General features: G+C 40.3%; 9 protein-coding genes, 2 long non-coding RNA genes and 1 pseudogene across 22 annotated transcripts in view; 6 read left to right on the plus strand and 6 right to left on the minus strand.

Annotated features, from left to right (window-relative positions):
* The window catches only part of LOC115584544 (uncharacterized), a 3574-nt gene extending 3359 nt beyond the window's left edge, over positions 1-215 (minus strand). Inside the window, exon 1 of the long non-coding RNA XR_003984556.1 lies at positions 1-215. This exon is cut by the window's left edge and continues 67 nt beyond it. This is a non-coding gene — a long non-coding RNA (uncharacterized LOC115584544).
* The window catches only part of LOC115584539 (glutamate--tRNA ligase-like), a 121384-nt gene extending 87186 nt beyond the window's left edge, over positions 1-34198 (minus strand). The window contains exons 1-5 of one of the 2 annotated variants that reach the window (XM_030422024.1): positions 34109-34198; positions 33531-33590; positions 30332-30403; positions 30144-30227; positions 27507-27590 (exon numbers count right to left, since the gene is read on the minus strand). In XM_030422024.1, the coding sequence (XP_030277884.1) occupies positions 27507-27590; positions 30144-30227; positions 30332-30403; positions 33531-33590; positions 34109-34115 (307 nt within the window). In that variant the 5' untranslated portion in view covers positions 34116-34198. Of the gene's footprint in view, positions 1-27506; positions 27591-27779; positions 27843-29075; positions 29361-30143; positions 30228-30331; positions 30404-33530; positions 33591-34108 lie in introns of those variants that run through there. The other variant, XM_030422028.1, reaches the window with a different exon arrangement.
* On the minus strand, positions 21381-23504 carry LOC115584540 (complement C1q-like protein 2). The gene is made up of 4 exons (XM_030422030.1): positions 23212-23504; positions 22329-22391; positions 22078-22209; positions 21381-21989 (listed from the first exon to the last, which is right to left on the minus strand). Exons 1-4 carry the CDS (start codon positions 23459-23461, stop codon positions 21706-21708), a joined length of 729 nt encoding a protein of 242 aa, XP_030277890.1. The 5' UTR covers positions 23462-23504; the 3' UTR covers positions 21381-21705.
* A 917-nt stretch (positions 34199-35115) lies between the features above and the next one.
* On the plus strand, positions 35116-38862 carry LOC115584541 (ADP-ribosylation factor 4-like). Its single transcript, XM_030422031.1, has 6 exons — positions 35116-35348; positions 36912-36992; positions 37104-37213; positions 37339-37410; positions 37601-37723; positions 37946-38862. Exons 1-6 carry the CDS (start codon positions 35282-35284, stop codon positions 38033-38035), a joined length of 543 nt encoding a protein of 180 aa, XP_030277891.1. The 5' UTR covers positions 35116-35281; the 3' UTR covers positions 38036-38862.
* Positions 38863-38960: 98 nt separating this feature from the next.
* appl1 (adaptor protein, phosphotyrosine interaction, PH domain and leucine zipper containing 1) lies at positions 38961-52780 on the minus strand. Of its 2 annotated transcripts, XM_030422021.1 has the most exons (22): positions 52542-52771; positions 50868-50966; positions 50669-50728; positions 50002-50073; positions 49632-49719; positions 49339-49380; positions 48537-48595; positions 47566-47712; positions 47353-47435; positions 46995-47156; positions 46303-46491; positions 46139-46181; positions 45986-46042; positions 45798-45889; positions 45340-45519; positions 44626-44678; positions 44218-44392; positions 43955-43991; positions 43711-43851; positions 43573-43623; positions 43372-43461; positions 38961-42449 (listed from the first exon to the last, which is right to left on the minus strand). In XM_030422021.1, exons 1-22 carry the CDS (start codon positions 52593-52595, stop codon positions 42297-42299), a joined length of 2127 nt encoding a protein of 708 aa, XP_030277881.1. In that variant the 5' UTR covers positions 52596-52771; the 3' UTR covers positions 38961-42296. The 2 variants fall into 2 exon arrangements, with proteins under 2 accessions (XP_030277881.1, XP_030277880.1); XM_030422020.1 differs by having other exon boundaries at positions 45986-46181; positions 52542-52780.
* Positions 52781-55108: 2328 nt separating this feature from the next.
* On the plus strand, positions 55109-60402 carry tprg1l (tumor protein p63 regulated 1-like). Its single transcript, XM_030423922.1, has 6 exons — positions 55109-55538; positions 55759-55850; positions 56067-56117; positions 56942-57067; positions 57351-57504; positions 58253-60402. The coding sequence occupies exons 1-6, from the start codon at positions 55311-55313 to the stop codon at positions 58445-58447; spliced, it is 846 nt and encodes a 281-aa protein (XP_030279782.1). The 5' UTR covers positions 55109-55310; the 3' UTR covers positions 58448-60402.
* A 1151-nt stretch (positions 60403-61553) lies between these two features.
* On the minus strand, positions 61554-75600 carry wrap73 (WD repeat containing, antisense to TP73). Its single transcript, XM_030422155.1, has 13 exons — positions 75428-75600; positions 74754-74841; positions 74403-74555; positions 72821-72937; positions 65963-66035; positions 65159-65262; positions 64737-64823; positions 64185-64319; positions 63627-63704; positions 63445-63547; positions 63207-63332; positions 62818-63009; positions 61554-62069 (listed from the first exon to the last, which is right to left on the minus strand). The coding sequence occupies exons 2-13, from the start codon at positions 74820-74822 to the stop codon at positions 61957-61959; spliced, it is 1350 nt and encodes a 449-aa protein (XP_030278015.1). The 5' UTR covers positions 74823-74841; positions 75428-75600; the 3' UTR covers positions 61554-61956.
* Positions 72934-100375, plus strand: tp73 (tumor protein p73). Of its 6 annotated transcripts, none has more exons than XM_030422148.1 (14): positions 72934-73079; positions 79102-79197; positions 79555-79705; positions 84808-85056; positions 92698-92884; positions 93024-93139; positions 94073-94182; positions 94571-94713; positions 95592-95680; positions 95869-95996; positions 96138-96292; positions 96455-96587; positions 97930-98023; positions 98311-100375. In XM_030422148.1, exons 1-14 carry the CDS (start codon positions 73048-73050, stop codon positions 98710-98712), a joined length of 2085 nt encoding a protein of 694 aa, XP_030278008.1. In that variant the 5' UTR covers positions 72934-73047; the 3' UTR covers positions 98713-100375. The 6 variants fall into 6 exon arrangements, with proteins under 6 accessions (XP_030278008.1, XP_030278009.1, XP_030278010.1 ...); XM_030422149.1 differs by lacking the exon at positions 72934-73079 and adding an exon at positions 75978-76317 and having other exon boundaries at positions 98311-98712; XM_030422150.1 differs by lacking the exon at positions 72934-73079 and adding an exon at positions 78320-78514 and having other exon boundaries at positions 98311-98712.
* On the minus strand, positions 87226-89947 carry LOC115584616 (uncharacterized). The gene is made up of 2 exons (XR_003984570.1): positions 89836-89947; positions 87226-88433 (listed from the first exon to the last, which is right to left on the minus strand). It is a non-coding gene; the product is annotated as an uncharacterized LOC115584616 (long non-coding RNA).
* A 229-nt stretch (positions 100376-100604) lies between the features above and the next one.
* On the plus strand, positions 100605-115554 carry rer1 (retention in endoplasmic reticulum sorting receptor 1). 5 transcript variants are annotated; one of them, XM_030422162.1, is made up of 8 exons: positions 100605-100758; positions 102466-102547; positions 102943-103047; positions 103450-103546; positions 104234-104312; positions 105165-105300; positions 105643-105697; positions 115382-115554. In XM_030422162.1, the coding sequence occupies exons 2-8, from the start codon at positions 102467-102469 to the stop codon at positions 115390-115392; spliced, it is 564 nt and encodes a 187-aa protein (XP_030278022.1). In that variant the 5' UTR covers positions 100605-100758; position 102466; the 3' UTR covers positions 115393-115554. The 5 variants fall into 5 exon arrangements, with proteins under 5 accessions (XP_030278022.1, XP_030278021.1, XP_030278018.1 ...); XM_030422161.1 differs by lacking the exon at positions 115382-115554 and adding an exon at positions 107081-107601 and having other exon boundaries at positions 100606-100758; XM_030422158.1 differs by lacking the exon at positions 115382-115554 and having other exon boundaries at positions 100606-100758; positions 105643-107601.
* On the plus strand, positions 108436-111508 carry LOC115584609 (taste receptor type 1 member 1-like; annotated as a pseudogene).
* A 959-nt stretch (positions 115555-116513) lies between the features above and the next one.
* Positions 116514-121650, plus strand: LOC115584603 (taste receptor type 1 member 1-like). Its single transcript, XM_030422142.1, has 6 exons — positions 116514-116695; positions 116929-117235; positions 117368-118093; positions 118402-118608; positions 118925-119045; positions 119335-121650. The coding sequence occupies exons 1-6, from the start codon at positions 116514-116516 to the stop codon at positions 120261-120263; spliced, it is 2472 nt and encodes an 823-aa protein (XP_030278002.1). The 3' UTR covers positions 120264-121650.
* Positions 121651-121896: the final 246 nt, after the last annotated feature.

Consider the following 121896-nt stretch of genomic DNA (forward strand, 5'->3'; position numbering starts at 1 on the left):
CAGCACAGCATGGATGTCTTGTGTACATCTCTGTTGTTGGTCAGCAGCATTTGTTGGTTCTCTTCTCTCAGCTTCCGTTTGATCTCCAAGTGGAATAATTTGGTTGTCAGACTCTGTTTGAAGCTGAGCCGTGCAGAGAGAGCAGATCAGCAGCAACAGAGGAAAACACATTGTCATCTCCATTCTCAAAGTGACGGTCTGTTCAGTTCCACTGTATAGTTTCTGTGTTCATCTCAGTCTTAAATAGTGTCTGATGCTGATCAATCATTAACAGAAATTACCAGAAAACAGACACGTGCAGGACATCAGTTTGATAACACTGATCACATGGAGCATGTCATCAGAACACTGAAAACATTCATTAGAACCTGTACACCCATCAGTCAGGACATTAAAAAGACTAATAGGTGAAGTAAAAAACATTGATCACTTTGTTACAATGAAATGTGCTGGGAAACCTTGGGTCCTGATATTCATGTGGATGCTCCTTGACATGCACCACCCACCAGAACACTGTTGCAGACCAAGTATGATCGGACTTCATGCGGCTCAGACCATGGATGCTGAATTGGATTGTCATCTGGGAAACTTGGAGGCCAGGTCCACACCTTGAATACTTCTCTGGCCGTTCCTGAGCAGTTTGTAACAGGGACCATTGTCCTGCTTGGGAAGCCACTGCCAACGTGGAACATTGTTGTTGTTGTTGAGTGGCCAAATACTTTGTCTGCCAAAGTGTTCAGGTGTGTTGTGCACGTCAAGTAGAATCCACATCAATGACATGATGCAGAACACTGCACTATAAAGAGATGATCAAATTCATTCCTTTACCTCTTCCTCCTTTTAATATTGTGGCTGATCTGTGTATGTTGGAATGTAGCTTTCAATACTTGAACCATTATTTTTGCTAAAATGTGCATTATTGAAGGTCAAAATCATGTATAAAATGATATATATGTCACCTCATGGCTGATAACACTGACAGGTAAGAAAGACAGCATCAGATCAATATAATTATCATCCTCACTGAAGTTTGAGAGTGTAAACATTGAATGACCTGACATGAAAAACAAGCCATTAAAGGAGTAACAAACAAAACATTATCAGCCTGACCTGTTTAAACATTAACGACACAGTCAGATGTAGTGACCTCCCTCAGGTTGTTAATTGGCTGAGATAACAACAGAAACTCATGTTAGATGAGTCATAAAGAACATTTTTCTCTCTTTACTTCCTCAATGAATCCAGCACGATAATAAAGTCTGACTTTGGAAGAGCAACAACACATTTAACAACAACATCCACTGTCATAAAATCATAATATGACAAGTGTAGAACTTCTCTACTGAAAATGGATCAGATTGGCTGTTGATCAGCTTTAATCTCATAAACATCTGTGACAACAGCTTTTCTAAAGTTCAATATGAATGAACAGAGACACAGAGCAGATAAACGGGGCTGAGGAGGATGGGACTGGAGCCGAGCAGAAGGAATGAGCAGGTACTACGATCTAGCGAAGTGGATATGGCAGAGCTGAGTCTTTGTAGGTTTCTTATTTGCAGGATAGGATGCAGCTGATGTGGCTCCACCCAGGTCCACTCACCTGTCTCCACCCACACACATACAGAGAGAGAGAGAGACTGCAGAGGAGGTGGAAGTGGAGAGCGTGAAAACTTTTGGTCACTTTCATACTCCCAAACAGAAGTGAAACAATTATTTTGTTGTCTGCCAACAATAAGAACATATTTCATTCTGAAACTGTCATGCTTCATGTTTTTTATGTCTTTGGATTGTGTCTCTTGTCTTATGTTTTGATTTGCTTGTCCTTTTTATGTCTCTCGGTGTTCCCCTCATGCTCTTTCCATTATGTTCTCTCCTCTGTATTGTCCCATTCCTCCTTTCTCGTCTGTCTCCCCCTGTCTTTCAGTATTGTTTCCTTCATGCCTTCTCCTCTGTGCCTTCCCCTCATCATCTCACCTCACCTGTTCCTCGTCTCGTCATTAGTGTCTGTGTATTTAGATTCTTCCCTCTTCTCTTTATCAGTCCATTGTTCCTGTTTGTTTGCTTCTGTCTGGTGTTGCATGAGATGTTCTCCCTGAAGTCACTGTGTTTCCTCTGGAGTCTTCTGTTCCTCAGTGGTTTGTTTTTGGATTTTGATTTCTGGTTTTCCTAGGTTTGCTTTGTTACTTTGCCTTCTTGCCCTTTTTACTAGTTTGAGGAATTAGCTCCTTTTGTTCGTGTGCATTCAGCTTTTTATTTATTAAAGCTCGCTTTTTGTTCCCCCTGATCCTGCCTCCTGTCTAATCTGCATTTGAGTCCACCTTTTAGTTTTTTCCCCTTTAAACATCCCGTGATAGAGACAATGTGAAAGAAAGGTCCACAGACAGTACTGCACTGACATGTTTATGCTTGCATTCAAATGTGAAAGAAGCCAATGGCAATACATTTAATATGTACAAATAATTATTGGTGCAAATCTTTGTCATCCAGCTTTGATAATCAGGATACAAACATTAACTGAGTCTTTGATTTGAAGGATTTGATGCAGTAATTCTGTATGTCAACAGACATTTCCACAGTTTTCTCACAAATTAGTTCACTTCTTTAATCTAGTGTTAACAAAAATGGCACAACTATTTCTCATTGTCAATCACTGTGCATTTTGATTTCAATCAAGAAAACATATGGAGATGAAAAATGTATGAACCTTTTCTTATCAAAAGGTTGTTGTTGTGCTGTGTTGCCAATAAGCTTGAGTACAAAAGAGAAAAGTAACTGTCACCAGGTCATACTAATACACTGCTACTGTGTAGTCAGGGCTATCATAAGGCTGAAGAAGAAGAAGGACTGTTTCCTGCTCACATGGTGAAAATCAGATGACCACTGAAGGTGGTATGATTTCCATTGTCACACCCATGAGTTAATCCACAGACTGACAGGCACAACATTGCCATCTAGAAGCAGCGTGACACCATTAGAAGGGTTTACATCATAGGTTGGCTGATACTCATATGCAATACAAATGTGTTCTCCATTCTTGACCAACACAGCACCTGAAGCATGTCCCCATCTAAATATATGTAACTCAAAGTGGTAGGCTCCTCTCACTGGTGCAATGAACCTGTGGGACATTTTAAATGAAGAATCAACTGCTGCAACCATCTGTCAACCAGATACAGTACATCAATACATAAATAAACAAATAAATAAAACATACAGATTAGGTCATGCAGACAGAGTTAGAGAAGATGTATCACATGAGATGATTAGAGAAGACCAGAGTGTTGTCAGTGACTGAACACAGTGTGTTGTAAAGAGTCCAGAGGGGTGTACTGCGAAGCCAGTTTAGTGGGTTAGCGAGCGGTTAATGTTGAGTCTAAAGCCAGGCTTCTCTGTACTACGAAGGTGGCTCTCTTTTAACCTGGCTATATCACCATGGTAACTTATGCTTAGCTCACAACCTGGTCCCGACCAGGTTATGTTCAGAGTTTCAGCTTAAAATCGGCTATAAAAGCGCCGCTGTTTCACTGTGTAACTCATTCGGGATGGCGTCACCACGTCACCGGTGGACCCTAGGAGCAAGAATAATTCGGGCAGCACTAAAGTTGCACAATGCTGAGCGTTCAGAAATTAAAACACTAAGGGTTTAATATAATATTGATCATAATATTCATCATTGTTAACTTACGCATTTACACGGTCAGCACTTTTCTGCCAGAAGCCCTCCCTCGCTCTATTGGCGACAACAGTTTTACTTTTTGCTGTGATGGTTTCTTTGAATTCTTCATAGCCTTGCATAATAACATGATAAAATAAAATAATAAAATCTGCTCATCTTGAGTAAAATATGTGGCCCGGGATCGATCCATTTTCGCACGAAAGTAGATTAATATGACGTCAAACGCCCCCTTTTATGTGAACGCGCGCAGAGCACAAAGCGGAGAACCGGACTTGACAAATTAAGTTGATAACAACTGTCACAGTACCGTTTAACTCTGTTTGGGGACTTGGGGCTTTGTTGAGCTGCATCATGAGCACAAAGCCTGGCTATGTTGAGCCCCCTTTGCAGTACAGGCCTCTGGTCTTAGTGAACTGGTCCATGTCCTGCATCTGACTGTAATATTTAAAATCTATTTGGACCCTGGCCTTCACTATCCTGCTGAACAACAGTACTACATCTATATACACCATGTCCTCCTCTTTCCTCTCCTGCTCACATGTTCTGCCATCTTGGCCTGCCCCAGAATGAAGTTTAAAAGTCTGCACTTCCTTTCTGCTGGCCTTCTGTACTTAAAACCCAAGATAAAAACCTGTACAGAGAACTTTTCTCCAGCACTGCTGAAAAGCTGAAAAGACTCTTCAGGAGGGTGAACAGAGGAGTGAGACGTGTTCACTCACTATAGCAGTGGAAGACTGTCTCCCTCTTACCACAGAACACACACCGGTCAGTGTGCCCATGATGGACAGAAAGGAGTTCACTGCTACGATGCCATGCAGTACCCTCCATCGCACAGCTGCAGATGACCCCTCCATGGAGTGTCCACATGGTTCAAAGTCCTTTGATTGAGACACTTGACCATGGCCATGTACAGGGCCTTGCCAGTGGCCTCCTGCAGGCTAGAAGTGCATTGCTGTGCGTTTAAAAACAAACCAGAGCAGTCTTTAAAAACCGGACGGACAGTGACAGAGGGAAATGGATCGTCAGTGCAGGGGGCAATAAAACTTTGGGAGTGCCGGCTCAGTAGGAGGTGTTGGTGTCCAGTCAGGCAGCCTCTCCAGTGCTCCAGCTGTCTGCCCATGCTCCTCACGGACCGGATCCCCACACCAGCTGCCAGGGCAGCTGAATCTTGTAGTCCAGCTCCAGTCAGGTGAACCACAGAGCCCAGAGTCGTTACCCTGGCCTGACGGAAGGTGTCCCTTATTGATGTTCCTGCCCAGACAGGGGCACTGTGCTGTTCTTCATAAACCACAGGCTCCTGGAGCAGCCAGTGAAGGGAGACTGTGTTCAAAGCTGCTCCCCTACTGGCCAAGTGGATGAGTCCCTGACCACCCTCCTCTTTGGGGAGGCAGAGGGCAGCTTGAGGGATCCAGTGAAATTTGTGCCAGAAAAAAAACATAGTCTGTATTTTTGAAAGTAGGTTAGGAGGAGGGTCTACACAGGCCCTCTGTATGATATGCTTGGTAGCAGCCATCTCCCCCTCCTGAGCCTGCCTTCCATCTTTTCTAGCACGTCGTCCCAGTTCTTGTTTAAAACACTCTCCTCGCCCAAGAACACCCCAAGGTATTTTATGCCCCCTGTCTTCCATGTCAGTCCTTCTGGTACAACCAGGATGGTTGTGGGCTTGTTGCTGATTATTACTGCTTCGCTCTTGCTCCAGTTCACCTTTGCTGATGACATCTCGTTAAACAGTCCAATGTTCCTTTTTATTATGTCAATGTCTTTTTGTGTGTTTACCATTAAAATGACATCATCAGCATAGGCAGACGGTTTAAAAACAGCAGGACATCCATTAAAAACACCATTGATGCCTTTTCTTAGTTTGTGGAGCAGAGGCTTATGGCTAGGGAGTATAGCATACCTGATAGGGAGCATCCCTGATAGGGAGCATCCCTGCCAAACCCCCCTCTCCACATCAGAAGGAGCAGCCAGGCCACCATTAATCTTCAGTATGCCCGCAATGTCACAGTACAGTACCTGGATCTTAGCTATTAAACCTGTGTTGAACCCAAAAGCAGCCAGCGCCTGCCAGAGGTACTGGTGTTAAACCCGGTCAAAAGCTTTTTCCTGGTCTATGGAAATCAGACCAGTATCTGTGCCTAATGAGCTAGAGACGTCCAAAACATGCCTGATTAAAGTGATATTATCACTTATGGACCTGCCGGGCACACAGTAGGTCTGGTCCACATGGATGACCTCACCGACGACCTCCCTCAGCCTCAGGGCCAGGGCTTTGGACAAGATCTTGTAGTCCCCACACAGCAATGAAACCGGTCTCCAGTTCTTTAAAAGCTGCAGGTCTCCTTTTTTGGGGAGCAGAGTGATTACAGCTCTCCTGCAGCTCAGTGGTAGTTGTCCCCGGTTCAGACTGTCCTGGAAAACCTCCAACATGTCTTCGCCGAGAACCGGCCAGAAAGACTTGTAGAACTCCACAGGGAGCCCATCAATACCTGGAGCCTTCTCATTGGCCAGACTCATGAGGGCTGTGTGGAGCTCATCAACAGTCAGCTCAATGTCCAGTGCTGTGTTTGAGGCAGCCTCCACCTGAGGCAGGTTGTTAAAAAACCGTCCACCCAGCTCCGGGTTATCCACAAACTCATTTGAGTACAGTTTTTTGTAAAACTGTGTGGTGTACCTCCGGATCTCTGGGCCTGTCGTCAGTGAGGAACCATCTTCAGCACGTAAGGAGTGAATGATCTTCTTCTGGCCATTTTTCCTCTCCGGGCTCAAGTAAAACTGAGATGGAGCTTCCATGTGTGAGGCGTTCAGGAAGCGGGATCGGACCAGCGCCAGCTGCGTTGTAATACCCAGCAGGTTGGCTAAAGATGCCTTTTTCCTTTTAAGGTCTTTAAAATGCCCTTGTTCTCCTGTACAGTCTGCTAAACCTTGCAGCTGTACCACCTTGGTCTCTAGGTGCTGAAGAGATCTGGTAATGTCCCTAGTGAGATTGCGAGCATAATGTTTACACAACTGATGGATTTGGACTTCACCACTGCTGTGAAGAAATACAACCGGACTTATCCTTGTGTAAAACCCATAAATAATTAAAACCCTCTCTAAAGCCATAATATTATAAAAGAGCTGTGTTAAAATGCCAATATGCCCTGGTTATCTTAACATTTGAGATAAAAAAAGAACACTGAACCAGAGAATGGTCTGTAAAGCCAATAGGTATGATATGACTTGATTTAAAAATGCTAAATGATGTTTAAAGCGATAAAACCGATCAAGTCGAGCCATAGATAATACGTTATCACGACTGTGGCTCCATGTATACTGCCGGATATTTCTATGGAACCCTCTCCATACGTCCTGCAGCTCGTGAGCTTCAATGAGACGCTGAAGCCGAGCACATGAAGCAGGGTGGGGCTCCAGGTGATTCCTGTCTACATTAGGATGCTCTGTGCAATTAAAATCACCTCCCAGAAATAAATACTCTTCTGTGCTGCAGCCGCTAATGGCATCAGATAGAATGTCTAAAAAACTCATTCTATCTTTTCTAAAAACAGGGGCATAAACACAGATAAAAACCATTATGACATTCTCAAACTGTGCTCTGACCTTCAAAATGTGACCTGATAAAACATCCTGCACTTCGACAGAGTGAGGGTTAAAAGCCTTGTTAAAAAGCACACCGATTCCAGCACTATTAAAAGATTTGTGGCTGAGAAAAACCTGGCCTCCACTCCTTTTTTCCGGTCTCTTTCATTTTTGTCATCACTATGGGTTTCTTGAATAAATAATAAATGCAGTTACTTAAAATCAATAAGTTTATACAGAGAGGCTTGCTTCACATCACTTCTGGCACTGTTAATATTTAAAGAACCAATATTAATGTTAGTCTTAGTGATATAAAAAGAGTTAAAAAAAAAATGGCCATAATAGTGTGATAAGTTATAAATTTAAAAAAATAAAATCATCGAGGTCAGCGAGCTTCACCCTGGCTTTTGTGACAAACTTGTTGAGCCTGAAGACTTCCTTTGCTTCAAAGGAGTCCTCCATCTTCTTCAGGCGTGCCACCGACACACTGAAGCCTTTCAGGTCGGGGAAGAAATTCTCAACCTGTACAGCTGCTTTCCTTTTTGTGGCTTTTTTTTTTTTTTTTGAACATTTATTAGAACAAGTTCCTTGACAGAGTCTCACACATTATGACAAGTATCAATACTCATATTGGTATCAAACTGACAAAATACAAAATACAAGTACAATCAAATAGCAAAGAGGTGAAAGAATATTCTTTGTAGGTCTAATTAGTAATAGCAATTAAAAAATAAATAAAAACACCATCTAGCCCAGTTGAACAGAGACAGTATTCTCACCTTTCCAAATACATCATAACAGGTGACCATTTTTCAGGATACAAGTCCGTCTGGAGTTGAAGGTTTGTCGTTATATGTTCCATGCAATTTACATCCTTAAGCCTTTGAGACCACTGGTCCAGTGTGGGTGGATGGGGCTTAAGCCAGTTTACTATGATCATTTTATGTGCAATCAATAAATGAACCCTGAGCATAAATACTCTAGTTTTCCATTAACGATACAGTACCCAAAATTAGTTGCTGTGGTTCAATTGGTCTATTTAAATTCAAAATCTCACATATTTGTCGCTTCACATTCTCCCAGAATTTTTGCAATTTAGAGCAATCCCAGAAGATGTGGGAAAAGTCCCCTGTTATACTGCAACCCCTCCAACACAGGGGGGAACAGTTATTATCATAACTAGCTATTACCAAAGGAGTTTTGAAATATCTTGCTCTCAACTTCCAGCCAAATTCCCTCCAAATTGGGCTGCTTAAACATTTCTGCCAGGGCACCCAAGAACTCTCCCACTCCTCATCAGCAATTATGGTATTAGCTTCCAATTCCCATTTAGCTTTCACATCAAGTGTATCCACTGATATATCCTTACGGATCCTGCCATATATACATGATATTGTGTTTTTAGTATTCATCTTATTCTCAGCTATCTCAATCCAATATTGTTCAAAATTAGATGGAACTTCTTTAATTTTGTCCCACTCTTTGTGTGTCATCAGGTAATACCGAATTTGAAAATATCTAAATAAATCCTTAGAATCAATGCCATACTTTGCTTGAAGTTGTGAGAAAGCCCTGAGAGTCATTCCTTCGAATAATTGATTTATTGTGATGAGGCCCTTCCCCGCCCATCTAATGAAACCACTGTCCATTTTTGCTGGCAGGAAGTCACAGGCAGTAGTTATTTTTGCTGCCCTTGATAGAGATAGAGGTAAATTCAAGAATCGTCTCGTCTTCTCCCAAACCTTTAATGGATGATTAACACATTCGTTTTGTATCCTAATTTTACGCCTTACTTTTGAATTTAGAAAGGGAAGGGTTGAGAGCGGTATATTTTTTACTGAACCTTGCTCTATATGTACTCATGTTGTGTCCATGTCTAATCTCATCCATGAAACCAATTTTCGAAGTTGTCTTTTTGTGGCTTTTAGGAAATTTTTAATCTCTCTTAATGAGTAAGTGGTGGTCTGAGCCTCCTGAGATGGAGTCATATCACACTCCTCACCCACTTTATCCCCCCTATCTTCCTCAACCTCCACCTCCACCTCCTCCTCCTCCTCCCCCTGACACTCACTGATCTTCCTTTTTCCTGTTTTTTTAACCTCAGCCAGCCGGCTCGCCGGATGCCAAAGCCCCCGGTTCACCGGAGGCCGATGCCCCGGCGCCCCTGGATGAGGCACCTGAGCCTGGCCCTGCAGCACCCCCCGCATTCTCTCTGGCCTCAGGGCAGGCTCAGAACCCCACAAGCTCTCCATAGCACAGGCTGCATCTCCAACTAGGGTTGCCAACTCCCTGAGAAATAAATAAGGGACAACCCCCCCCCCCCACGACGGCTTGGTAACTTTCCAAATACTTTGACTCGAATGTGAATTTAGTTTGATGCATGTTTTTGAGTGATACGAATACATAGAAAAAAATATTATTCAACAATTTATTTTTTTGTGCAAAATAAAAGATATTTTTAACAGAAATCTGTCCTGCTTAACTTGACAATAAAATAAATATTTATTTATTTAACAGAACTGTCCTGCTTAACTGAAAACAGTATAAAATAACAGAAAACAATAGAAAGTTGTTACTTTCTTACTGATTTATAGTTCATGTGTAGTATATCAACTGCCTGTGCAGTACAAATTATGCACATCACATTTATCTATGGACTGTTTGAACTGACATGTGTAAGGTTGTATATATGTATGTATATAGTATAGTGTGTATTCTTTATCTATTATTCATCTACGTATTACTTTTATGTATTATTTATCTATTTTATGTATTCATCTATCAATTGTATGTGTTTATTACACTAAACATTTTTTTGGCCACAAAATTCTGACATTTATTGGACTTAAAAAACATTCGTATTTTTTCTACATACCATATCTGCCTCTGGTGTTGCCTGGTGGACAACAAACCAGTCAAGGGTCCACCTGGTTGTCCCTCACGTGTAGACCACTAGATGCATGCTGTTTCACGTCAAACAGTTCACCATGGGCTACAGAAAAAGTGCGCGAGCAGACATTATCTACACTTTTTCCAGCCACGTTTTCTTTTTCTCATTCGAGTCTGTATTTTTGCAGCCTTTTCTTTTTCTCTCGGGGGAGTACCGTTACTGCTCATGGTGGAAGGCGTACCGTCTACAGTGTCCTGTGAACCTGTGTCGTTGTGAGCCATGCTGGATTGTTTTGCCAGTTGCCTCAGTCTCTTGTCTTCCAGTATCTTCTTGCAAGCGACAGTACCTCGACCAATGAGAAGAGCCGGATTCTGCATTGTTATTCTCGTGTGTGAGTGTGCTGTCGGCTCATTGGTCACAGAGCAAGAGAGGGCTGGCAGTAAGATTACCGTATATTTTCATATAAAACGCCGTCATTCATTGATTCCATTGACATTTTAAACACCATTTTGATTCTCAAGGAAATACGGGACAAAGTGCGTCCCTTTTAAGCTCAATACGGGACGATTCCGTTTTTCAAGGGACGGTTGGCAACCCTATCTCCAACTGAACAGCTGACTGCCGGCAAAAGTTTGACAGCATGTTGCCTTGTCAGTTGCGGCAGCTCCTCCTCATCCACTCCGACACCGGGCATGATGCCCGCTGCCACACACACACAAACTGACACAAAACTCACAAACTACACTAAAACATACACAACAAACAAACACACAAAGAAAAGTTGGAAAACGCACTCAGAGAGAGAGAGAGAGACTTTACTTTTTTTAACTTTAAAAATAACTTTATTTAGTTATTCTCAAAGATAAATTAAAGTCAGGTATGCATCATCAGAACAAATAAAAACAGCAAACAAACAAACATGCAAACAAACAAAAAAAACGAAAACAACCAATCAAAAAGAGAGCAGCAGCTCTCCTGCCCCCCCGACACTCCTCCCTCTGCCAAGAGCGCTGAGAAAGATTCCAGATCACCAACAGTGTGATAATAACCATGTTCAACTTTGAGACGAGCAGCAACCAGCCCCTTCATCACCTCTCAGTGTTGTTTTTGGCAGCCATTTTAGATTTAGTCTGTCTTAGTCTTAGTCTTTTGGACTAAAATGCTTTTTAGTTTTAGTCAAATTTTAGGTACTTCTATATGTGATAGTTTTAGTCCAGTTCTAGTCGACGAAAACTCAAACAGGTTTTAGTCAAGTTTTAGTCAGTTTAAGTTAAAAAAAACAAAAACAAAAGAAGAAGTATAGTCTTTTATCAAATTAATTTAGGTCAATAAAAAGATCTACAAGCTCACAATGTGTTGCAATGTGTTGAACTTGTAGATCTGCTATTTTCACAACTTATGTGTGACACTCTTGCATGATGAAGTAGGGCATCAATTCATGAAAAAACAGTTGAAATGTGCTGATATGTGCTGATTGTTATTCTATTCCTTGTGGTTTTGTACACTTAAATTTTTCAAAAAAAATAATAAAAAGAAGTGATAACGAATTTGTCTTCAAAATAAGAGCTTTACATTGCACCCTATTTGAGTTTGGAACTGGGGTCTTAGTGGGGGGCTTTTAATTTGAAAGTAGCGACCGTCACTAGCTTGTTGCTACAACAGTAAGTGAATAACAAAGACAGAGACCAAGGAGACGCTAGCATCTCCCGGGTCTCAGCGGCTGTCCAGTTGCTACACGAACATTAAGCAGAAATGTCATGCATTTTGAACGTCTGACAGACCACCCACTAACGTTTACGTCCATTCTCGTCTCGTCAACGAAAACTCATTCACGTCTCGTCATGTTTTAGTCATCAAAGAGCCATGTTTATCTCGTCACCGTCTCGTTATCGTCATGAAAAAAAGGGGCGTCAACGAAATAATTTCGTCATCATCATCGTCGACGAAAACAACACTGTCACCTCTTCACCCTCAGTGCATCCTGAACCCTTCACCATGTTCTTCCTGGAGATCCAGATAGCAAGTTTAGCCAACGCAAACACAAATTTCACCAGAATACACACATGATTTTTTCTCACCAGATATTTGGGACCATAGATAAACAAATCTAAAGAAAATTGTTCCCCAAAACCTGAAACCCAAGTCTCCACCAGCCCCAGCAGACCAGCCAAGCAGGGACACTGGGTGAACAAATGAACCAGGGATTCTTCGTGAGCACAAAGACAGCCCACCCCATGACCAGGGTCCAGGTGTGCTATGCTCTGTTCGTAGCTATTGCTCCGTGTATAATCCTCCACTGCAGATCAGCTGAACGCTTTTCTACAGGCAGCTTATACAAGGACCTCCAGCTGCCTGTCGGGGACTTATCCTGGCCAACACTTTGACACACAGCCAGGGACGTGCACATGATTATAGAGGGGCAGGGGCTCAAAGTCAGAAAAAGGCAGTACGTGTAGTACCAAAAATTGTTTTCAGGCCTCAATAACACAATATGTAGATTAATTAATGTAAAATTAATAAACAAAATACTTATAGAATGCTAACTTCTTAGCTGTGTATCCTGTGTAGCTGTGAGTGATATGCAATTGCCATTTCTTTTGTGTCAACAAGTTATTGTCAACATGAGTTTATTCACATAATCATAATGCTGAGGTTTAGAAGACATGCAATTCAGCTGCAAGTCTTAAAAAGCAATATAACACTGGTTTATTATTAGGCTATTTATTGGAGGGCAAGTGCAAACTAGAAATACAGGCTACACATCTAAAAATGTGACAAAACCAAGAAATGACTACTGTGAATGTTAGTAGGTACAGCAATGTTTACAACAGCAAAGTCACAATAAGCTCAATATCTGGAAGAAGCTGAAGATTTGTGGTACGATAAACAGCCGACACAGACAGCTGTCATATTATTCTTAACTCTCATTAACAAGCAGTTAGCTTAACAAGCACAAATGGACGCTCTTCTGAAATATGACTCATATTTAAGCACGCTGAATAAGTAGAAGGCGACTTGTTAGCCCCCACAAGGAAGTTATGTTCATGGATTTATAACTCACAAAGGTTCAAGTCGCTCCACTGTCACGTCTCATCTACGAGCATGGTGGAGTTCTACTGCCCAGTTAGCCTGAGCAGAGGAGGCTCTTTGGTACAGTCCAAGACTTTCTCTCAATAAGCAAACATCAGCTTGTCCAGTTATGAAAATGTTTACAACATCTGCATAAGCAGCCACTGTTAGAGGCAGGCTGAGTGAGCTGTTGGGCAGATGGGGACCTTTGAGTTCGTTCCTTATGTTATTAAGCAAAGGATCAATAGCCAAGCTTTAACTGAGAAGAGAGAGGGCAGCCCTGCCTTATTCCCCTTTAAACCAGTATACGCTTAAGCAGCCCCTCCCCCCCCGCTTTCACCATGCAGCTTGCACCATTATATAACAAACCCACCCACAATGTGAAACCTTCTCCAATACCAAACGCACAAAACACTTAAAACAAATACCTATGATAAATCTTGTCAAAAGCCTTTTCTTGGTCAAGTGATAGGATACCGATGTTTAAGTCCAACACTTTACAGATATAAATCACATCCCTCAACAGGAAGAGATTGTCCATTATTGTTCTTCCAGGGATATAATAGCTCTGGTCCATGTGCACCATCAGTTCAATGTTTTGTTTGAGTCTGTTAGATAGAGCTCTGGACAGTATTTTGAAGTCCGTGCACAGAAGTGCCACAGGCCTCCAGTTTTGTAATGAGGCCAGGTCTCCTTTTTTTGGGAATAGGACAGTTTGTCCTTCAGCTGTTCAAAGAATGTCACTCTGTCTGATACTGTGTTTGGTACGGAAGCCCTAAACAGCCATGCATTCATATATTTTATTTTCTCCGTTTTCCCGAATGATCTCGTTATCTCGGTAATACAAATCAGGGTTCTCCCCAGAAATTTTTAGTGTAGCGGCGCACCGTCTGTCCGGGGGGGGGTGCGAACGCTCGTCAACATCAGTCCGGGGGGGGGGAGACACGGACGGACGGACGGACGGACGGACGGACAGACGGTCATCAACTCCGTCAGCCAGGGGACTGACGGACGCTCGTCACTGTCACGCGCGGAGTATAGCAGCGCTGACCTAGCGGTATAATCAGAACTCTCTTCTGTTTATCCCTCCCTCCATTCATGTTTAAAGATCCCACCCTAAGCCCATCCATGGAAAGGGAAAAAACAGAGAAACAGCAGCAGCATCAGCAGCAGAGAGTCAGGCATGAGAAACACCCTGTGATGTATGACTTTGTTTACTTAACCTTCTCTGTCTAAAAACGGCAGTAGTCTTTTTTAGTGTGGTGATGTTTCTTCAACCTGTAGCGTTTCTTTTTGTTCAGGGCATCAAAGCCAACCTGTTTTTGTAAAATTATAGCTGAATGCACAAATTTTCCTGTGTCCTGAAAATAATCTTTTACTTTAACAGACTTACCAAAAGTCTCATCTAGAAAGCCATTGATCTCCTCCAGAGAGTAAAGGTCATTATTCAGGTCCTGATCAGTCCCAGGGTATGGAAAGCCGTTTGAGCATTTATTCAATATCCTTGATATCAGGCTTAAGGTTCATGTACTAGTAAGCTTTTTGTCCTCACTAGTAAGACAATTTGGCGCACTAGTAGAACTACTAGGGCGCACTAGTAGAATGACTGTGTCTTACCAGTAACGTTTTTTCCACTACTAGTGCCACTTTTGGCCTACTAGTGCGCAATCAAACCCTACTAGTAAACTACTGTTCTGCACTAGTAACACTACTAGGCCCTACTAGTAGGCATGTGTCACGCACTAGTAGCCGTTTGGACGCTACTAGTAGCACCAAAATGCCCACTAGTAGCACTAGTAAGGCATTTTTGACCTCACTAGTACTACTAGTAAGTACAAAAATGTCCACTAGTAGTACTAGTAAGGTATATTTTACCTTACTAGTACTACTAGTAACAGCAAGAATGCCCACTAGTAGTACTAGTAAGAGCCAAAATGTCCACTAGTAGCACTAGTAAGATGTTTTTGATCTCACTAGTACTACTAGTGAAGGTCAAAATGTCTACTAGTAATACTAGTATGTCTCTTTTGACATCACTAGTACTACTAGTGAGGTCCAATGTGCCTACTAGTACTACTAGTAAGGCCCAAATTGTCTACTAGTACTACTAGTAAGAGCCACAGCAACCACTAGTAGCACTAGTTGGGATATTTCGGACCATACTAGTACTACTAGTAAGGGGAAAATGCTCACTAGTTGAACTAGTAGAAGCCAAAATGCTTACTAGTAACACTAGTTGCACAAAATGCTAATGGGAAGGTGGGAAATAAGCATGCATTGAGGCTTCCTATTGGCTCTCTAATTCAAAATAAGTAGTGCCGACAAATCAAGACTCAGGATTTTGTCATTATCCCACCTGCTTCATTTGCATTTTGCGCACTAGTACTACATGTTGGCCTGACGAAATGCAACTAGTTACACTAGTGGATTCATGGCGCAGCTTACATGTTAACTAGTATGTACCAAACTGTCCACTAGTAGTACTAGTACAGTATTTGTGACCTTACTAGTACAACTAGTGTGGGCCAGAATGTCTACTAGTACTACTAGTAACAGGCAAAATGTCTACTAGTAGCACTAGTAAGACATTTATTATCTTACTAGTACTACTAGTAGAGTGCAACATGTCTACTAGTACTGCTAGTAACAGCCAAAATGTCTACTAGTAGCACTAGTAAGGGCCAAAATGTGTACTAGTAGCACTAGTAAGTGGCAAAATATCCACTAGTAGCACTAGTGGGGGACTTTTGCACCTTACTAGTAGTACTAGTAACATAAAAATGCTCACTAGTGTTGCTAGTGACAGATAATTCTTTCTTACTAGTGTAACTAGTGGAAGAAAGTTTGTCTTACTAGTGAGCCTCTGAACCTCACATTTAAGGAGTTTGGCTGTACTAGTATGACACAATACACTACTAGTGCGCAACTAGCGCACTACTAGTATGCAATTGTACACTACTAGTGTGCGACTTCATGCAACTTGTTAGACATTTCTGTTACAAGTAAGACATTTCTGTGCACTAGTAGGACAACTTTGGCATCCTAGTAGGACAACTACATCTTACTAGTGAGGCAAAACTGTGCACTAGTTGACAACTGAGCGCTACTAGTTACACTAGTCAGAAAAAAATATCTGTCACTAGTAACACTAGTGAGCATTTTTTGTGTTACTAGTACTACTAGTAAGGTGCAAAAGTCCCCCACTAGTGCTACTAGTGGATATTTTGCCACTTACTAGTGCTACTAGTACACATCTTGGCCCTTACTAGTGTTACTAGTAGACATTTTGGCTGTCACTAGTAGTACTAGCAGACATGTTGCCCTCTACTAGTAGTACTAGTAAGATCATGAATGTCTCACTAGTGCTACTAGTAGACATTTTGGCTGTTACTAGTAGTACTAGTCGACATTCTGGCCCACACTAGTAGTACTAGTAAGGTCACAAATGCCGTACTAGTACTACTAGTGGGCAGTTTGGCTTTTACTAGTAGTACTAGTAAAATCATAATAGCCTCACTAGTGTTACTAGTGGACATTCTAGCCATTACTTGTGTACATGTAAGTTGCAAGATGCGGCCACTAGTAGTACTAGTGGACTGCATGCAAATGAGGAAGGTGGGACATGGATTTTGATTGGTGAATGTTCAAACTGTGTGCTTGAGGCCTTAAAGGGGCCACTCTGAATACCAGAGTGTTTAGCAACAGTCATTTGAAAATGAAAATTAACTGAATGCATTTCTAATATTAAAAGGCTTATTAATTAGGTCATTTATTTGTTTATGTTTCTTTAGTATTTTTTATTTATTCATGTTTTATGTTTATTATATATATTATATTACTTACAAATCAATATCAATTTTATCTCCATTTGTAGGAATTAAAATATTCAAAGCTAAGATAGATAGATAGATAGATAGATAGTGGCTAAGATATGCCCAGAATTATTATTGTAATAGTTTTTGTCATTACTTTACCCCCTAGCAGTACTCGTGATATCCTTGATATCACTGATATCACGGATATCACGGATATCCGTTGATATCAGGGATATCCGTTGATATCAAGGATATCTTTGATATCACGGATATCCGTTGATATCAAGGATATATTTGATATCACGGATATCCGTTGATATCAAGGATATCTTTGATATCCGTGATATCAAGGATATCTTTGATATCACGGATTTCACGGATATCACTGATATCACGGATATCACGGATATCCGTTGATATCAGGGATATCCGTTGATATCAAGGATATCTTTGATATCACGGATATCCGTTGATATCAAGGATATATTTGATATCACGGATATCCGTTGATATCAAGGATATCTTTGATATCCGTGATATCAAGGATATCTTTGATATCACGTATATCCCTGATATCAACAGATATCCGTGATATCCAGGATATCTTTGATATCACGGATATCAAGGATATCTTTGATATCAGTGATATCGCTGATATCAAGGATATCTTTGATATCAACGGATATCACGGATATCACTGATATCACGGATATCACTGATATCACATCACGGATATCTTTGATATCAAGGATAGCTTTGATATCACGGATATCAAGGATAGCTTTGATATCACGGATATCAAGGATAGCTTTGATATCACTGATATCAAGGATATCACGGATATCAGGGATATCTTTGATATCCCTGATATCACTGATATCAGGGATATCAAGGCTATATTTGATATCATGGACATCATTATTGTTCTTTTTATTAACAACAACAACAGTAAAAGCTCATCAGGCTTTATGGGGTTAAGTTTTTGCTGGGTGGAATTCTTTCAGAAGAGCCAATGACCAATAACTCAATGCTTGTGCTGTCCCCACCTCTCCATTAGCATGTTATTTCACTAGTTCTACAAGTGAACATTTGGACCCTTACTAGTACTACTAGTAAGCCAAAAACACCTTACTAGTACTACTAGTGGACACTTTTGCCCTTACTAGTAGTACTAGTATGGTCCAAAATATCCCAACTAGTGCTACTAGTGGTTGCTGTGGCTCTTACTAGTAGTACTAGTAGACAATTTGGGCCTTACTAGTAGTACTAGTGAGGTAAAAAACACCTTACTAGTAGTACTAGTAGGCACATTGGACCTCACTAGTAGTACTAGTGATGTCAAAAGAGATATACTAGTATTACTAGTAGACATTTTGACCCTCACTAGTAGTACTAGTGAGATAAAAAACATCTTACTAGTGCTACTAGTGGACATTTTGGCTCTTACTAGTACTACTAGTGGGCATTCTTGCTGTTACTAGTAGTACTAGTAAGGTAAAATATACCTTACTAGTACTACTAGTGGACATTTTTGTACTTACTAGTAGTACTAGTGAGGTCAAAAATGCCTTACTAGTGCTACTAGTGGGCATTTTGGTGCTACTAGTAGCGTCCAAAAGGCTACTAGTGCGTGACACATGCCTACTAGTAGGGCCTAGTAGTGTTACTAGTGCAGAACAGTAGTTTACTAGTAGGGCTTGATTGCGCACTAGTAGGCCAAAAGTGGCACTAGTAGTGGAAAAAACGTTACTGGTAAGACACAGTCGTTCTACTAGTGCGCCCTAGTAGTTCTACTAGTGCGCCAAATTGTCTTACTAGTGAGGACAAAAAGCTTGCTAGTGCATGAACCTTAAGTCTGATATCAAGGATATTGAATAAATGCTCAAACGGCTTTCCATACCAGGGAGCCTGCCAGTGTCTGAGTCTTCCTCCTCCTCCTCCTCCTCCTCCTACTACTGCATAACGCCTTTTCCTCTGTGTCCTTCCTGCCCTGCTCACTAGTGGACAGCTCTGCCACATCTACCCTGTCAGCGGACCCCCCGCCCTCTGCAGCCCGAGCAGATGCCCCCTGGTTTCCTATAGCGGCCAGCTGACTGCCTTGTCCTCCGTCATCTGAGTCCACTACAGGCACCAGCACCCCAAGCCGACACAGGAGCCAACACAGCGGCTAGCGACGCATCAGCGCTCCCAGCGCCGGTGCTCCCTGCAGCCGGAGCTACGGCGTTAGCTTTGGGCTGCCTGTGCACACTACTACACATGTCTGTATTCTGCTGCTGTGAGTGACTGGGCGTGTGTGTGTGTGTGTGTGTGTGAGAGAGCGAGTGAGTAAAGAGAGAGTGCGAATGCATATATCAGTATGATATAGTTTTTTCATTGCACATTGCAATATTCATTGCACATTGAGCGTGTGTGCTTTTAGTGTGTGTGTGTGAAACTATTGTTAAATGTCTATCACACTATGTGTGAAATTATAGCTTGTTTAGCTAGCTGCACATTGGAGTCTGGTGAAACGAAATTTCAATTTCCTGTGCTAACGCCTGTTACATAGATCTTTGACAATAAAGTACACCTTGAACCTTGAACCTAATGTCACACCGCGGTGAGGGATGTCCTGTCTTGGGTTTTTTGTCTTGTGAATTTCATGTTTTATTTTGAAAGGTAACTCTCCTCTCGTTTCAGGTCACTTGCCCTTCCTCTTGTGTCACCGGTCTGGTGTCTCCCCTGATCCCTGATTGTTTCCACCTGTGCTCCCTCCCCTCATGTGTATATAGTCTTTGTCTTCCCCTGTCCGTGTTACCAGAGTATTTTGTTCGTCCTGTCGAATACGTCTAGCCTGATTCACAGCCTTGTCTAGTCCCAGTTAAGTATTGCCAAGCTTTGTTTCCTGTTTTTGTATACCTCTGAAGAAGAGTGATTTTGTGTTAATAGTTTTCTGGTCAGTCTTTTGTGTGTTCTAGTTAAATAATTTTGTAGCGATTTTGTTTATCCTCCGATTGGAGCGTTTTCTGTTGTAATTTTGTCAGCTAAGAGAGGGCAGTTAATTTTCATAGCCTGTGTGCTTTTCCTCTGTGTGATTTTTGTTAATGTTTTCACAGAAAGCCAAATTAAAGAATAGTGTAGTCTTCCTTTGTCCTCCTACGGGAGTGTTTTTTGTTCTTGTGTTTCTTTGTTCTTGCTGTGTCCTCTGGATTTTCATAGCCATCTGATTTGTCATTCTGTCTGAAGAGATACAAAGCAGAAAATAAAACCTGTCATTACTGCTGCCTATCTGCATCTGAGTCCTCTCTTTTTGCCGAGCTTGACACATAAAACACGTTTGTGGCCGACATCTCCACACTCAAAGCACTTCATCTGTCCAGCACTGGCATACACCATATAAAACCCCTCCCCATACTTGACCCTGAAGGACACGTCCAGGCTCTGTGAGTCCAGGAACATAAACACCTGTCTTCTCAGAGACATCACGTGTTTCAGTTTAGGATCTTTACATCCCAAACTGACTGTTTTAAACCCGCTGGCGAATTTCCCAAACCTCCACAACTCCTTCTCAAGCAGTTCATTTGGGATGAACAGCAGGACACCGGACACAGTAACTCTGGTGGACGGCGCCACTAGAGGAGACACCTGGACAAACACGTCCTGAATCACCACCCCACTCTCCACCTATGGAACGCCAACGAGGTCACGAACACGTGAATTCCAACACGTAAACAACGCGTGAAAAATTGACACGTTGTCTACGTGTTGTTTATGCGTTGGAATTCACGTGTTAGTGACCTCGTTGGTGTTCCATAGGTGGAGAGTGTATATGAGTGTTGCCCAACTCATATACACATTGCTCCTCTTTCACAAACACCACCACAGCCTTGTTCATGCGGGAGGCATAAACCAGCTGATCATGCCTGACTACTTCTCCCACAGCCAGCAGCACCACCTCCATCGGCACACCGGGCCCAGGGACCAACCTCGCGCCGTGTTGGAGGGACAGAGACGGCATCTTGGCAGACGGCATCTCTCCCACCTGGGCGCTGACTTTCGGCTCTTTTTCAAACTTTTACCACAAATAACCAATGTAAACCTTACCTGTACATGCACAATAAAGAGGAAAGAAAAGAAAGTCAAGTTTAAGCCAACAGAACAAAAGAGGAGGAAACGTTTAGGAAAAACAGCAGCGTCCACACTGCGTGCAGCCTCACTCTCAAAGCGAGAGAGAGAGAAAAAGAGAGAAAGAGAGAGAGACTGCAGAGGAGGTGGAGGGCATGAACATTTTTGGTCAATCTTACATACTTCCAAACAGACGTGAAACATTTATTTTGTTACAATGTATTGAAAAAAGGTCCACAGACAGTACTGCACTGATGCACTTTGTGCTTTTATTCAAATGTAAAAAAAACGTAAGAATATATTTAATATGTTCAAATAATTATTGGTGGAAAGCTTTGTCATCCAGCTTTGACATTCAGGATAAAAACATTAGCTGAGTCTTTGATTTGCAGGTTTTGATGTCAACTTACTACTTACTACTTACAACTTACAAAAATCAGACATTTCCACAATTTTCTCACAAATTAGTTCACTTCTTTGCTCTAGTGTTTGAATGGCAAAAATATTCTCTCATTGTCCATGATACACTGCTACTCTGTGGTCAGGTTTGAAGAAAAAGGACTGTTTCTTGCTCACATGGTGAAAAGCAGATGACCACTGAAGGTGGTATGACGATTTCCATTGTCAAACACCCATCTGTTAGTCCACAGACTGACAGACAAAGCATCTCCGACCTCTAGAAGCAGCGTGACACCATTAGAAGATTTCACACTACCAGACGCCTGATGCTCATATGCAACACAAATAAGTTTTCCATTCTTGTGCAACTCAGCACCTGAAGGATGTGAAGCATGTCCATGTCCATATATGTGTAACTCAAAGTGGTAGGCTCCTCTCACTGGTGCAATGAAAAAACCTGTGGGACATTTTAAATAAAGAATCAACCGCTGCAACATGTGTCAACCAGATTGATGTCAACATAACAAACGTGTGAATTTGAGTACCTGTGTTTGGGTTGTAGGCGTTTCCAATGTTAGTGATGATGTGTCTGAAGACCAGAGGAGTCTGTGTGTTAAATGGTCCAATATTTCCAGAGCCTGAAGCCAACAGTGAAGCTGAGAAAGCCACCTGTTTGACTGGGGTGGGGTGGGGGGGGGGGAGATTGCATAACATGTATTTTAATGTATTTCCTCAAAACAGTGTTTCATTGATTGTTTGTTTTCTTCATCAGAGCCATTTGTTCTCCACAAAGTACCTTGAAGTTGTTGCTTCAGCTTCTCCACCTCGGTCTTCTGTTCTCTCAGTTGAGCTGCTTGTGCTTGAGAAATACAGTAAATGCCCGTATTTTAGTTTTTACTGCAACATCAATTTCCTTGGAAAGCTTTTCTAAATTGTTGAGTTACTATTGTAGCCACATTAGCTGCATGACTCTATGAGATGTCACTGTCAGTCATTCAGCCAGTCCACCACTATCTTCTATTTTATCTACTGCGATCTTTAGATCAGGATTTCAGTCAACACAATTAAGTTAACATTTGTGGTTTTAAGTGTCTTTCCAACTAAAATGTCTCAATAACTATTTGATGATAGTCATGACATTTGGTATAGACATTCACGTTTTTATCTTGGCCACCATCAGGTCATGGTCATGGTTCATGACCAGTCCTACAGATGCACACATCAGACTATACATACTTTGTATTTGTGCTGATTAATATCTGTGAGCTCACTAGTCTTGTTTTGATTCTGTCCTTCAATTGTGTATGAAGCTGTAATATTGTAGGACTCTGTAACAGTGACCTCAGTTTGTTGCTGTAATTTAAAAATAGAAGAAACAAGAGAGTATAAAAGGTAGAGGACAAGGATTTTTAGAATGAGGAAATTCTGTTGCTGTTGTCAAACTGACACACTGTGTACATCAAGAAGAACGTTATAAAGTCTCCCAGGAGCTTTTCTTTGACTCATCTTTACCTGCAGTTCATATTGCATAACATTATACAAATCTGGCCAAAACTGTTGTTGCTGTTCTTAAACTGACACACTGCGGATATTTACAAGAACTCTATAAAGTTTAACATAATCTTTTCTTTGGCTCATTTCTGTCTGCATGTCATGTTGTTAAAAATGTCATACTCTACCTTCATTCTCTCTCTGTAAGTGCCTTATCTCCAGCCTCTGTTCAGCCAACGAGGCGCTCATCTCTCTCAGCACAGCGTGGATGTCTTGTGTATATCTCTGTTGTTGATCAGCAGCATTTGTTGGTTCTCTTCTCTCAGCTTCAGTTTGATCTCCAAGTGGAATAATTTGGTTGTCAGACTCTGTTTGAAGCTGAGCCGTGCAGAGAGAGCAGATCAGCAGCAACAGAGGAAAACACATTGTCATCTCCATTCTCAAAGTGACGGTCTGTTCAGTTCTACTGTGTAGTTTCTGTGTTCATCTCAGCCTTAAATAGTGTTTCATGCAGATCAATCATTACCAGAAATATTATATGAGACATGCGCAGGAGATTTGGTTGATAACACTGATTAGGTTGAGCATGACATCAGGAAAACAACACTGAAAACACAGCACTCAAACATAAATGTTTTATTAGTAGCTGTATGTTTGCCTTTAGTTCCCACTACTTGAATAATCAGTTCAACAAAATTCAAAGAGTTTGTTTTAATATCTGGGTCAGTGCTGTCTATGTAACACAGGAAATCGTACTGTGTCATTTTAGGACTTACAAACAGATTTTATTTACTCCAAGGTGGATACCCAAAAATTAATATCAGTCATCAGTTAATCAGCTGAGATCAGACGACTCATTACAGATGAGAGTTTTCTCTCTTTGCTTACTGAATAAATCCAGCGTGGTTTTAAAGTCTGACTCTTGAAGAGCAACAACACAACGTGAATTTATGTAATTTTCAGCACCGCCACATTTTTTTTTTAACTGACATGAACGAATCTACCAAAACCAAAGACAATTGCTGAAACATTAAGTCATCATATGAACAAGTGTTGAGCTGCTGAACTGAAAATAGATCAGAGTGACTGCTGATTGAGCTTTAACCCCATCAACATCTGTGACAACAGCTGTTTAAGATTTGAATGTGAATAAACAGACAGAAAGAAATATTACAGGAAGATTATAGTTTTGAAAAACATGGTGATCAAAATACAATACAATACTACAATACAGGATAGTCTGTCGTCGAGGATTATGCCTAGTTTCCTCGCAGTCGATGAAGACGATACTGTGACATCCTCAAAAGTGGCTGACAGGTCCATGTGAGGGCAGTCTTTCCCTGGGATGAAGAAGAGTTTAATTTTACTATGGTTGAGTTTGAGGTGATGCACAGCTGTCCAAGAGGAGATGTCTCCCATACATTTTGAGATGCGCGTTGCAACATGGTTGTTGGAGGAACAGTTGGTGTTGTCTGCGTAACAGTAGTAAGAGAATCCATGAGATGTGATTGCAGAGTGTAGTGATCTAGTGCAGGGGTCCCCAACCACCGGGCCGCGGACCGGTACTGGTCCGTGGGTCGTTTGGTACCGGGCCGCAGAGAAAGAATAAATACGTTATTTTATTTCTGTCATATTGACGATCATACTCGGAAAGTTGTTTTATTTTGAAAAAGGGATTCTCTTTTAACAGCGTCTGTTCCTCTTGGTGCACTTGACACGTACCTGTTTCAGTCACAGTATACACAAAAAAATCAGCCCTCAAGCAAAAATGAGTGTAAACTCATACTCTACTTTGCAAAGAAAAAACGAATTATGATAAGACGGAAGAAGAGGGTTCCCTAATGATTCCCATTAACATCTGGCTCAGTGCACGAGCAAAAAAAAGCTAAACCTACCTCTCTCCCTCTCATTCACATTTCTCCTCCTCCCTGCTGCTTCTTTGTTTCGATCCCCTCTGTTTTTAAAGAACTGTCTGATGTCCATGACGCCAGCCAGGCTGTCCGCTGACAGCGTATCGTATCTAAGATCCGCAGCAGTGTTTGTATTTAAATTTCGCACGCTACGTCAGTCATAGCGCAGGGGTACGGATATTATTCTGTGATCATAAACTGTCTGTAATGAAAAATAGACAATCTGGCGACGTGCATGGTCCTAGTACAGAGCCTTGAGGGACGCCAGTTTCCAGAAAGCAGGGTTTGGACAAGGATCCATTCCATATGACCTTAAAGGAGCAATTTGTCAGGTATGATGTGAACCAGGTTAGAGCAGAGTCAGCGATGCCAAGTTCAGCCAGAGTGGAGAGAAGGATTTGGTGGTTGATTGTGTCAAACGCAACAGGTCAAGGAGACTGAGGATGGATGAGTGGGACAATGCTCTGGAAGCACTGAGTGACTCACTGTGAGGAGGGCCATCTCAGTGGAGTGAGCAGTCCTGAAGCCTAACTGATTGAGGTAAAGGATGTCATTATGTGAAAGATAGGAGGACATTTGGTTGTAGACGTGCATTCCAATGAAAACAATCTCTGATGAAAAAAGATTTTAATAATCACTGTTTTCATTACAGAGTGCTTGTATCTAATTTGTTGGGGAGCCATGGCCAACATGGAACATTGTTGTTGAGCAGGTAAATACTTTGTCTGCAACAGTGTTCAGGTGGGTGGTGCACATCAAGTTGCATCCACATCAATGACATGACGTAACGTTTCCCAGCAGAACACTTAATATTGTGGCTGATCTGTGTATGTTGGAATGTAGCTCTGAGTCCTTGAACCATTCTTTTTGCTAAAATGTGCATTATCGAAGGTAAAAATCATGTATAAAATCACCTCATGGCTGATAACACTGACAGGTAAGAAAGACAGCATCAGATCAATATAATTGTCATCCTCACTGATGTTTGAGAGTGTAAACATTGAACGACCTGACATGAAAAACAAGTCATTAAAGGAGTAGCAAACAAAACATTATCATCCCGACCTGTTCAAACATTAACGACACAGTCAGATTTAGTGGCCTCCCTCAGGTTGTTAATTGGCTGAGATAACATCAGAAACACATGTTAGATGAGTCATAAAGAATATTTTTCTCTCTTTGCTTCCTCAATAAATCCAGCATGATAATAAAGTCTGACTTTGGAAGAACAAGAGCTGTTGATTATCACTTAATTATTTATTTACAGAATTATTTATGACAGACACATGCAGGACAGTTTGATAACTATGATCACATGGAGCATGTCCTCAGGAAAACAACACTTATTAAAATAAAATGCGATGGGAAACATTGACATGGCACATTGTCCTGCTCAGTGATCCACTGCCAACGTGGAACGTTGCTGTTTTTGAGCCATTCTCAAAATGGCGGTAAAAACCTTTCTGGAATGAAATTAAGCAATATTACCCGAGAGGGTGTGCTTTAACGTCATTTGAGCACGACAGTGATGCGGTCAGCACTTTCCGTGGAAACACATGGGGTCTGACTAATAACTGAAACAAAATCAGTCACGTCAGTAGACTCATATGTGTAATGGAACGTAGTTTACCACTCAAGCAAATAATCCAACCCTTAGTAACGACCTAGCAACAGAAAGGATTTTCGAGTCCCAGATGATGAACTCTGAGCTGACGTTAATGTTTTATCGCGGTCTCGGAATTTCCCGAACTAAATCAATACTGCACAGATAAACAGAAAATGCTTATTTTCATCGCCCAAGTTATAACAAAGATGTTGATTTTTTTCTTTTATATTTTCTAATCGTTTTAACCGCGGTCACAATAGTGTCTCTCACACCAAAGGGAAAATAAATAATAGCCAGGGCGTTTATTTGTTTCAATCACTTAACAGACCAGGCGTTTATTTGGGACTAGGCGGCAATTTGGGACAGGTGTTTAATTCCTCTCAAAATCCGGGATGAAAATGTCACAAACTTCGCCAGCTTCTCTGTGAATTCTCTGGCATCCTTCTGGGCAATAGTAGTCTTCTGCAAGTGAAGTTGTTGCGGCAGAGGAAACGATTCAGCCAACCAGCACTCGCGGCAATATCGTCATCTCTGCTGTCACTCACGGTGGCGTACATTTGTTTCGCCATCACCCTGATCATGTTACAGGACACTCTCTCGTGGCGTGCCCTTTTGCTGATAACTCATTCCCGCATGTTTATCTCAAGCTCCTCGCTCGCTCCCAGCCTGGCCCTGTTGCTACTCGGACAGACGCTGAAGCAAATAAATCAAAATGAACAACAAACCGATCCATTTTGTAGCCTATTTTTCCGCCGTTTCCTACTCCAGCTCTGACAGTTACAATGTTGCCATGGAGATGAATACAATGTTGCCACAGGCTTGGCAGAGTAATATTTTTTAGTAATGAGTCAGGTGTGCTGTCATGCTGATTTGAGCACAGTCTAAATTTCTTGTTGACCAATCAGATCGCTTGGTTGGAACTACTTGTTGTATAATATTAAATTGCTGGTTTAGTTCTCAGTCTTACCTTCTCCATCTCTCTTTAGAGCCTCCACCTGGTTTTCTGTGACATCAGTCCTGGCTTTAATGGAGATCAGCTCTGCTGTTTGTGCTGGAGAAAAGTCAACTTGTCAACCTCAGTCTTCTGTAACTCCAGTTCCTTCAGTTTAGCTGTTTGTGCTTAAAACAATATTTAAAAAACATTATAGACATATACTATTGTTCTTTGTAAATTCCATAAAATAGTATTTGTCAATGCTCACTATACGTTATCAGGGCGACAATGATCTCTACACAGTACCTTGAAGTTGCTTGTCCATCTCAGTCTTCTGTAACTCCAGTACTCTCAGTTTGGCTCCTTGCACTTGATTAAAGAAATAAATGTCTGTATGTTAGTTTTTATGTACTGCATCATCATTTTCCTTGAGAATGTTGAAAAATGTATGATATACTTTTGTAGCCACGTAAACTGCATGACTCTATGCACTTTGACCTGGACTGAAATATATTCACAACTATTTTATCGGGGACATTTTGTACGGACATTTTGGTCTCCAGTGGATTGTCTTTTCTGCCATCAGCAGGAAACATTTTCTTTGATCAGTCACATGTTGTCACAACAACTGGACAGATCAGCATTATAGACATGTTCACCACAGGATACATTGTAAGAACTTAGCTGATCTTCTGACATTTCATCTGCAGCCATCATCAGCTCAAAATTTCAATGAACACCACATTGATGTTGACATTTGTGTTTTTAAGTGTCCTTACAACTACCATCTAACTTTTCAGCTATAATGCTAAATAATGCTCGTATCAACCTCTGCTGTACTTTATGTTAGTGCTAATTAGGGTTCCAGTTCAAAAATATTGTTTTTGTTCCAGTTCAAAATTATTTATCTCATGTTGCATTGAGTTGAAAGTCCCGTGAGTTGAAACATGAAACTTGGCCTGAGGTGCAAATGCTTCTCAAGAAATATAAACCAAATTGGTCACATAGTGGTGCTATTATTAATGCAATTTTTGAAAGGCCATAACCACAAAACAGTTAGTCTGGTTGACTTGAAATTGGACACTCAGTCCACTAAGTCCAGCTCAAAGTGCTGTTTGTAAAACGTCTCCAGGAGCATGTCGAGCCGTGATAGATTTTGCTCTAGTTAGCATAGACTGAAACAGTAAATTGGCATCGTGTTTTTATAACTTGACTCAATCAACACCAAATTAGTTATACAGCATTTTGGGATAAAAATTATCTTTTAATTATTACAAATGACAAACAACATGGTTGCTTTCACTCTAAATACCCTTACAAAGGGCAGGTCTTAGACTGAATTGGCCATAACTCAATAACTATTAGTCCAATCATCATAAAACTCACCAGATATCTTCAGGTCATGTTTTGAAATTTCGAAACGCAAATACCGAAATGTGTACCTCAAAACCTGGTAGCCAAAAATCTTGCCAAAAATGTTGTTGCTGTTGCTAAGCTGACACACTGCGGATATTTAGAAGAGCTCTATGAAGTTAAACAGAAGCTTTTCTTTGACTCCTCTTTGCCTGCAAGTCATATTGTTAAAAATAAATCATATACTACCTTCATTCTCTCTCTGTAAGTGCCTTATCTCCAGCCTCTGTTCAGCCAACAAGGCGCTCATCTCTCTTAGCACAGCATGGATGTCTTATGTATATCTCTGTTGTTGGTCAGCAGCATTTGTTGGTTCTCTTCTCTCAGCTTCAGTTTGATCTCCAAGTGGAATAATGTGGTTGTCAGACTCTGTTTGAAGCTGAGCCGTGCAGAGAGAGCAGATCAGCAGCAACAGAGGAAAACACATTGTCATCTCCATTCTCAAAGTGACGGTCTGTTCAGTTCTACTGTGTAGTTTCTGTGTTCATCTCAGCCTTAAATAGTGTCTGATGTTTATCAATCATTACCAGAAATATTATATGAGACGTGTGCAGGAGATTTGGTTGATAACACTGATTATGTTGAGCACGTCATCAGGAAAACAACACTGAAAACACAGCACTCAAACATAAATTATTTATTAGTAGCTGTATGTTTGAATGTGGCTCCCAGTACTTGAATAATCAGTTCAACAAAATTCAAATAGTTTGTTTTAATATCTGGCTCAGTGTTGTGTGTGTCACTATCACAGGAAATCTTACTGTGTCATTTTAGGAGTTACAAACACATTTTATTTACTCCAAGGTGGATAATGAAAAGTTATTATCAGTTTACAGTCACATCATGGCTGATAAAGACAGAGAAAGATGGCATCAGATCAATATAATTGCAAATATCAATGAAGTTTAAGTGTGTAAACATTGAACATCATTATTTTGTGACAAAAACAAGTCATTGAAGGAGTAGCAAACTAAAGATTATCATCCCGACCTGTTCAAACATTAATGACACAGTCAGATGTAGTAACCTCCTTCAGGATGTTAATCAGCTGAGATCAGACGACTGATTACACCGCCACATTTTTTCTTAACTCACATGAACGAGTCTCCCAAAACCAAAGACAAGTGTTGAAACATTTAAAAATGAAATGAGGCACCATCAACGTTGAACGTTGTGGTTTTGGAGCCATTCTCAAAGTGGCAGTAAACACATTTCTGGAATTAAATATTGAGTTGCTGGTTTAGTTCTCAGTCTCACCTTCTCCATCTCTCTTCAGAGCCTCCACCTGGTTTTCTGTGACATTAGTCCTGGCTTTAATGGAGATCAGCTCTGCTGTTTGTGCTGGAGAAAAGTCACATCATGACATAATAACATTTATAAGTATTTAATCATTACTTTCCTTATTAAGGTCTGCTATCGTAGCAAAAATATTGTCCAAACTGTACCTTTAAGTTGTTGCTTAAACTTGTCCATCTCAGTCTTCTGTGACTCCAGTACTCTCAGTTTAGCTCCTTGCACTTGATTGAAGAAATAAATGCCTTGTTGATTTACTTTTGTAGCCACATAAACTGCATGACTATGTGATGGCACTGTTAGTGATTCAACCACTTTGGCCTGGACTGAAATATCTTCACAACTATTTTATCTGGGACATTTTTTACGGACATTTTGGTTCCAAGTGGGTTGGCTTTTCTGCCATCAGCAGGAAACATTTTTTTGCTCAGTCTCATGTTGTCACAACAACTGGACAGATCAGCATGATAGACATTTTCACCACGGGATGGATTGTAAGAACTTAGCTGATCTTCTGACGTTTCATCTACAGCCATCTTCAGTTTAAAATTTCAATTAATTAGCACATTGATGTTGACATTTGTGGTTTTAAGTGTCTTTACAACTACCATCTAACTTTTCATCTATAATGCTAAATAATGCTCGTATCAACCTCTGCTGTACTTTATGTTAGTGCTAATTAGGGTTCAAGCCGAAATTATTGTTTTTGCGCTGGTTTAAAATTATTTGTCTCGTGTCGCCGCTCAAAGTCTCATGAATTCAAACATGAAACTTGGCCTGAGGTGCAAGTGCTTCTCACGAAATATAAACCAAATTTGTCACATAGTGGTGCTATTATTAATGCAATTTTTGAAAGACAGTAGCCACAAAACAGTAAGTCAGGTTGACTTGAGTCCAGCTCAAAGTGCTGTATGTAAAAAGTCTCCGGGAGCATGTGGGGCCATCATGATGGATTCTGCTCTAGTTAGCATACACGGAAATAGTAAAGTGACATTGTGTTTTCAAAATTGACTCAATCAGCACCAAATAAGGTATACAACCTCTGTTCAACCAACAAGGTGCTCATCTCTCTCAGCACAGCATGGATGTCTTGTGTATATCTCTATTGTTGGTCAGCAAACATTTGTTGGTTCTCTTCTCTCAGCTTCAGTTTGATTTCCAAGTGGAAGAATTTGGTTGTCAGACGCTGTTTGAAGCTGAGCCGTGCAGAGAGAGCAGATCAGCTGGTCATCTGGTGCCCCCTGGTGGAAGCATCAAGAAGACACTGTAGATGCTCTAATTGTACTTAATCACAAATGCATATCAATCAATCAATAATTCAATCAGGTCAATCAATCAATCAATCGATCAATCAATCAATCAATAACTCATTAATCATCACAAAACAATCAATCATATTTAAAATAAAAAACATACAAAAACTTTACTTTTTTCACAAAATAGCATGAATACAGTACAGCCATGTGTGTATGACTGTGCAGCCTTTTTACTTCACAACTACAAAAGAACCAGATATTACAGTGTAAAGGTCATAAAAAGGGAGAAACTGTAGCAGATAAGCATCTTAATTAATCACCTAAATAGCAAAATTTTATCTAATTAGCCTCATGATAGCACAACATAAAACTTGAATACAGTCACTCAGAACACTTTAAAGTATCTTGTTCACATTCAAACACATGAAATGTCTATTTGAATAGACCTCACAGCACAGTACTGGTCAAAATTACCTGCCACCTGGTGGACATATACCCCAATACACTACAAAGCAGTCAAACTAACTGATCTATAACACTGCTATACCAGTTGCAATAACAAAACGATTGGTATCAGTCGATATGGCTTTAGGAAGATCAACAATTATTATCGATGGCAAAACACGTCATCGGGCAATCCCTATTTGTAACAGTTATACATTTACAATAGAAAGTCACAGTTAATTTCATAATCGTACAGTTCAGCTCAGTTAACAAGAGAAACTCTTTCTTACTTCATTACTGACGTCTGAATGTCTGTATTTAGACTAGTCACAGATGGATCCTGGAGAATCACTAAACTTCAGGTCTCCAGTCATTGTGACAGGGGAACCCTCAGCCCTGAAGAACCTAGACATACAGAATATACACACGTCAGATACCTGATGAAATGCTCTGCTCTATTAAGGTAAAAATGCAATAAAAGAGTTATATGAAAAGAAAATAATTGCATTTGTGGAGCTTCAAGTATTGAAAATTGAGATTTTCACAAATTCAATATTGCATTGAGAAACAACCCACTTTGTGTTTCTCAGATGCAGAACAGCAAAATAACACGTCATGTGCTGGTCCTTGTTGCTTCATAGCTTTAACGTCAAGACAGGTTTAGAAAAACTTCATAAATTATACTTTCATCCGGTGGGACATGTTTTATTTCTGGACGGGGAAGTCTTATGACTATGGGTCACGCATGTTTGGGGGACAAATAACTCTCTCCTCCTCTTTTCTTCAGACTGTGGAAGTATCTGGTACGGTAACAAGTAAGAGGTGGTGCTCCATGATTGGTCTGTGATTACTTCCTTCAGACTGGAAACGACTGCTTCCTTCAGATTGGACGAGCTGATGACCTCCGCCCATTTAACCCAACTGACAGTGACCTGCCTTTCTTAACCTCTGTCACTTACAGCATTGAAACCAGTATACTGCTGCTCTGTTGAAAACAGTGACAGTGTTTTGTGAGTAGAGTTGCAGCTTTCTGACCTTGAGCTTTAGTCTGGTGGGCTTGGGTTTGCTACAATTCTGCAAATTTTCAAATAGTTTGTTGTAAATATTACACTGTAAATGTATAAGGAGTTCAGTGAACGTCCCTGCCCCTTTTTTCACTTTGGGAGTTAATTGTTATTGTTAGAAACATGTGATTGAAATCTTAATTTGTCAGAGAAGTTTTGGGTTTGATAAATTATTTGTATTTGTTTTTGGAAAATGCTCTAAATACTTTATAGTTCATAATAAACTGCCATTTTGTCATGTTATGTCTACGTTTCAACTAGACTGGGATCATAACTGTGTTTACTAATGTATTTGTCAACAATTTTGTTCTCTTGATGAAGCATTTATTATATCTGCATCTATAAACAGGTAGAGAATTATTGATAACGCAACATGAGAGCTGTAATATTATTAAATGATATATGAATGAACACACAGTTGAAAATGTGTTTTACTTAAACAGACGTACAAATCATTCACAGGTGTGTTTAAAACAGTTTATGAATCTGTCAGACCTCATGAAGACAAATTGAGCTGCGAAGTTCATTTGTGACTGGAAGTAATACTTAACTTAACTTTAACTTTACTTAACTCAAGGTCCACTTACTAGATGTCTCCTGGATCTCTCTGCTGCATCTTGAGGCCTTTCGGTAGCAGATGGAGTTTGCTTAGTTTTCATAAGAATGAAGGAAGTTATTAATATAATAAATGCATCATACTTATATAATTAGAACATTTTCAAATAAAATATGAAAACCTATTTTATACGTTTCCAATCGTTCAACTTGTGTTTATATATCAGTCAAATACATTAATAAACACTTGTCTTCATATATGAATAAAAGTGTCCAAAATATACACTTTTTTATTCAGTGTCATACACAGCTTTTAGATGTTAAGTAAGTAAGTAAGACTGTACTGATTAAGATATACCTTATTAGGAAAATGTTGCTTGAGCTATAGTGCTGCCTACAGCTACATGACAGTACAGTGGTATCCAAGACTAATGACATAACAATAATACGTCGCATAGACTAAAATAAACAAATGTAAAAGATTGCACATGCCCTGTGAGTTTTAAAGAAATAGGAATAAGAATAAAAGGTAAAGGTCTGAATCCTAGAAAGACAAAAGACAAAACTTAATAGAGCCTGAGTAAAGACAATAACGGCCTCTGAGACCAACCTTGCATAATACATAAAAACCACGCACTGCGTCAGTTCTGCCAACAGCAGCAAGATGAAGAGACAGAGCAACACTTCCTGATACCTGCAGTCTGCAGGAAGACACAGGAAACACATTCTTACTATCAAAATAAAACTCAAACATCAGCAGTTCAAATAATTATGAGAACAAAACTCAGTTCAAGATTTTCTTGGTAGAAAATGTGGTTCTGTCACAACACACACTACATTATTAATTCATTATAAAGCTTATACTTAAAACTTCTTGTGGAATCAGACTGGTGTTATTCTTTATTTTTCTTATTAAAAACAAGTGAAAAAAAAACAAAAACAAAAATGTCTTATTCTCTCTTTCTGACTTCTCTCTCCCCCTATCTCGCTCTGATTCAAATCTCATTGGTGTATGTGGGTTAAAGTCAGAATAAATTGCAGTTTGTGTGTTCATGCTAATTAAGGTATGTGTCATGTCACCAGAGTGATTCCCTGTTGTGTTTTAATGTAACAATGGAGCTCTGTGGTACAGAAGAAAAACACATATCAGACTGTAGATACACACACAATACTTCAGATTGGATCTTTATATTGGATCACAGTATGTTTCTGATCTTAACCTGAAAAAGGGCATGTCATGTTCATGATGCAGTTAATGAATAAACACTGACCAGATGTTACAGGTAGACAGCCATCTGGTAGGGTGGTGGTGTTCTAAAAGTGGTGAAAAAAGAAACAAGACATGGATAACATTAACATCTTGAAACACAGTGGAGTAATGTGTGTTCTAATCCCATGTGAGCGCCTCTGACCCCTGACCTCCACACACTTGAATTTGTCCATCTTGTTTGGTCTTCAGTATAAATGAATTCAAGCTTTTCATACAGTGAAAGTCATGTGACGCGGTTATACGTTTTAAAGAAAGTTTACATTTGATTTAAAAAAACGTATTTAAAAACGGTGCATTTATTATGAAGGTTGTGTAAGCGGAAGTGTGTTTTCCAGCGTTGTCCGGTCTCTTCCTCCTGTGTCTCCTCTGCCACCGTGTACCGAGCTGACAGCAGCCGGGGTGACACCATGGAGAACACACACACACACACCAACCACCGCTGCTGCTCTATAAAAGCACACAAACACAGACGGAGACAAACAACGAGCTGTTTGAACCTTCAGCACCTGAACAATGGGCGTCATCATCTCACAGATCTTCTCCAGGTTCGCCTCCAAGACACCGGTCAGGATTTTAATGGGTCAGTTTGGATTTTATACTTCTTTCTTTCTTTATTTCGAATCATAACTTTAATATGAGAACTTTTTCTTCTTCTTCTTCTTCGTCATCATCATCATCATCATCATATACTTCATCATATTCTTCTTCTTCTTAATTTTCTTCTTTTGCTTCTTATTTACATTCTTATTTTTATTTTGCCACTGCTGCTTCTTCTTCTTCATATCCTCTTCTTCTTATGCTTCTTCTTCTTCTTCATCTTCATAATTATTTTCTTCTGCTTCTTCATATTCTTCTTCTGCTGCTTCTTCATATTCTTAGTAGTAGTAACACAATTCATTTATATTTACTCTTTTAAACCATCTGTCTTCTCTGGCCAAGATGTTTACATTTTTGTCCTCAAAGGAGTTGGCCCTCCTGTGTCGTGCCACAAATATGTACATACAAATATGTACAAATATGTGCATTGAACAGCATAAACTGCTTCTCACAAAACAACTTCTCTATAAACGAATGGCACAACACAGGAGGAGATGGCCTATGACATTACTTACCACCCACCAACAATGCAGCGCTGAGTTCCCTCCCCAGACAGCTTACCAGCCATTCACACCAGGGCCCACCTAGCTGTAGCCACCCACAGAAAGGCCAGTTGGGTCAAGGACCGACAAGTTTTCACTTGCGAATCACTTAGTGCTTGTAAACAAAGGTTTTAAAGTCCTGAATGATATTTGTAGGGTCGTTAATTGCTGTAACAAGTGCTGATACAATAACTCGATCAGTCTCTTATGTACAAGACAGTTAATCAACAGTTTTGACGCCATTTTTGATCATCAGTTTGTCAGGTAAAATGTGAAATATTCATTCTAGCAGCAAAAACTAATTAATAACATTTACTTATATACACATTTTACTTACTTCTACTTTACTTGAATATTTCTATTTCTATCTACAATTAAGAGGTAAATATTGCACTATTTATACCACTACACTCTAGTAAGAATTACTCACTGGAGGATATTTTGCATGTTAACAGATTCAACATTAAATACTTAATGAGGCAAGCTTGTAGTTAAATCAAAGCCATGAATGGACTGTTTGTCCTGGAATAAACATCCAAATATGTAATTATTAGGATCAGAGATGAGTTTTCAGGGGTTTAATTAATGCCAGGAGAGGAACATTAACAGATAAAGATTATAACAAAATCTACATTTTAACAAAATGTATGATTATCTTATTTAATATGATGCACTGTTTTAGTTAAAACTACCCCACAGTATAATATAAGTCCTGCCTCAAATAATTACAATAAAATGTTGTGAAATAATACAATCACTTGCATTCTCTGACTGAAGGGACATTTTCAGTGCCTGACTTTTACTTGTAATGGAGTATTTTTATATCACCGTGTACTTAATTACCCTTTGTATACTAGATATCCTTGACTTTTGGAGTGCATGTCTGACAAAACAAGGTATTTTGATACTGCAGTCTTTAGTTGCTGTCCTATTAGTTACACTGTAAACAGTAAGAGTAACTGTGCTGTGTCTGTGCATGTGTGTGTGCGTGTGTGTTGCTGCAGTCGGCCTGGATGCAGCAGGTAAAACCACTCTGCTGTACAGACTGAAGCTGGCCGAGGTCGTCACCACCATCCCAACTATTGGTCAGTGATTCTGATATGCGTTCATATTATTGCACACATCAAATGTAAATAAATAAATACAGATATAAAATAAATCCCAAAATATGCATTAATGAAACTTTCTGTGTGCAGGATTTAATGTGGAGACTGTGGAATACAAGAACATCAGTTTTACAGTTTGGGATGTTGGCGGTCAGAATATCATCCGACCTCTGTGGAGACATTACTACACTAACACACAGGTAATACTACTACTAATACAAGTACGACTGTGTGTACTACAGCTATGTCAACAGAAAGACCCGCGAAAGTCTAATTGAGGTCATTTGCAATTATTTTTTTTCCATCTTTCTGTCTCTCTCTTCAGGGGCTGATATTTGTGGTCGACAGCAACGACCCCGAGAGGATCAAAGAAGCTGCTGACGAGCTGCACAGGATGGTAAATGCGCACACACGCACACACAAACACACACCGTAAATTGTTCAGCACAGATCTGCAAATTCTTACTGAAATTCAACTGGTTTACATCCGGGGAGGACATCACTGATATCTGAATGTTGCTCAGCTCTTTTTAACCTTCCTCCAACTTTCCTGTTTCACTCACCCTGTTTGTGTTTGTGTGTTGCAGCTAGGGGAGGACGAGCTGAGGGGCGTGGCCTTACTGGTATTTGCGAACAAACAAGATTTGCCCAGAGCCATGTCTGTCAGTGACATCACAGAGGCCCTGTGCCTATCAGGAGTTTCACAGCCGGTAGGTGTCCATGGCACACACACAAGTTTTGCTTTCAATCACACAATACAATCGGCCAAGTTTGACCAGGCATTATTTTTCAAATGAAAGAGCTGTACAGTTGTTACAAGGAATGTTCAGAAGTTCACAGTGTTAAGTGTTTTTTTCCAGCCATTCTGGGTTTAAATTTAATTCAGCACTGCAGCTGAGCTAATGTGTTTGTCCCTCTGTGTGTCCGTGCAGTGGTTTGTCCAGGCGTCCTGTGCCGTCAGCGGTACGGGTCTGGCCGAGGGTCTAGACTGGCTCTCAAACCAGATCATGAAAAGCAGTTGACACTGATGTGACGCTCCGATGTTCTGCCTTATTTTGGCTCCTGCTGAATCTTCAGACACACCAGGCAGTCCTTAAACGAGCCAGAGAACCCAGGAAAAGCATGGAGGATCTGCCCAGCACGCCCAGCTTCCTTCTGGAAACCATGATTCACACATCGTGCCATATTCATATCATTTTATTTGAAACAAATAGATCAATTTAGATTTTTAATACATCAAACTGCTGTTCTACTTTTGTAAATGTCATAAGAAGTGGCAAACTTATGTGCCTGAAGAGCGTTCCTACAAGTGCTGTTTACTTTACATTGTTTCACTGGACAGGCATTAATGTATTTTTATTTTTTCTCACAATAACTTCTTGACCACTATTCACAAAATGACACTGCAGCGCTGAAGCCAAATCTTTTGATTCTAAAATGAAGTGACCTAAATCAAACGTGTACATTGTTATGTTAACAAGTAGCCAGTGACCCCCATGTTGGGAACCGCTGTTGAGAATGAGCATGTGGATTATATTTGTGGGAAACAAAGTTACTGCACTGATTTTCTTCCTCTTTTCGCTGATATTCAGTTAATCTATCATCTCTCGTAGTGATTTTACACTTGACATAAACATTTACAAGTCAGCTAATGTTTATATTTAATGATAATGGTTTTGTTGGGTACATTTGTATTCAAAGCTGTAATGTTTTTGTGTTAGTATTTGGACAATCAGTTAAGGTCTCCTGTTCTACTTTTTCATCTTCGTGGAAATGTTTATTTTTGTATATTGAATGCATTTTGTCCATATTTAATTGATAATAAAGTGGTTTGAAATATAAAAAAAAACACTTGGTTCTGTCCTAAATTTACACCAGTAAACGTTTCCTGAAGATCTCGTAGAGGTTCGTTTGATCTGAGAACATTAACAGCCTGACTCAGGCGGGTGGAGTTAGTGCTTTATTTATCACTGAAAAGCCATTTTTTTTCATTTTTCATTACACTGAAACAATCATCACTGAACATATTTACACTTCAAAATGATCAATCTTGTTGTGTTTTCCTGCATCGGTAAAGTGCAGCGAGTCCTTCACCTGTTTACAGCGAGAAAACCTCCTCCCACAATACAGAAAAATAAAATCATCGTCAGTAACTGTTGATTTAGGCTTTTAGAAACATCTTCCCCACAGCCGTGACCTCTGACCTTTAACATCCCTACATGTAACGATGTTAAACTGAAGCTTATTCAGATCTACAGATAATCACTGTGAATCACTCTGGATAAAAAGGCAGATTAATTAAATTAATTAAACTGGTGAAAAACATAAAAGGCCTCAAACAATGACCCAGATTAACATTTGTGAATGCACAGAGAAATATTTTGATGCCGGGAGAAACACACTGACTCAGCTGATTATTTGGCAGAGATGATGTCGAACTGTTTGTCTGTTTTTCTGAAACATGGTCCTTGAAAATTTAGAATTTCTGTGAAGTTTACTGAATGAATAACCTTCACCAGATCAGATAAACAGAGAAGACAATTTTCAAAATAGACAACTGTCTTGTAGCAGATACAGCAAAAGCAAGCACATCTGATCAGATTTGTGCTTGTGTTGACAGATCTCGAGTTTTCAAATATAAAATCAGTGTTTAACAATCTTAACGGACCTAAAAAGGAAGGCAAAGCATCTCTGGGTCTTTTTTGAGGCCTTAAATCTGAACGGTAATATGACTCTTATTAATGAGCACTACTTTCATGCAACTATTCCATTTTGCAAGAGGCAGAAGCTACGGACTTCTCATTTTGGAATAAAAATCTTCAAATGAAAAGGGTACAATATTATCTTTTCTGTAGTTTCAGACTTTCAGGATCCCCTGTGGCGGCCATGTTGGCTCCTGTCCTGAGAACATGCTAAAGAACACTGCATACAAACGGCATGAGAAGAGATGGGATGCTGGACAAAGCGTGATTCATGATATGTTGTGTTTTTTTTGACAAATTACCTCAACAAACACAGCAACATAAAAAGGTTAATATTGTCACTGGAGGTTGTTGAAGGTTATAGATCTTTTCTTACAGCTCAGAAAGAGGTCGGGCCAGAATATTTTCACAGTGGCCAAACTAGAGTTGACCTTTGACCCCAAGAGTTCCCTGTGCATCAGGTCATTTATTCATAGGACAAAAAGAAAATGTTGTGCTTAAATTTCAGTGGTTTAGCTTTAACTTAAAAGATAGCAGATCATTTTATTTTCAATACTAGTGTTGCATAAAACTGCAGTACGTACTGCAACAGTATCTGTGTTTTCAAGGCACAACACGCTCAGTTAGCACTCATTTAAAGACTTACAGGTCAAAACTTCTGATATCTGGGGAAAATTGGGCTGAAAAGTTGAGCAACTTTTCTTAGACAACTACAATGACGGAACCTCTATCTCAGCGGCATTTTATTGATTACACGCGCCGTGAAGCAGATCGTGATTACATGTTGAAACTACAGTTATACTTGATGTAGTTTGGAGAATGTCCTCCTCACTAGGAAAACAACAGCACCTGCTGTTTGTTTGCGAGCCCAAAATGGCTCATGATGACTTTAACTTGACAAGGAACTTCACATCAAGCTTCGTCTGGAAAATGTTACAGTCAATGTTGATATTTTTTAAAACTATGATATTCCCCAACCCTGAACAGGGTTTTAATGCTAATACGAGGCGTTTCCTTGAAAACAATGACAACCAAAATATTTTGTCATGTAGTTTGATGGACGCAATGGCAGCTTTCAACTAAATTCAGCCCAATCTTAACCTCGGAGGTCTAGAATGTCTTTTGACCTGCAAATGATCAAATCCTTGCCGACCAGATGATGTTGTAAAATTCTGAACAGGTTTTTTTCATGCAGCCGCTGTTTTCAACTCATCTTAGTAAGCTATGAAAATGAGCTCGCACAGTATATCACAACATACACTGCGATGTTGGACAACACCTACACATTAATTGCCAACTATTTTATTTACTAATGAGTATCTTCTTTAAAAGGCAAACTTTTACCAGCTTAAATGTGAATATTTTCTTCTTTTTTTTTCCTCCTCTGTGACAGTAAACTGATAATCTTTGGGTGGTGGACAGAATAAGAAATTTTAGGACTTCATCTTGATCAACATTGTCTCCATTTTCTGGACCAAAAACTAATTATTTGACTGAGAAAATCATCTATGGATTAATCGCTTATCATCACAATCCCATCACAAATGTTTTTTAGTCGATTAATCTGTCAATTTTTTCTTCTTCTTTTTTCTGATTAATCAATTCATCTACCCAATCCAAAAATAGTCAAAACTACCGTATTCAAATTCTCACATTTATGTTTGAGCTGGATCCTTTACATATTTGACACTATTGCCTAAAAAAATGTCTTAAATCATTAATCAAGTATACTATTTTTTGTTGATCAACAAATCGGATTAATTGACTGGTCACTGGAGCTCTACTGTACTGATGGTGCAGCAAGGTCAAAGACTTTGCAGATTGATTTTCATCCTGGAGTCAAATGACTGAAAACCAGCGGCTGCCAGGAAGGAAGGAAAAACATTTTTTTTTAAATAAAAAGTAAAACTCTGCAGGATGCTTTGAAAAACTGCTCAGCTGATGAACACATCACAACAGGTAGGACTTTTCAAAATAAGACTCCATGCTCTCTCTCTCATTCGTCTTCTCTTTTCATTAACAGCATTGTATCGCACACTTTTTACCAACAGCACTGATGTGTCCCATCGCTCTGCCGGATCTCCTCCTCATCACACCTTCACCTCCTTCTGAGGAGCCCTTGAGCGAGAGCTGACGCCGTCCTGATCTGACTTCCTGTGTGTTTCTCCCACGTCTCCTTCTGATCCTGATTCATTATTCCACTTATGTCATTGCCGTTATCTCTTTTTATAAAATAAACATAAAAAAAACAAAAACTTACAGGTTAATCTATATTTGTGGAGCCGGTATAAAAAGCAGCGTTTTAACACACAGAATAAAACACGTGACGAGGCGTTTCCACGTCTTCTCCCCTCCTCCTCTTATAGTGAGGGTGCGTTAAGTTCATCCTCCGTTTTTCTGAGTGACGCGCTCCACCACAAGCTTCAAACAGAGTCCAGCAGGGAGGGAGCACATGTTTTTCAGTCCCTGGCATCCCGGGCGGGCGGGTGGTGTTCCCCTTCTCTGATTCCTGAGCTGTTGCTTTGACAGTACCAGCTGGGTCTTGCCTGGGTGGTAACACATGCATCCTCCGTAAGCTTCGCTAGGCTTCAGACTCGCCCTTCTTCTTCCCCTCCTCCCCGGCATCGCTGTCTTCCGATTGGCTGTTGCTAAGCACAAGGAATTGTCCGTCAGAGCCAGGCGGGTTGGCGGGGCGACTCGAGGCAGCAATCAAGCGACTCTGCTCCTCGAGATCCTGCAGCCAAAATAAAGAAGTTAAATATCAAATCAGTCGGTATCATTATGTTTCAGTCTGCATGTTTGTGAAGAACTTTATTTTTTTCTAAGACACTGATTTGTAATGATCCACCATGGAGCTTTCAACCTGCTTCCATTAATGGGCCACTGAAAGTCTCTTCTAAGCTTTGAGCATGTTCATTGTTTAAAAAATGTTCATTGTTCATTTGTTTGATAAATTAACACAATAATCCTTTTGGATAAAGTTGCTAACTGTTAAGAACAACAACAAAAACTTTAATCTCAGATGAACAGCAAATAACTGCAGCTTTATTGACTAACGATTACAATTTTAAGTCATTTTTCAAGCTGCAAAAGGGGTTAGGAAATGGGATTCTTAACAAAACAAGTCATTTGAAGACACTGCTGTTTTCTTTTTTTTGTTTGTTTGTTTTTTAAAATCAAATTCGAATCCAAATGTAGAATTCACATTTTGTTGACCAAACAATGAAGCCATTAATCTGCTTCTTACGAGAGACCCTATAACTGAGAATACAGCATAAACAGATTGAACCAGGGGCTGAAGGTCACCTAATGTATTTGGTATTTAAAAAGGGATTCATTGTTGGCGTTGCTATCACAAAGACAACCAGATCGCATTCCGTTTTCTGCAAAGCCTAGCAACTACCAACAGCTAAGGACACACTGCATTTGTTTCCCTTTTCAAGGTTGTGAGAGTTGTCGGGGTGAAGGGGGGAGTGGAAGAAAACAGTCGGAGTAAAAAGCACAGATGTATTCAAATGCAAGTAGATAAATTGTGGGGGGGGTTAGAGGTTTATAGGCAACCATTTTTAACAGAGATGATGTCATTATTCTATTGTCATTACATTGTGCAATCAATATTTACTTTATAATGATAAGTCAGAGCTAAAAAAGTTCACCTTCTCTATCTGTCTCTGTTTGCTGAGTTCTTCCTGCTGCTTCTCTTTGGCCTTGTCCTGCTCCTTCTTCTTCTCGTCGGCCTTACGGTCCTACACAACAAAAACAACACAAATTATCAACCTCCTCACACACCTGAAGGCACCATCATCGGTCAGTGTTAGCATCAGATTCAGTACGATGACGTTTCAAATCAGTCTCACCATCTCAGAGTGGAAGGCAATCTGCTTGGCCAGACCGATGCTGTCACAGATCTGAAACACATGAAGGAGACAAAACGTGTCACACAGACTGAACACAGAGTGAGGCAGCGAGACTAACAGATAAAAACACAGGCGAACCTTCTCTCCGTCGTTGTTGGACTCAAAGATGTAGCAGACGAGTCGGCTGTCACCCCGCCCGCCTGCTGGCTGCAGAACGAAACCAAACAGCCTCTTGTTGTCCTGATGAGACGAACACTGAAGCACGGTGGAGAGGGGGAACTGCAGGAGGAGAGAGGAGGAGAACAGGGGGACGGAGGAGACGATAAATCACTATAAAACTGTCTGAGACTAAAACTGAGCAGAGAAGCAGAGATCATCTTACCCTGAGTCGGGTGACTTGTGTCTGAGGATCAATGAGCCTGAAAAGAAAAAATGCAAACATCGATACTAAAGAGTTACAAAAAATTACGAATCAAGAAATATTTGGTTCTCATTCTTACCGTTTCAATTTTTATGTTTTAATCTTTGGCAATGATACGTTGCAAGACCCACTAAACAACGACAACAACGATAACCTAACCAAAAACACACACACACACACACACACACACACACACACACACACACACACTCTGTGGTTCATACTTGAGGCAGTCACAGGTGACCAGCAGGTGTGATTCGGTCATCCTGAAGATGTTGTGGATGGCTCTGGCTGCCAGGATCTGCCTCATGGTCTCTGAGATGACGTCTGCTGACTCAGCAGTTTTCACCTCCATGGAGCCGAGGAAGCGAACGATGAAGAGCTGGTGGAGGATCGAGTCTGGACAACAGGAAAAACACAGCCCAGGATTCATGTTAGCCAACATCTCTAGCTTAAACACACCTCGCCGATTTGACTTGATGACAGTGAACACGTCACGGTACGTACACAAGTCTGGAGGGTGGAGATTTGGATGCAGCCTTACTTGGACAGTTTCATGAACTTAAAGATGACAAACATGGAACTGGAAACATCACTTCAACAGAAACCACAAATGATGTTTTTAACTGTACCTTCGGTGTCTTCTGATGTGCCGTCTCCTGACTCTCCAAAGGGATTACTTCTTCTGTGGACACACAAACATTGAACACTAAAAACCAGCTGCTCCATTAACAGGACACAAGCTTTCTCAATCACATAATAACTTGACCGGACTAGAAAACTCAACTGTCATAGGGAATTTTCCTAGTTAAACTAAATTAAAACTGTCTACCATGTGTTCTGTGTATTAATCAAAGTAACAGGGACTCTGTCAGTATCAAACTCTCACCCTCATTTACTCATTCACTACTCCCTATAACTTAGATCAATATTTTAGTCATCAATGCAAGGAATTGTATTGTGGGATTGTTAGCAAAAATTGAATCCCATAGTGTATATGCATACATTTGCTTTTTTGGACAGTCACATTAAAAGGGCAGAGTGAATGTAGTGGTCTATAAACATAAATCGGGAGGGATTTTGGACAAAGTCTCTGTTTCTGGAAAGGGATGTTGCTGGTAAATTATTTAAATCATCATTTTTCAAAACTGTGAACCTAAATGAATTCACCTGTATTGTATTGGTTGGAAACAGACATCTTAAAGCTGGACAAAAAACCCCCCCAAAGATCTACCTGCTTAGACCAGTGGATAACACCAGATGTAAAACAGAAAATGTGTTAATGAATAGGAAAGAGGAAACTGACATCTGTCCTAACACACACACACACACACACACACCCCTACCTGCCGGACTGTGCTGCCGTCTTGCTCTGCGCTGAGTTCTCTTCGCTGACGGGGGAAATTATGTCAAACTGGATAGGTGTTTCCGGGGCAACCAGAGCATCCAATGAGAGCACAGAAAGAGCAGGCGAGGGCTCTGAGCCCACAGAGCTAATACTGCTCGCACGCCCCACACGCCCTTTACTGGAAGAGAAGAGAGAAAGAGAGAGAGAGAGAGAGAGAGAGAGGAGAGAGAGAGAGAGAGAGAGAGAGAGAGAGAGAGAGAGAGAGAGAGAGAGAGAGAGAGAGAGAGAGAGAGAGAGAGAGAGAGAGAGAGAGAGAGAGAGAGAGAGAGAGAGAGAGAGAGAGAGAGAGAGAGAGAGAGAGAGAGAGAGAGAGAGAGAGAGAGAGAGAGAGAGAGAGAGGGTTTTACTGGTGTACGACTTACTGGTCGAGTTTTACCACAGACATCTGATACAAACCTGCTGGGTCTCATGCTCTCATGTCTCTGCTGGAAGGATGGCGATGGTGTCACAGCTTCAAGAGCTGATTGGTTCACTCTGGCTGCCAGCTCCTGACAATGGGATGACAAAACTGTCAGCATCAACCAATAGGAAAAGATTTCAGGGACCAGGAATATAAAGGCTAGTGAGCGAAGGAGGACACGGACCTCTGCGTTTTCGCTCAGGTAGATCCTTTTGGAGATGTTGTTGATGGTGGAGATCCACTGATGGAGGAAGCAGCAGATGGACAGCGTGAGGAGACGACAGAACAGCCAACAGTAAATACAGAAGTGGTAGCATGGCAGAAAAAAACACTTTACCTCCTCGCAGTCCTTCCTGCTTTCTGACTGAAGCGTCACCACTCTGACAGAACACGACAGGAGAAAAAAGAAAAAGTTGAATCAATTTCCTACCTTAAATCTGAATACTTGAATATAGAATGTATTCATGAAAGACATTATCAATTTTCTGGTAGCATTCTCACTTCTTGCCATCGAAGGAAGTGACCTGGAAGCAGAAGCGGCGGTCGTCACTGTCGACCGCCATGACGGAACAGTTGTCGAGGTCTGTGACCAGCCCGCCCGCCACCTCGCCTCGGCCCTGCTGCATCAGATTACCGCCCTGTGTGAAGAAGTACTGACGCTCCCAGGACGTCGACACCAGCCCCGTCTTACTGAGAGACACACAGAAGAGCTACTTTGACGCCACGGATGACAACAAACTAAGAGTGAAGATCATAATTCCCAACTTATTCTTAATATTAACACCAGATACCAGCATTGGCACAACAACAGCCCAAGTTTGACCCTGATTATATGAATCTTGCCAATTTTGACAGCGGGAGACATACAAATATGACAATGGGGTAATCATTTTTGTCAATATTAACAGTTGAGGTTTACATAAGTGATTTTATGGATGAAACATGAAGCATTTTCAAATTAATGTATATTCCCTACTTTGAAAACATAACAGTTAAAATGAAGGAAATGTTTAAGACTAAATTAATACCAAGCCTGCAAGTTTAAAGTTGCTTTGTGACGGATTGGTTATTTTCTTCCTATAAGATCAGACTGATTTTAATAAACATAACACTGATGGTGTAATTAGACAGACAAGAGAGACGTGAACGTGAACATTAAATAAAAGGAATCAAAACATATGTGTTTGTCCTACCTGCGGATGTACAGGTAGCCCTGTTTCCTGGTCAGGTTGCGGCAGACAGGTGAGTGGGCGGGGTCAGGGTCACATGGTGCATACAGCGGGTCACATGATCTCTCCATGTCCTGGATGGTCTGCTGCATCTGCCCAACCTCCTCCTCCATCTCCCGACGCACACTGCAAACAAACACAAAAAACACACACGCGCACTGAATTCACGCGTTCCCTTTACATTTGGCACTCACTGATGACATTTCATGTTGCTGCCGTCATGTTTCCATCCATAAAACTGAGCTGAAGTAAATAACACCAGGTTTTAAGGATCTTGAATGTAGAATAAACAAAACGACTAACAACTTTTCAGGGGTCTTACTTCTGGACACTGGTTCCTATGGTTCCCAGGAAGTCCTCCCACTGCTGGGTGAGATTTTCTGAACCCAGCTTAAAGAAACTGATCTGCACAGAACAAAGACATATTGTGTTAACAGACTGACTTTGGTATCAAAAGTTTAGACTTTAACTCTGCTTTTTCTGAGCCACACTCTGACAGCTGCCTTTGTGTGTGTGTGTGCGTGTGTGTGTGTACCTGGGCCTGCATGTAGCCGAGCAGCGGCTCGAGCAGAGCCGTCTTCTTCTTGTACTGTAGTGTGTTGAGCGAGCAGAAGTAGTGCATCATAGTCTGGTGCTGCTTCTTACGAGAGGTGTAGACGTCCTCCACAGCCTCCGCCCGCAGCTACAACACACAGGACTAATTTTAGGATCAAGAGAAGATCGCACACAGAGATTATGTATATTTTTGATCAAGATTGTAAGATAAACCGCTACTGGCACATAACTTCTGCTGATAGTTTTCCTTTCAGGCAGCTGCTACTTTATCTCAATTTCTATGAAAATCAACCTACAGTTGTACCGTCCCACAGATGATGCACAGGAGAGTTTTAAGGACACTTTCCCCCCTCGCAGCTGCGTCCTCACATAACTATCACTTACTGGAACACTAACGAAATATAAAACTGACTTATGCTTTGCTCTAAGGCAGATACCAGGTTGAAGGTAATGGGTTAAAACCTGCAAGCGGTGGTGACAGTGTCAGCTCGGTCTGTAATCTTATAATAATTTCTGCACATGTTTTCTAATGTAATTTTGGCAAAGACAAATAGATTGTACATTCATTAATCATTCAATTTAAAGTCATTGTCAGCATTTCCTAAAGAGTCTTCTTGCCAGAGCAAAGCATGTCGGCTGAAAAATGTGTCTACGGACAATTGGAAGGATACTTTACTAAGGCGAGGCAGATTTATTTATAGAGCACATTTCACACCCAATGTCCTTATTATACAGACAAAAGCTCAAGAAATAAATCAAACAAATGAAGTTTCAGATCGAAATCTGTATTATCCCTGTAACCAAACTACACAGTTCTTTTGAGGATACATCTCAGTCAATTATTTAGAAAAATAATTAAATAATAACTTACAGAGAAGATTACATTTTACTCTAGCAGTACTGAATGATAAAACCTAATATGAGCAGTGTTTCCGTCACTAAAGTCATTACCTTGTCGTTGTCTCTCCTCTTGGACAGACGGCTGTATCTGTTAATGGCCGTGTCATGATCTGCATACAGAAAACAGGTACGTAAGACTTTTGGTGATAAAACATTTTCCTTCTGTTTTCTTTTCCATTCATGCATTTCAAATAAAACAGAAACAATAATACTGAACCAGCAAGCATTTAAAAAACAAGCAGAGCTCATCCTCAACAAATGTGAGTCTTGCGGAAAAAAAGTCAAGTGTGCACTCTGGAGCCAAGACTCGTAGTAACACATAGATCTTGATTGACACATTGACATGTTGTTCTTTTAGAACGTTACTTTACATTACGGCTCGTCAAGTCTCTGTCAGAGTTAGCAGCCGCAAATTCTCATCTCATCTTCACTCACATTAGCAGACAAACTGCACAAAAAACAAAAAGATTCAAGAACACTTTTTATCAATTAATTGTTTTGAACTGAATTAGAATGGCAAACATTTGAATGTACAGACTTCTTTAACGTAAAGATTTGAAGTTTTACGTCTCTGATTACTTTAAACGTAATCCTTTTGAGTTTTTAACTGTGGTGACTCAAAAGGGAAAACGTTAACAAACATGATTTAATCATAAAATTTACATCAACTGTCCTCTGGCGAGCTGATGTCAGGTGAGCGTTATTTGAATATGTGCACCGTAGCTTAAAGTTCCATTGTAGGACTGAAGATATGAGAGTTTGCGGCTGAGATGGCTATTCAGTAAAGCAATAATTGGAAAAAAATAAAAATAAAAATAAAAAGGTTAATTAATATTGAATATAAATTGCTTACCGTCACTGGATATCTGGAAGACTTCTTTCAGAGTGAGGATCTCTGGAGGGAGACAAAAACAACTGTAAGTTATTATTGCTGTCTCTGTTTATGTGCTTGTTTATGAGTGAACTTTTCCCCCAGTGTATAGGAAGAGTCACTTTTGGGAACACTGGCCCCCACAGAGCCCTGACTTTAACCTCATCTTTGGGATGAACTGGAACACTGACTATGTTTAGTACGTGTGTTAGTGTGCTTTGTCAACAACAGATTTGGAACAGATTATTAGTGTACTGCATGTTTGTGTGTCCTACCCTTCAGGTCTCTTTCTTTAAACTGAGTGATGGGAAACATCATGGCATCTGCAAGCTGCGTGGACAAGACAGCATGACAGGAACTCAACTACAGAGAGAGAGAAAGAGGGAGAGAGAGAGAGAGAGAGAGAGAGAGAGAGAGAGAGAGAGAGAGAGAGAGAGAGAGAGAGAGAGAGAGAGAGAGAGAAAATTATGGATCAATCAGCTGACTGACCACAGTGCGACCAAAAAAGATGATTACATGAAACTGTGTCGTACTCTCCCACACACAGATATTTATATTAAATCAATTCTGATGTCATCATGTCAAGCAGAATCTAACTTGACTGACAGCAGTGGACAGAACTCAGTTGTGTTAGCATTCTCTCACCTCATCAATGACTTTTGCGAACTGCTGCAGCGTGGAGCTCATCACCTCATCATCGCCCCCTAGAGGAAAACGCTGCAGATAACAGTAAAAACACGGGGGAATAGATTAGACTGGTTTCTGTAACGACATGCTGTTGTTGCCCTGGCAGCAAATGTAAGTTTTTTTTAATGTCCATGGCTTCTGTTTAAAGTGGCCATAATGCTGATGGCTAAAGTGATGGCGAAACGGCGGGTAAGCTAGTGGCTTATAGTGTAATGTCCATGGCTCGTGCAAAGTTGATAGCTGATGTGGTAAGGCTGATGGCTCATGCAGTAAGGCTAGTTTTATAAGATTTATGTTTAGTGTTATACGGATGATAACTGGTGTAATAACACTGATGGCTAGTATCAAATGGCCAGTGGCTGGTCTTAAAAGGCTGATGGCTACCTCAACATGGGCTGTGGCTATTCTTATACGGACTGAAGCTAGTGTGATAAGGCTGATCAACAGTATTAGAAAATTAGGTAGAGTGTAAAAAGACTGATGGATAGTCTTATGAGAATAACAGCTAGTGTTATGAAACTGCAGTTAATGTTATACGGTCAGTTGAAGGTGTTACTGGGTTGATGGCTAATCTCATAAAGCTGTGGTTAAACTTGTAGGGCGGCTGGCTGGTTTCAAGACCTACCTGTTTGTCGTACTCCTTCAGCAGTCTGGACGTCAGGTGTGTCGCAGCACTCAGCTCATTCTTAAAGAGAACACAGCAGACAGCACTGAGCAGCTGGAGGCACACTTTCCAATAGGCTGCCACGTATTACTGTTTGTTCTGCCCATACCTGCAAAGCCAGCGGCACTACACCTGTGAACCTATGTGTGTGGGTGTGTACCTGTGCATCGTAAATCCTCTGCATGGCCTGATAGAGCTGTGTGCAGTAGTTGGAGATGGCTGCAGTGTCCTCCTCGAACACTCCCAGCAGAGAGCGTGTCTGCATGCAAAAAACACACAATGAGACAGGTGAAAATGTAGTCAGTGTTCATCATTTGATCAATACATAAAACCTTAGCAACCTAGTGTAATGGCCAAAACCAAACCCTCTGTGTAAACTGCTTTTTGCCTTAAGATAGCTAGCAAGCCCGTCTCTCTGTCACTTAGAAAGATAAGAAAGCTCTTGAATATTGGTATTGGTATTGCTGAGGCTGGATGGATGCTCTAATACTACTCCTGGCTCATATAAGGACAGATGGCACCAACATGTTTAATAACTACTTAGTCATCATCGAGAGATCAGTGTCAGTATAGCACATTCTTGTTGTGCGATGATAATGGACATATTTCACCTGGCTGTAAATCTGCTGCCACGATGACCAAAGTTCCTTACATGTCACACTGTGCAATGTCAAACAACTCCAGACATGGCTTTGATGATTTTACCTGTAGAGTCTGAGCTGATCATTGATGCCAATACCAATAAAATACATCAGTGCACTTAAATAGTTCAATTGACTGTAAACTGAATAATAATAAATTACCCCAAGCATCTTTCTCTGCATTATGTTCTGTAAAACAAGGTTTCTTATCATATCATATGGGACAACAAATATGCCAATATCCTTAAATCTATAACAGACCAATATCGGCTCAAGTTACTTGCAATTACATGGCTCACTAGGTCATCCTCCTGGATCCACATCCTACCTACATATTTTATAATCTATTCATAGCAGACATCTCATCATTGTTATCTACATACCGTTCTGTACATGTGACATTTATTTAGTGTTTTTGTAGTGGGTAGAGGGATCTGTCCTCTGTGGCTCATCCTGAGCTTTCCTCCATTTATTTCCCTGCTAAAAGGCGTTTTAGGCATGTTTTTCTTACTCAAATCGACATCTAAGGACAGAGGATGTCATACACTGTACAGACTGTGAAGCCCACTGAAGCAATGGGATTTGGGATTTGGGGCTATTAAATTATGTTGACTTAATTTGGCTAAATCCCAATCAGTGACGTCACAGCAGGTGTTTCGCCCTGGATTTGCTGCAGGGGACACCACCACTGAATGGGGGGTACTAAGCTCATCTGCAGCTGCTGCTTCCTGCCCCATGCAACTTTCACGTCTCACATTAAGCAGCAGGATGACACTGCTGCCTGGCCAAAAGGATTAACAAAAGGAGGAGAAACTATGTGGGAAGCTAGCCAAGTGGCTAAGGAAGTACCCGGCTAACTATTCATTCACAGGCTTCATTTCTGTGCGAAACATCACTGAACGGCATGCCTCCGCTTGACATTTTGATCTCACGCATTGACGGAAACTCCCACCAGCTGATCGGAATAGCCGTCACATTTCGATGCCGATGCACAGCTGCTTCTTCCCCTGTACACTGTCCGCTTGACAGCTTCGGTTAGCTGGGCCGTTAGCGGTTAGCAAGCTGCGTGAACTTGGCATCTATTCGCTGGTTGTTGGCAAACAGTGAGTCTACAAAGACAGTTAGCCTAGCCGTATAAGCTAAGTGGCTAACGTTAGCCTGCCAGCTGAAGCCCCGGGAAACAGAGCCGTTACCTGCGGGCTGTCCTCCAGCGTCTCCTCTATCGGCAGCTTCTCTATCCCGGGCATGGCTGCGGGTGGCGCGTCGGTAATCTGTGCCAATCGACGGACAAAATGCACAACAAATCGGTCCAACAACTCCCACTCAAGATTTCGTGGTTATATGAATTCACAACACCCCAAATCAGCTCCTCCCGGTTCCGTAGGTCCCGCCCTCCAAACGGATTATGATTGGCTAGAAAAAACTTCCATTATTTTGATTGGTGTCTTGTTTAAAGGGGAAAACGCACCATTTTGGCTCTGACCGGTATCGCCCTTTCACTGTACTCGTGTACCGCTCAGAGCCAAAATGGCGGCCGTGCTGCTTAGTTTTCATGTCCGAAAACCGTTATTTGTGGTTTATTGATGAATCTAGCGATTTCACGCCCCTTCCGCTTTGCCCCATGGGACTTTATTTCTGAAAGATTTTGTTTGTACTGAATGGAGAGAGAAAAAATATTTTTGATCCCATTTGAATTGGTCCGTGAACTACACATGTAATGTTTGTCAATTTAAAAGATAATTTTTCAAGATACTGAAGTGACAGTGTCTCAATGTAAGTTAAATATCATCTACTGCAATTATGTGAAAGGAGAGTTTGTCAGTTTTGTGAGCAAGCTAATATATTATACAGTGTTTAAGTTAGTTTGGTGACAGTTCAAAGACACAATGTCACTATCATTTTATAATCAACAAACATGGTATGTGATTCATGTCACAGTGCAAACGGGATTGGAAATGATTTGTCTCTCCGTTCAATACCATACAAAGCTTTTCTGAAATCAACTGACTTTGGCTCTCTTTAACGCTTAACCTCAGATATTGGGCCAATACCATTTCAGTAAGTTGTATAAGATAATGCTAATTTAGCATTCACCTTAACTGACTCTGATTGTGTTTTTTCACTGACAAACATCTACAGTAAGTCACCCAGCATTGCCAACTGTGTGTGCCTGACTGGACTGTCATTCTGATTTAAGGATAGGCCTGACTATACCTGTAAATGCATCCTATTTCTTTTCAATGATCAAACAATAACTTGATGAAGATTATCAGAGTCACAATCAGAATCAGTATTCCTTTATTGTCCCACAAATGTGAAAATCTCCGTTTGTGTATTCCATGGCCTCCCAATTGACCTGAGCATAACCACAAGTTTGCAGCTATAGTTACCTGAGAGCAAAGAAACTGTCAAAACTGTTTAGCTTCTTAAACACAGAATTTTGGGCTACATTGTCTTTTTTCTCGGGGATAAGTTTGGTTATAGCCTTCATGTTAGTAAGACAACTGCTATTGTAAGATTGTGCTGTAAGAAGGTAAGCTGGGGAAAGATGAGCTTCACAACTCTATTTGGTTCTGGAGGATCGTGTCATTTGCCTTAAATTCTGGGTTTAAAACACAGTAATTAGCCCCATCTGGTGCCTCTTACATCTCGTCTGTTGTGAGAGGTAGAACGCTGTGTAACTGACTTGACTGTGAGTAGTTCTACAGTGCAACCAAAAGAGGGTAGAAAAACCCTGATTATAATGTAAATGATTGACATAATTGTATCAAAATCATGAACATGGCAGATTTATTAATAAATATAGGATTTTCTCTTTCATGTGGAGAGTTTAAAAGATTGTCCTTTAACATGGATTGTTTTTTTGTTTTTTGTTTTTTTAATAATTTACTGGAACTTATATATATTTTACATTTTGTATATATATCAAAAATATAATACTTTTTTTTTTACATATGCCTATATATTTAAACTTGTTTTTTTATGTTACCTATCTTTGTTGTCCTTTGTTTTAAAGCAACATGTTGATGGTCCGGTGTCTTGTAACAAGGTGAATGGTGTCTCCTACTCAGCCACTCCACCCCTCTGTCACTTGTTTCTGCACAATGTAACTTCCGGAGAGGGTCAGATCACAGCGTCACATACATGTTAACTTCCACATACACATTTTCAACACATAACACTGTTATGACGTGATGAGTTTTGTTTGTAGTTAGCACCAACATTACGTCTGACAGGCTGTTACACACCTGGGATTTGTATTTACGACAGTGGTGTTGCACTCAGAAACTGTGGGGGGTGCCAAACCAAACAAAATGCCAATTTCTACATAACGTTGCTTTAAGATGGACATCGGTTATTTCAAGTCATCATTCTGAAAAGTGTTCTTGGAACTGTGTTTGATGCTAGGAGGAACTTGAAACCAACGTCCAGATTATATTATTGTGTACAAACCCGGCCAATAAGGCTGACTCTGTATCTGATTCTGAAGTTGGTCGAACCAAAGTTCATTCATCATCATCAATTCAGTGTGAATTTGCTTTTGCAGGATGCTGTGCAGACAGAAGGAAAACAGACATCTTACTTTCAGTCCAAGCATTTAGACTGAGCCTACATGCAAACTATCATAACCCATAACCCTGTTTCAATAAGCCAATAAATTTAAAGTGAAATAGCAACCAGATTTGTTAGTATTTAGTCACAGAAGTGAGCTCGTCCTCTCTCCAAACACCTGTTTATGTAATTGGCTGGGTTACAACCAAACATGTCCCTTTAAGAGGAAGGAAATTAAAGAAGGGGGGGAGTGAAGTAAGAGGGCACGAGCCTACTTCCTCGCAGCCCTCAGAATCAAAACACTATTCGTGCGCAATGGGTGAGTCTGCATCCCCGAAAGGACATTTTCGCATCTAGCACTTGGCGCACATCGTCGGGAGGCTCTGCGGGCAGCGTTTTTCTGTCGCACCATGCTGCAGCTGAACGACTCGGTGGAGCCGGAGAGTCCGGGCGCAGCGATCCTCCACCCCGCCGAGACCGAGGAGGGGGTCGAGGTTGCCTTCACGCCGCCCGAGGCCGGACGAGGCTTCGGACACGGAGCCGCGGTGGCCTGCTGCCCCCCGCTACAGACGCTGACGCCCTTTCATGTGCACAACCCCACGATCCAGGCGAAGGTGAAGGACTACTTCGTGTTCAGGGTAAGTAGTTTCCACTGTAGAGGACGGCTCGTGTCAACAGGCACCAGGGCCGGTTTGTTTTTTTAATTAGATCATATGCGCATGTCTCAAAATCCCCCCCGCGGTAAATAAACACAAGCGAAGAAGCAGCGCATTGTCAGAGCTGCACCAGCACATCACAGGGAGGAAGGATAGGATGCTGATGTGTGATGCTGATGCTGATGCGTGATGCTGATCTCAGCCAGGTACCATCGAGCAGGCGGTGAGCGACATCAGGACCGTGGCACTCCCTTCAGAGGATGGAGAGGTGCTCAGCGTGTGGCTGCTGGCGGAGTGAGTATCCCAGCAGCATGTGGCTGTTACATTACATTACACCATGCGGGGGCATGTATTCAGGCTAAATGTTTATTAAATGATTGCAAGTCGATGCGTTTTCCTCCTCGTCTTTATATGTATATACCTTTTAATCAAATATATGACTCAGTAAATGACACATTTGTGCTTTATGACCGTCAAATCAAAGCTGGCATATCGTGTCTGTTCCTACAGAGTTGATCACTGGAACAATGACAGGGAGAGACTTGTGCTCATAACTGATCGGTAAGTCAGAAATAATATTTTGTTGACCTACATGTTTGAGGAAACACACAGCATAACATACAATACTGTCAAAAGTTTAGAACCATCCGCTGCCAAAGCTTTGATTCAGTACGATCAGGTGGCTGCAAGGACTTCTCCATCTTTAATGCTTTTTAGGTTGTTAAAAATGACTATTACAAGTAGATGATATTTTGTAAGACAGGATTCTTTTTGGCAAGTCAGAGGGCAGAAAGAGACAAAGACAAATCTGAGCAATAGCTCAATCAGAATAAAAGAAAGCACTGCTCTTTGTGCAGATTTAAATGTGAAGCTTCCAGTTTCTTTTAACAGATTTAAATAGGAACATGTTCCTGTTTCAGTATCAAGTGCACATTGATGTCTGCAACAAGCAGCATTAACAGGTGTCCGCCTTAGCAACGCTTTTCTTAACCACTACTAATTGATCACAGAATATCAATAGATTTAGTATCTTTAATTTAATAGTAGACCGCAAAGGGCTGAAAGAAGTGCCCACCTGCAGTGATGTGGTTCACTAATAATCAATATCTATACTGATACTGATACTGTTAATATCTACATTAAAATAGCCATTATTGAGCTCAAAGAAGCCATCAGTATAATAATAGTAATGCTAATAATGATAATTATAGTAAGTGTTTTGACAGACAAAGCAAGAAACACTAAACAGTCAAGCCAAACACCAGAAAGCGAAAACAAAAAGGCAAAGGTAAAAACGAAAACATCAGCAGAATCCAGTCCAACAGTATAGAGAGTGTGTGACGATTGTCTGTTGACACGTGTGACATGCTCTGTTGTGTGTGCAGGTCGCTGCTGGTGTGCAAGTACGACTTCATCAACCTGTTGTGTCAGCAGGTCGTCAGGATTTCTCTCAACGCTGTAGACACCATCTCAGTGGGAGAGTTTGAGTTCCCGCCAAAGTCCCTAAACAAGTAGGCCAACATCTGGAGTTTTTCGCTCTCAGTATATGAATGCCCGCTGTAAGAACTCCACTGCGCGTGACAGGAGTAATCATCAAAACACCACAGCTGAGTCTGTTGTTGCTTCGTTGTTGTCAAGTCCTATAACGTTGGTGGTGTTGATTATTTAAGAATTGGGACAAATTTCTGATTCAAAACAGGCCTTATATCTAAAGCCTACCTGACTCAGCGTAGTGCCAGTGTTTTGGTGTACTGCTGGCCCGTGTAGCTGGCTAATCCTCCTGTTCCCCTGCAGGAGAGAGGGCTACGGGATACGTGTCCAGTGGGACAAACGTCCTCGGGCCTCGTTCTTGAACCGCTGGAACCCCTGGTCCACAGACATGCCCTACGCCACCTTCACAGAGCACCCCATGGCCCATGCAGATGAGAAGGTGGCCTCCCTCTGCCAGGTAGTATCTCTTTATCTAAATAAGATTGAACTGTGAGGTACTAGAGCTGCAATTATTAATCTATCAGTTGGTTTAAGTCATTATTTTTAAAGAATATAAAAGTAAAAACTCTCCAATTCCAGCTTCTTAAATGTGATTGTTTTATTTTTTTTTACACATCTATGAATGAAGACTGAATACTTTTGGGTTGTGGACAAAACTGATGATGATGTTCGAGGACTTTTACCATTTTCTGACATTTATAGACAAACAACTTATGAATTAGGTGATTGTCGCAGCCCTATAAAATATAAAAGATATAAAATCACCTAATTCATAAGTTGTAAGTACTACTCTTTTATGGTGGCCTTTTGCTTATTTCTCAAGACAAACAATGGTGACCACTGGTGCAGCAGATCGTTCGTGCACAATAGGCAGCACAACAGCTCTAGCAGTCACAGTCCAACTGAAGACAAAAGACTGACTGCTGCCACAGAAACGAAATTCACCCCTTGAGAGAAAGACTGTTAACAGTGTAGTCGTGACTTTGTGTATGAGCCGTTATTTTCAAAGCTGGTTATTTATTTAGTATTGGCAAGGCAACAACAGTATCCGGGGAAACTTTCTGGGGTCAGACTGATTTTTCTCATGCAGAACCATTAGCAATCCGTTTTTTCCACCCTCAAGAGCAGCATTTTTCACTTCCTCATATCGGTATCAGCCTCAGGATCAGTTCTAGCTTCATGTTCTTTTCCCTTTACTTGCCAAGATGGATAACTTCAGGACCCAGCTGGTGCAGGCAGTAAAGAAAGCCCACAAGGAGCACCCCATCCCCGGTCGAGCCAACGGCGTCCTGATCCTGGAGAGACCCCTGCTCATCGAGACCTATCTGGGCATCATGTCCTTCATCAACAACGAGGCCAAGCTCGGCTACTCTATGACCCGTGGCAAGATCGGCTTCTAAGGTCCACAGCTTCTCTAAATTTACAAAAGAGTTCAACCCATGTGTCTGTGTTAAAACTGCGCCGTCAGAGGGAAGCTGTCGCTCCACTACAGTGCAATGTGCAACCAGTCTGTGTGTGTAAGTTGAGCCCATGAGATGTCCACACCTCCTGAGGTTGGTGTTGCAGAGAAGTGGTCAGCCTACTGGAGGTAAATGGCGCGCAGCACTGCATGGACCGTCTACTCATTTGTTTTTCTTCAAAAAAGCTGCTCGCAGATCCACCACACCAACACGGGCCCTCAGGAGTGTATGCCCGGGTGACAAAGAGTCAGAGAGGAAGGACACAGCATTAGCATCAATTCATCGCCTCTGTACATATTGTAGATGGAGCTTCTTGTAGTCTAACATTCCTTATGTAACCACTGATTGGCAGACTGTCGAAACTGGTGGGATGTCTAGAGTCTGGTAGAGGAATGCAAACGTCAGGGTCGTCCCTTCAGGGTTAAAGATGTGCTTTGAGCTTTTTCTTTTTTGCAGAAAAACAGGCCACGCAGAGATGGGCAGTGAAACACGTAGTGAAATACGCAGTGAAGCTGTAACATCATCCCAGAATATGTTCCATATTTGCTAAATTTAACAAGGTTTGAAATAAAAGGGATGCATTATGCAGATCACAAGGCCGTACAGTATCGTCATGGTATGGAATAGCAGCTGACCGATTGAGTTTAACGGTCACAATGTCACATGATTATTGTAATAAATGGGACTAATCGGGAAGAACGTTCCGCAATTTGCACTGCTATACTGAAAAGCCCTGGGCTCAGCTTTTACTTGTGGAAAATAAGAGTTGGAAAACACGTCGAAGTTGAAATATGTTACATGTTGTGACCTTCCTCTCTTACTGGCCAATGTTGTGCTCTTCATGCTTACATCAGCCTGATATATGTCATTGCTCAGAGTAGGGAACTGCATTAGCTACGATAGCTAAAACGTTCTTGTACGTTACAGATGTTTTATGCAACATAAACTTGTGAACCATGTCTTTATGTTTGTAAGTCGCCATTAAAGGTCCTGCAGCTTGCATTTATGTGAGGCGCCCGTTTGCACTATTAATAATATCTGGGTTACAAAATGAAAAACATGCAGACAAAGCTTTGCATCAGTTCATTATTAACGTACTGTATGTATCTTGTGACCAGGAATTAGCTGATTGTTTTTTATAATCATTGTGCTACCAAAGGTTAACCGGCCACATCTTCATGCTCAACAATGCCAATGAATAATTGTGTCTTAAAAATGCCTTTTTCCTGGTCGTAACTTCCGCATGTTCCCTGCACGTTGAGTTTGCATGACTGATGTTTTTAAAGGACAATCCTAAATTGATTTGTAAATACTCATTAGGTTTTATTTATTTGTTGTTATTTTGCAGATAACTCATGAATGGTTCTAGATAATGAATATTTCAGTGCAAAGTCCGAAGCATTTTATGTAGGGATTTTATCGTCATTTTATCAAATAATGTGAAGGCTTCCTTTTTTGTTCTAGATATCTGTAGCACAGTAGCCACAACAAAGATTAATAAATGCCTACATGTTCTCATCGGGGGCCTCGGCTCTGTTCAGTGTCAAGAAGTGCATTTACACCATGTTTGTTCTGTCGAGGACTGCAACAATGTGAATGAGTTACCATCTAGGTTGCTTTACAATTCAAGCTTTTATAAATGGGACATCATACAGACAGACAGACAGATGATGCCCTGTGGCCATGTAATACACTCCTTACATATTTACTACTGCCTGTTAGCGGTTTGGATTCTTACTGGGATTTCAGTTTGGTCATAGCAGGTATCAACTATTAAATCCAAACAGTTCTGATGCATTTTTTTTTCCCAGATTAAAGATGTCATCCATGTGTCTGTAAGAGCTGCACTCTGTACAGTACTTCAAAAATACACTATTAAAAAACTCTCAAGTCTTTGTTTTATCAAGAAGTTTCATCGCCACAAATAGTAAAAGCTTTTTATCAAATGTCAGCAGAATGTCCTGTAGGGGTGGTTAATCGGCCCAATTTCCCGATTCGATTCGATTCCGATTATTGAAGTCTCGATTCGATTACAAATCGATTTTTGATTATTAACGATTATCAATTCGATTTTCAATTATTAACAATTATTGATCTTCCATATAACATCAGTCAGCTGCTGAATTATTTCACTTATCTTTTGAGTAACACCTCACAGCACCTTCAATATTGTATAGTGTAACTGTAATATCAAAATTATTATTTTTTTGTTTGTTTTAAATGTAGTGTTTCACTGTTAAAAGAAAGTTGCCAAGCTCAGCAGCCGGACTCATGTTAGAAGCATTGTTGGTGATGAGAACCAGGGCGTGTTTCTCTATTCCCCACTCGTCTCCCATTGCTTTGAGAAACTGACACATATTTGCGCTTGTGTGGCTATCATCCATAGCTTTCGTCTGAAGTACGTAGGACATTAGCTTCCATTAACTGCTGACATGATGAGCTGTAACGGTCACATATGAGACTGTAGCTCTGGATGTCCAGGCATCGCACGTTATTGCTACCCTGTGAGCAGAGTTGAGGGACTCTTGCACGGAAAGGTTTGTCTCCTTGTAAAGATTTGTAAAAGCTCTGGGATGGAATAACATATCTTGGCTCCAGACTGTGGACCGTGTAGCGGAAGCCAGTAAGAGGAGGACTCCAGTTTGTATTACTATTTTTTAAAAAAAATAATATATATATATATTTTTTTTAAATCGATTTTTGGAAATTTAATAATCGAATCATAATCGTCAATATTATAATCGTGATTAATCAATAATCGATTTTTTTCACCACCCCTAATGTCCTGCTGCTAAAACGTTCCTTATTTCCAGCCCACTCGGTATCCATTTCACATCAAAGTCATTTCTAATCCTCCAGGACCCTTTGTAGTCTTCACCATTACAAATACGTGTTGTGCAGAGAGTCATGGGTCTTTGTATTGTTTTTATAAATATTGATTAATTACAACTCCGCTACAGTTTTCTTTGGAACATTATTGTGTACGGTTACAGAGCTGATAAATTGAAAGATTTACATGCACAAGTTTGAATAATTCTTCTTACGATGGATTATTCAAGACAAATTTTATTCAAAAATAATTACACAATTTCAAAGTTTCACACATACAAAAAATACTTAAGACTAGAAACGCAGTGAAATCTATAAAATTTGGTAAATCTCTATTTTTCTCACAGTGTTTTAAAGTAGTGCTTCTGTACACATTTGGTACCTAAAAGGTGATATTTACTCACTGTACGTCTCAGGAGGAAAGTCAGGTCCGTTTTTTTCAAATGTTTTCAACTTGACGAGAGAAGCAGCACCCAGTAACCTGCACCGAGGCTCTTCAAAACTCATCAGCTGCTCCAAGCTCAACATGTGATGGTTGTGACCCTATACATTCCCCGCCAGGTGTGTGTGGCTAGGTAAGCCTGAGGTGTACTCAAGTGTCCTCTGTGTTTCTGTAAGTTTTACTTGTCCTCTTGGTCGGTGTCCATGTAGCACAAACACAGCTGCTCCTTACCAAGCAGGATCAGAGAGTCTCCACTGCAGTGCCAGTTTAGTGACTGGACCTGGAAGCCACCTGGCAGGGAAGAGAGAGTGAGAAGTGTGAGGATTAAGCATCAATTAAAGGTGAAAATAAAAGTATCAATACTTAGATACTATTTCAATACCATGCATTCAAAAAAGACATGAATAAATAAAACAGATCTACAATCTAATTTTCAACCCTGGGCTAAACAGATATGGAAATCATTACAAGTGTGTTGTGTGTGTATAGGGAGTGTTTCTAATCTGTACCAACACTGTGTGTAGGTCATTTATTATAAAAAAAAATAAATGTTAGCTCATTTTGTTATCCTATTTTCCATTTGATACTTCAATACATCAAGTATAATTTTTTTACACTAGTTTGCAGCAACCTTATTGTGCATCCTGAATTCACATCCTGCCTCTCTCAGTTTGTAAACCAAAATGTGATACACATGAGCATCACATAGATTGATACTGAGATACCACAGATCATGTTCTGTTTGGATTCTGACATTGGATCACTGGTGAGATATCTTCCCTGTGCACAGGAATCAATGATTGGAAAATATAGAGCAAAAACTTTTACTTAAAAAGCAATTCACTGTGATCAATCCAATGTCATGCCACGTGAGATCTAGGTTTGCTAGTCTTCAAAACTGAAACAGTGACCTCTTGCTACCAGCATGCAGAAGTTCTCTCACAAAGCTTAAAGAATCACTGCACTGGCCCTCTTCTACATCTGAGAACACCGCAATAGAGCTATGTGATCCGCTGCTTGATATCTCCGAGCATTTCACCTTCAGTGGGGACTTCGACGGAGACGCAGCCTGCCGGGGACCACAGGTAGAGTTTGCTGTTGCCTGTACACAGTGCCAGACGGGGGCGTCGGGGGTCCCACTGAAAGCACCGCACAGCCGAGCACTGCTCAAGCACTGCCTCCAGGCTCATATTCTGCATGTCCCACACCCACACAACACTGGCCATGTTGTCTACACTCAAAGAAACACAGATACACAGTCAAAGCCCCTCTCAGCTTGGAGAGCCATCAAACAGTAGCGTCACAGCAAAAAGAAACTAACACTACACTCAATGTTTATAAACATAACTGGAAACTGTAATTTAGATAGAATACAGGTCTCTTGGATTGTCAGTGAAGGTGAAAGAGAACAGCTGTAAGAAGTCTTACCATTTTTAGTGGCAAGATAGCGACTGTCTGAGCTGAAAGCCAAAGTAGAGACACCGATCTTGGGATTGGCTCGGTCTGGATCTGGTTTGACAACAGGAATTTGGACTGGTGGTGGGCAGATCTCATCTGGAGTAGGTGACCACAACAAATTAGTTTATGATTAGACAAAACTGTATCAGACTTCAGCAGATTTACTCAAATACTACTTTTAGAATATTTTTTAAATGAACTGACATACATTTGCTTTGGGTGTTGAAGAGGGTGGTGCCAATTGTGATGTTGTGTAGTGACAGGTCATCAGCGCCAACAGCTGGCCTCCTCTCCACTTCTTTATACACAACCTGGAAACACAACAAACAGTAAATAACTGCACTACAGTGCATTCGTGGCCGATCATCATGAAGGCTGGAAAATACTCACAGCTTTTGTGTTGTTAATGGTTGCTGGGTGCTCGAACTGTGTGATTTTCTTCCATGTGATGTGATTGAGGACTCGCACCTGACATGAAGGCAGTAAAGTCTTGTAAGTCATTTTGTACTGTTATTGATAAATGCACATTCCAAATAATAGTCCAGATATTTTATATACCTGCACAAAGTCTGATAAATTACCTAGTGATGTCACATGAGTGAGTGTTGGTTGGTTTAAAAGTTTAAAAATGAAAAAAACAGAGGTGTGGAGTTCAAAATTAGTACACTTATGAGACCTCTGTAGCCCACTGCTCATCTCTGCTTGGGGCAACATTATCTGCAACTAGCATAACACAACCAAATATATGTGGTGTCTGTGAAACTGACTAACTGTAACTGAAAATGTAAGAGTGTAGTGTCATGTTGGTAATGCTAAATCAGTGGGGTTTGCTTTACAATGATTACTTCTCCTCTGAGGTAGTTTTGACACGCTATAAAGTGATATTCTGAATGCTTATTTCTCATTATGCCTATTTCTCAAATGAGCCATCATTTGTTTTGTCCATACTTTTTCATCATAGCTGCCAATGGCCAGGAACTGGCTGCTGGGGCTCCAGGTCACAGTCTTGACACCCAGCGACCACTCATAGGCACTGTAGGTTGACAGCAACCGGCCGTCCAAAGAATACAGCAACACCTTGTACTGTGGAGATGATACACACACAAACACATGGTCAACTGGTATACTGTAGTGCTTTAACAACAAAGATGTCTTATTTTACAGCTGTTACACAGGGGTCTGACATGATGTCAAAGGTGTTTCTATGATGCTAGCATGTAGAAGTAGCTAGTATAGGAATATCTGTTTCCTTGGTTTATTTTACTGCTGTAACGTGAATTTCCTCTCTGGGAATCAATGAACTCTCATCTCAAATTGCATTGTATATCTATGCTGAGGCAAGGACAGTGTATGCAAGTGTATTTCTTAGCAATTTATGATATGATGTGAAAAGATGTTGCACATACCAAACTGTTTAAAACATGGTTGTATACTTTAATGCCAACCCTTAACCTTATTCTATCACATTTTCTTGTTGAGTCTATGCAGAAAATTACTCACCTCCAGACAGCTATCCCATACTGCCAGCACACAGCCATTGGGAGACCACTCCAACCCTCCCAGGTCCTGTGTCTCAGTCTCAAAATGCTGTGACAGAGATAAGTTTGATTACAATTACTTTTTCACTACAGATTTACATTAAACTAAAAAACAGAGGCAGCTTTCTTTTCACAACTTCTTCCAGAAGAAGATGGGAGAACGGCCTCAATGTGTCTATGAACATATCTGAAGGGCGTCTCAAATAATTAAAGTTTTCTCTCCATCTTTCAAAGAATGAATATTTGGAGTGTGTGTAGTGGTGAAGATTTAACACCAAATCTTAAACCAAAAGTTGAAGTTTCTTCCACTGTTGCTTACAGAGCTTACTCAACTGTTAAATTTATAATGATCATAAAACTGTCAAACTCTAATGTCGTACTTACCCTGAGTAAATGCCAGTCATCACACACAAATACACTAACATAGTCTTTGCAGTCACGACGTTCAGCCAAGGCCATGTAGCAGCCATCCCTGCTGAAATCTATACCTGTGGGTGAAAGATGACGGACGAGAACTTTAATTTTAGAAGACACTACCAGTTCTGGTATATAATCCCCAGTACGATGTAAAAATCTTAGAATTACAGAGTAACAGCAGAGTTGAATTTAAAAATATACTAAATATCCTAAAAATATATCCACCTTATTTAGGTTTAATTCTTCCATGTTTGAAAAGAATGTATCAAGCAATCAAATGCTTATATTATTGATTTTTGGCCCTAATGATAAAAGTTGATTCCTCAGGGGTATGACACCACAAATAATATATTTATCAAAATATCTTTAAGTAATGGATATTCTATTATCTAGTCAGGTTGGCACCATCAGGTCGGTGGTATGTAACTATCATGGCCATATTATTTATATGGTGGCTGTGGGTTGCAGGAGGGCATAGTATTGCATGCAGAAAATGGGGAGAGTCATAGACAATCATTTTTCCCCAGGCTGCTGACAGGCCTGTTATGAAGAGCATGCCCCATTTACTGAAGAGGGGCACAGCTGTCAGCAAAGAGGACCATAGTCTGACCACATACCCAGGGTCGCGCCACAAGGTAGAGAACGGTATGTGATTCATGGGGGCATGCCGAGGCACTCAGACCACTGGCCCTGTCCTCAGGTACTCTTGGTGATACATTTACCTCATAAGCCACAAGAAAACAAATAAAACAATGTTATTCTCATACTGACCCTTCTGACATGCTTTGGGATACTTGATGTAAGACACAGCTTTGGTGCACAGGGACCAGACGGTGATTCTCAGCTGTCAAGGCACCAGAGGAAAGAGGGGGAAAAACAAACACACTGTGGATTAACTCCAGTGAAAGTATGACAAGCACACACACCATACTGCCAGGTAGTACAACAGGCATATACACATCCAAGTTAGTGCCTGAGAAATACTGGCCAGACGCAAATAAATAAATAACTAAATAAATCCTTTAAATATGGTTATAAAGAAATGTGAGCAAAATATTTAGTCCATGAAACAGTTTATATTAAAAATGAAACTTTTCAGAACTCTCTAGTGGAAAAACTGCTGGTGGCAATATCTTTGATGACTTAAATTAGAAAATAATATCAACCATTCTGATTTATCGTGAACCCAAACACTCCATGTAAAAGAAACATCTTGGGTTAGGAATTGGGTTTTAAAGCAAGCAGTGCTTTTACAAAGCACTTTGAGACCTGACCACTTAGAACAGACACACTCCCTTCTCGATCTTTACGGGATCTATTCCGCAATGAGTCTTCTGTAAGAACATCTTATCTGAGGCTGTGATCGGTGTTGCGTATGGTGACTGGGTGTCAACAGCAACTTAGCCCAATGCGGCCTCCAAGTGCTCCTCTATACCAAACAAAAGTTGTCCATCAACAGGGCAGACTAGCATGGTCAATCATGCCCTGTAACGGCTGAGGACAGAGTGCCTGATATCTTTGAAGAGGACCATGATATATCTCTGTAAGGGATACAAGACACTGACATGATATGATATCCTAATGGTTGGCCCTGTTGGGCCTGAGTGTGTGGAGTGTTGCCTACTAGTGTATTTCCACAGGGAATGGACACATGTTTAAGGGTTGCAGGTGCTAACAGGGATAGAAGGAGATTAAACAGATTAAAGTAGGATTTGGGCACATATTAAATTAACAGATCCAAAACAACATCTGAACATATGGCGGGAAAATAGGGCTGGTCCCTTTAGTAGCCAAGATGTAATGTTAGACATGTTTGCAACAAGTGTGACAAATTAACAGCGAGTTGCCTAGCCAGCGAGCTGTGTGAATTCCCACAAATGAGAAGCAGCGCCAAAGAATAACTATCTGGCCACAAGTCGGCATGACAAAGAGACCAATGTGTTAATGCTCAGTTTTGACAGCAGTCACTCAAATACCCACCGGTCTCACTTCAACAAGACTGATGCCAACAAAAGCAGGTGGCACTCAGCCAACAGTGCAGCATAAGTTTGACCCAAGGACCGGTAAGACATGTGGTATCTTGCCCTTCAAAAAGAAAAAAAAGGAGCACATGACACTCACTGGGACACTGTTAGGCAATCTGTAGCCCGTACAACTGTTCAGTTGTCTGGAGGTTAAGGTCTTCACAGAGAAAGCTGTTGTTGCAATACAACTTTTACCAATAAAACAATTCATTAACATACAGTACACATAATCATCATTTTTTTGTACAGCTCACAGTGTCGTGAAAGGTGTTGTAGGTCAATAGTTGACAGATGTTTTTGAAAAAAGATTTCTCATTTCTTAAACCTCTTTAAAACACAATTTCTGGCAGTTGTCATTTGGAACAATCCCAATTGTAGGGGCATACGAGCACAATGCTGCGACATTAAAGGTGTTAAATGCATGGCGCTCAATACCTTCCCCTTTACAGCTTACAGTAAGCCAATATAATGTGGGTGCATGCAGCTCTGTCTGATCATGCTTTGAATGTTTAAAGAACCCCTCCACAAAAGTATTATAGTATATATAAACTATAATTACCACCTCGCAGTTGTGTATGGCTCCACACCAGCTAATCTTGAACTATTTAAAATAGTTTTCCAACAGAGAAAAATATTGTGTACTACTTTCATCATCTTTTACATCATAGCCACATATTTTGGAGAAAACCCTGCATACTTCTCTGTTAAAGCAATACATAATTGGAACTCACTTCCCACCCATATCAAAGATACACATACATACTCCACTTTTACAGCCAAGTTAAAAACATGGCTTGTCGACAATTACACCTGCACACACTAACATATGGCTGTGTGTTATCTGCGTCATGGATGCTGCCTGTCTACAGTGTGTGATGTCTGTCTGCACTCCTGAATGTGATTGTATGTGCTGATGTGTGATTATATTTTGTGCTGTTTTTGTATGCTTTGATTATGTGTTGTCTCTGCATGATTGTACGGATGTTTCACTGTTTTCTCTTATCTATCTTCATTGATTTATCTTGCCTCCTAACTGTCCTAATGCTCTCTTTTTAATCAGTGTGCTGTAATATATTGTTTTTGTTTTGTTTTTTAGGGTGCCTATTGTCATTTGGCCGGGGACTACAGCAGGATATTAGCCATGTTGGCTGTTACTGTTGTTGATGCAGTTGATTAATTGGGATTGTCTTCGATATAATAAACTAATTAACTAAACTTGTCTACCTATGAAAATTAACAATACTTATATTCTTCAAAATATATTTTTGGCAATACAGATTTAAGCCTAGCCTTAATGCTCAGCTGTATTTTACATTTAAGAATGTGCAGAGCTGAAACTACTGAAGCGACAGGGCTTTCATCATAGTGTCCAGACAGACATTTGAACTGAGCCAAGTCTGTCACCTAACTGGGCTGAAGTGTCGAACCTCCTGTTTGGTCAGGACATCCAGCTGTGTAGACCCTGTAATATCACCTCACTGCACGCTTCCTGGACATCCCCTCAGCCATGGTGCCATGGCAACAAAGATCAACAGTACTCAAACACAAACACACTTATACTTCTTAGATGCCTTGAACCCACCTCATAAGGGATACAGAGAGATCAGGAACCAAAAGGCAGTGTAACTTTAAACTGGGTGGAGGAAGGTTAGCATGAGGAAAATAGGTGGGAAATGCTTTTCCATGTGGGGTGGTATGCAATAAGATCCTTAGTTGGTAAAGCTACACTTTAGATGAAGTATCCTCACCAAAGGTGAGCAACAGCTTAGGGGTGGGGCCTAGGGGCTTGAGGGTGGTGTGAAAAGGCAAAACTCCACTACAACAGCTGCTGTTTATCCATCAGAGATGGAAAAATTCACGACTCTGCCAGGGTTAGCATAACTGCAGAAAAGTACATGCTGTAATTACAGACACGAACATCTTTATATTTTAGTACTGTTTTGATGACCACATGTAAGGACTACCCATTAGGAAGCCTTTCCAAAAGTTCCATCACATTTTTACCAAATGGAGTTGTTGTGAGGGTTTTTTAAAAAGCAATGGAGAGGCTGAAAATTTCTTCATGATATGGCCTGTGACTGTAATTAAGAGCTTGACAACAAGCTTCAATTGGACATGTTATAACAAGAAAGTCTTCTTAAGAGACAACCAGATGGGACAATTGCAGTTTATTCTACCATCACATCTATTTAATATCTATTAGCAAGTAGTCATAACAAGAAAAACACAGAATTATGGAACATTCTCAGCAGGACAGTCTGCGGGCAACATGATAACTACGATCAGTTGTGTAGACCAAAGTCACTGACAGCGACCTGGAACACAAATCTATCTTTCAGCCATTCTTGTTGCATGCCTCAAGCAGTGCGAGAGAATGGGCAAGTGTATTTGATGCCTTATGGGCCTATCTGTCAGCAGAGGATTACACTGCAGGCATTTCCCATAGGAAGCCATCTCAAACCAATATAGCCTATTTCTCCTGTTACAGCCTCATGATTCTGCCAAGGAACTGGAGCCTCTCGCGGCCCATGTGTAGGTATGGCTGGGCTATTGTCCCACGTTGCAGTGCAGCAGCTGCCTACGTTTGCAGTTTAGTCCGGTAGTGTTGCTGCCAACAATGCTACACGTTAGCAGGGCTCCATCAGTACCAGCCAAGAATGCTATTGCTAATCCGATCCCAACAATGTAAAAACCATTACAGAAGTCAAGCTCAATGATGTCCTTGGCTGGAGTTTTTCCACCCTCAGTTTATCACTCCTCAGCTGGTAAAGATTAACTTGGATGTGTGAGTGGCATTTTGTGAGGTCCTAAGATAAATGATCGGAATTCAAATGGGAGATGACGTGCATGAAGTCTCACAATACATAGGCTTGGTTTCAGCGATGCGACTACCTTCTATTAAATATGTGAGATGGCGCAACCCCATATTTGAAAACAGCTGGGGTTTTTTGGTACATTTCTGCCTCCAAAAAGGTCCTACCTTGAGACCGTTAATGAACACCTCGAGAGCCTTTCTTTCTGGCTTGAAAAAAGGGTCCTCACCTGTAGTCTGCCACTGAAACCCTTGTCAGCGCTAGAGACTGATACGTTTTTCCATGTTACTGTTAAAATGTCAGCTGTGAGCTAAAAAATTATCATGTACCTAAACATCAGGTAAAGATTTAAAGATATTCTGTTTCGTGTTAAAAAGAAAAACATACTGCAACAGCTACAGAGAAACAGCTACACACACACACACACACACACACACACACACACACACACACACACACACACACACACACACACACACACACACACACACACACACACACACACACACACACACACACACACACACACACACACACACACACACACAGAGGCACGATCCACACCAAAGGCAGCTGTCCCTAAACAAGTTAATATAGCAGGCTGTTTATGAGTGGGTCTGAAATTCAAGCCTGACACGAACACCCGTCTGGCACAGCCTTAATGAAATCTTGGTCTGAGGTGAAGGTAAGTTCAGTGGGCCCCTTGGCACTGTGGTAGATAGTGCCTACTTTGCCTCTGTTAAATTAGTTTTGAAGCCTCAGCTACTAAAGGATTCTCAGTAACAGTAAGCAGTACATGACTTCTTGCTCATTCTAGCCCACTAGATAAGGACAGTGAGAAACAGATTTTTGACACCACAAGTTAGAGGATGTCTTGGAATAGACTGCTATGAAAAGCCTCATAATTACACTATTTAAAAAATATCCCTCGATAGCTTATAAAACCTCTGGCCATGTAATGATGACTGAGGATTGGTATGTCCTAGTTCCTCTGACTCAGAGTTTTCTTAGGGCTTGTGAACAGATATATTTCATTTGGTGTGACTTGTTTAAACAGAATTAAACTGCAGTGCCACTTGTGTTAGGTTAAAAGAATAAGAATATCACTATCTAACCTTTGTCATTCTTTAGTGCTTAGGATAAGATTACCTATCCCAAGAATCGATCAACTCTCTAAGAGTTAAAATGAATAGGAAACAAATCGCTGCCACAGAAGGAGGAAAAACAAGCCCATCAAAGACATACCTCAGGGAACGTTGGTATAGCACAAAAAGTTTTATCAAAACATCACATAATTAAATGATTCACAGCCAAAAGAGGTTATGAAGAGATGTGATGGTTGCAATCACAAGTTACTTGACACAGTGCAGGAGCAATTTCTGATCCTACAGGAATGTTTGATTCTCTGTCTCATCTGAATGTTTGTGAGTTGGCATGTTTCCCCACTGAACTCCACATTTGTTGATTTATATAATTGCATAATTATCATTGGTCACTTTAAATTCTGACATACAGATACATTTCTAAAAAAAATACTTTTGCAAGGATGAGTGAAATGACCACTCTCATATCTCTTTTGGGAAGGAACCTTCGTTCATTTCCACCCTGTTCCTCTATCTTTATATTTTTTTTTTGGAAGATGCAGACAAACACCAAGTAGACATGCCACAGACACTTGCACTCCTTGCACCCTTCTCCAGACCAGACACAGTTGCGTGGTGGGTCACAACACCTGTCAAGGGATTCCTGGAGTCAGCTTCAGCATGACAGACATGGCCCACCACGGTGCCCCCATCATATTCCACATGGCTCGAGCGGAGCTGCTATAGCTTCTCACCTCTTGCAACGTGTGCTTACTATGGAATGAATTTAAACCAGGAGTCAAGAGGCATATAATGAAACTAAATGCATCTTTATTAGTCTGCTTTATAAACAACACTCAACAACTCCTGACTCTTTTTCTTCAGAAGTGATTGATAGTCATTTTTTGGGAATAAACAGTGCCTTTTACAGAACACAAATTTCAAGCTCATAAAGTAATGAAGTTAAAGCTTTTATTAGTTGAATTGCTGCCACGTTAACTAAGAAAAGGAATTTCATCACAACCCCTGTTTATGCGAACAACAAAAAAGTTTGTTCCTTTTCATCCTTTACTTGCTTCCAAAGTGAGACCTATGTTTTAATATTGCTGCATTGAGACAACTACTGTTTTCACTAAATGTAAGAACAAATCAAAAACATTCTACAACATGGCAGCGCAACATGCTAAAGGAGCTCCGGATGACTGATTAATTAGGTTGTTTGAGAAAACTTCTTAAACTGTTAGTGACTCTTTGCTGAATTGCTGCTTTCATCTTTTAATTCTTTTTTTTTTTTCATATGTTTATGTCACATCTTTTTTGGTGTGGGCGTTTATTTTTTTGCCTCACTTAACTAATTTCACTATTATTCATTGAACAGAACACCATTAATAGGGCTTGCTGCCAAACAAAAACACCAGACCTACATTGAAAGGGCACATACACATTGCACCCATGTTCAAGGGGTACTTGAGACCCATGTATGACAGGACGCTAACAGGAGGGGAGCTATGAAATCAGGCTGAATACATGCATCAGGTGGGTGGGGTTGGGGGGTTTTAGGGGTGGTCAAGAAAGGCTCTGGTGTCTGGCTATTTTCAGGTCCCCCTTCCTTGCGAGCCAGCAACAGTTGAAACCAGACAAGCACATGCATAAACACACTTCTGTGCGCATGAATGCATGCACCCATGCACGCACCAACTTCACACTTACATGGAACTCGGTGGTGTTGAGAATGTGACGTCCGTCTGGACTCCAGCGCGAGGAGAGTAGTCCAATTGAGCCCTCATCAATCTTACAGTGCCAGTCCGGCTGCTCAAGAGACCACACCTGAAGAGAAAGACGGAGAGTAACAGAAGGAGAAGCAATCAGCCATCACTGATGACACCTCTCTCTAAACTTGATTTTCAACAGTAAGAAACACTTGAACAACAGAAACCATGAAAGACTGGCGCTGGATACCCATTCAAAGGTAAGCTACTCACCCTGTAATGCACATGAAAATGACATTACAATCATACGCGCAACTTGTTTTCACCTCTGCGGCTATTTAAAAAACATTATTACCAACTCTGTCTGTCAATTAGGATGCAAGTTTGAAAACATTTAGGGACATAAATTAAATGTAGTAATCGCTATTTTTTTTTTTTTTATAAATGTGAACGACTCATTAATAAAAATATATATATATATATATTTCTGAGCCTTTTAAAATAAAAAATGACCTGGTGTCAATTAATTTTAAAAAGGTGCAAGAGAAATAACTAAAGCATAGTTCTAGAGATGTAGTTCTACATATCTCTTAGTATTAAGAAAATAAAAACAGTTTAACAAGTTTGAAAAACCTTGTAAGTAAATTTAGATTTTTTTTTTAACCAAATGTATCAATAGTCCTGTAAAGTATTATTCAGCGAAAATAAATGGCATTTGGCAGAATAATACAAAATAATAGTTTAACTACTTCTTAAATAAGAAAAACTGGGACATAATACAGGGCATGCTTAAAGCAGCTGCTCAATATGCAAGTGAAATTTACAAGCTTATTCAAACTCTAAATGCTGCCAATGAAGACAAAGAATATTTGTTTTGAAGCAGAAGCAGAAATATTATTTTGACATTCCAATAAATTATTTAAACACGTGTGGTGAATTACAAGCATTATAAACAACGACCTTCTTGCGGTTCAACACAATTTGTTCCCATGTATACTTTTTTAACATATTATTATGTGTGAATAAAATCTGCCTTTTAATCTCTTGTTTACCCATTTCTAGAAGGCCTCTTGTCTGTCAGAACTCCAGCTAAAGACATGATTGATTTCCTCACCACAAAATAATCACACAGATGTACACAATGAAGTCATGCCTTCTAGATAAAATGTTCCAATGATACTATGAAATATTTAACAATAATGAAGATTTTTAATTTATTGTCTTTACAATCTCAAAAATTATACTTCATCCTCGCAAACACATCTCATGGAACTATCTGACCAACCAAATTTAAAAAAAAAAAACTATATAAAATATTAATTCTGCTCAAATGTATTACAAGTTACAGAAATATTGAATATGTATTTTAAGGATGTGACAAATCACTAGAATTCTTGATTATTATTGTTGAATCCATAACGTGTGGAAAATCAAACTTTTTTATGTTATCTAAAATACAATTAAATAATCACATCACCACTGATAATAGATATTAAAGTCGAGCAAGATCGACTGCGACCTGACCTTAGCATTTACACAACATGCCGGGTCACATGCATTCCTGTCCTCTTCTCATAGCTTACCTGTACCAGTCCTCTTTTGTACATAGCACAGAGGATGAAAAGTGAGTCAGAAGACCAGTCCATGTGGGATATCTGGTCCAGGCAGGTGTAGAGCTGCAAGATCTGCAGAGTACTCATGTCTCGCACCACCAGCCTGTACTGCACACAGGTAGCCTGAGGAGAACAGCCAGAACAAGCCATGAAAACATAAAATTACTTCGAACACACTTGTCCCCACATTTTACAAGAAAAACACCTTGTGGGAATTAATTTAGAATTAAAAAGTATTCTTTTTTTCTGCATTACAATACACACACACTACAAAACCACTTATTAACAAATATCATTAAATAATATATCTCAATCACTTACCAAATATTTCCCATCTGGGGAAACTTTACAAAGTTGGTTGGATTGCTTGAAGACCTCTGAGAAATTCATCTTACGATCACAACTGGTCCTGCGGGAGAAGATAACACAGTTTTCATGACATTAAAAAAACAACTGAGTCTTCTCAGATCTTTAGGGCATGAGAGATGGGCTGTAAACTAGTGTAGTTTCTCACTTTTATCACGTGATGGCGCCGTAAGTCCAATAAATAAACACACTGCAAACATACACTGGTAGAGAAACACTTCTTTCCCCATTAAACCCGAGTTATTAAATGTGGGAAAGTACTCACCGGCGCATAAACTGTTTACCTACGTTTAAACCACAGCCTCAGCATACATAAATTAACTACAGGTACTTACGTTAGCCTAGCTAGCTGGCTTGAATTTAATAGAAGCAGCTAAAGCACAGTAACCCACACATGAACGCTTTCTAAATTACGACTTCATTGCCATTTTATCTTCTTGCTATCAATTAAGTGACGTCTATGGCTGTATACTGATAGAAGCCGATACTACATGCTAACAGTAAAGTTAGCGGTTACCTGTGTTGCCACTGGACTCCTTCAACACTAACGTTAGCATATACGTTAAAGCTACTAGCAACATAGCAGGTGGCAAACCTTCGTTATCCTCCCACTCACTGCTTAAACTTACCTCTAATGGCAACTGTGTTGTTTTCGTCAATCTGATAAGAGACGGCAAAAAGTCCCACAATGAGTTTAGAAAAGTTTTATTCTCTGCATCATCGTCCTCGGGGTACGGGCTGTCGATCTTTCTCCAACTGTTGCTAGTTTGTTTGTATGAGCGAGTGACGACGCACCGGTGCTGTCCAATCAGCATCGGTCTGCTGCGTGTTGCCTTCTGGGAGACGTAGTTCTTCACTGTGTTTTCTCTTTTTCCGGCGTGTATGAACGTAATGTGTACGTGTTTGTGTGCGCCTTTGTACCAAATGAATACAGACATATAAGCACCAATGTTATTTTATTCTATTGCAAGCTAAATCAGTTTGTGATGTTGGTCTAGATTTGATATTTTCGTAGCCTCAACTCTATTCCCTTCATGTTTTTCTTTAAGTCATAGTCGTTTTATAGTGTGTGGTCTATTCTTTTTTTCACACAAACGTGTCCTGCAGTCTAAGTAGGGAACTACTGAATTACATTTTTAAAAACGAGTGCCATTATCCAGCTTTGCTGAGCTGGTAAAGGTTTCCCGCTTATGTGCGCCTCAAACCGCGCTACCTCCTCCCTGCTTCACCCAGCGCACATAACGCTTCACCTCCTCCTAGGTCTCCCTCAGCAAACCTCACACTTCCCTGAACAGCATGCAAATCAGTTTTCCTCTCGAATCCTCGCAGTTAATTTTCTCCGAAAAGTCAATCATCTCTAGCTGCTGTTATCATACTGTAAACTCGGTCGATTCTTTTGTTTTTTGTTGTGGCTGTTTTTTTTATGGAGGGTCACTTCCTTGGCATGTTCGATAATAAACAGGCAGGTGCTCGGCTCAGCATAATTCTTGGGTGTTTGGACTGGAATAATAACCTCCAGGTACGTTGATTTACTCTGATGGGCTACAGTAGAATAAGTGATTTAGATTTTAAAGTCACAGCATATTGTTTTTGTTGTATTCATCGAGCAGGCCTTTCACTTTGTCGGCGTTTAGTTTGCAGGATATGATGAATATGGCTAAATATGAAAATAATTTTCTAAAATCGAGATTATTGACAAGAAAGGCCCAGCTGAGAGAACTGGCTGTATGAGAACCAAATATTCTTTTCCCCCCAGAGTTATAGTTTAAAATCTTTCAGGATGTTTTGCTGATTTGATTTTGCAGCTGATCGTGGTATAGATAGCCTAATTGTTTGTTTAGGGTCTGCGTTATATATATTTTTTGTTATACCCTACATAAAATAGGCCACATAATAATAATAATAATAATAATAATAATAATAATAATAATAATAATAATTAGAAATAATCCCTTCAGTAGACATGTGCATTGTAGGCTTGTAATGGTGTAGACATTTCGATTTTTGTGTTCAGGTATTATTGTTGGAAACAAAATCTAAAAGATGGTAATTATTTTTAACATATTGCTCAGTATCATTCGTTGCAATTCATATCAACAAAAGGCTGGGTTATTTATAATAACTTATAATATATTTAAATTACATTTCAGTGCTTTCAATTTGGATAACGAGAGACACCCAAGGACTCATGAGCGACGACAAGCTCATCCTCTGAATCCTCACATGAAATATTTCACTTGAGGCTGTGGAGGATCGGATCTAAAACAATTTTAAAATTAATTTATTCTCAGTTGGGACCCTGTATTTTCTTGCATAAAGTGGCCCTGGGGAAGGCATTGTGCATGTGTGTGTGTATGTGTGTATGTACGTGTGTGTGTTTGTTGTCATGGGTTCCGTAACCCCGGAGTGGAGACGCAAAGTAGAGACAGGTGAATATCAGAGACAATGTCGAGCTTTAAAAAAAGGATTGTGTGACACTTGGGCAGAGAACCAGCAGAGGCCGTGCTTTACAGAAACAACACCGGAGCGAATATCAGAAATCGAAGGAAATAGGCAGATAACCGAATATTTTACCAATGTCACATTCATTTTTTGTTCACATTTAATTTGCACTTCACTGTGCCAGATGTTCTATCCTTCTGTCTTCAGCGTGTTTATGGGCAGCGTTTGATTTTATAGGGCCCATGATATATTCAGTCATGTATTCTTCACTGGCAGTATGCAGGCCTATATCATATTTCCCACTCTGATTAAGAAAACCCCCCAAAAGTCCCAACCTGTGCACGCCTGTACCGATCATAAGCAGCCTGATAGATGATCATTTATTTACTGACATGAGGACTAAGTGAAAAACTCGTCAGTGTCCAGGTGGAATCCCAATTAATGTGCCCAGAGCTCTGAGGCCGACACGCGGTCTCTCCTCTGCTCAGTCCTGCGGTGACGCTGCGTCAGATCCCCTGCGCCCGCACACGAGCTGCTCTGGGATCAGGCGCGGCGGCACTGGAGGTCGAGCTGGGAACGGGAGCCGGTTTCTGCGGCGGCAGCCACCTCGGCAACAGCGGGAACCTGCAGCCACAGCTGCTGCGGAGCAAATTGCATCTGTGCGCTGCAGGCCTCTGTATGTGCTCTAGTCTATCTTGTTTGAATAAAAGGGGGAAAAAAACAACCTCTGTTATGACATCACTTGAGATGTTTACTGAGCTGCATATCTTCGATCGATCGAGTACAGGCCAAAAGTGAAAACTGTCACATGAAGATAAGGTTAGGCTACAGTAAAAAGTAAAAATAAAATAAATAAAATAAAAAATAAGAATCATTTGAATGGATTGGGTCTCTCGAAACACGCCTGCAGCAAAAATAGAGTCATTACCTAAAGATGATTATTGGGTTTTTCCTTTTATGTGTTTTGCGTCTTTAAATGCACCTTTGCCACATTCTTTCTCTCGCAGTCCTTTCAGAGGGGTTACTAAGGAGATATGACGCGGCTGTGGTTTGCCACTGTGATTATAGTAAACTTTTGGTACGACCGAAAATGCCCGACGGGTTTTTGTGCTGGATGTGATCAAACTGGAGACTAGATCGAGACCTTCCTTTTTTTCCCAGCTTTACGCGGCGGGCCTGCGATTCATTTGACTCTCTGTTCATGCGCAAGGCGAACACGGATTTATTTGACGACTCGAGGTATTCACAGAGAGGCCCGGATGCTCCCCTTGCAGGTAGCTCACAGTTTTCTAAACTATGTAAGGACTCTGTCACGTGCTTTGTCGAATGCACCGAGTTTTCTTTCGCTGGATGGAGCTGCGCTCATTCTGCCCTCTCGGTTTAGACAACCGGAGTGCAAAGCGCCTCTGCTCCCCGCTGTAGATCCACTTTCTGTTCGGGTGTAGTCAATGTCTGAGCACACTTTAAGGCTGCAGGGGAGGCTGTGTTATTTGGGAGGCGGAGGAGGTGATTCTCAGTTTGCAGAGGGGAAGAAGGACGCTTCCCCTCGGAGCGAAACGGTGATGAGGCGGGCAGGTCTGGGCACGCGCAGGCCCCCTGACACCCAGTGCCACCTCACTGGGACTACATTGGTGTGTTCACACCTGGATGAATGCGTGTAGCCCATTTGTGTGTGTGTGTGTGTTGAACTGCTTCCTCTCCATTTTCAACACTGATACCAGCAGTTTTTTTTTCCAGTTATTTAACTTTTTAAAAGTCTGTTTTACTGTAATTTAATTAAATTAACTCTTTTTTTCCACAATCACACTTATACTAAATACGTGTCTGTTTTTGTGTGTGTGTGTGTGTGTGTGCTGTGCAGAGTGATCTGCCCCTCACCAGACTATCTATCCTCTAAGATGTCCCAGTCCACTGTCACTGAAGACGGCGGCACCTTCGAGCACCTGTGGAGCTCCCTGTGAGTGTCAACAACACCTGCTGACAAATGTTTTACTTTCCGCAGGCTCCCATGAACGTATTTTTCCAAGTGACGTAATTGGTTTTATTCAGAATTTGAAATGTATCAGGCGATGAACACAACACACATGATTCTGTCAGCAACAAATGGATTATTATATACTCATAATTGTCAAAAACATTGAGCTTTAACTTGATACTATCAGTCCATAGAGCATGAGGGGGAAAGCAATCTTTTTTTCCTTTCTTTGTGTTAATCTTTCATCCTTTTTGCCTGTGCTGATGAACTGTGAATAATCATACTATTTTCTATTATATTTAACAATGTAAGTGTATCCCTGCTGTTGTCTTTTCACAGGGAGCCAGACAGCACCTACTTTGAGCTCCCCCCAGGCAGCCAGCCAGGTGAGCGCCCAGTGCCTTCCACCAGCACCCCAGGGGGCCACCGCAGCGCTGCCGAGGGCTCCATGGATGTCTACCAGCTGAGGGACATGAACGACAATGTGATGGTAGGAACGTGGGCTGGCTCTGGTTTTGCGGGCAGGCTGTATTTCTGTTGCCTGGTGGTTTTTGTTGTGTGCGCGAGCACAGACATATTGACCTATGTCACTTTTGGTGACTTTCCGTGGACTTACATTCATTGTCTGGAGACCCTAACAACCCTAATCCAAACCACGAATTGACTAACCCTAACCCAATCCTGAACCATTTACACTCACATTTACCATCGACCTAAAGAATCAGCATTTTGCCAATTGGGGAATCATTTCTTTCAGCTGCTGTCTCCAATCAACTGGTTTTTAATCTAAAATTTGTCCCAGGAAGTAGCCTGTCAGAAACACACACACACACTTCCAAGATCTCATTTTGTTTCTAGTAGCCTTTCAGTTTTTCCCTCCAGTATTCAGGAGATTCCCTCCTATGTAGTTTCCCTCTCCTCTGCAGCCTTTTCCCTCTCTACCTCCCTGCTGAGTGGTCTGTAGGGACTGCATGTGTGTGTGTGTGTGTGTGTGTGTGTGTGTGTGTGTGTGTGTGTGTGTGTGTGTGCGTGTGTGTGTGTGTTTGTGTGTGTGTGTGATGGGGGAGGGCTAATTAAACCCCAAGCCAGGACCCCTTGCTGCTTAAGTGTAGAGCCATCTGTAGGGCCAGGGTGTGTCTATGTGCATCAGCTAACATGCACATATGTTTACAGGTGTATTCACCTGCATATTTTTGTTGCGTGGTGTAAGCATCATGTGCACCAAAAGAGTTTTTAACTTTTCTTTAGAATAAGGACAAAGTTTTTGGCACGAATTTTTTGAGCCCAAACAGACAAGTGAAATTATTTTACTGATGGTCTGTTACAACGTATTTGTGGGTTCATCAAGCACATTTTATCTACTTTATCCACCTCTGTCTTCCAAATTATGAAATTAGAAGTCACTCTGGAACACACCTTGGTTCCCCCCTCTAATCTGGAATATTGGTTGGATCTAATCTTTAAGAGGGCAAGCCTGGGCCTGCCTGGCCGGTTAATGAATAGTCATGATAGAAATAAGGGGGCGGAGGGAGGATTTGTTGTTAGATGCAAGGCAAGTTGAGAAGGCCATCAGGCAAGGGAAAAAAGAGTGGAGAAGAAGAGAGGCAGGACGTCTCCTGTATCCCCCCAACATGTCCTGCTCCACAGAGAGGTCAGACGGCCACGGAGGTTCGGACTCTTGCAGCCACCACAGCAGAGTGTAAGTCCTTTAAGGGCCAGCACACTTCCTAGAAACCCTCCATCTTATCTTTCAGGAGGCTTAAGATGCTGTGTAGCGTGGTAAGTGGACCAGAGTAAACTGTTTTATGTGTTGGCATATCCAGGGGTTTTAAAAATAGTGTCTGACTGGTCTTGTAGTGGAGAGGTAGAAGTTACTTATGTAGTTCAGATTGGTGGCAGGCAATGGGTTGAAAGAGTTCATCTGTGCATGCTTGTGACTCATCAGCTGTTTGACAGTGAGCTGACTCTTGGAAATCAGGCCTGTGCTCTCTTTTACTTTTCATGCATGCCTAAGTGTCCGCCTGAATTAGAACTTGTAGTAGGATCTGATGTGTTCCTAGTTTCATTATCATTGCGTCAACAAGCTGGATTCATTTACGGAGATGCCCCTGACATATTGGCTCAGTCACATGATGCAAAGGCAAGCTGTGTTTTAACTTTCCGTCATCTTTCTCTGAAACTAACCTTGAAGTAATTTACGCTGAAGATGTAAGGGTAATCAATCATTATTTACTTAAAATTTGTTTAAAGTAAATAAATATTCAACTGGTTGGCATGGATGTCGGGCCTCTTGAGAATGACTGCTATATCTAGGTTATGCTAAATGTTCCCAACAGGGGGCAACCGTCCTACACATCGGGCCACATTTCACCTCCTCTCATTCTCACCTCTGTTAAACACAGCTGGCTTCCTTTAGACATGCTCCAGTTTTCATATGTGATGCCGCGTCATCCATCATCCATGTAGCCTAACTTTACATTTTGGGCCTCTTGTTTCCTTAGCTTAGCAGAGCCACATGACAGCGTGTGAATCTGCATGCTGTCTAATAAAACTATAGAGTCCGGTTTAATGAGGAGATGTAAGCAGAGGCCGTTAGCAGAGGAGCGATATTCTGCTTATCCTCAACCTATTAGGTTTCAATCATCCTGACAAGTGAGGGGTGTTGTGGCCGGCTTAACCAGGTTTCTAAATGTTTTGAGCCTTTAAAGCTCGGCTTTGAGCGGCAGCTACTGGGATGGCTGCCCATAGGGGACATCAGATGCTGTTGGGATGAGAGGCTTAATCACTCACACACAGTGTATACACACACACACACACACACAGTGTATACACACACACACACACACACACACACACACACACATGCTCACACAATGGCGGAGGTTTTTAGCTCTGTTTCAACTTGTCGTGGATCGAGTCTAGGTATTAAGAGCGAGCACACCTGTGAGTGCATGGGTCTGTGTGACAGTGTGTGTGTGTGTGTGTGTGTGTGTGTGTGTGCACGTGTATGTGTGTGTGCGCGTGTATGTGTGTGTGCACGTGTATGTCAAGTGGGTTTTTTTCACACACACCTGGGCTCACCTTGTGTCTGTAAAGTGCCTTTGACAATATCTGTTAGTGGAAGATTTCAAAGGTGGTTAACAGCTGACACATTCTGTAGCTTTCCTATTTTCTATTGACTGACATGAGACATTAAAGACTTTTGATTAAGGCTACCACAAAGTATTTAATATTGATTAATATGAAATGGTTTTTTTTCTTCAAAATTTCGAAATGTCTGCTTTATTTCAATCCAACTCTGAAAAAGATATTCAGTTAGTTGTCATATACAAGAAAAAGAAGAGAGAAAGAAAGAAAACGAAACGATGCATAGATGAAGTAGTTTCAAACTGATTTCCTGTCAGTTAATCATTTCAGCTGCAGCATTTTAGGCTACATAACTAGAAGATAAACAATTGAACAACTATTTGGCATGAATCGTTTGAAACTCAATGTCTCCCATGTGCTTTGTGCTGCATGTCCCCGAGTTAGAGTCAACGTATAGATCCGAACTCCCACACATGTCTGCATCCTCATTTAACTGACTCAGTTTGTTTTCAGTCTGGGACATTGACCTGTCCCTCTGCTTTCGTCTGATGGACCATGACATGGAACCGCATGAAGTGTACATATTATGCACATTGTGCAACTTTGTCTCTGCTTTTGTGTCTGTGTAAGTTTTCAGTGTCTGAGCTGAGGGGCAGGATGCTGTGTTGGGCACTTACAACTTAAGAGTGTGGTGTAGTCTAAATCTTAAATTAAATCTGAAGTCTAGTTGAACATGAGGTGGGCAGTGGGGGGTAAGGTGAAAGATCGTAGTGCTTATTTGTTTGCAGCTTGTCTGACGTACTGACGGAGCCTTTTCTGAATAATCAGAGCTTTTTTCTAATAACTGATTTAGTTATCATTTTGCCTTCACAGCTGAGGAGGACGTTTCAAAACTTTATTAGTCCTCTTTGACAAAGTTTGAGCAAACCTGATGCATTCTTTAAAATGGGTGGTACGTTCTGTGTACAAAATAAATATTAATATCAGAATCCCCCATGAAAAAGCGGTGAATAATATTCACTGTAACTACCGTATGAGCTTTGGTCGATTTCCTGATTTTGACCAAAAGTAAAACTAAAGAAATGTTCAGCCCTGACTGCTGATTTAGTGCTATATTGATAGGGGTTGGGTGGTGACCCTTGAACTCCTGTTCTTTCATGTGTTTTCCTCCTCTCTCCCCCTTTTTCTCCCTCTCCGTCTCTCTGAATCTCCGTCAGACCAGACAGTGTTTACTTAGTGCAGGCCTTCACAAGGTGTTTTGGAGCATGTGCGTACATGCGCCCCTGCATTGCCGTCTAAGTCCGGGCATGCCATAATTAGAACGTCGTACCATTTTTTGGGTTCCCATCCCTCTCTTTCCTCCTCTCCTTCTCTCCCCTCCTCTCAGTTTATAGTTTCTCTCTCTCCACGCCAGTCCTCACCTTTTTCCCCCCCGTCTGTCCCTGGCTGCACATGTGTCCGTGTGTGTGTGTGTTTGTGTGCGGTGCGTCCACTGATGCACACCTTACTTGAACTCTCTGGTTTGGCTATGGTCTCGCGCTCTCTTTGCTTTGCTGTGTTTGGACGTTTCTGACGGAAGAGTTGACAAATGAGACTAAAGCAGTAGAGGATGTACTACGTGAAAAAGAAGGTAACAATCCTTTTTCCTTTTTTTCTTCTCGGCCATTGTGCACCAGTTTCAGTTATCTGCCATATATCTGCACTGCACATGCAGCAGGGATGAATCTGGGACGATTTTGTTAAATGAGTGATTTTGATTTGATTTTGCTTTTCATATTATTATGTGTTGGTTGGTGGGTCTTGTTGAACCTGAATCAGCTGATGCTAAAATGGTTTGAGAAAGGTTTCTCTGTTGGTCAAAGAAAGTAACTGTGTGATGTTGATAAGTAGAATATTGGCAGTCGGACTGTAGTTGGCTGTTTGTGCTTTTTTTTCCGACTTTTCTGTTGACTTTTTCTTTCTTGAACTTTTTTGTTCAAGTAGTGTGAGAAGAAATCAACACATGAGCACTGGTTGATAATAAAAAAAAAGGTTTTCCTTCTACAGTAGCTTCTGAGTCCCTGTAGAACTACGTATGGGCCTCGCAGAGTGTGTTAACTTTGACAGCGCAACAAATCTTCCCTCTGCTCAAACACAGTGGCGAGGACAAGAGGGGAATGGCAGGCAATTAGGCAGATTACGCCTGTGTTTTACAACTTGCCTCATATAGCCTGAAGGAGGCTACTGTGGGGACCTCACTGCAACCGCCACACACACACATACACATACACATCTGTTTGCGTCAGTGCAGGTCACAGAAAAGTGCTCAAAAGGTGATTTTGGACACCTACCCGGACAGTTACACCCGTCCCACACACTTCCCGCAACTCTCCCGTCCCGGTGTAATCCGACCTCCCTTTGGGCCCCTGTGTCTCCTGCACCTCTACCTGTGCCCTCCCTCTGCCTCTCTCCTCCCTCCCTCCCTCCTTGCCTCCCTCATTCGCGTCCCTCTTCTTTTCTCCACAGTCCCAATACAACTTGCTGAGCAGCAGCATGGAGAGCCTGGGGAGCCGCGCGACGTCCGCCAGCCCCTACAGCTCCGAGAACGCCTCCTCGTCGGCCGTGCCCACCCCCTCACCATACTCCCAGCCCAACTCCACCTTCGAGGGCCTGTCGCCTGCCCCGGCCATCCCCTCCAACACCGACTACCCCGGTCTTCACGCCTTCCAGGTGTCCTTCCAGCAGTCTAGCACCGCCAAGTCTGCCACATGGACCGTGAGTACACACACTTTCTTGGCTTTGGCATGCTGTGTATGTGTGTATGAGTGTGGTTGGGTTTCCTTCTCTCCTCTTTCTGGCCCTCTGTCTTACTTAGTGACTATCTTGCTCACACATAAACATGCACACGCAGACATACTTTCACACACACGCATGTCCGCACACTCACTCAAGCCAGCACATGTTGCAGGCGTGTCGCGTGCAAGAGAAAGTAGCGCATCATTCGGTGATTCATCTCGTCCTCCACTCACCCCCCGCAGTCAAATCGTATGTGATGACTGCAACAGGGAGAGTTCGGTGCCTGGTCAGGAAGTTTTTATGGTCCTGTGTGTGTTTTGTCTTTGAGGACAGTCCTAGCACTCAGTTTGTTATATTGCTTCACTATATAAGATCAATGAGATAAAATATATGACAATGTAGTGGTTAAGATCTGGTATTTGATTTTCACCTTTTAGGACGCACTTTCAGGACTCCACAGGTTGTTTTACAAAAGGGACAAAATAACACATTAACATCTATTGTTTAAAAAATCATTTCTCTCACAGCTGATGCTCTTTCTACCAATACACGGTAGCAGTGGGTGCACACTACTACTGTTTTACCAATTAATGCGGTATAAAAAACGCCAACTTAGGAGTTTAGGGCAGGACTTCGCCAAACCACACAACAACTTTGTGCTGTGATGGTGGTGAGAGACAGGTGAAACGGGAGCTGTGTAATTTGTCATGACCCGACGAGAGGTCACCGGCTAGAGAGGTATCACCTCCAACTGTCACACAGTTGACCTCCCTGAAACAAGAGAATAAATAGACAAACTGTGTGCGTCTCCGTGTGACTCTGAGCGTCCGGGGCCTGTGATGGACCGAGGGGCTCCTCAGCGGCTGTGTTTGCTGGAGTTAACCATGCGTGGTGGGCTCCTTTACTCAGCCGTCAGTGATGTAAGAAGATCCCCCTCTGAACATTAGAGCGGTGGTCTTTGACCTTCTGCTTTTCTCTCTCTGTCTCTTTCGTCCTCACTGCTTAACACACACTCGTGGCTGTCACCTGTGGCGCCTAAAGTTTCGCTCCGTCCTCTCCCTAAAATACGTCTATCATCCCCTGTCTCTCACTTCCATTCTCTGAGTCAGGTTTTTCTCACGGCCAAGCTACGCTGACAGAAAATGAAAGAAAACTTGCAGAAACACTTTTAGTTTGTTATACCTGAGAAAATCACTGCAATGAAATGAAATCCTGAAATATGGCAGGAACACGTTTCAGCCTGTTTGGTTAAACACGATTATTGCTACACTGCCCTCCAAATTAACCTGCCTCGTTCTCCTATTAATTCACAGTTTCGAATGCTCTTCGATTAACCCGATTAAGGACTTTCATCAAATCACACTTTTTTTTGTTTTACTTTGACATGAAGGGTGCCTGCCAGCAGATCATCTGATTCAGTATCTCAACTCACTGCAGTCCCTCCTACTCTTTTGCAACAAAATAAACGGCTTTGGTTTGCATGGATAATAGTTTGAAAATTATCCTAATTCTGAGAACAAAGAAAAACCACCTGTCAGCAGTTTTTGTTTTGTTACTAGGAGAGGAGAGACAAAGGAGTTTTGGCCTGGCACACGACCTGAGATACAGATGATGGCGCAGCAGAAAAAGGATTGTGAGGAGACCTGTGATTATTCGGATGCCTTTGCTGCCATTAAACAGGAGGGGTTGAAATGAGAGAGAAACTGTGTGATTGCTCTTAGCTCTTACTGAGTTTGATTTAATGCTTTGTTTTAACTTGCACACCTGGTTATAAGATTAGCAAAGTATCAGAGGATGTGCTATTGCACAGTAGACAGGGAACAACAACATTTTTAACGTGTGAAAATGTGTGAGTCTGGATACATTCTGATACCACTTATAGCCTCACAGGAAATGGTAAAAAGTACTCTGTACTACAGTTGTTAAAAATACAAGCAAAGAAATAGGGTTGCAGCTAACAATTATTTTCATTGTTGATCAATCTGTTGATTGTTTTTCTCAATTAATCGATGAGTAGTTTGGTCCACAAAATGGCAGAAAATGGTGAAAAATGAAAAAATTAAGTCCAAGATCACATCCTCAAATGTCCATAACCCAAAGATAATATCTGTGTTTAACAATCAGGAATAATTAGTAGTCGACAACTAATCAATGACTTGTTGCACCTGACAGGAAAACGACAAGTGAAAGTTTAATCGTGTTTCACAGAATAAACAAGCCAAGAAAACCAAATGTACATGTAGGTTTGTTCAAGCTCAGATCACATCACTGAGTTGTTTTAGAAGCGTTAGTTTTAGATTACGGTACAGTAGATTACAGTAGATTACCACATTTCTGAGAATGGGGAAGGATTCCCCCCAAAATAACACTAGAAGTGTATGAGGATGTGTGTCCGCACATCTTGATGAGTGTATTCATGCAAAATTCAATGGAAGGCCCAGGTTTGGACATGCTGGAAGAAAGGGTGACAATGTGGACCAGACTTAGTCACCTTGTATATATGAAGGAGTTAACAGCCTCTGGTTTTCAGGCGTATTTCTTGCGGCCTCAGGCAATGGGGAATGCCAAGTGCCATAGGGGCATATTGACTGTAATCAGTTACCTAGCCGCCCACCATCCCCACCCCTCTGCCTCCCACTAAGAGCGGGTGGCAAGCAGTGCTTTGGGAGATTACGAGAAATGTCTTTTGCATCAAGCATTTTTCATGAAATCCCCCCTTCTTAAATTGTCAATGGAATAATTGACGGAGGTTAGGTTTGTGTCTGCACAAAATGGGCCACCAAGTCAAAGAAGAGGAAGAGAAAGGGAAGAGAAGAGAAGAGACGAAGAGAGAAGAGAAACCAGGAGATGATGGGAACAGAAGACACAATCATACTGTTTCCACATACAGTAAGTCCATTCAAACCCATGTTAAGCTAGTCTGGTAATCCTCCAGTCCCCCTCCTGTCTCGTCAAGACACCGTGCATTAGTGATAATAGCTCTGAAACTCCGCCGCTCTCTTGCCTCTTGAAGATGATTCTTGGCTTGGACGCACTGTGACTGGAAATGAGATCTAACACCTCAGCCTTGTCAAATAATAAGACCTCTTTCCGTACACCTAGACTTTAGTTTGTGTTTGCGCGCACGCGCGCTCGTGTGTGTGTGTGCGTGTCCGTGTACAGTATGTGTCAGGAGTGGGAGGGGGTGTGATGCGGTGGCGGGCTCGAGCATGCACTGCAAGGCGGCTTGTCAGAAGCTGCTCTTCCCAGCTATTAGCCTCTCTCTGTTAGGACGCAGGTCCCAACACGCCCTGCACAATGCACCCTTTCCTTCCTTTCCCCATGCATCATCCATAGCCACATCACCCCTGGCCTTCCTGCCGAGCAACGGATTGGGGGAGACACACTCTATAAGACATTTTTTTCACACAAATTACAGATGTGTTTTATCAGTGGCGATGCACAAGTAAGTTTGATTCAGATCAATGTGTAATTCAAAGAGCTTTTTATAGAAGTTCAGTAGATGAAATGCTTCATCTTTAAGCCTTCAGGACTGATAGCCAACAGTGTACTTCTTCCAGTATCAACACTGGCCAGGAAATGTCCTGGACTGTGGGATGCCATCAATCCAGGACACTTACACATTATTTGCGGTATTCAAGCGTTCCTTCACACTGTGTGGCACTGTGTGTATGTCATTATGTCTTGAAGACTCAAGTGTTGAGTATGGTGATTGCCAGTCAATATGAAGCTATTCAACTTACTGTTTATAGTATCTGATCTGTCAACAGTTTGAAAAGGTCGGAATTCTTTTTTCAGATCATATATGGCTCAGATAGTTCCCCCATCACCAACACTTTCCAGTGTAGTTTCTGATTTATTGCTGTCTGACGCAAAAATGTTTGCCAAAAATATTAGGTTTGAATGACTCAGGGTTAAGTCTTTAACTACAGAGAGCCAGGTTTAGATAATAACTGTTGTTAAAAACACTAAAGGTCATTATATCTTTCCTTATATCCTCATTAGTCACATAGAGACAAACAGCAATTATCATGATGTCAAGGAGGGTGAATGAGATTCTCCTATTTTATATATATTTGAATCCAATATAATTACAAACTGTACAGAGTTCAGCTTAGGCTGAGGGGTGCAGAACATGCATACTGTGTGTGTGTGTGTATGTGTGTGCGCACGCGTGTGTAAACGTATTGATATTTGGATAGTTAAGCGAATTTGCAGCGGGCATGCTGTTGCTTGTGTATATGGATGACGGCCTGGCAATTATCACCCTGTCTCCAGAAGCTTGTCGGAACCTGCCTCCACCGGTCCACTGTGTAGAGGCAAAGATGGATGAATGGATGGACTAATGGTTGGACGGATGGAGGGATATATGTTTCTATTTGTGAGACGATTAGTTGTTCAAATTACATTTACCTATCAAAACAAAACTCCCTTATGACCTCAAGAAAAGTTAATTATGTGGAAGACAATAAACATTTACCCTGCGCTGGATTAAGAAGCTGAGAGTCGGCAGTGCATGAAGCTTAGTTGTAAAAAGGACATTGGGGTTCTTTGCGATGAATGTTTGTTACGGGTAATACATTTTGTAATATCTCACAAAACTGCAAACAGATTTCATTGAGAATGGGTGGAAAGTTTATAGCGCAGATTCATGAGATTTATAACAGGGATTTCTAAAATGTTTTAGTATTTAGAAATGATTACTGTTTATGATGAAACATTTGTCTTTCCTTTTCTAAATTTCCACTTCTTACTCACCTTGACGATTTTTACGTATCATTGACAACGCAAACAGTCTCTTAGCCTGTCATTGTTTTTGTTCTCTCTCCATCTCCTTTCTCCTTCCTCTCCGACACTTCATCCTTCCCTGCGTCCTGAAACGAAGCCAAGCTTTTACATCACTTATGATCTCTTTTTTTTTTTTTTTACTAATGCTGTGTTCACTTCTGGACTCACAGATTCATGTGTGTGTGTGTGTGTGTGTGTGTGCATGCCTATGTGTCGTCGGTGCATGTGCACACTAGTCTGCGTGGTCGACGAGTTGAGACGTCTCTCGCGGCATCCCATGGGAAGACTGAAGACACAAAAAGTAATTTATGACTTTCTCGTGTACTCTGAGGTGTTCAAAAACAATGTCTCCGCACGCTGAACCCTGCTGATCCTACAACTTATCAACATTTTTTTTTTGTTTTCAATTCTGTGGATAAAGAACCAAATGTGTTCGTCTGCAATAGTTCCCTTTAATCCTGGGCCAACAGGATTTTAGCATGCATGTGGACCTTCAAATCATTATTGACCACCAATCAGCTGGCACAATCATGGCTAGAGCATATGCACCATAGCTGCACGTGTAATATTGTGTAAGTGTGGGTCAGTCAAAAATGGTAAAGGGAAACAGTTGGAGTTGTTTTTCAATGCTCGTCGTCCTCCTCAAAAAACTTGAGTACTCAGTTAACCCACTTTTTGTCTTTGAAAATGACTGATTCGCTCATAGGACTGAACATGTCCTCTGATATGAGTCATATTTAGTTGTCAAAGTGACATTATCATTGCGTAATAATGTAAATGAATACACCAAAATACTTTTAATTCATCATGCTGTCTCCACATATGATGTTTGTCATTGCATTAGCGATGACGGGAAAAAACACAAAGCCAGTGTACTTCCTGAAGTCTTATGCACAACGCATACTAAAAAAGTTAACATTTCCCGTGTTCCTCTTTTCAAATGCTGACATTCTTTCTTCTGTGATCATTCAGTTTTCAAGATGTGATTGCTGCTTCAGGAAAAGGCCCCGGTCTGTAAATAAGAAATCTGTCTGGCTGTTACTACTTAGAAATTATTTATTCATGGTATGGACACGCTGTTGAGACTTGTCAGGGAAAGATAGGTGGGAAAAGGTAATGTTTTGCACAGGTATTTCCATTACCCTAAAGGGAGTGCTCACGCCTAGGGGTGTGTGTGTGTGAGTGTGTGTGCGTGTGTATGTGTGTGTGAGACTTGGAAAATGTGTGTGTGGCTTTCAGAGGCTTAGTAACGGTGTCACAACAAGGAATCCAAGCGGTGACTGGTGTAAGGCTGAGTCTTTCCCAGCCGTAGTCAAGCCAGAGGTTGTCTGGAGGCGGAGCTAAATCAGAGTTTCTACACATCTAAAAATCTTAAATCTCTCTTATATTATAGAGATTATATTATATATTTCATATAATATTTTAAGGATCAAAGTCCAAGAGTTCACAAGGAAAAAGTGCTGTCTGGGAATTATCCGGTGTGAAGGGGGAGAGAGGTGTGTTTAGAATTAATAGGGAAGAAGAAGTAAAGACTTCAGGACAATGATGAGGAGAGATATACAGAGGAAAACATGATGTGACTTCTGGGATTAAAGGGGTGCAGCACCAAGAGATTTTGCAAAAGAATAGTTAAATTTAATGCTGCAGAGGCCAAGATATCCTAACTTTTGGTCTCTAATAAGTGTCAACCTCAAGGGCATACTATGCTTACCCATACCCATAATGCGATTCAAACAACAAAGTTTGTTAGATTCTTCCTGCCTCCTAAATGTCTATTTACTTAAAACAGTGTACTCTGGTGAGTTTGAGATGACATCATGAGAAGAACTTGATGTTTGAATTGTTTTTATCAAAGAGCACGCTGTTGCATTTGTATTCAGGCGTATTGTAGCATGTCCACACAGGACATCTGTCTTCTCAGATTTTTTCTTTTTCTTCCAGAAGGTCCCTGTTTGATTCCGCAGAGAAGATTTTTGAGATTTCATGATTGTGTCGGGGCATGTTAAGGCTTTTTTCATCCCTGATGCATCTGTACTGGTATTTACACACATATAAATAGCCGTTAAATGAGGAGTCATTGCAGACTCGAAGGCAGCTTATCATTATTCTGACTGAACTTTGCTGTAACCTACTGACTGGCAGAGGTAAGACACATTATTTTTGTTGTTCATCAGGCACACACCTGAAACCATTTTTGCCCAGATTTTCCTTTTGAACTCACACTTCTCCTCTGCCAGCTGTGGCATTTCACATTACTACCCGCAAACCTAGTCTGCTGGATAATAAACGTTCATTCATTCTAATAACAGAGTAATTACCTTCACTACACAGATGTAAATTGGCTGCTGACTGTTTTACGGTGCTCATGTGTTTTCGCTTTCATGCTCTCCCTTTCCTCTTATGGTTATGAATTTATGTGATTAATAACAGCATCTTGTGGTCACATCCCAGTATTTTATCATCATATAATAACCCAGTTCTATATTTGTCCACCTTGTCCTCTGCTATTTAAAATACTCCTTTAGCTGCCATGCTGATAGACGACTGAATGGCTCAAATCCAATATTATTTCATTTTGAATCAGTTTCACCTCCTAATCGGTATTTGCTGCAATGTAAGTGATAGTTTGTGCGTACTTGTCGTTTAAAGTTTAATCAGTAGAGGATTGTTGGAAATATGTGAAGAGGCACTCTGTGTAGCTGACTGACTGTGAGAATACCTAAGACGGACAGATCTTTCACTGTTGCTTTTTTCGCACACTTAAAGTCACTTTTTTATCGACCCTTTTCACTCACTCGAGCCTCTCTGTCCCCGTGCTCTTATCCCACCCAGTACTCGCCGTTGCTGAAGAAGCTCTACTGCCAGATTGCCAAGACCTGTCCGATCCAAATCAAGCTGACCTCCTCTCCTCCACATGGCAGCATCATCAGAGCCATGCCCGTGTACAAGAAAGCCGAGCACGTCACAGAAGTGGTCAAACGGTGCCCAAACCACGAACTAGGACGAGACTTCAACGACAGTATGAAGCCAGATTCTCTCACCATATCTGCTTGTATTTGGATATTTGATTTTCCCCCAAAAAGACTGTCTGGTATGTGTGACACTGTGTGACTTACATGAACTGTGTCCTCACCTTTGCTCTATCATTCACTCCATAGGTCAAGCAGCCCCAGCCAGTCACCTGATCCGAGTGGAAGGGAATAACCTCTCTCAGTACGTGGATGATCCTGTCACTGGCCGGCAGAGTGTCTTTGTGCCCTACGAGGCTCCACAGGTTGGTGCTTCATCTGCTACTGTGTATTATATAGACAGAGACGCAAAGTGCAGTGTATTAGGTTCCTTATAGGGACCTGACTGGACTTCAGCTTACATTTTGATCTACAGTGGATGCACAAAATATTCTTGATAGATACTCATTTCTATAATTATATTGATGAGGTTGATTTACATATTACTGATAATAGCAAGTCCAAAGTCAGGTCAAAAACTGTGTTCAGTGAAGTCAGAAATTTTGCAGTCTTGCCTTCACTATCTGGTCTTTATGAAGAGAAAAGAAAAGGAATCATCTCAATCAGAAAATAAAACATCCCTATAATCTTTAAACAAATGAAAAAAAAGAAAAAAGGACACAGATAAGTCACTGGAGTCATCATGTTTCAAAGTCGTGAGTCTCAAGTCATTTTACTTCCGCCAAGTCAAGTTGCAAGTCATCAAAACTCGAGTCCAAGTGACAGTGACTCAGGTCCACATCTCTGTCTCAACATATGAAAGATGTCCCTTATATTTTGAACATTAAGACCCAAGTGTTGTTCAAGTCTCACGGTCAAGAATGGTCAAGTTCATACCAGAGAAACAGTCAATTTCAGCTAAGTTCTTCATGAAAAGCACATCTATAAATAAAGATACCAGGCATGTTCAAACAAGCACAAGTGTGAGAAATCATCATGTCTGCGATTGCCTCTGAGGAGGTAAATGAAGGCATATTTGTCTCGCCTCAGAGAACACTGCAGCACTGCCTTCTGGTGGCAGCTTGGTCACATTTACTGTAAGATGGGGGGTTCGCTTGTGCGTGGAGTGAAATTGTTTTTTGCATTAAAGATCCTGAAATTCCCTTGTAAGTGTCAGAGACTAAACACCCAAACCAATAATATTAAGACCCCTCAGTGTCCAGTTATTGGTAAGATTCCTTGCTTGCTTTGCGTTTCAGGTGGGGACTGAGTTTACCACCATCCTGTATAACTTTATGTGCAACAGCAGCTGTGTGGGGGGCATGAACAGGAGACCCATCCTCATCATCATCACCTTGGAAACCAGGGAGTAAGTCAACAGTTCACAGTTCATAGACAAATAGTTCAGACTAGGTTCTTCTTTTGAATTTAACAAGCAATTCTCAGCTCCATATTCTTTATGATCAACCAACAGTTCAATGAGATTTGCAAAAAAATACACATCAGATTATACATACTATGTCCATTACTACATATGTTTAATATTCAATACTAGTTACCACAATAATGTGCATTTCAGCAAAACCCTTTGACTGCAGCCCTAGAGTATTATGTATTATTGAGTGCATTGATCCAGCAAGCTTAAGTAAAACTGACTAGTAAAGACATACTTGGAAAAAAAAAAAACATTTCATCAGAGTTTTTCTTAACAAATTTATCTTGATGGATACATTTTGTGTTTCAAATCACTTCTGCAGTGGTCAGGTGTTGGGCAGAAGGTCATTTGAAGGTCGGATATGTGCATGTCCTGGTCGAGACCGCAAAGCAGATGAAGACCACTTCAGGGAACAACAAGCCCTAAACGACAGTGTGGCTAAAAATGGCAGTGCCAACAAGCGCAGTGAGTTGAATTACCAGAATGACACAATCATGTTAACTGCACTTTTAAATGATTAAAGTTATTAAAAGGAACTTTCATTTTTTAGTTGAGTCTGTTGGCCCCCTTTTGGAAAAAAGAGTAAACTTTGTTTTGGTAACATACACCCAGTCTACAGAGCAGCTTTTTTCCTCAGGCCTTCAGACTCTTCAATTCATTCTCAGCACTGTGCCATAAAAGATATAATATAACAATACATTTTATGACCTATCCAACCTGGATAAGTCATAATGTGACCTGGTGACAGGTATTAAAATAACTATGGTAATTATACAGAATTATCCAGTCTTCTTCATGATGGTCTAGTTTCATTATGAAAGTCATGTAAAGGCATTAGTACTAAATTATACGGGAGAGTATTTGGGCCAAGGGTGAGGACAAAAAGAGAGAGACAATTTTGTGAATAAAGTCAGCTTTGGTAACAGAGAAATGATTTCTATTTTAGCTCATGAACACAGTGTAGCTGTCAGTATTAGGACTTAGAAGAGATTGTGCTGAAAACTACCTATGTTCAGAAGGGAAAACCACACAAGCTTGGCAGAGGTGGCCACGTGTAATTGTGTTTCAACTTTATTCTCCACATTTTTACTTTTTTCTCATCATCCAGTAAAAAAAACGTCCTCCTCTGATTTATTTTCTCCCCCCGGGCCCTCATACTCTGATTGTTGAAAGTTGGTTGTATTGGCTTAAAGATTCATGACTTTTCATTGTTGTGATACATATCCTGGGTGTTGGTATACATTCAACAATCAACCAGAATGGCCCAACATATCTTGGTCCTTAAGTTCGTGAAATGGGTTTTAATTCTGTTTAATTGCGATTTTGTTTCTGTCATTTTCCAGATCTCAAACAGAGTCCAACAAATATTCCCAGTCCAAATATTAACCTGAGGAAGAGGCGGCATGGAGAAGAAGAGATTTACTATATTCCCGTAAGAGCATTTCACACACTCAATGATTTTAAATTGACAAAATCATTAAAGATTGAATGAATATGTATTCTGACCGCAAAGACTCAAATACTGTTGTTTCAAACACGAAAACAATTAAACCCTTTTAATATAATCCCCTTGTAGTGAATAATATGTTATGTTGCTGTATGTGCCTGGTTTGCGTGTAGGTTCGTGGTCGGGAGAACTTTGAGCTGCTGATGAAGATTAAAGACAGTTTGGAGTTGGTGGAGCTGGTGCCACAGCCGCTGGTGGACTCCTACAGACAACAAACACAGCAGCAACTTCTGCAGAGACCGTGAGTCAGCATGATCATTAGATCAGCCAAAGTCGCATGAAAATATACTGAAATACTGACATTTCTTTGTGATGTATCTCGCAAAACTTACAGATATACACACACACTCTAACCATATCCATATTCTCCTCTTTTCTCTAGGAGCCATATAGCATCCCCGAACTCTTACTCTCCAATGTCCAACATGAACAAGCTTCATGGCCACGGCAGCCTCAGCAAACAGCCCATGGTCAACCAGCTGGTGGGGCAGCAGCCCCAGCAACACCACACTGCCCCCACCTCCATAGCTCATATGGGTGAGTGACTATGTAGGAGCGAATAAAATGTACTCATAGAGCATGTTTCCAGCCAATGTGTCGTGAGAAGTCTGATCAGAAAATATCAATGTGAGAGCCTCTTTGTGCCATCTTAGTACAATTCTGCTCATTATTGTATTGATCACGCCTCCTTTCTCACAGGTTCAAACATGCTCAACAGCCACCACATGCAGGCCAATGGTGATATGAATGGTGGCCACAGCAGTCAGACTATAGTGTCTGCTTCCCACTGCAGCCCGCCCCCTCCGTATAATCCTGACCCCAGCCTTGTCAGGTACCTCACCCTCCAATGACACTCCTTCTTTATCGTACTGTAAAGGGCCAGCAGACAATCAGATGCACTTGTTGGGTTATAATATACGGATGGGTGCCATGTTGAAGCCAGAAAGAGTTAGTGTTTGGCCATGTTCGTGCAAACCTTTCAGATAGATTTCAGGAAAAGTTCCCTTTTGGAGCAAAATGTGTCTAGGTGGAACTGTGTTATACAGTCGGTCTGATTTGATTGATGCTGCTCTGTTAAAGCTTGCAATTACATCACAAATGTCCACACAACTATGGCTGGTGCGATACTGAAGGTCCACTGGAGAATTGGCCGCATGGAACTAATGTCTATACTACATAATGAAATTGGAAGGTTTTGTTTTGGGAGCTGGTAAATTTATGAATGTTTTAAATGAAAATGAAAGTTTGTTAACTCCTCATTGCGTAAGCTAAATATCTAAATCAGATGTGATGATTAGGTCCCATTCAAAAACAGCACCCAATGTTGTCTGTTTACTATGGTCATACTGTCAAGATGATCAAGAGTTGTAGACCTCCACCGTGGCTGCCAGAGGGTTTGTCATGTTGCCCAACAGCGAAAACTGTGTGTCAAAAAAACATCTAAAATCATTCACGCTGTCACTGTTTATACAGCCATCCTTTGCAATGCACTACAGCGAATTTTCTTCAAAAGAAATTTCCATTGTTTCATTTGTTTCATTTGACAGGGTTTTTTTCATATTTTTTCTAAGCTAATGTGTCAATGCAGTCATTTTAATACTCAGACTCTGCTTTGCAATATTTAACATTCTTTTTAAACATGTTTCCAGATTGTTATGTTTTCTTTTTGTACAGTTACATTGCACAGTTAGCTTACTTTTCCATTACACTGTGTATGTTGCCAAAACTTTTACATTTCATGTATTTATAATAAAGGTTCTTCATCAAAGCAAGAGTGGCCTTATGAATCATTAATAGAAATGCATGCTTTTAATTTTACATCCACAGCATCAATCGAGATGTATAGTTACTATACACTTGAGGCTAGACCTGATGACCTGTGATCTAATTCTTTCACTAAGTTTTGAATAAAAGCTAATTACAGCATGAGTGATTATAATAGTGAAATAATGATGTTGCATAATGGACTGAGGTGTTTTTATATTTAGCTCTTTTTTAAAGATAAATGCTGAACTAATTATCAAGGATATTCTTTATTCTACTCAAGTACAGCTGCACTTTTCATTAGTGTTAATGACGTAGATTTTTTCTTTAAATATATCGAAGTCCTACTTCTAGCTTTGTAGCTATGGTCTCATAGCAGTCTAAGCAGCCCTGCTTTTCTCCCCACACAGTTTTCTAACCAGTCTGGGCTGTCAGAACTTCATTGAGTACTTCACCTCCCAAGGCCTCCAGTCTATCTACCATCTCCAGACTCTCTCCATGGAGGTAACCACTCTGTTCATGCATTCACAATAAAAAACAAACAAACAGTGAAGGAAATAACAAAATATAGTGAACGTAAAACCATAAGGAAAGTAAGTAAGTAAGAATTTTGCTTAGTCTTACTAAAGGTACCCTGTAGAGTTTTTCGCCTCTAGCAATTTGATTGAGTAGGCTTCATATATTTTTAATTTGTCAGCTAACATGAAGATGCACATGCACTCTTATAATTTACTTGTCTTCTTTCCTACATTCTCACACTCCTCCAATGTCTAACTTTGTTCCTTCACCAGGATTTAGGTGCCCTGAAGATTCCGGAGCAGTCCCGCCTTGCCATCTGGCGAGGTCTGCAGGACATGAAACAAGGCGCTCCACTCCAACTGCCTGCCTCTTCTCATCACCATGACTATCATGGCCAGCAGCTTCTTCGCTCCAGCAGCAACATGGCTGCCTCTGCCATGGCCGCTATCGGGGCAGCCGGTGGGGAACTGCAACGTCAGCGTGTCATGGAGGCTGTGCACTTTCGCGTCCGCCACACCATAACCATCCCCAACAGGTCAGGAGTCGTCGGAACGTCTGGGATGACTGCAGCTGCTGACGAGTGGGCTGACTTTGGTTTTGACATGCCTGACTGCAAGCTGTCACGTAACAAGCACTCTATCAAGGAGGAGTTCATGGAAAGTGATGTTCACTGAGGCCTGAAAAAAAACTGTTTTGCTATGTTGTTGTCAGCATCAGCCGAAATACTGCGTAAAAGCATGTGGATGGGGTCTTTAAATGTGCTTTAAGGTGTTGCTGTCGCTGAGTTTTTCATCAAGTTCCATTTTGAATTCAGAACATTTTCAGTGTGTTAATGCACTTTCCTGTGCAGTCTTTAAAGTTGTGAAAAGTTGTTGCACCCAGAAGGTTGACATGAGATGACACAACAGGACATCTCAGGTCTAAATAACAATTACCACTGTAGCAACAGCATTGTCAAGGCAATGCTGAAGCTAAACATACACGATTTCGGACTATACTTTGGATACTCTGATGAGTGTGTGTTTAAAGAGGTTTTTTTTTTTCTGTAAAATGGGGTGTTGTTTGGTTGCACTGTGCAATAATACATGACACATTTTCCAGCATCTAATTTCATTTATGGTGAACACAAGATGTAGCAATTGCACAATCGCACTAATGTCACAGTAGACATGTAACCATTTCACTAATTGCTAGAATCAATTTTGTGTCTGAAAACAAAAAAAATGTTGTCAACTGACTTATTTATTGTACTCTCAGTTTACCCTTCACCTGTATAAATGTATATACTGTATCTTGTATATGTTTTGGACTAGATGTGGTTGAAAAGGGGTATTTAGATTCAAGATGGTGTATCTCCTGTTTGAAACAAATGTATAGAACTGAAAGGCAAATCAAACATACAGCTACAGGAAGACAGTCATGTATATTTGTAACGATTATAATAATGTGATGACCTCTCGTTCAATATGCCCTTATCATTTCATTGTTTAATGGACGTTTGTATTAATAGCATGTATTCATGAAAACTCCTAGTGGAAATCACATTCAATACGTAATATCACTGCATCCACTACGTTTTTTTTTATTAAGTCATAGGAAATAATGTGTTGATTCTTGTATACTGGAAATACACATTGCAAAACAGTTGAGAAACAAAATCAAAATCAGTATTATCTCTTAATAACAGGGATTCAATCAGAATTGTGAATAATAAATAAAAAATCGCATCCCTGTTTACCAAGACACAATATAAGTAAGTAGCATTTTTGTCTTCTCTGTGTATTTTTTAAAAGCCTTGCGGGGCAAGGTCTTCATATATTGATTACAGCTTGTTGTGTATCTAGTATGTATCTTCATGGCACTTGTTTGTGGACACTTAATAGCAACATTCCAATTTTATTTCTAGGTTGACGTGCAGCAAGATTAATCACGGTGCAATTCTAGAAATGGTGTCAAAATAGTTTGTAGTAATAACATGACATTGTACCATGATAATAATTTGTTCCTAACTTGCAACCATTTTCGTTATCAAGGCCTTCTCACTGTCAAAGACACACATACTTTCACCCACTAACCACCAACTGGTCAAAGAAAGAGCACTTTAATGCTTGGAAAGTAAAATATTTTGTGCTTATGATGATCAGTATTATGCATTATCACAATGTAAAAAGAAATAGTGATTGTTTTGATATTTCTGGTAAGTTTTTTGTTATCGGTTTTGTTAAGATGTGTAATTATATAACTATTGCTGTTTGTCGGAGTCCATTAGTTTCAAAGGTTGTTAAATTGTGTTTTTTTCTTAATAACGTGGATATTAAAATACTTGCCTTCCTCTGATGTCTCTCTTTATCTGACTCGAAAAGGTCTCAGACTCATTTCCGATCTGAGTTTTATTTGAATGAACACATAAGTTAATTGTCAGTGGAGAAGCCATAAGTCTAGGCAGCGTTTAATAAGATGTGATATTAAGATGTTATTTGGGCTATTTGTATGTAGTTAATCAAATATGGGAGCAGATGTGCTTGTGTTCATTCATGGCACCGCAGTCTTTAATCTTGAATCCTATCGAGGCTCGGCGGTTCATTGTTTCCTTTTCGGGGTTCGACTTTTTTTGCCTGCCGTATGTTCGAATCCTCGCGGAAGTACTGACGTGTTCACACGAGAGGTAGCTAGTTTAGCTAGCTAGGTAGAGCCGGGTAGTGACACAGCGGCCGTATCAGGTAAGAAAGGACTGTCATTGATTATTTTCACTGTGTTTGCAGACACAACGGAGAGACGCAGACAGGTATTAAAAGTAAGAAGCAAATTTCAAACTGATTATGTCATTCAGTGTGTTACGGGTTTGCTTACTCGAGAATACTTTGATTTCTAACTGTGCTAACGTTAGCCGGCTAGCTGTGGAGCCGTTGGCAACGTAGTACTATCTCCGGAAGTGAGTTGTCAAGTTACCGATGTCCTTGCTGGTATTTGTAGTTTACTTTTTCCACAGAACCACTTATCTCGATGGACAGACAGTGAGTAATGAACTACATTTTGTTTTGCCAGGCTTTAATGCGCGCTTCGCTAGAGTTTTGGGAAATGTAGTTAGATATAGTCATTTAAGGGCCGATCGGGGTAAGCTGAAGCTTTACTAAAACTACATTACCCATACAATCGGTGATTTGGATCAAAGGGCAATGTACGTTCTGGTGGCCAGTTAGCTACTACGAGAGCTAATGTCTAAGCTAACGCGTATAACTTCCAAATCATATACCTAACTAACGAAACGTCAGTAACTGCTATTTCAAAATTTGTTCCGATCGTAGCCATATTATGGTTTTCCCAGAGAGCCTCTTTCAAAACAGGACCTAACCTACATTAACGTTTACTTCCTTCCTGACTGCCTAAGCCTGTAAGTAATAGTTAGCAATGCAGCTAATGTTAGCCACAACTAAAAACAGTTGTACAGGGTTTTGCCTTTTAAAGCTAATGGTACGTCTCAATACGAATGATTAAAATGCCCTGTAATTGCAACTTCAACGCAGCACAAGATGGTAATCAAATATCTGAAACTTGACCTCAAAATACAACGGCAAAGATGGGCAACCAGCTAACATTACCTAAAAAAAGAGAGGAAAAAAAATCATGATCCAGTCGCTACAAAGCCAATGGATCTCTGCAAAGTCCTCTGTATAAGTGGCAGCAATATGTCGCCATTGGTTAGACCCACAAAAAATCGTTACTTAGCATGGTAATTTAAACAGAGCAATGACTAAATGTTGTTCACTAAGGTCAGGCCATTTCCCCCATGTCCATAATCGAGCTACACGTCCCCCCCCCCAGTGCTCATCTGACAGGTATTGTAGGACAGCTGCCCATCTGAATTCACCTCAAAAGTTGGATAAATACACGAGACAGTAGGTAAATTACCTTCTTAGCTAGTATTTCTTTTTAGTAGTATACTTGGTGCATACAGACAGGGATATCCATTTCCTCTGCAGCTGTTTCATATTTTATTAGGAACACTTTACTAACATTACTAACACTTCCTTTAAAGTGAACATGTTGTCAACTGTATGTTATTAATGACCCATTACTGCTATAAACACGTGCATATTTGCAGGGACTCTTTTGACTATCTTTTAAAAAGGCCTCACAGGAAGGTGGATTATTTTTTACAAATCTTAGGGTGTATATTTCTGAAAGAATATCCAATGATACAACATCTTCATGTTAAAAATCCTGTTCTCATTGGTGAGGCACATCTTTGGGACTAGAGATGACTCCTGAAATTAGACATGTTTCAGATGTTTTAGTTAAGAGATGGTGTCTGTATATGTTTCTGTGTTGTTAGAATGTCGTTCCAGTCTGTTTTAATCCAAATGGCCAAGTAGTCTGTATTAAAGCAATACTAATTCAAATGTGGGTTTTTTTGTCTTTATTGATAGAATGTCAGAAGGGGACAGTGTTGGAGAGTCAATCCATGGCAAACCATCAGTAGTCGGTGCCTTTTTCACACGGATTGGACAGGTAACGTCTTTTGCATAGACTTCACATCAGCAGCACTGCTTTTTTGAAGCACTATCTATCACATCTATTTTATCTCATTTATACTTAAAATGATCACGTCAGTAGTAGCATTCCTCAAGCCTTGTACTTCAGTGGTATCAGTGCTGAAAAAATGTCATCAGGACATCCTGACTGTAAGTGGGAAGATGGCCTTCAGTTTGTCCCATGGTATTGGCCAGTCAGGCAGAGAGAAATGGGTTCAAGTGTTGAGGGATACTTATATTAAAACATGTTCCTTCACACTTATTACAGCAATGATAAGCATGAAATGCTTAGGTCATGTCCATTATCATTGTATCTCCACAAAGTGAAAGTAACACTTTTTCAGAGACTTCCTTTTATTTTTTTTGTAACAGATCTATCAGTCATGGCTAGACAAGTCAACGCCGTTCTATGCAGTGCGGTGGGCAGCCACTCTACTACTCACTGCTGTCTACATGATCAGAGTGTACATACTACAGGTAAGGTTTTCATTTATTCATTCATTTACAATTTTTTTCTTTGCTCAGGGAAGTTAGAAAATGTCGACAGTTCACTTGCACTGTAATGTCCAGTTTTTCAAGACTGTCAGATTGAGAGGTGTTCATTCACCTGTACTTATAATTATTAGTGATTTTGTTTAACTGGAATGCAGTATATTTAAGGCTCATTGTTTTTGGTTTTCACTGATTTTCACTAAAGGATTGGCTTAGAGGACGCTCAAAGAGGACAGTGACTGTATTTTTTTTTGTCAAAACTCATCTGTATAATGTGTGATATTTATCTTTCCACTCGCCACTTGTGGTCATGTATACTTTTTTTTTTCTCACAAATGTGGACTTTTATCCTGTTAATTTGGTTATGTCCCTTATGCTGCTTTTCAGGGTTGGTATATAGTAACATATGCTTTGGGAATCTACCATCTCAACCTGTTCATTGCTTTTCTATCGCCAAAAGTGGACCCTTCACTGCTTGACGAAGGCAAGTTGACTTAAATCAGATAATTTTTTATATCATGTTGTCTACTCAATTACATTTAGGATTTTGATTTGTCGCATTTTTTTCAGTACCAATTTGATCAAAGGTCAAAGTATAATCAGATAATCTAAGAATGCTTTCCCATACACTACACGGCTAAGCAAAGAATAGTATTCTGCGTTTACTCTATACATTTGAGGATACAGTTAAAATTCATTTTTATCAAGTGTTTATTTGGAATTGTGTTACTTGACATGGAAATAAATGGATTCAAACAGACAAAAGAGCAGCACACCCATAAAGTCAAACTGATAGCATCCAAGAAAATAAAATTTCATAGTGCCAGCCACACTGTTGAGTAAGTAAAATGCTAACACATTACAGCAGCAACTGCTTAGTTCCAAAAACTGGAAATAGTTTATTCACCTTATGTGGATTCAATAAGCTGTCCCTTTCATCAACATAGATTTGTTATAAAAGATTGTGAAAACAAATAATTGTGACATGTGACTATTAATGCCCTAAGTACTGTAGTTTGCTCTTCTCAAGAAAATACTTTTAATTGTGAAAGTGTCTTTTTTTTTTTTTTTAATCTCTTGGCTTCCACATTTGTTGGTCTTAAAGCTGAGTTGGGACTGAAGATAATTTTAAATAACTTCTACATAACCCCATAATATATCTGTAATGCAGATGAGGGCCCATCCCTTCCCACCAAGCAGAACGAGGAGTTCCGCCCTTTCATCAGGAGGTTGCCTGAATTCAAATTCTGGTGAGTCCAGCTTTTGGTTAGGGCATTTATCTCTGTCATCTATAGAGTGATTGCAAATTAGATTCTTTAGATTGACCTGTGACCCATGTGGCCAAATTTAAGTCATGTAGAGGTGATTTGTAAAAGGAGGTAGTATTTTAAGCACAAGATAAAGATAGTGGCTTGAATTAATCTAATTTTTTTCTTTTGACCCTATACGATCTTACATCCTCATCTCAACTTAATTTCTGGTCAGTCCCTATCATCCATATATCATCCATATTGTGTTTTTCCCCCTAAAGATTTAAGTAGATTCATCTTTCAACCTGGCTGTTGACATTTTTCAGCAGTTTTGACCTTGTTCAGTACGTTAGAATACGTCAAGTCAAGTAAGTTGAATCTGTATATTTGCAGTCCTGCATCTTCCATTATGGATTTATTTGATATAATGAACTTATGAATCCCTACTTTGCATCGCTCTTCCTACACTGAAAAAACCCTGGTCACCCCCACTAGCTGTGACGGATACAATTCATGAAAAAGAAATATACATACACCATACAGACAATGCCTTAATCGGTAAATTACCCAATGTCACAAATGTGGCCTGACTTTTTTGTTTTTTTTAAACAAAGCAACATTGAACATCGAACACTGTCCTTGACATGGGGCCTTTCATTCTTCCTTTTTTCCCTTTCCCAGAGCCATTTACGTTCTAGCCATGAGACATTAAAGTACATCCTATCTGGAGTCCATCTTTGAAGAAAAATGTTCATTTTGCTGCAATTTTGCTGTCATATACTCCATTATATAGACTTGTTTCAGTCTGTGGCCACACAGTTTTAACTGAGGTTATGTCCCTCTTCTATGCAGGCATTCAGCAACAAAAGGCATCGTCATCGCCATGATTTGCACATTTTTTGATGCCTTCAATGTGCCAGTGTTCTGGCCTATACTTGTAATGTACTTCATCATGCTCTTCTGCATCACCATGAAGAGGCAGATCAAGGTAAAGTATACATTGACCCACATCAACACCAGACTATAAAAGACAACACAAAAATTAAAGTAGAATTAACTCTGATAAAGCTTTTAGCAAAAAATACGATCTTAACACGTCATGTTTTGAAGGGCTGCATTATATGGTATAGATCTAGCTGCTGTTCACCTTTTTTATGCAGTTATTTTGTTTAATTTTGAATATGTGAATACCTTATGCTAAGTGCTAAATCATTCCCGTTTTATTTATGTCACTGATTAAGCTGACAGTCATTGTTCTTCTCTTGGTATATGTTACCCGGGAAATATCTGTTGATAATCTTCCTCTTTTTCTTCCCCCTCCCTTTTTTAGCACATGGTCAAGTACAGATACCTACCCTTCACACATGGGAAGAGGACATACAAAGGCAAGGACGAAACAGGGAAAACATTTGCTAGTTAAAAACTCCCACCTACCCTTCCCCTCCTTCTCATTTGAAATGTATCCGTCACAGCTAGTGGGGAGTGACCAGGGTTGGTTTTTTTTTTGTACACGGGACAGTAACCTGAAAACATACGTTAAAAGTTTTGATCCATGGTTCACAGTGTTGAGGTAATGAGCAGCACGGATCAAATTAGTTTGGGAATATTGCCTTTGTCTATCAAGGGGTCGGATTTTTCTTTCGTTCTTTTTTTTCTTCTTTTTTTGGAGGACCACGAGCCTCACTTTAGGATTGGTCGGAATTTTTTCAGTAGTAGGCGAGACAGTGCTGCCTAATGCCTTTTTAACCCCATTAGGTAAGTATAAAATCATCAGGAAGGAACCACGCTGAAAAAAACTGCAGTGAAATTTGTATTTATTTTTTTTTTCCTCATCCCAAGTGAAACAAATCTGCCAACTTTTACCTATTTGTAACAAGTTATACATTGGAAGTTAGTAGTATAAGTAGCAAAATAACATGATTAGATATGTGAGAGAAAAACTGGAGGAAATGCCACATTCTTCAAGTTGAATGCCTAGGAATGTCTCAGCCAATTGTCCTCTGTACTAAATGCAGACTAAGTGGAGAAATTAGTCACATTTTATTTGAATATGCATTCATGACAGGTGAAAAAAAAACATCAGTAACAATTCATCTCCTGATATGACAACACTCAGCTCCTACCCCTTTTGATTTATGTTCATTTTAAATTGGCATCTGAATCTCTGTGTATTACGTGATTCTCAGACGCATAGCTAGGGGAGCAAACCAATATGGATGATTATCAGTGACCTCATCATTTGAATCTTGAGCCACCCACCACATAATTGAATGCATAATTCAAAGCGAGTGTCACAAACCCAACTCATTTAGTCTCCTGTAGCCTGTAGTCTAAATCAACTCTTTCTACTTTGGCGCCTTTGTACAGTTTACTGTAACAGATGGGATACTGTGTCACTGACCACCCCTATAAACCACATTTCTTCATTAAAGGGGCAATTGACTTGAATGGCAAGTGATTCAGTTTGCTTTACCTCAGATTTTTACGCTATCTTGACGAGAATTATCAAAATATATTGTGCATACAAAGTGCACAATCAATATTCAAGGCCAATTCATAACAAGGTCTAATCTGAGATAAGTGTCAAGAAATTAAATGATTGCCCTGGCAACTCTTTGAAACATTTGCCCATCTTTGTTTCAAAGCCTGGGGTCTTTTCGATTTGTGTAGATTAGCTGTTGTAGTCCTTTATAATCTGTGTTTACTTTGAAAACATTTATGGTAAATATAGTCATTCCAAGCAAACTTTTGTTCTCTTTCTTTTTCAGAGGAAACATAAGAAAACAGAGATTGAGAGCTTTTATTATAACAAATGGATGAAGTGGGTGGCGATCACACTTTCTTTTCTATAAACCCTGTTGATTTCTTTTTTTCTCCATTTTTATCAGAATGCTGGGGATTATCTGTCATTACTTAACATTGATCAGCACTGTAGTAAGGGATCAAAACATTTTCCTGTAAAAAGTTTGTGTTTCAAAGGATTGTATGGAGGATTTGTGTATATATATATATTTTAAAATATGAATTTCTTTGAGATTATTTTTATTTTGTTTTTTTTTTCTTCCAACCACCATACTGTTTCCAAGTGTTTAAATCCATTCAGTTGAAACTGATGAAAGCAGAACTGGTTAATTGGGTTCTAGATTTGATGAATTTAATTTGTTTCTCATGGATTGCATGTCATTGTTTTCTTGTGCTACAGATATAAACAAAAACTTGATTTTAATAACTTAAGTGTAATTTTTTCACTCCAAATGCTATTAAAGAGACTGTGTCCCTTCAAACAGTGCATATGTGTCTCTGCTTCATATTTTGTATGTACTTATGAAGAAAGGAGAGTTGAAGGACAAACAACAAAATATTTCTTATTTCACGCCAAGGTTTCACTACACTAGTTTTCCTGAAGTTGAGTCCCTTTCAAAAAACATCTCTACATAGATGATCAAAAATATGAAATATAAAACACTCTCTTCATTGACATAACGGACTCTCCAGCAGCAGTTACCGATAATTAATTTCCAAGATTATCATGAAGGATTCTTTATGATGGAGGCAATAACCTTGCTGGCTCATGATTGTTAAACCCTAGATGTACACACCACAGAGACTGTAGCTAAAGTTTAGATGACTTTTGCATGCTGATTTGTTTATGGCTCTCTAGCCAGTAATAATTATCTGTGCACGACACCTAGTTCACACCCAAATGCATGGAAATGGGGCATAGTCATCATCAGTTCTTAACTTTCTTAAGGCAGAGGAAAATTCCATGAGAGTTCATATCAGTCGGGTAAACTGTAACGACAGCAATGAAGCACTGCCTGGCTTTTCTGTGTCTCCTGGGACCTTTTCTACATGCTTTGGCTCAATGCACTGTCCCAGCATCAGAGTTTCAGCTGGAAGGAAATTTTTTGATAGGTGGACTTTTTGGAATTCATCATGTCGATGGCCCTGATAATCATCACAGACCAGAATTCACTGACTGCTCCAGGTGAGTTTTATAACATCTCTGTACAGATACATTCTGAAACTAGTTGTGCGTCAGATTTTCAGGTCAATGGAACCTTTCCTTCAAAAGATGTATATGTATATTTGCTCCATTTAGAAAAGGTATGAGATATTAAGTCTGCATTATTGATCTCAGTCCTTATTCATTGTCTTTAGAGCCTTCACTGACATAATAATTAAACTAATTCTCTTTCCCTGTCTTTTCTCTGTCCACAGTAAACCCTTAATAAAGTCAAGTTATCAGAGGTTTCATGTCATGAGATTCGCTGTAGAGGAGATCAATAACTCTACCAGCCTACTGCCAAATGTATCTCTTGGCTATGAAATATTTGACCACTGCTCAGATACACAGAGTTTTCCAGGCATTTTAAACCTCATCTCAGTCAATGGCTTGATCCAACCTCAGCGTGAACCAAACAAGAATCTCTCCAAAGTGATAGCAGTGGTCGGCACTTACATAAGCACTGAAACACGGACTGTTGCCCCTCTTTTTATGAGGAATCTCATTCCTATGGTAAATTTACCAACTAGTGTTTTTAACAATTTATTGTCAGATATATCGAGGGATTTCAAACAAGCTTTATTTGAGAATTTATGAATTAAGAGGTAATGAAAATGTCTCTCTTACTCTTTTGACAGGTCAGTTATGGAGCTTCTAGTTCAATCTTTTCAAGAAAACAGAATTTCCCCTCTTTCCTGCGAACAGTGCATCCCATTAAAGACATCATAGACGTGATTGTTAGTATTCTGCAGCACTTCAACTGGCGCTGGGTATCTTTCCTCTACAGCGATGATGAGTATGGCAATGATGGACAGAATTTGTTCATAAAGAAGATTAAGGACACTGACATCTGCCTGGCGTACACCAAAAGCCTCAGTCATGATACAGATTACTCCCAAATATTCAAACAGATAGAGGCACAGGGGATACCTGTTATTATAGTTTTTGTTTCTGAATGGACTGCTGGAGCTCTCATTGAGTCAGCAATACAACTGAATATCACAGACAAGGTTTTGATAGCAAGCGATGGATGGTCCTCAAACAAAGAGCTCCCTGGGAAGAGAGGAATCAAAAATATTGGAACTGTACTCGGGGTATCTCAGCCTATAGTGAAATTGCCTGGTTTTAGTGATTTTGTCTATGCTTCCAAAAGCCAGAATGATTGTGAACATTCAGAACAACAGATGTTTTGCAATCAGGTTTGCAACTGCAGTAACGTGACTGCAGAAGATATCATTCTTGCAGACCCATCTTTCTCTTTTCCTGTCTATTCTGCTGTATATGCCATCGCTCATGCCTTACACAATGTCTTGGGATGTGGATCCAATGGATGTAATGGGAATATTACAGTGCACCCACATATGGTGAGTATACAAAGAATTTGAGAACTTATTTAATTTATTCTCACTGATTCTTGGCCAGTTTCTTTTCCATGCCATTGGACATGTCCAATCATAACACAATACAAGTGTAGGTTTTGTCATCATACATTTGCACAAATTGATGGTTTTCAGCGTGATTCTTTGAATAAACAAGCTTTTCAAAGAGTTTTGTAAGACAGAGATAAATCTCATTAGTCCTCTTGGTTGGTTTAAACATGATGGAATATTTTTTAAAAACCTATTTAGTCAACTCCTGTATGTTCAGTGTGAACACATGAGAGTAATCTGTACTTTGTATACCCTCATCAGGTTCTAGCAGAGCTGAAGAAGTCAAACTTTACACTTCTAAACCAGAGTATTGAGTTTGATGAGAATGGTGACCCCAAGTACGGATCATATTCTATACTCTTCTGGAACGAAACTGGTGATGCGGAGGAAGTTGGCTTCTATCATTTTAACCCATCGTTCCATTTCTTCATCAACAACAGCAAAATTCAATGGCATACCAAGGACAAAGTGAGCTATTTTAATTTCCTGCTAAGAGTTTATATGGTATATGTTGATATGAAAATACTTTATTTTGGTTTTCCCTGTTCTGCGGTGTGTGTATCTGTGTGTGCAGATGAAATGTTTGTTTATCAATGGCATTGACAGGGAACAAAACCCAGTATAATTAAACATGGCGTGATTTGATGATATCTGGATATAAAACCTTTGTTGATTATATTTTACAGACCGTGTTTAGAATGTTTAAAAAGCTGTTTAGACATAATAACTGCTACTTCTCTATCATTTGCATATAACCATTGTGATATAATCTTGTCTTGGACAGGTGCCTACATCACTGTGTTCCCAGGAATGTCCTGTAGGTCATAGAAAGAAGTATAATGGAATCCACAAATGCTGCTTTGATTGTGAAAAATGTCCCAAAGGAACTTATGTCAACAGCACAGGTAAATTATTTTACATGAGAGGAAGAGGGTTATGGCCAAGAGAGTGTAGCAGTTATTTCATGGTGATTAGTCGCAGCTACACAGAATGAATCACTGTGGCATCAGGCTAACAGCATCAGTCCGTTTTTTCTGGTGTCATGAACTGTAACATTTAAAGATACTTAGTCAAACAAGATGGTCTGAAATATGTGGCTCACTCCTTAAACTGATCTCTCTTTACCAACAGAGTATTTGGTTGACCTTAACTATATTGACAATATGTCCTTTTTTTGTTTTCATCAGCAAATCCCTACAAATGCTTCAAATGTAAGGAGACAGAGTGGTCTGAAGAAGCAAGTACATCATGTAATCTGCGGGTGGTGGAGTACATCCCATTCACAGACAGTGGAGCTTTAGTGATCATGGTCTTGGCCTGGGTCTTGGTGGGTCTCACAGCAGCCATGTCTGTTCTCTTTGCCATCAACTACAACACACCTGTCGTCAGATCTGCTGGGGGACCGATGTGCTTCTTAATTTTAGGCTGCCTCAGTATGTGTAGTATAAGTGTGTTCTTTAATTTCAACAAGCCAACAACTTCCTTTTGTGTCTTAAGGTTCTTGCCATTTCTTTTGTTCTACACTGTTTGTTTGGCATGTTTTGTTGTGCGCTCGTTTCAAATTGTTTGCATTTTCAAAATAGCTGCCAAGTTCCAAAAGCTCAGCAGTTGGTGGATGAAATTTCATGTACAATGGCTGGTCATCACTGTGGCATTTGGCACTCAGGCACTCTTACTTCTTACTGCCTATAATTATGACCCACCCAAGCCCTACAATGAAACAGCTGAGTACCAAGACAAAATAATACTTACTTGTGATCATACTTTTAAAGCAGTCTCTGGTTCTTTGGTTTTAGTTTTATTTTTGTGCTCTCTTTGCTTCATTTTCTCCTACATGGGAAAAGATCTCCCAAAAAATTACAATGAGGCCAAAGCAATAACCTTCTGCCTGCTCCTGCTGATCTTCACCTGGATCATCTTTTCCACTGTACATGTACTTTACCGTGGTAAGTACAACCAAACTCTTAATGCTCTGGCAGTACTCTCCAGTCTCTACTCCTTTCTGTTGTTTTATTTCCTCCCAAAATGTTACATCATAATTTTTCAATCGTACAAAAACACACAGAAGTACTTCGAAGGTCTCATTCATGATTACACCAAAACAATTAGCCAGTAGTGGGCTTCCAGTAAATATGTTATATTATACAGAATAATTGATGTGCTTCAGCTCATCTGAATGCTATCAATGAAAGGATACATTTTTGACTTTTAGAGTAGAATGTCCAAAAAGATGTGCAAAGTAGTTTAAATCTTAATCTCTTTCTTTTGTTGTAACCTAATCATGTTTTGTTCATACATCTTAATATGTGCTATAACAACATACAGTAATTAACATTTCAACAGGGGGTACACTTACCGTTGTAGGTGGTTGTCTACAGCCACGCTAACAGCTCTGTGATGCTGCAGCTGAGGTACATTTCCTTAAGCTAAATGTTAACATCAGCTGGCTAGCATGCTTGCAATAAATCATGCTGATGCTGAGCAGGTATGATATTTACTTTGATCATCATCTTGGTTTAGAATGTCAGCATGCTTACATTTGCTAAGTGGAAATGAAACATGCAACTGAAGGTGATAGAAATGTTATTTCAGCAATTTAGTCATAAACCAAAGTACAAAATAAATTAAAAATTCAATAGTTATTGAGACATGTACTTAAACCTCAACTGTAATAATCTAAGTCATGCTATGCGGGGTCGTGTTGAAGTCTGAACAAGTGAGCCTTGAGTCTTTTGCGGAAGATGGCGAGTGACTCTGCTGTCCTGACATAAGTCGGAACTTTGTTCCATAACTGAGGCACCAGAACAGATAGTCTGTCCAACGTCGGTGTTGGAGGATGGGGGAAAAGCAAAGAACAGTTGGGTGTCGTCTGCATAACAATGGTAAAATAATCCATGTGATGCGATTGCAGAGCCTATTGATCTAGTGTATAGTGAAAACAGAAGTGGTCCTAGTACTGAGCCTTGAGGGACACCAGTTTCCAGAAAGCAGGGTTTGGACAAGGAGCTATTCCATATGACCTGAAAGGTGCAATTTGTCAGGTATGATGTGAACCAGGTTAGAGCAGAGTCAGCGATGCCAATTTCAGCCCGAGTGGAGAGAAGGAGTTGGTGGTTGATTGTGTCAAATGCAGAAGATAGGTTGAGGAGAGAAGGATGGATGAGCTGGATGAGGCTCTGGTGGCAAGGAGGCACTCAGTCACAGTGAGGAGGGCCATCTCAGTGGAGCGAGCAGTCCTGAAGCCTGAGTGATTGGGGTCAAGAAGGTTGTTTTGTGAAAGATAGAAGGACAGTAGGTTGTAGACAGTGAGTTTCAGGGTTTTACAGAGGAATGAAAGAAGGGTTACAATCACTGAATAACGTAAACCTTTGACCTGTTGGTTGCACTACCAGAAAAGTCAGTAGACCACCAAAGTGAACATGATTCATCCTGTGGGCAGCATGAATATTTGAACCACCTGCTTGCATGCATCCATGCACCCTCGTCTTGTCAATCTTATTTGCTGTGCTAACAGCATGGCTCAAGGGATGGGATATCAGTCCGGTCAATCTTTCCTAGGCCAGTAGGTCTACAATTTCATCCTGTTTGAAATACCGTATTGACCCGAATATAGGACGACCCTGATTATAAGACGACCCCTCTTTTCAAGACTAATTTTCAGAAAAAGACTCTGATAACCAAAATTCGTTTTCAATAACAAACTCACAAACACTCCTGTCAATCTCTTGGAAGCGGCCGCTTACAGGACCATGACAAGCTTTTCTCTGACTGTTAGCGTTTTCAGACGGTCTTTTTGGACCCGCCATCTTCGGACGTTACACTCTGTAACTCCATATTTCTTGGCTGGCTGACAGTTGTTTGGCACCTCCGCTGCATTGATCACCTTTATCTTAAAATTAGCATCATAGCTCCGCCTCAGATGTTTGTTACCTTCCCCCACTTTTGATCCACTTTGCTCCGTAAAATCACTGCGTCTCTCCATTTTTCATCTCCTGTCACTTCTTCTCCGCTGTGATTGACAGATAACCCCAGCCACAGTGTCAGTGACGTCTCTACAATAGGCTGGCGCCCTCTGCCGTTGCGGTCGTGTAGCAACCCAGACAACTATCAGCATGTGTCAACGGTTAGACCCCGATTATAAGACGACCCCACTTTTTCACATAATTTTCATCGAAAAAAACCTCGTCCTATATTCGGGTCAATACGGTACATCAACGACTATTTGATTGATTGTCATGGAAATTGGCACAGATATCCATGGTCCTGCAAGGTTGAATCCTGCTGACAGTGACTAAAGCCTAACTTTGATAATGGAAACATGTTTTGAAAATGGATCTCTGATTTTTAACCAGTCAGACCCAGCGAGGGTTACTGTCATTAATGCTAGCTAGCTAATGTTAAATGGTACAGTATGCTGGGTGCATATGCAGATCTCTGTCATTTTAAAATTTTTCTCCAAACTGACAAGACTACTGATGCTGATGTTGATCCTAAATCACAGACAAAGAGATAGATTAAAAGAGATCATTCTGTACCTTTCTACAAGCTCTGTGGATGCATTATGTAAAAAAAGATTTATTAACATAAAAATGTTCTCAGTATGAACTTTTATATTAAAAACAGTCCAATTATAGACTACTGCTTTAACATTATTTCTTACTGTAGTGCACATTTTCTCCTTTAACAGAAAAGATTTGTCCATAAATCCAATGTGAAGGGTCAAAAAAGATTGATAGTAGCTGATGTGATGTGACTGTGTACAGAGTTGTGTAGAGATGATGTATTTTTCTTGGTCAGCCTAAGAGTTAGCATCATCGTTGTTCCCTCATCAAAAAGGATTGGATTTTGGATAATCGGAAACAATAAGCTCTGTGGCAAACACAGGTTATGTTTTGTTTTAAGTTTTGTTCAGCAAGATAATCTTCACAGATGTACACCACGTTTGTGATTTTCGAAGCATAAATAAAATTGCTAGAAGTAAAAAGCTAATGTTAGGCTACATTGTGCTCACATGACACCACCACTAAGCATCTTACTACAGAATTACCATACACGTTTTCTATTAACTGCTGGGGGAGCAAACCAATATGGATGATTGTCGTAGACCTCATCATTTGAATCTGGAGCCACCCACCAAAAAATTGAATGCACAATTGAAAGCGAATGTCACAAGGTCAACTCATTTAGTTTCCTGTAGTACGAGGTCTAAATCAGCTTTTTCTACTTTGGCGCCTTTGTACAGTTTACTGTAACAGATGGGATACTGTGTCATTGATCACCCCTATAAACAAAATTTCTTCATTATGGTGCAATTGGCTTGAATGGCAAGTTATTCAATTTGCTTTAAGTCAGATTTGTACACTAGTTTGTGGAGAATTATCAAAACATATTGTACATACAAAGTGCACAACCAATATTCAAGGCCAATTCATAACAAGGTCTCATCTGAGATTACTGTCAAAAATTACATGTTTTCCCTGGCAACTCTTTGAAACATCTTTGAAACCATCTTTGTTTCAAAGCCTGGGCTCTTCTCGATTTGTGTAGATTAGCTGTTATAATGTGTTTACTTTTTAAAAAATTATGGTAAATATAGTAATTCCAAGCAAACTTTTGTTCTCTGTCTTTTTCAGAGGAAACATAAGAAAACAGAGATTGAGAGCTTTTATTATAACTAATGGATAAAGTGGGTGGCGATCACACTTTCTTTTCTATAAACCCTGTTGATTTATTTTTTCTCCATTTTTATCAGAATTCTGGGGATTATCTGTCATTACTTAACATTGATCAGCACTGTAGTAATGGATCAAAACATTTTCCTGTAAAAAGTTTGTGTTTCAAATGATTGTATGGAGGATTTGTAAATATATTTTAAAATATGGATTTCTTTTTGGATTATTTTTATTTTATTTTTTTTCTTCCGACCACCATACTGTTTCCAATGTTTATCATGGTTTGCATGTCATTGTTTACTTGTGCTACGGTTATAAACAAAAACTTGATTTTAATAACTTAATTTTTTCACTCCAAATGCTATTAAAGAGACTGTGTCCCTTCAAACAGTGCATTAGTGTCTCTGCTTCATATGTTGTATGTATTTATGGAGGGAGGAGAGTTGAAGGACAAACAACAAAATATTTCTTATTTCACGCCAAGGTTTCACTACACTAGTTTTCCTGAAGTTGAGTCCCTTTCAAAAAACATCTCTAGATAGATGATCAGAAATATGAAATAAAAAACACTCTCTTCATTGACAGAACAGGGACTCTCCAGCAGCAGTTAGATTTTTTTTTGCATACTGATTTGTATATCACCGGTCAGCTTTTCATAGCTGTCTGGGAAAAGAGTTCACAGACTAGTAAACTAAATGACAACAATGAAACACTGTCTTGCTGTTGCGTAACTCCTTTGTGATTTGTCAATTCATTCCTTATTGTTGGAGTTGTAAATTTCTCTAAAAGAAGGAACTCATATGTTCCAGGCTTACCATGAAGAATTCTTTATGATGGAGGCAATAACCTTGCTTGCTCATGATTTTTAAACCCTATGTGTACACACCACAGAGACTGTAGCTGAAGTTGAGATGACTTTTGCATGCTGATTTGTTTATGGCTCTCCAGCCAATTATATATATCTATGCACAACATCTAGTTCACACCCAAATGCATGGAAATGGGGCATAGTCATCATCAGTTCTTAACTTTCTTAAGGCAGAGGAAAATTCCATGAGAGTTCGTATCAGTCGGGTAAACTGTAACGACAACAATGAAGCACTGCCTGGCTTTTCTGTGTCTCCTGGGACCTTTTCTACATGCCTTGGCTCAATGCACTGTCCCAGCATCAGAGTTTCAGCTGGAAGGAGATTTTTTGATAGGTGGACTTTTTGGAATTCATCATGTCGATGGCCCTGATAATCATCACAGACCAGAATTCACTGACTGCTCCAGGTGAGTTTTATAACATCTCTGTACAGATACATTCTGAAACTAGTTGTGAGTCAGATTTTCAGGTCAATGGAACCTTTCCTTCAAAAGATATATATGTATATTTGCTCCATTTAGAAAAGGTATGAGATATTAAGTCTGCATTATTGATCTCAGTCCTTATTCATTGTCTTTAGAGCCTTCACTGACATAATAATGAAACTAATTCTCTCTCACTGTCTTTTCTCTGTCCACAGTAAACCCTTAATACTGTCAAGTTATCAGAGGTTTCATGTGATGAGATTCGCTGTAGAGCAGATCAATAACTCTACCAGCCTACTGCCAAATGTATCTCTTGGCTATGAAATATTTGACCACTGCTCAGATACACAGAGTTTTCCAGGCATTTTAAACCTCATCTCAGTCAATGGCTCGATCCAACCTCAGCGTGAACCAAACAAGAATCTCTCCAAAGTTTCCAAAGTGATAGCAGTGGTCGGCACTTACATAAGCACTGAAACACGGACTGTAGCCCCTCTTTTTATGAGGAATCTCATTCCTATGGTAAATTTGCCAACTGCTGTTTTTAACAATTTATTGTCAAATATATATAGGGATTTCAAACAAGCTTTATTTGAGAGCTTTATTTTATTGTCACCAAGAAGTAATGAAATGTCTCTCTTACTCTTTTGACAGGTCAGTTATGGAGCTTCTAGTTCAGTCTTTTCAATTAAACAGAATTTCCCCTCTTTCCTGCGAACAGTGCATCCCAATAAAGACATCATAGAAGTGATTGTTGGGATTCTGCAGCACTTCAACTGGCGCTGGGTTTCTTTCCTTAACATAGATGATGATTATGGCAATGATGGACGGGAAGTGTTCATAAAGAAGATTAAGGACACTGACATCTGCCTGGCGTACACCAAAAGCCTCAGTCATGATACAGATTACTCTCAAATATTCAAACAGATAGAGGCACAGAAGATACATATCATTATAGTTTTTGCTGCTGAATGGACTGCTGGAGCTCTCATTGAGTCAGCAATACTACTGAATATCACAGACAAGGTTTTGATAGCAAGCGATGGATGGTCCTCAAACAAAGAGCTCCCCAGGAAGAGAGGAATCAAAAATATTGGAACTGTACTCGGGGTATCTCAGCCTATAGTGAAATTGCCTGGTTTTAGTGATTTTATGTATGCTTCCAAAAGCCAGAATGATTGTGAAAATTCAGAACAACAGATGTTTTGCAATCAGGTTTGCAACTGCAGTAACGTGACTGCAGAAGATGTCATTGCTGCAGACCCATCTTTCTCTTTTCCTGTCTATTCTGCTGTATATGCCATCGCTCATGCCTTACACAATGTCTTGCGATGTGGATCCAATGGATGTAATGGGAATATTACAGTGCACCCACATATGGTGAGTATACAAAGAATTTGAGAACTTATTTAATTTATTCTCACTGATTCTTGGCCATTTTCTTTCCCATGCCATTTCATGTGTCCAATCACAACACAATACATACATGTGCACAAATTGATGGCTTTCAGCGTGATTCTTTGAATAAACAAGCTTTTCAAAGAGTTTTGTAAGACAGAGATAAATCTCATTAGTCCTCTTGGTTGGTTTAAACATGATGGAATATTTTTTAAAAACCTATTTAGTCAACTCCTGTATGTTCAGTGTGAACACATGAGAGTAATCTGTACTTTGTATACCCTCATCAGGTTCTAGCAGAGCTGAAGAAGTCAAACTTTACACTTCTAAACCAGAGTATTGAGTTTGATGAAAATGGTGACCCCAAGTACGGATCCTTTTCAATACTTTTCTGGAACCAAACTGTTGATACAGAGGAAGTCGGCTTGTATTATTTTAACCCATCGTTCCATTTCTTCATCAACAACAGCAAAATTCAGTGGCACAACAAGAACAAAGTGAGCCATTTTAATTTCCTGCTAAGAGTTTATATGGTATATGTTGATATGAAAATACTTTGTTTTGGTTTTCCCTGTTCTGCGGTGTGTGTATCTGTGTGTGCAGATGAAATGTTTGTTTATCAATGGCATTGACAGGGAACAAAACCCAGTATAATTAAACATGGCGTGATTTGATGATATCTCAAAATAAAACATTTGTTAGATTATATTTTACAGACCCTGGTTAGAATGTTTAAAAGCTGTTTAGACATAATTACTGCTACTTCTCTATCATTTGCATATAACCATTGTGATATAATCTTGTCTTGGACAGGTGCCTACATCACTGTGTTCCCAGGAATGTCCTGTAGGTCATAGAAAGAAGTATAATGGAATCCACAAATGCTGCTTTGATTGTGAAAAATGTCCCAAAGGAACTTATGTCAACAGCACAGGTAAATTATTTTACATGATTGAAAGAGGGTTATGGCCAAGAGAGTGTAGCAGTTATTTCATGGTGATTAGTCGCAGCTACACAGAACGAATCACTGTGGCATCAGGCTAACAGCATCAGTCAGTTTTTTTCTGCTGTCATGAACTGTAACATTTAAAGATACACAATATAACAAGATGGTCCAACATATGTGGCTCACTCCTTAAACTGATCTCTCTTTACCAACAGAGGATTTTTTTAAGAGCTGACATTAACTTTACTGACAATCTGCCCTTTTTGGTTTTCATCAGCAAATGCCTACGAATGTTTCAAATGTAAGGAGACAGAGTGGTCTGAAGAAGCAAACACATCATGCAATCTGCGGGTGGTGGAGTACATCCCATTCACAGACAGTGGAGCTTTAGTGATCATGGTCTTGGCCTGTGTCTTGGTGGGTCTCACAGCAGCCATGTCTGTTCTCTTTGCCATCAACTACAACACACCTGTCGTCAGATCTGCTGGGGGACCAATGTGCTTCTTAATTCTAGGCTGCCTCAGTCTTTGTAGTATTAGTGTGTTCTTTCAGTTCCACAAGCCAACAACTTCCTTTTGTGTCTTAAGGTTCTTGCCATTTCTTTTGTTCTACACTGTTTGTTTGGCATGTTTTGTTGTGCGCTCGTTTCAAATTGTTTGCATTTTCAAAATAGCTGCCAAGATCCAAAAGCTCAGCAGTTGGTGGATGAAATATCAAGGACAATGGCTAGTCATCACTGTGGCATTTGGCACTCAGGCACTCTTACTTCTTACCAGCTATATTTATGACCCACCAAAGCCCTACAATGACACAGCTTCGTACCCAGAGAAAATAATACTTAGTTGTAATCATAATTACAAAGCATTCTCTGGTTCTTTGGTTTTAGTTTTATTTTTGTGCTCTCTTTGCTTCATTTTCTCCTACATGGGAAAAGATCTCCCAAAAAATTACAATGAGGCCAAAGCAATAACCTTCTGCCTGCTCCTGCTGATCCTCACCTGGATCATCTTTTCCACTGTAAATGTACTTTACAGTGGTAAGTACAACCAAACTCTTAATGCTCTGGCAGTACTCTCCAGTCTCTACTCCTTTCTGTTGTTTTATTTCCTCCCAAAATGTTACATCATAATTTTTCAATCGTACAAAAACACAAAACAATACTTCCAAAGTCTCATCCAGGATTACACAAAAACAGTTAGCCAGTAGCGAGCTTCCAGTAAATGTTATTGTTATATGTTATGTAGTTGTTATGTATTGAATAACTGATGGGCTTCAGGTTATCTGAACGCTATCAATGAAAGGATACAATTTGGACTTTTAGAGTAAAAGGCCTAAAAAGATGTTCATAGCAGTTTAAATCTTAATTTCTTTCTTTTGTTGTAACCTAATCATGTTTTTTTCATGTATCTTGAAATGTGCTATAACAATATACAGTTGTTCAAGTAAGTCAACATTTCAACAAGAGGTACACTTACTGTTGTAAGTGTTTGTCTACAGCCACGCTAGTAGCACAACAGTTCCTCTAGCTAAATGCTGATACTGAGCAGGTATGATATTTACTTTGATCACCATCTTGGTTTAGCCTGTCAGCATGCTAAGATTTGCTAAATTGAAACAAAAGTTGCAAGGAAAGTTGTAAGGGATTACCAAAGTAATTCTTTCTGAGGTGGACATGGAGGTCTGAACCAAAATTCATGGCAACAATTCAATAGTTATGGAGACATTTCCTTAAAACCACAGCTGTAATCATCTAAGTCTTCAGGATACATCCTCTGAGAACTGTGAATGTTTATTCAAAGTTTTCAGAATGTTCTTCCCATGAATCAGGCAGATGTTGAGATATAATCAACCAAAACCTTTGCTAGCTGTGCTAGAAGCATGGCTCAAAGGATAGGATATTAGTCTGTTGGTCAATATATCCTAGGCCAATTGGTCTACAGATTCATCCAGTTTGAAATACATCAACTATTTGATTGATTGTCATGGAAATTGGCACAGATATCCATGGTCCTGCAAGGTTGAATCCTGCTGACAATGACTGGAGCCTAACTTTAATAATGGAAGCATGTTTGAAAATGGACCCCTGATTATTAACCAGCAAACCCTAGCTAAGGTTACTGTTGCTAACGCTAGCAAACTAATGTTAGACTGTACAGTATGTTGGGTGCATATTGTAGATCTCTCTCAATTTTGCATGTTTCCCCAAACTGACAAGACTATTGATGCTGATGTTGATCCTGAAACACAGATACGACATTAAACCAATGGCATTATACTGTTGGCTCACAAACCTTGCTTCAAGTTGTAAATAACTACCAGAATTCTTACAAAGAGATAGATTAAAAGAGATTATTCTGGACCTGTTGCAATGAGATGTATCTTTGTACTTGCATGACTAAATTAGATAGGAAGTAGTTGATATATTAATTATCAGTATACCACAGTTATATTTAATGTCCACTATGCTTTAAACATACACTTCAAAATCTTCTGTCATTTTACAGCCTCAGGACATTCAGTGATATTTCACATAAGCTCAATTCTGTTATGCCCTGCAATAACTAATATATTTATATGTACATACATTACGAAACTGTAAGAGTTGTTCAATAAAAACATATAACTGAATATGTCTGTTTTCTTTTCTGTTCAGCTGTTTTTTGAGGTATCTATAGCAATTGTTATTGTCACCACAAGAAGGCGCCACTTCACTGTGACACTGTCTGCAGGCCACACCGCACACAATAAACTTGTGTATTGAGATTGATTTTGTATTCAGATCAAAATCAGGATGCAAGATGCTTTGGTGCAGGCGTCGTAGAGGTTCAGATTTTTGTTA

The sequence above is a fragment of the Sparus aurata genome, chromosome 7 (genome assembly GCF_900880675.1).
Source record: "Sparus aurata chromosome 7, fSpaAur1.1, whole genome shotgun sequence".
NCBI lineage: Eukaryota > Metazoa > Chordata > Actinopteri > Spariformes > Sparidae > Sparus > Sparus aurata.

Bases quoted from the DNA above. Each gene is read 5' to 3' on its own strand.
- LOC115584540 (XM_030422030.1), bottom strand. From the start codon at position 23,461: ATGGAGATGACAATGTGTTTTCCTCTGTTGCTGCTGATCTGCTCTCTC. The intron at 22,392-23,211 runs GTAGAGTATGAC...GTATTTCTCAAG, and splicing joins CTTACAGAGAGAGAATGAAG to CACAAGCAGCTCAACTGAGA. The intron at 21,990-22,077 runs GTACTCAAATTC...AATGTCCCACAG, and splicing joins CGCCTACAACCCAAACACAG to GTTTTTTCATTGCACCAGTG.
- LOC115584541 (XM_030422031.1), top strand. From the start codon at position 35,282: ATGGGCGTCATCATCTCACAGATCTTCTCCAGGTTCGCCTCCAAGACA. The intron at 35,349-36,911 runs GTCAGTTTGGAT...GTGTTGCTGCAG, and splicing joins ACCGGTCAGGATTTTAATGG to TCGGCCTGGATGCAGCAGGT. The intron at 37,214-37,338 runs GTAATACTACTA...CTCTCTCTTCAG, and splicing joins ATTACTACACTAACACACAG to GGGCTGATATTTGTGGTCGA.
- appl1 (XM_030422020.1), bottom strand. From the start codon at position 52,595: ATGCCCGGGATAGAGAAGCTGCCGATAGAGGAGACGCTGGAGGACAGC. The intron at 45,890-45,985 runs GTCCGTGTCCTC...TCCCATTGTCAG, and splicing joins ACCTGAGCGAAAACGCAGAG to GAGCTGGCAGCCAGAGTGAA. The intron at 45,520-45,797 runs GTTTGTATCAGA...CTTCTCTTCCAG, and splicing joins GAGAGCATGAGACCCAGCAG to TAAAGGGCGTGTGGGGCGTG.
- tprg1l (XM_030423922.1), top strand. From the start codon at position 55,311: ATGCTGCAGCTGAACGACTCGGTGGAGCCGGAGAGTCCGGGCGCAGCG. The intron at 55,851-56,066 runs GTGAGTATCCCA...CTGTTCCTACAG, and splicing joins AGCGTGTGGCTGCTGGCGGA to AGTTGATCACTGGAACAATG. The intron at 57,505-58,252 runs GTAGTATCTCTT...TTACTTGCCAAG, and splicing joins AGGTGGCCTCCCTCTGCCAG to ATGGATAACTTCAGGACCCA.
- tp73 (XM_030422148.1), top strand. From the start codon at position 73,048: ATGAAAGACTGGCGCTGGATACCCATTCAAAG. The intron at 73,080-79,101 runs GTAAGCTACTCA...TGTGCTGTGCAG, and splicing joins CGCTGGATACCCATTCAAAG to AGTGATCTGCCCCTCACCAG. The intron at 94,183-94,570 runs GTAAGTCAACAG...TCACTTCTGCAG, and splicing joins ATCACCTTGGAAACCAGGGA to TGGTCAGGTGTTGGGCAGAA.
- wrap73 (XM_030422155.1), bottom strand. From the start codon at position 74,822: ATGAATTTCTCAGAGGTCTTCAAGCAATCCAACCAACTTTGTAAAGTT. The intron at 66,036-72,820 runs GTAAGTGTGAAG...GTGCCTTGACAG, and splicing joins TCAACACCACCGAGTTCCAT to CTGAGAATCACCGTCTGGTC. The intron at 64,320-64,736 runs GTGAGTAATTTT...TCATCTCCACAG, and splicing joins TATGGGATAGCTGTCTGGAG to TACAAGGTGTTGCTGTATTC.
- rer1 (XM_030422158.1), top strand. From the start codon at position 102,467: ATGTCAGAAGGGGACAGTGTTGGAGAGTCAATCCATGGCAAACCATCA. The intron at 103,547-104,233 runs GCAAGTTGACTT...TCTGTAATGCAG, and splicing joins CCCTTCACTGCTTGACGAAG to ATGAGGGCCCATCCCTTCCC. The intron at 104,313-105,164 runs GTGAGTCCAGCT...TCTTCTATGCAG, and splicing joins TTGCCTGAATTCAAATTCTG to GCATTCAGCAACAAAAGGCA.
- LOC115584603 (XM_030422142.1), top strand. From the start codon at position 116,514: ATGAAGCACTGCCTGGCTTTTCTGTGTCTCCTGGGACCTTTTCTACAT. The intron at 116,696-116,928 runs GTGAGTTTTATA...CTCTGTCCACAG, and splicing joins GAATTCACTGACTGCTCCAG to TAAACCCTTAATACTGTCAA. The intron at 117,236-117,367 runs GTAAATTTGCCA...CTCTTTTGACAG, and splicing joins TGAGGAATCTCATTCCTATG to GTCAGTTATGGAGCTTCTAG.